The sequence below is a fragment of the Hetaerina americana genome, unplaced genomic scaffold (assembly GCF_022747635.1).
Source record: "Hetaerina americana unplaced genomic scaffold, ioHetAmer1.1.p SCAF_1, whole genome shotgun sequence".
Classification (NCBI taxonomy): Eukaryota; Metazoa; Arthropoda; class Insecta; order Odonata; family Calopterygidae; genus Hetaerina; species Hetaerina americana.
The window spans coordinates 89,924,069-90,068,247 of NW_027286069.1; the positions used below are offsets into that span (position 1 = coordinate 89,924,069).

General features: G+C 37.9%; 2 protein-coding genes across 6 annotated transcripts; both read right to left on the minus strand.

The window, feature by feature from the left end:
- Positions 1–6,907: 6,907 nt before the first annotated feature.
- On the minus strand, positions 6,908–80,536 carry NFAT (NFAT nuclear factor). 2 transcript variants are annotated; one of them, XM_071592929.1, is made up of 12 exons: positions 80,369–80,536; positions 44,034–44,174; positions 40,627–40,823; positions 39,085–39,224; positions 38,622–38,997; positions 38,264–38,454; positions 36,591–36,772; positions 35,760–36,016; positions 32,957–33,203; positions 17,429–17,617; positions 14,176–16,059; positions 6,908–8,881 (listed from the first exon to the last, which is right to left on the minus strand). In XM_071592929.1, the coding sequence occupies exons 1-12, from the start codon at positions 80,439–80,441 to the stop codon at positions 8,877–8,879; spliced, it is 3,882 nt and encodes a 1,293-aa protein (XP_071449030.1). In that variant the 5' UTR covers positions 80,442–80,536; the 3' UTR covers positions 6,908–8,876. The 2 variants fall into 2 exon arrangements, with proteins under 2 accessions (XP_071449030.1, XP_071449039.1); XM_071592938.1 differs by lacking the exon at positions 80,369–80,536 and adding an exon at positions 45,360–45,606.
- A 193-nt stretch (positions 80,537–80,729) lies between these two features.
- stai (stathmin) lies at positions 80,730–107,336 on the minus strand. Of its 4 annotated transcripts, none has more exons than XM_071592956.1 (8): positions 107,235–107,336; positions 101,402–101,545; positions 96,372–96,544; positions 91,665–91,856; positions 90,615–90,755; positions 89,814–89,954; positions 86,129–86,284; positions 80,730–82,595 (listed from the first exon to the last, which is right to left on the minus strand). In XM_071592956.1, exons 2-8 carry the CDS (start codon positions 101,433–101,435, stop codon positions 82,515–82,517), a joined length of 918 nt encoding a protein of 305 aa, XP_071449057.1. In that variant the 5' UTR covers positions 101,436–101,545; positions 107,235–107,336; the 3' UTR covers positions 80,730–82,514. The 4 variants fall into 4 exon arrangements, with proteins under 4 accessions (XP_071449057.1, XP_071449049.1, XP_071449064.1 ...); XM_071592948.1 differs by lacking the exons at positions 101,402–101,545; positions 107,235–107,336 and adding exons at positions 97,488–97,565; positions 98,040–98,354; XM_071592963.1 differs by lacking the exon at positions 107,235–107,336 and having other exon boundaries at positions 101,402–101,598.
- Between the last annotated feature and the right edge of the window lie 36,843 nt (positions 107,337–144,179).

The window sequence follows — 144,179 nt, forward strand, 5'->3', positions numbered from 1 at the left end:
TTCAGATGCATATTCAACGGAAGCTGTTTAACTTCTCCTACTGCATTAATAGGCTACATTTTTAATGAATATTCCAAAAATATCTTCTCCTGCATTGCACATCATGAATGTTTGCAAAATATTGCTGATTCCATTGCTCTTATTGTTAATCCTGGAGAAAAACCGCCCTCTCTTGACCCCTCAGGAACAAATTTCTTGGGAAATATGATTCAGCATAAAAAGAACCTTTTGGCTTGCGCCCTGAACTTAAAGTGTCTCGGATCACTTCCTGGTCTATTGAACCAAATTCTTCATTTTGAGGCAAGCGTGACTCCTTCATCCACTTCTGAGAAATATATTTTTAACAGCTTATGCGAGAGTTAATTCCGTAATCCTAAAGGAATAATTGCTCTCAATGTTCTCGGGATTACAAAATTACTTTTCCTCTCCAATGCAGGAGGCATCCTTTGTGTTCCTTTATTGTGCCGCAAATGTTGTAACATGGTATTCTGCATGAGAGAAACTTTTATGTACTGAATCAATAAACTCATTCAAAAATCATTCGTAATATTTGTATATCATTTTTATCTGGTGCCAAAGGTTTAGCATGCTGAAATACTGTTTTCTATTCCATGCATTTTATTTAAATGGTGTGAAACTGGTCGATAATAATACGAGACGTATCGAACTCGTACATGATAGCACATCAAAAACCTGCAATCAAAAATTCCTCAAATGAATCAGCGGAAATATTTTTAAAAGTTTTTTTTATTCATCCTTGGAATTTAGATAATTGCATTGGCATGATTGCAATCGCAAATAAATTGATTTGACTGATTCTGGGTGTAGGCAATATTCTTTCAAGAACAACAATTGGAAAACATACTATATAGCCATTACATAACAGATATTGGGAGAATTTCTCAGTATTTTACATTTTTAACCATACGATACGAACTGTGAACTGCCTGGTGTTGTGAGTACTTTATAATTCTTCTTTAGTGTGAATGCAATCGTTGTCTGGCATAATATGATCAATAAAATGTTCCGCTTTCGACATAAGTAATATTTACTAAATCAATATAACATGGGGAATTTTCAGAAAACCCCCCGGCAAAATGGAAGTGTAGACGTATTTACGCGTGTCCTTTAACATGGTCACAGCCACCAATTAAAAATCACAAATTCCATCATGTCATTTAGCTGTATCTACCTTCAGCGGATACGACATATGGATGAAAATGCATGAAACGGTTACACTTTAAGGGAGCATCTGTGTCAACAACCGTCGTAACAATATATCCAATCCACTTCATGTACACAAGTATAAGCTATCCATAAATCAGACTTCTCCGTATTCTCACCCATTTATTCAGACATCCCAGCGTCTGAGTAAACGGCTGATGCTGACGGATCTCAAATATTAAAATACTCTGCCCATTTACTGGCCCTGTTATCTTCTGAGGTAAGTGGCATTCGACTTACCACCGCTTATATTTCGTTACACAAATTTTCCTCTCATCCGCGAATATTCATTTCCACATCATTAGTCGAGTGAAATTGCTCAACGGCCTCGCGACATGACATCCCTACGATCTTTCGTCAATTTCAGAATGGGAAGGCTTCTTCCATTCACGCTTCCTTCTTCGCAGACATTTTTATCGTTGATAAATTCCAATTCAACAAAAAACACATTGGTGTTGTAAATCATGAATTTGACAACCTTGAATTGACTAAAACAGACTCAATACAAAAGTGACCGCTCCTGTGAGGCTTGTAACCAACATATCGCCATTTAATTTAGCCGTTGATAAATAAAGATACCCACATATAAAAAAATAGTATATTAACCATAACCATTAAGACAGTAACCCGAAGGTCGGTTAAGTTCCCCCAATACTAAGCCATACTATCTGTGAAATTCACATATCAGGATAGGGGGGCTCAGATTCTTTCCCTGTACTGCCTAATGGTTTCCCAGGAAGCTCTGGTACCAGGAAAATCACACAGCTCGAGTGACATGTCTGCGAATCGAACACAGGCCTTCCGGTCAGTAGTCCAAAGCCCTACCCCTATCATTTATAAAAAGAGGATAAAAAAGATTAAATAGTTGTAACAATCAACCATTAAAAGTTGGATTGATTTCCATCACACCATTAGGTTTGTACCCTGGGTCCGAAGGACCAAAATATACGATATAAGAGGGAAATGCGTTAAGAAAATTGCCCCCCCCCCCGATTTAAGTGGACTGTATTAAAGAATGAGATGTTTTCTGGCTTCCTTCCATGCTCCGCGCCTATTCGTCTCATTATCCACCATTTCTCTAGGCCTGACTTCATATCATTACATAGCAGACTCACCCATTGAATATAGAGGCACTAGCGGTCTATTTACCTGGTGAACCATCCCTCTAATACTATGAAACACGACCGTCCTAAAAGATTTGAACCTCAAATGGTGGATAACAACGAAATATAAAATGGAATGGTAAATGAAGGTTGAATGAAATATCATACTGCATTTAACTTTTATGAAATAATTATTCGTTGACCTTTTAACCAGATACCAGAGACTAATGCGCAGTCAGGATACGGAGCCCAAGGAAAAGGATGACGAGAACCAAATGCCAATCGTGCTTTGTTTATTTCTAGACTCGTGTTTAAGGTACGTCTTGAGAGTTTGAGAGTGATGACACTGAATAATCCTACGGAATTCAACGCCCCACCCTCAATTTTTCACTGAAATAGAGCCCTCGAGAATCGGATTGCGAAGTGAATTTCCATCGGGATGAACATTAATGGCTGGAAATGAACGTATTTATCTCGTGCAAGTCATTGTGAACCCTTCCAACTATTAAATTCCTAATTTACACAAGTTCAATGTACCTGTATTATTAATACCAATTATGCGAATGAAAACCAAAATACTCTCTTTACAAAAACACACAGAATATTTATAGGGAAATTTCCAAAAAGTGCAACATGTTTAAGATAGATATTTTTTCTAAGAACATAGAATATCCTAGAATTCAACTTCCTCGACATTTATAAGGTGTCGGAGGTGAATGCATACAAAAACAGGCATGTGCTCTCTCAACGAAATGCGTAGTCTGAAAATTTCTTTTTTACGTTTCCTCGTACACGTCCTCCGCGCTCCCGTGGTCCTCACCAATTCTTCATTTTCTAAGCTTCCGGAAATAAATCCTGAATTTTGAGCGCGAAGGGGTTTTGGAAAGCAGTCTAGGATTGATTGAATGTTTAAAAAATCTTCCACTTGAACGTAAATTAATTTAATTGTAGAGTAATTAATTTCAACGGTTCTTGGATATAACTGAATAAAATCTTCACAGCATTAACAAATGATTGCACTGGATATTCAATTAAATTGCACTTCTCAAGTTGTGGCAATCTGGGGTGCCTATACTGCGTAGTAACCCTTATGCTCTGCGCACCTTTCTTTCGGCGACGAAAAAATATGGTGCGGGACTGCCCTCTCGTGCCTCACGTCTTTTATTCCTGAAACCTGTTTTCACAAAACTATTGTACTTATTTCGTCCGATGGGATTCGAAGCCGGGCCCTCGGGGTGGGAAGTCGTTACATCAGTCATCACACTATCATCATATGAAATCAAGGTTTCCCAACTACGGCGGCGCGTCAGTTCGTGGTATATGGAAACGTTACATTATATCGATATATGGAACCATTACATTAAAGTGCAGGGCCATGGGGATCAACAAAACAACACTTGTATAGAGGAAGGTCAAGGCCGTGCGGAGAAATTCAAAAATACCCTTGGCCCTTCAATAAATTCCATTGGCATACATATATTGTACCTTAGTAGCCCTACACGTGGACTATCACCTTGGAATGGTGGAAAGGCTTGTGCCTTCGGGTAATCCCAAGACCTGTGCTAGTGGGAGCAATTATACGTGCATTTGCTTCTGGTAGGGTCCCCTACCCCTAACCTTGGGTCACCCTTACCAGATTGGTCAAAGGACAGGAACTAGACGAACAACGTCTGCGAGGCAGCTTTTCCCCCGTGAGACGGTTGCCATGACGTCTGACCCCAGGGGGGAGGCCTTTTGAGTGATGGAGTCATATTTTAAACACTTGTGAAGAAGGCACCGGAAAATCACCTCAATTATTTATCCCATGAAACAATGGTAAGCATTGATTCGCCTAAGAGTCACGTAAACTACGGCACTGGGGGCACTAGGCCGTGTCCGGCAATGGGAGAGGCAAGGCTTCTGCGGACGTCATATAATAAAATCGTTCAAAGCGAAAGCAGTTACACCGCAGACGAGCAAACCGGTTAGAATGGTGACTTGGAATGCTAGGACGATTCTGAGAACATGGAAACAGAAAATTTGAAGTGGAAAGAGAAAATATAGATATTATAGGGCTATGGGAGGTGAAATGGAAGGGTATTAGGGTTTACTGGAGCAAATTATTACACAGTTGTGGGGAATTCAGCCAGCGAGGGGTGGTAATAATATTAAACAAAAAGCAGTCATAGTGAAAGCGACTGAAGGAATATTTTCAGTAGAAGTAAAAGCTGAAACTATGAACTTGGACATGGTTCAAGTCTACATTCCATCCAGCAACCACAAGGAGGAAGAAGTCCATAGGGTATCGGATCATTTAAGAGGATATTGTTAGGCATCTTCCCTGGGGGAAACATTGATAGTTATGGGGGATGAGTGCGCGAAGACAGATATGGTAGCGAGGTAGGGGGATTACGGATTGGGAACCAGAAATTACCTCGGAGATTGAAATATATAGTTCAGCTTAGTATTGGATATAATCATAACAAACAGTTGGGTTAACCACCACAGTAGGCTTATTTACACATGGAAAATGCTCAGGGATTCAGAAAGATATCAGTTAGACACTCTTTTATGTTAAGGCACACATTTAGGAACAAAGAGATCAATTTGCAGTTTCCTGGGTGCGGATACGGATTCAGACCATAATTTTGTAATGATGACGTGTAGCTACTGATTCAAAATGATAAAAAAACGATTAATATCATTTGGGAAATGGAATGTAGAAGCATCAATTAGGATGATAAGAAAGCGGTATCAGCAGACTGTCAAGACAATTATAATGGAGCAAAGGGAGATAGGTGCAATTGAAGGAAAATGGGAAAACATCGTAAAAACAATGGGAAATTGAAAGCCGCATAGGGTAAATACAGGAAAAGAACAAAACACCCTCAATTTAGGCACCCTTTTTACATTTTTAGGATACCCTTTTTAGGCACCTCGTTAGAGGTGCCTAAAAAGTAGACGAGAGAAGTAAATGGAAGAATTTAAACACCGAGTTATGTAAAAAAAGTACAGTAGGTAGAAGATGCAGTATGAGGTTATATAAAGCTTTAATAAGAAGGGTAAAATTAGTGCACTGTATAGGAAGGCGGAAGTACTGCCAGGATTTAAGAAGCGAAAACCCAAGCAAACAATCAAAGATAAGTCAAAAAAACTTATGATTGAACCAGAAAATATTCAAGAGAAATGGCAAGAGTGCATAGAGGAACGTTATGGTAAAGACATTATGCCAGCAAACATAGAAATACAGAGAATATGATGCAGATGAGAATATCTAAGGTCCAAACACTTTATGGCGCGATGGAAAGGGCATTAAGGGTATTGAAATAAGATAAGGCCGCTGAGGTAGATAACATTACCGCGGAATGACGCAAGGGCTAATGATAACATGGTAGAAATAGTTCAGATGCAAGTTTCATTTCAATTGTAGCATTTAAGAGGCAGGGAGGGATTGGACTGAAAAATTTCCCCAGAAGTGTTCCCATCCCAAAAGAGGAAAGGCATACATGAGGGCAATTGAACGACTGCTTGATTTTGCACAGCACTACATGATGGTACTTCCAAAAAAGTATGGAGAGAAGGGAAAATGATAAGGAATGATCTGTTTGGATCCAGGAAAATGAGAAGCATGTGTGGTGTGGTAGAAGTGAAGAGGACACTAATTGCAAGGGACATCGGAATGTATTTGTTTGCTTCATGGAATTTGCATTCAGTTAACTGGTAGAAATCAAGAGGGTGTTGCAAAAATCAAGAGTAGATTTGAGGGACAGGCGATATATCAACAACCTGTACATATCTCAGACAGCTTGAGAGTTGGTGGTTGGAGATTTCTGATGGGCATTGAAAGGAAGAGAGGTAAGACGGGCATCCGTTATCTGACGATCTGCCAAGGGGTTGCAAATGCTGCTGCTTTCACTGGAAAGTCAGTGCAATTAGCACGAGATGAGAATAAATGTAAACAAAACAAAGATTATACAGTGTTAGAGAAAGAGAAAGGCTAATATAAAAATTAAAACCTAAGTTCAAAAATGATAGTAGGTGGAACAGTTTAATCGGAAGTGTCTGTACCAAAATGGTTCCAACAGTTCCAACGCAAGAAGTTCTGCATTAGGCAAGGTAGCTTTTACTAAGGAGGACATTGATGATAAGAGATGATAGAGAGATAGTTATATGTTCAGGGAGTGTTTGTCAAAACTTAATATAACCGAATCAACAAATTCCTGAAAAGAGAGAACAACCCACAGTTGATGATGTAGTCAATAAATTGGATTGCATGGCAACTGCTGTTACCACCCCAAATTTTCATATTTTCCCATGAATTTCTCTCATTAATTCCTAAGATCCTGCAATGCATAATGAACCAACAATAGCTAACCAGTATGGATCAAATTATGATGATTATCAGGCATGATTTCTCAACAAAAAGTAACTAGTAGAAATAGAGTTGTTCATCTCATTAATTATACTATACTATAATGACTACAAAATTCATTCACTAGAATGCTCCCCTCTCCACTAAACTGCCACAATTCCAGGGGCATTCAAACTCACCCAAGAAAAAGGAAACATTTAGATGCATAGCCACCTCAAAATAAAATTCATTTTATTGAAGTAACTCAATTTAAACCAGTAATCAGGTTTTTCATAAAAACAGAATGTTAGGTCAGCTCCATTTTGTTAACAGAGGATTACAATGAATATGCTAAATAATACAAGAAAATGTTTGAGTAGCAATAATGACAGGTGCACACTTAAGATGATCTTCCTTATGCCACATAATTACTGCATTTATCTAACAACCAACATATAGAAACATAAAGCACACTTCATCATATACCTTGATCCAGTTACAATTTCAAAAGCACGTGTATACTTTTTAGCACACAAAATACAATCTTATCATCTGTAGATTTACCTATGTTATATCATTTGATGGCAAAATATTCTTCTACATGGTAGATAAAGTCAAAATAACATTTTAAAAAAAATTCAATTAAGTATGATGTTTTAGCACTGGCACATGATTAAACCAGGCAAAATTAGAGGAACTTGTACAGATTCATTCATGAAAATATTAATCCTGTCCTAAAATGCAATCATGTGACCCTCTTGACTAGGATCAAGCAAAAAACAGTACCATTTCAATGACCTTCCAAATTTTTACAGTACTCATGTGAATCCTATGATTAACAGCAACAACAACCCCCAACAAAGCTTCCAAGGTAATTCAGAAACATAGGTCACATTTCACACATTATAAGCATCACATTTATAAATTCACTTCTTTGCTATTTTCATATTTTACATGTAAAAAGCAACACAATCATTGTGGAATCTTCAGTTAGACAAAACATTGAACATTTAAGTATATGTGCCAACAAAATGCACCAACATTTTTAAGACATATAAGGGCTACTTTCACATTTACTCAATTCCATATGGCAGCCTAAATTATATTTGGGATGAATGCCAAGCACTTAACTTTCATAACATTGCTCACGAAAAAAGCACAGGATCCACACATACTGACACATAATCAAAAGAATAACTCTTGATCTAAAGCCTTAATTTATAAAATACCTGCAAATGATGAGCTTGAAGAAATTATGGCATCTAGCACACACTATGGACTTCAATTATTAAAACTTGGGACCATCAATTTTTTAAAAATTACAGGCGACAACAATAAAATATACATTCGATACCGTAAGTACCCAGGAGCCGGAGTATGGTTGATTCTAGCAAAATCAACACCTTTCGTGTAATCGAAGGTCATACAGATTCATTCAGACCTGAACACCCATTCCGACAAATGTACACAACTAAACCTACCCCTGTACAAGTGAATCAAGGGTACCTGATAAATTAACAACTACAGACCATTCATTCTACAACATTCAGGGACTGCTTAACACTATGGACACTATGTACATAATACACAAATAAAAATACAGTCTTCCTCAAGGATAAGGACAAAAATGCCAAAAGAGAATAATAAAACATAGAATTTTAAAAACACAACAATACTGCAAATTATGAATGCAGGACGAAAATTTATGTACATACATACATACATAATACAGGTTATAACAGACATATATCTAAATTGAGATAACAGAAATCTACAGATTTACATTCATCATCAGCCACTCCATAACATTCGTAAAAAACATACTAAATGCAAGGGGACACGTGGTCCCTTCTCTCCAAACATCAAGCTTTAATCCCTACCCAGGAGGCATGATAAACAATGTCAGGGTAAAGACTCAATGTGTAGCACCATCTACTACTTCCATTATTATCGATTAAAAATCTTATACAATGTTTCTTGTATAGAAATTTTTCATAAATTTCAACTGTTTTCTTTGAATCACTCTGTATATTATACACAAACACTACACTTAGCACCTACATTACTAGATTCCTCATGTTTTATACACTCCACAATTACTCCAGCAGCTACCTTAATCAATCACCTCCTCTTTGGCACAAATAATCAGCAACCTTGCAACCAAACAACGTGGATAAGCTTTTTACAGGTACTCCATGATCTTCTATGGCTATTGCTCCTCAAACTAGAAAGAAACCACAAATTATATTATTCCTCTCCAACTTGACGGCTTTGGTAGAAAGCAGTATTTGTATTTCAGACATCCAAGAGTTTGGACACTGTTTATTAATTAAATCACACAGTTTCTGGCCATTATAACCTAAGTTAATTCTGCAGAGGGCTCCCCACCAACCATGCCATTAATCTGGCTTTAACACCTCTTTATGAAGTTAATTTTGTGGAAAATCCTTCGCATACTGAGATATTTGAAATTCACTCAAGGCAAGTCTTCCAACTACCAAGATTTATGAAATTATTTTAGGATGGTGCTTTGAGTAATTTCATACCATTATTCTTATTTGATGAAACAATATCACAATGACCCAGTGACCAAGGCATTACAATAACCTTCCATTTTTTTAGTTTAAAGTAAGTGGTCAACCATCAAAGTATGTCGTTTATAGATTATACATTATTATTTGTCCATATAAGCTGCAACTGACATGCCAAATTTCCTCATTATTGTGTTTTCTAAACACTGTAATTTAGCACATTATAGTAATATTTGGCATCTTATTTTAAACAAATGCCCAAATATGCACACATAAGAGGCTTAGTATTAAAATTAAGACAATAAAAAATGAAGATTACCAATAATAATAATACTATAACAGTGAAAAACAGATCAAAGCACTTTTCCACTAGATTAAATTTTTTTTATTTTACAACTGGGTTTCGATGTATTACATCACCATCAGGTCTGATTATGATGTAATACATTGAAACCCGGTTGTAAAATAAAAAAAAATTATCAAGAGCAAAAGTGCTTCGATCAGTAATTCATTATGTTCAACTTCCACCACATCACGCCAGAAGCTACTCAATTTATGCTATAACAGGTTATGTCCATCCAAAATCTACCTTGGCTGGTAGAATACCAAAAATAACTATTATTAAAAATGTTGCTAACCTATACTTTAAAGCAGTAGCCATCTCTGGACTCATACAGGTATAGCTCAAGCACCCCAAACACAAAGTAATGACAGCATTTCATGTGGAGGAAGTTGATAAATGAGTGATGCCATTGGTCTACGGAGCATCCTGTGACTTCTGTTACCATCACAGGTCGGTCGAAAAATTGTGACACAAGGATTTTACTTCCAAAATAAATGCTAAAAATTCCTCAAGGTTGTGATTGAAGGATTGAATAGTCAAACTTATTAGGAGATGCAAAAAACAGCCAAGATCATTTGCACCATTGGGGATAGGTGAGTAATTAGACCTGGGATAAGATGTTCAGGGATCATTATTCATCCCATGTAGGGATCAGGATACCATTAAAAAATCCTGCCATCTCTGGAATTCAAACCCATGGTGGAAAGCAATTAAATTAGCCACCAAACCAACCCAATCCCCTTGAAAAATTGAGACCAGCTAAAAAGGGTGTATGACTTGGATGTTACTGCATCAGATTTGCAAGCTCCATTCTTTATACATGACTAAGGATTTCAGATTCTTCTGTTAAGTGAAATCACCCAGAATACCCAAGAAAACATTTGCTCAACTGTCAGACTTGTAAAATACAACGCCTGAGATCTTGGAATTTAAGAAAACACCAAGGATTGTTTGCATTTCCCAATACTTCCAGAAGAAGCCAAGTAGCACCTACACTACTGAAGACAGCGAACACCTCGTTTCGTTCATAGGGTACATGTAAAATGAATGAATGAAGATCCTCTCAAGGATTTAGTTATTGAAAAGAGTAAGGCGAAGACAGTGGACTTTGGATCAATGTTATATTTAAGATAATGTGTAGTGCAAAAAGTGAGGGATAGGTACACTATATAAAGTTGTGCAAAATGCATGAGAATTTTCAACAATATGACTGATATGGTAAAACAACATTGTTATTTCACTGAAATGAAACAATTACCATATTTTCCCATCGATAATGTGCGCGTTATCTATACAAAAATGTTCAGGTGATTGAAAAAATGATGATGCGCATTATGTAATGAAAATTGTAAAAAATTCAAACAGCAATATTTTTACACACACACATCTGATATAGAAATATTTTACATAAAACTATATATAATATTTATGCACATTTATATATGTATATACAGATGCATGGCATCTATAGACGTTCAAGATAACTATGAAGCCCTGGATGCACAGTATCTATACAAATTCATGATAACTACAAAGTTCTGGGTGCACGTTAAACATAAGGTGTGTGTTACTGATGGGAAAATACGGTAATGGGCACAGGAAATGGATGAATTTCAGAATCAGACACAGTTTTTCAAGTGGAGCTTAAAATTACTAAAATCCTCAGTAATAAGGGAAGAAAAATACCGCCAGGGAATTGAGCATCGTTTCCACTGTTCAGGCACAAATTTAGATGCAGTCTGTCTGAATAAAGTCTGAAGATAAAAGTCTGAATACAGGTTCTTTAAGGAAAAAAATTATTATAACCTTCCTCAAGCATAGGATCTACTTCCTTTTGAGGGAATACACAATGTAACAAAAACTGTGCTTGAAAGAAAAGTGTTCAACTAAAAGTTATGCCATGCTATGAACAATTGGTAATAGTAGGAACTGCAAAAGGAAGGGATAACCAAATGGAGATGGGAGACTGGAATGCTCGTCAGAGAGAGCTGAGTGGGAGGCAGTGTGGGACACTTTGGACTGGGAAAACGAAACACTGCGAGAGGTAAACTGATAAGATTTCTGTAATGAGAAAAACCTAGTAGTGACAAACACTCTTCAAGCAAGATCAGGAAAGAATTACAATGCAATTTCAGATGGTAAAAATCATTCGCCTTGATCGGGATTTGAACCTAGATCACTCGATGTCCAACCAAAAGCTTTAGACACAACATCTTGTTCCTTTAAAGTCCCCAAAATTTTGGAGCGTAAGAGGATGCTTCAATGGCTTAACTGACTGAACCACTCTGCAGGACATTGAGGGATCCGGATTTGAATCCCGGTCCAGATGAATGATTTTTACACTCTGACATTGTTGCATTGTAATGCACACATAGCGGATGAATTGTTTGAAGTTACTGTCCCGCCATTTCCCAAAGTTTCCTGACCACATCCTAGTCATATGAGATACAAGGATAAATAACAAGAGCTACCTTGGCACAGATATAAATAGTGATCACAACCTGGTGGCCAAGAAGAGCAGACTGGGAAACAAGAGAATGAGGAAAGTGACACAGGAACCTAGAAGGAACATAATGATACTGGAGGAAAAGCAATCAAGAGAAAAGTTCACTGAGACTATGAACACAAAAATAGAAGAAATAAATGAGACTAGCAAAGAAGAATGATAGAGGAAATAAAGAATACAACAACTGAAGTAGAAGATGAATACTTAGTAAGGTGGCAAAATCTAAGTGACCATGGATAACAACTCAAAGAAGAGAACTCTTTGAGGTTAGAAGAAAATACAAGAATCAAAGGAATGAAACTGAAAAAAACCATTAGTGAGAAGTTGTAGAACCAAGTCATGAGAGAGCACAAGAAGGTGAAGGAAGAATGGATAGAAAGCTACTGCAAAGAAATCAATGAAAGGAAATAGCCCACAAAGTATAAGCTTTTAATGGCAAGATAATAATATAAGAGGAAAATGAGATAGAAGACTATGAGCCGAGCCTGGAGATAAGAAGCAAAATTAACAGAGCCATGAAATATCTGAAGAACAACAAGGCACAAGGAGTGGAGAAAATAAAAATCAAGGCACTCAAAGAGTCATTTGGAAGGATGCCTCTTTGGAATAATCAAAGACAGCTATGACAAGTGGAAACTGAGTACTTCAAGAAGAGTGTGATGATTGCAAAACCAAAGAAAGAAAGTATGGATAAATGTAACGAAAACAGAACATTAAGCCTAATGTCTAATGCGCCAAAAATACCTACCTAGATAAATAGCAGAAGAATAGAGAGAAGGATAGAAGAAAGCCTCCCAGAAAACCAATAAGAGTTCAGGAAAAAACCAGGAGCATAAAATGCAATGCTCAGTTTGAGAGCACTGGCCAAAAACATTGTACTCATAAACATGCCATTATATGCGGAATCATGGACTGGGAGAAAGTCTTCAACAAAATCAAATGGAACGAGATGCTTCAGGTATTACACACACTCACAATGGATTAAACCAACATAAGAATAATCCACCATCTCTACAGGAATAAGGTAACAACCATGACAGAGGAAAATAGAGGTATAAAAAAAGCCAAAGCGAAGGCTCGAGTCATAAAAGAATGCCATCTCTCGCCAGCACTACTCTTAACCGTGCATACCTAGAAGATACAATAAAATAAGTGCAAGAATTGGGAACAAGGTGATTGTGAAGAAATTAATGTGCTCCGGTTAGCAGCTGGCATCTCAACAGTTTCAGAAACCTAAAATCCTAGAGTGTGGAGGAGAGAAGCTGGAGGCAGATATCACAATTCATGGAGTTAACCTAGAGCAAAATCTGTTGTCTCCAGCATAACCTTATGGAATTTACACACCATATTGAAATGAAGGCAGTAACATTGTAATTCCACAGACACTTTACTTAAAACACGACCTAGATTTTGATGTTGGATGTCATCATCAGGCAAAATCCCTCATTTACCAGGGCAACCTAAGAACGAAAGACGTTCAACCAACATCAAGCTCAGAATATCTCTAGCTAAGCAGGCATTCATGAAGTGACAACTACCATGTTAAAAGAATCAAAGTTTACAAACACGGAGGAAGTTCATCAAAATATTCATTTGGAGCAGGGCACTCTATGGATCAGAGAAGCCTTTGAAGCCAAAATGGTGCTGGAGAAGGTTGCAAAACATTCAATGAACCAACAAAGTGAGCAGAAGAGTGGGTAGTGAGTAGAGGACGGAACAATATGGAGAACTACTGCACAGAAAAACCAGATGGATGGGGCACACCTTGAGGTAATGAATTAGAAACATAAGACAAGTGAAAACCTAATGAGGAAGACAGAGAGAAAAGTACATAGGACAAATGAAGAATGTAAAATAAAAAGCTATCATGGGGTAGGGGGATTCCTACTGAAAAGACAAAAATAGAGATCTACAGTAAATCAATCTTAGGATTGAAATACTGATAATGGTGATGATCTAAAATGTACCTTCATTAAAAAGGGACTTCTGTCTTTTTCCTTTAAGTTTCCCACCTAACATAGAGGTTGACTGAATAGGGTGCTTATTGCCATGAATCATGGTACGTCTTTAATATTTTTTAAAAAATATACTCACATTTGAAGACCAAAATAAATTACAAATACAGAAATGTATCTTACCTTGGTCAAAGCAACTAGGATTGATGTAACTCAACAGATCATGATCAGACATTTGTGTAAGTTCTTGAGGCACCATTCCTCCATCTTCTCCACATTTTTTTGGACCGACCGTCACTGCCAACTGCAACTGTGGTTGTGAAGTTGTCTGAGGAGTTGCATTCTCTTCTTCAGTCAAAATCCTGACAGGTGGTATTTCCTCTTTCAATACCCTTTCCATTGCAGCCGCAACCCGACTCTGAGCCCTATGCTGATCCTCAATGTCTTTTCTTGCTAATGGATGGACAGGCATCCTAAGTACTGGAAACGATACAGAGTTTACATTGGGGAGAGGAATGGTATCCGGAGAACACGACACCTTGTCGACAGTTTGCAATATATTCTGACAAACATTCATCTGTGATGTTGCCAATACTTCTACATGGCTATCAATACTGAGATTCTGGCATTGTACACCAATGCTTTCATTACTGTGGCTGCTAACTGAGGAACAGGAACTGCTCATCATCCCTGAACTAATTTGAAGATCATCCGTTTGAACTGCCAACGCATGTTCTATACTTGGTACCAAGCTGGCACTGGTGACTGCATTGGCAACACTGAGAGACATGGAACCATTGGCAGGCATTGAGGTACAACCATGATTCAGCTCAGCAATCGTTTCCTTTTGACTGCTTGGTCCTTGCTGAGACGTCATCACTTCATGCATAATTGCAGCAGAGGTCACAATGGGCATTGTGGAACTATGTTCCAGGTTTAACTGAGGGATGGTTTGAGGCATGGGGTCCTGAGGTGGTGCTCCTAAAGATCCATCAGTGAGTGCAGCTGCCAATGCATCTGATGTCATAGCGCAATTGGTTTGCATGGGAACTGTCAATGATATCGATGAATCTTGCATGTTCATCATACAACTTTGATCGATTGTCTGAGAAATGTTACTACTCGTCACTTCAGGAGCAATGGGATTACTAGAGAGGGCTGACACAAGGGAAAGTTCACATAACCCAAGCTCTTCCTTGGAGCAAATTTTGGCAGGAGCAACAGTCAAGGAACTTCCAATGCTGCTAGTGCACATATCCGTAGTGATTGGGATGTCTGACATACTCTGGTCAGGCTTCACAAAGGCAAGACAAGGAGTAGATGGTGCAGGAGAAACAGTTTCCACCTGATCTTCTTTAATGGGAGAGGTTGTTTCACTCTGAGTTGATGAGGTTGAATTAGTTAGCACTTCTGTCAGGGTGTGATTCAGAGAGTCTATTACAAGCCTATGGGGGCTAACAGCTGGAGGATTTTCACTAGCTATAGAATCAACATGCTCATCCACAACTAACTTTTGCTCCAAGGGCTGAGCTTGCATCATTGATGCTAAATGCATTGCAAGATTTGGTGGCAGTGGTGGTGTGACAGGAGATGATGCATTGGTATGAACAATGGCAGTAGTGTTTTTTAAGGGCAATTCTCCTGACACAAGAGACTGGGTAGCTTCAACTTTCACCTCTGTGTTAGGCTTCACTTCTCCTTCAATGCGGGATAGGAATTTCTCTACACTTTGACCTGACTGTGCTGGTAATGGACAACTTATGTTATTAGAAACAAATTGTTGTATCAAGCTGGCTTCTGAACTAGAAGACACCATAAGATTCCCCTGAGCTTTAGGAATGTTGTCAGTCACAGTGGTGGAGCTCACACTTGTCGTTTCCTTCTGGCTGGCGCAGGCTCTTGGCCCAGCCAAAGTTTCAGTGAGTGGCAAATGAACATCAGACTCAGTCGGGACTACTGCCGTAGGTAACTTGATGGGACCAGAGAGAACTTTGATAACCTCTGTGCCAGAGCTTCCTTCTGTTGACCACAGCACAACTGGATGTACTCTATCTTTCGCACTGGATACTGTAATGAGAGAAAAATAACTCGTATATTAAGACCACCATACACATCGTATAAGAACATAATTACCACAATTAGATTGCAAAAAATAAAACGGGTTATGTTTAGGGAAGTTAAAAGCAGGATTTTTTCAATGAATTAAATCATAAACTGAATATTAAATGATTATCAATTGATAATTAACTAATAACAGATCAAGAGTGGCAATGAAATGCAGGGCACAGCTATTAAAAAGAGTATATGTACATGAGCAAATGGAGTGAATAAAATACAATAACAAAAATGATAAGTACAAATGACAACCATTTCCTCCATTAATTATTTCCAAAACTGAAATTGTTTAGTAACAAATACAGTCATTGCATCATTTTGTAAAATATGATTCATATGATTTCGTATTACGTACTTTACGGAATTAATAATATTACACTTTATTTTTCTTGCATAGCCCCTGCACATTTCCAAGGTGTTTTTGCCATTCCCATAGTGTTAAGTGACAACCAATGGTGCATGAGATTTGAGGAGAAAAATATTCCATGGGATCACAGACATTAAAACTCCAGCTAATCCCAACATAGTAAGCCTTATACAGGGTGCGGTGCTTAAATCCAGACAAGCAAGCATTTCCCCAAATGAGATTTCCTCACTGGGATAGCAAAACCTTCCCCAGACTTCTCCAGATCATTATACTTAGCCACAATATCGTAAACAGTTGATCTAGGGTACCAGAAGAATTGACCTATTTCAAAATATAACACCCAGGGCAAACACTTTAGACAATAGTGGCTCTTCGATTGTACTTGCGTAACATTTAGTGTACTTTGACTGCACTTGTACGTAGCATCTCGACCATTTTGAGGTTATGACTGTTAACTAGATGCCTATAGCTTTCAAGAACATCAATCGCGACCTCCAGTGGAGCCACAATATGGTAGGAAATTCAAATTGAAATTTGTCCGAATTTAAGTGCCGCACCCTGTGTAGTCTGGATTAGAAAGGGCTTAATGTAATATGTTAACGAAGGTCCATCACAAATGATCATTAATTAAGCTGTTAAAAATGTCTTAAAAAAACAAAGTTATAACATAAACCTAATATTAATAAAAGGGGTCAAAATAAAAGACAATATCATTAAAAATGGTCTACCATCCCAGCACAAAGTGAGATTTAATGTAAATTCCACTAAGAGGAACATACATCAAATATGTTTATTTCATTGATTTAGATGGAGACCAATTGGGATAATAATACAACTATGAAAATTCAAGGGTTATGGAAATTCAATATTTCACCAATTCTTCACTTCTATCAGAATGGAAGCAGCCAACTATGATTAACTTTCTTAGAATTGTTTGAAAAAAAACACACTTACTTAAAGGAATACCTTGATGCATGTGATCAGGATGTTGAGTAACAGCTGTACCCATCGTGACTGCACTTCCTAAGGCTGGGGCTATGAGTGTGACGGCCATTTTACCATCACACAGGCCTTCTCTCGAAGTTTCTGATGGAACCACCAATGAGGATGAAGTAACCGTGCCAAGGGTGCAAATTGCTGGAGCTGTCAGTCGCAGGAAGGGATAAAAGAATAGAAAGACGATAAAAACACTGGTACGAGACAAGGTGTGCCTAATATCACAATAATGGAGACACATGGGACATAAAAATCACAAGGACTACAACCTTAAACAATTTCCAACAATGCTCTTCTTTCAGATATCCACTTTACATTATAAATGGATGTGAATACAGAGCATGGCTGGATTTAATGGCTGCTGCGCATGGACATATGGTAGATTGTGTTAAAAAGTCAGGATAAGGAAATGGGTTAAGGGAATATTGATATCCAAGGTTGAAAATAAGAAGTCTGCTTTCCAAGGATCACAAAGGATATGTTGGAAAGGTATTGCATGGCAGCACAAAAAAGAAAGAAATTGAGAATTATGCTGCAGCGTTTGCACAGTTTCTTGGGAAGAAACTTTGCATTATGCAAGGATTGCAACTTTTATGGTTATAGAGGAGTGGAAGGCAAAAATAGGATGCGCAGCACAATGGTGGAAACTTCACAGCATGGTATACTGCATGACGTTAAATAACGTATGGGAAACAAAATAAAAGATGAGATCTTAGCATGAAATCACTTTTTTCAACTTTCAATCATTACTTCAACTATGTTTGACCTTCATTTTTGAAAATTTCAAATATATTTCTTAGAGCAAACTGAAAATATTTCATAAGTTTTCATTCATCACTAAAAGAATATGCATTTCAATGAATGTCAAACTAAGAGAAATATGACTTTAACCATGAATTGCAGACCAGTACTGTGAAGATACCAACCCCACCACAGAACTCCATCACTCTTGCTCACTGGAAACAAACATGGCAACCACTCATCTCAAATGTCCAGCCAGTCACTGCATATTCTTCTTCCTTTCATAAGCTCAAACAGCACACACACACTCTCATACATGTCAATTACATACTCAGATATACTCACACATTTAGCTCACAGAGCAATCATACAGTCAAGCACTCACAGGTAAAAAAAAAACACTCTGCCCAGAAGCAATTGAAGAATGAAGAAGTTGCAGCAAGCACCTTAAAAATGTAGCATTCTACTCCGTGGTAACCAGAAATTGCATGCTTTTCAAAGAGTTACCAGTTGGCTAACCACTGTTTAAGTATCATTAAAGATGCTTTACATAGTTCTTTTAAGAGATGGTTATAGAATGTGTAATTATCCATTATAGAAGTCCTATAATGATCTTGCTTTAATGAGTTTTTATTTAGTGTAATAAATAGAATTACAGTTAACTCTCATGTTAATAAAATTTTAATCAAAGTGAAGTATAAAATCAAATATCCACTTCCAAAACCACCACCTCTCTCCAAAAATATTATTTTTAGTTAATTAAGTGACAAGTATTTTCTAAATATAGATCAACAAAATATAGGTACAACATGCACATTGCAAAAAATAAAACATCAAAAAAAGGGCAAATAATATCTCAAAATGCCATGTAGGGAATTCTACAATTATATAGAATTTGAAAAAAATAAGTAAGACTTCTAATAAGCCAAACAAATTATTTATTCCCTGCCCTAACATGTAAAGTTTTTTCTGGATTATTATTATCTGAATTTGAAGATTTTTTCAATTACTATCTTTGAACTTTGTATTTCATAAAACTGAATTGCCTTTAATAGGTTGACTGTTGTTGGTAATTTAAAATAATTTTTCTGAGGCAAAAACAACATTTAGATCCTCACTATATTAGTTAGTTAGTAACTATGCCACTATAATGCAATTGTCTCTTATTTATTTAAAATAGCGTCTACTGCAGCACCAGCAATATCACAGCTACTTGAATGAACTGTGGACAGAATAGGGTGGACAATATATCATTCTTTAGTAGTTTACTGCAGCGAAATAATTATCTCTCTCACAAAAATTCACCAAGATTGATGAAATACAAATGAACATTAACTGTTTACATGGACCCTTTCCACCACAGCTTCTGTTGCCCTTCTTCTACCTTAGTTTTCAGACACAAATTCTACACATTAAATTTGTTCCTTGTGTAACTGGATTCTATACCCAACTTTTGCCAAAGTTGTCATACTTCTCTTAACCAAGAAGCTCCCTTCTTTGAGGGCACTACTGTCAGCATATTCTGCTGATTATTATATTTTGAATAGATTCTTATCTTTTTGTGTTTTTCTCTGAAATTATGAAATATGGTTGATTTAGTTGAATGAATTTACTCAGAGACTATAGCATACAATTAATAGATGTCTAAAAACAATGGCTGCAGTCACTATTGACAAGCATAAGTGCTATGGAAACATCAATGCGCACCGCTGCATAGAGTGACTGTCAGTCAGGTAGTCAGTGGACACTGGTGCCTGCTGACTGAATGATGCACATTAAATTTCCACCTAAGATGGCAAACACCACACTATACCTCAACCTCAAATGCCTCAATGCAGTCAACCTGTTAAAGATTATGCAAAGGCTCATTTCTATCATCTCAGATAAATTAGATGGATGAGTACTTAAAATGTGAATGCAAAAAACTTCTGTGAGTGACTGCAGTGTCCAAGACAGGCATTTTTTGATTCCTAGATACAAATAGTCCCACTAAAAACCTACAAGAGGCAGTCAAAACCTACTGATAACAATAAGGAGGTTACTAAAACTACAGACTAGTTTGACATCACCAGAAGTAAATATACACAGCAATCCTGGCAGAGTTCATGATATTAAAAAGAACAAAATTAAACATGCCTACGTGGACATTAGAACTGGAAGTTATTACAGTGAAATCTTGAATGTATGCTTTCAAATAAGTCTGTGAATAAATATTAGAAGGAATTGAGGCCATTGGAAGAAATATGCCACCAAATTATCATTAAATGGATATAAATTGATCAAATCAATACTATATGAAATAATATTATAACTAAAATCAGTGAAAGCTGTACTGCTATTTGAGATCATTTGATAGCACTTTCCTTTGTTGGTAAAAAAAGAACATAGTTTTACTCGGTACATTTTACCACGCCAGCAGATTCACTGACAATTCTAAAAATCATTATATGAAAACCTCCATAACCTATTTAGGACGGGAAAATTAATTTGAATGAACAAATATGCAGAAAAGTACCATAAACACTTGTTATGAATATAAATATAGACCTCAAGTTATATATGAAACTTGAGAAAAAAATGCCAGAACATCAACTTGCCACCTCTTTGAGAGAGTAGATTTTATATATTGATTCTAGGTTTATCAATGGACAAGTAAAACCCAAACACAGCACTGATTTATATGGAGGTCAATTTAGACCACAAAATAATACTAAAATTTGAGATATATAATATTTGAGGTACATAAATTCCAGGCTTCACTGTATGTTGAAAAATTATCCACTTTCATCTACCAACAACATATTAATTAAATAATATTTGGTTTACGTATGACATTAAATATTATCACTGCTAAACAAGTAAATGGGACAGGGAACTTCATGATATTTTCCCATTACCAATAAAGAATAAAATGTTCTATCATCATGTCCTCTGGAATAGCCAATTGCTGTGGATACAGTAAGTTATTTGTGTAAATGTAGCATTTTTTTAATGGAGCAAACCACCATATCTATAGCAACAGGAAAATGGAGGGGACTTCAAAATTTCATTATCCTTTTACACTAGAATCCGTGCTGAGAGTAGCATATTTAAGACACTTCACCTCTGTTAGCCACAATTCATGGTAAGCAAAGGTGAAATCTACCTCAGAGACAGGACTCTCAGTACATATTCAGTGACTTGAAAATGGACATCTCACATTTCCCTTAAAAGATCTTTTTATCTTAAGTTACTCTGGCAGTCAATACTCAATATGATAAAATTATTTGTTCAATTTTGGCCTAACTTCATACCCGAACCAGTTAATTTGTTTTATGGATCATAGAAAACTAACATTTATGAGTTTGATCATCCTTAAGTCTTGACAGAAATACATTGTGAATAAAACCTCAGTAAAATAATAAGCAGTAATTTTGTGAAAATAGAGAAGAGCATTATGAAATAATACTGGGCTCTATATTCTAAAGGCTTGAATAACTGGGAGCCCTGACTAAAAGAAGTGATATGCACTTAATTTTCTCCCCAATTATTGATAAAAATGATTGACACCAAAAATAAATAATTTCACTGATGATACCACTGTGTCTATTCATGGTTCAGACCAGGTTATTCATGGTACAGAGACTAACTACTCTTCAATTTGCAAACCCCAACTCAACTACACAAAACACCACAACACCCAATGTAGTATAGATATATAATTTACTATTCTTCAAGTCCACATAATGTTGCATCTATTCATTCTGCCAAACATACCTAATCTTTTCCTCCTCTTACCTACCCTTATACTAGTTCGGTAATACAGATAGTGATGAATATAATTCCAAACCTTACTGACTAACTTAAGTTTGACCATCCACAAATCTGATTTGATCAGTTCCTCACCTTTTCATTCCTACCCAACCCTTTCCATATCTCTTTAAACAATTACCCTTGAGTATACATATACATTGAAAAGCACAAGAGATGCAACAATTTCAGAGCGTAAAAATCATTCGCCTTGACTGGGACTCGAACCCAGATCCCTCAATATTCGGTCGAGTGCTTTCGAAAGCACTCGACCGGATATTGAGGGATCTGGGTTCGAGTCCCAGTCAAGGCGAATGATTTTTACGCTCTGAAATTGTTGCATTGAAATGCACATTAGCGGATGACTCCGTTAAAAGTTACTGTTGCGGCATCTCCCGCAGTTTCTTTGGAATTTAGCACAAGAGATATTAAATCATATCATGTCTTACCTTCCTCTATTACTGGCAACCTAGATTATCTATCCGATAGCCACACATTCTATCTGAGACATGTACAGGCTTATGATAAATTACATATACCTCTGGTCTATTCCTTATCTCCTCCATTCACAGTGACCAATTTACTCTCTTTGTCACCTAATCAAAATCCATAAGGAAAACAAATATATCTTGGTAGTGATCTATATCCCTTCCCATCAGTAAACTCATTACCATTATGACATTATAATACTCCTCCCTTTCCTAACCCTAATCTGATCTTCCCCTTAGTGTTCATACACTCATTTCCAGCCTCCTGTTGATGATCCTTACACAGTACAACCAAACTCTGCCATGAATGAACCCATGCAAAATCTTCCTTTCCCATTCTCCTAAATCCTCGACTAGTTCAATAGGGATGTCATCTACTCATATATCTTGTTTAATTTCATTTCCTTCAACCCCTTTTCTATCTTGTGATCAGGTATGCCTACACCTTAGCCGTCCTTGGTGGCATTATGCTCCCTTTTTCTCAGAGCTTACGGTAAATACAGTCCAACATTTAGTTGGCCAAATACCTTTGACAAATAGTGCTTCTATGCACCCATAATATTATACATATCTTTAACTAATTCATTTAAAATAAGACAAACTTGCAAACCTTCCTTTTGAATGAAAAGCACCCGTAACTTTCAAATGTCATAATTTTTCATATTCTTCTTATTACCAAAATTTTTAAGAAGTGTAGCCTATGTAAGAGTCACTGTTAAGTTATCTAAAGGTCATGCTTGGCTGAGCCTACGATTGAAGCAAATATTACTCAGGCAATGAAAAAACAAACAGTTAAACCTCATTATCTACACTGCATACACAAAAGATTTGGCCAAATAATCCAATAAGTTGAATTTAGGAGGCTCTATTGTATAAATTACAAAAACCTCATTTTGAGATTTTAATTCATTATTATTTTAATTGCTAAGGAATTTAAGCCTTTGAATCACAGTATGCAAAGTACTCCTACATGCTAAAAAAATATTGATTAATACCCTTTCAATCTGGGATGGATAAAATTTACTCTCAACTTTCATGATTTACTCTACCACCAAGAAGTTTCCAAATCTGAATGATTAGTATTCTTAACTTGTTCTTAACGGACAGAGCAATAGAAAAACAAAATTACTCTTATTAAGGTTAAAAAATGACTGACATGAAATGGAATGAGCCTTATTTGCTAAAATAGAACCTAAACCTAAAAAATTTCCAAAATTTGCGTGAAGTTTCTTGAAATGAAAAGCAAAAGTTGCTTGAAATTTCTGTTTAACAAATTCCTTAAATTGCCACGACATTCAGTGTAAACTTTTGAGTATGTGTTCACAATTGAACTTTTTAAGAAAGCTTGTACTGTTCCTTCGGTTGCATTTCCTTTAAAAAATCAATCTTCCAGTGGCCTGGCTCTATGAGTGATTGTGGCCAACACCCCATTACAGAAAATCAGCCAAATCAGGTTGAACATGAAATTAAAACTCATAGCTGATGAATTTGCGACAAACGAAAGTCATTTTGAAATATCATACGGGAACAAGAGTTAAGCCTAGGATGATTGCGTGAAATTGCACCCTGTTGCATGCAATAAGGAATTAATGAAAAATATTATGCTGATTAACAAACATTTTTTCAAACAGCCACTTAAAATCTTGTGTTGGAAATGATTGCATTTTCTTGGCAAAAGCACTCTGCATGGCAGACCTAGAGCATTTGCTACAAGTTTCCAAAATGCAGCCAAGCATTAGCCTGCGTTCAACTTAAAAAATCATTTGTTTCTCTTTGGCAAGAACACTAAAATGAAATAGCAGTACTTATTAGCAATGAAGACGGCCTATTTTTCAGCTAAATATTTGCAAAGGCCATTTCTAAATGGCACTAAGCAATAGTTATCCAAATCTGCCAACTGCTTCAGTTTGGAGTGGTTTCTTTTGGAAGAAATTTAAGGAAGCAAACAAGTCGCATAAACAGTGAAACCTAGAATCAACATTTTTCAGATGACCAGTGAAAAAATACGTAAACTGAGGTCAGGGAAAATAATTACTTTTTTTTTGATGCTACACACTATAAATATCTCAGAGAAGGCCTCATCAAATAAAGAAAGTTAACACCAAAAATTTTGTTGTCAAAGGAAAATGCAGTAAATGCAATAAAGTCCCAACAATGAAATATGATATTAACATACTTGTGTTTCTTGTAGGAGAGAAGTGGCATAACTACATATCCTTAGGCATTTTAGCTCTCACTTCATTTGCTAATTAGCAATTAGCAAGTGATCTTCAGCACTAGTAATTCACATTATATATTGATAATTTCCAAATCATTTGAGAGGGCCTCAGAAAGAGCGAAGATGATGTTTTACATTTTCATAGCTATATATTTGATCAAGTTTAAAATTCAATTCCGTGAAGATTGAAAGGATTACAAAATTTTTTCATGATGACTATGCACTGTGGAAATACCAAAATGAGGATAAAACCAGTATCTTTAGTCATCACTTAAAAAGAGTGCGCTCTTTTACACTTCTAAAAATATCATAAGTCAATATTCTACTTTCTGATAAGTTTCCTATATTCAGGCATGCTGCCTCCTGCACAATTTCCAAATTCTGCTCAATTTGACTTTATTTCCTCATTTTTAGATCACTATAAATCAATATCAAACCAAGTATGCTCGCTAAAGCCATCGAAAAATTGTTTTGATATTTAAGTCTATTATATAAATGCCGCATGTGCCAGAAAAAATGTTTTGCTCAAGGCATATTGCCATGATGGCAGATTACTACTTCTGAATTCTAGGTCCAAACAATTACATTTCACGTTCTTACTACAACTATCAGAACCATGACAAATAATTATGCCAATGTATGGATTGTAACACAGTCTAAACCCATACCTGTATTTGCACCACTGCAATTTAAATTTTCCCACAATTGACAGCATTTTTATCACGTCTCATACAATTTCCTATTTTACAATTTACTTCGAAACCCAAATTTACATGATATCATATTCAGTTTTCCCACTTACAGAGTGCCACTAGTGATGAAAATGTGAACCACTTAACCTCATAATTCCAGTCAGTAATAGAATCATGCTATGAAATGAATATATTGTAAAACTAGAAGTTTGCCACCAAATTTATACATTGTAAGAACACCAGAGGGAGACTTCAAAGAGCACATAAGTTGAAATTATGAGGAATGAAAATGACTTTGAACCATATCACTGAATCAAAAATAATTTTATTTTCATTATAAAATTTTGAAGTTGGACCACTGTTCGCAATAGTCGAATGATGGGGTACTCAGATTCTTGTGGGTTAAGTTTTTACTAGGAATAGGAATTACTTAGGAATATAAATATTATCCTGCTTGAAAATGGAAAGAAGTGGGTAAAATAAGAACATTTTCATAAGTGTAAATTCTCCTTCTCCCACCACTCACATCTTCCTGCATTTTACACTTTTTTCTGAAGTCCCTTAGATAAGCTCAAACATGAGGCTTTACTGTAGTTCATTGCATGAAAATTCAAGGTTTCACTGTAATTATATTATGCGCTTCATGGAAAATATAGATCAGCAAGATCATTGGTTTATATTAAAAGTCATGGAGTACTATGCACTGGGCAAAATATCATTATTTCATCTGCCACAGAACCATTATAATATACGCAGTATGAAGTAAAAATATTACGAAAGAGAAAGAGCAGATAAAAATAATACCCGCAATGATGTAACGAGGTTTTTTCTAAAGCAAGTGGTCTGTCCTACCATGCACAAATATTCAGATAAATGAGGTACAACCATATTTTTTCATGACCATCATGCATTTTGCCTTTCAAGCAACGAAAACAAATTTTAAATATAACTAAATTGAATTCCAACAGATATATTATGGAATGCAATAGCTTGATTAGCAAATTCTTAAAGAAAATTAACAGGGTCAATCAGAGAACTGATTATCTATTACAAATTGAGGTGCAAATCATGAAACAGAAAATGTAAGAATTGGTCATTCTCTGGGCCAGTCACGCACACAAAACAATCAAAACCACAGACACGCATTCACACATTCTGTCTCACAAATTCAAACACTAAAGACGGAGCTCTATGGTGTAAAATAAGAGGGTTTGAGGTAGTAATGTGAGGAATGGGCAAAAGGTGCAAGGCATCTTAGAATTGGTGCCTGATGTAAAAATGCCAACAAAAAGCTTGTAAACAAAGACTGTTGGCAAAGAAAAGGAGTAGATGGTCAAGGAGAGGCGACATTGAGGCAGGAGTTAAAGATGTGGAGACGGCCGCTTCCATTTGAAAATAAAGGATGATACATGAAATGTGGAAATTTTACATCCAGGTACCAAGAAGCTATCACAAACATGCATTTTAGAAATGAGAAGACTCACTTTTCCAGACAAAATCTAAATTCTTCACCCACGACACGAAATAATACTCCGAGCTATTTCCTTGATTATAGCAGCCTTCAATAACATCAAACTTCAAAACCAATATTAAAATTCATGGGATACTTTTTTTTTAAACCATAAACAGCACATCACACAAAACTCATTTATAACTTGAATTTTGTCTTTTGTAGTCCCATTTTTTAGAGCTAAGGACAATTGTCAAAATGAAAGGACACCGAAATTAAGTCATTCTAACCCATTTTAAACTCTCAGTTTGCTGAAGCTGAACAGTTATTATGGTACGCTAATTTGATAAAAAGAGGGACTATTAATTCCCTTCCTGTTTAGAGTGATATATAAAGGGAAGGTAGGGTAGTGGCCTTACTTTCCAGCTAAGTGGCACTAAGGGATATAAAGCAGGAAGAGTTGCAGTACATATTTCATTGTGCAAAAAAAAATATAAGGGCAATATTTTTAAACGAAACAGTTCAAAATAGCAAGAAAAATGCTAACAGAATGTATTTTCTAATTGGTGATTCTAAACCATTTCTACTATTTAACTTTCAGCAAAATCACTACACAATATAATGCACGAGAGATCTATTTCTGGTCATTTATCCAAAATGGCTGTCAAAATTATGAAATAAATATTACGTAAACAGAAAAGCTAGCAATGCTGCAAAATGGGAAATTAACCACATAGGGAGCTAAAACAGATCAAATTTGGAAGACTAATTAGCAGTTAACTCGTGAAAAGAGTTAACACCTCCAGTCATTGAAAAAATAAAAGGAAGGGCATTAAGTCTCGGGGCTAAACATTTGATTTTAACAAATAATTCGAAGTAAAGAGGATTATAATAAAGCTCGACACAGAAAAGGATATGTAGGACTTGGTGAGGTAGTTGACCAAGAGGCACTTGGTTCAACTGATTAATGAGTTAACAACCACCGAAAAGGTGGGGAGCATTTTGAAGGTCCAGGCACCTTATCAAGTGAAAAGGAAAAAAAAAAGGTTTCTCTGGGTTAAGGATAGGTGTTTCCATAGAGAGAGAGAGAGGGAAAGTAAAAGAGAGAGAGAGAGAAAAAAAAGAGTATGTGATAGGGATTGCTATAATTTTTTTTTTTTGCTTTTTGTCCCGCACCCCTGCCCCCAGCTGACGATTGACATACCGCCCGCTCGCACACCTGCAAGAAGTGGAGTTCAAAGATTATCATCACGCAGCTGGAGGATGAAGAAGGTGATGGTGGGAGGGCAAGCCACCACTCTCTGCTGCGGATGGTGGAAATGCCCCGACCAACCGAACCAAACCGACTGGTCAGACGGATGGATCGGGGCACTAGAGGCGACTGGTGAGTAGATTAGAAAACCAAAAAATTAAACGAGAAAAATCAACACGCTATATCTAGTACACAACCATGAAAAGAGATGAGAACAAATGCACTTCTCATGCAAACATTTAACTGTTCTCTTTTGTTCTGTGGCTGTTACTTGGCAAATTTTTAAACAGTTTACGAATGTATTTAAGTTGGTTAAGTAGTTTTATTTATTACTTTTGAAAACTTCCACTAGAACAACACATAAACACTAAATGATTAAGCTTGTGTATAACAAACATTGCATACATGAAAATGTTCATAAGATTATGGGAATTTGGAATTGAAATTTCACAAACATTTCTGATTAATCTTTCCATAAGTGTCATACATAAACCTAATATAGTGAGCACTTCTAGATTTATTGAGCCTTGCCATTTTCATAATGAAATTATAATTTCCAGCCATTTTCATTGTAATGCACTGATTTCACAAAGCAAGGCATTAATTGCGTGAATTAATTTAAGCAAAAATGTTAAAAATTTATATTTCCAACTTATTGGGGGCAACATGATGCACTTAAAAACACACACTTTACTAGTTTGCATTTATTCATTCATAATGCATGCAAAATTAACGCTTTTAATAATATTCCCTAGAAGCAAGTCATACATAAATAAAAACTATAAGTAATAAGTATCTAAGTAATGTTGCCAATATATTTGCTGATGGCTGATCAACTTCAATGTTATCAAAAAGATATTTCTCAATTATCAAGAAAGTTCAAATTCAAAATACGGACACGCTACAGAATAAAGTTGCTCGAGACTGTATGGAAAAAATCATATTTTTAATATAATCAAATATTGTTATTACAATGTATAGCATTACACTGAGATGACTTAAAATATTGGCTTTCCAATTAAATGGCCAAAACGTTTTTAGTGACAAAGATGTTAGGTGTAATAGGTCATTTAGAAGAAAATCTAAAATGACATGGATTATATTATGATAAATTGAAATGATTGGTTCAAGAAAGTTAAATTAGAGAGAAACATTTGAATATTCAAATCATTTTAGTAAAGATGTTACAAAATAGGATCTCATAGAACTTTACTTGAAAAGATGGGATCTAAGTTTGCATAATTAGTATTGCCACTGAGCTGACTATTACTTTAACTTTCACTCTAATTAGCAAATCATTACCTAGTAATTGTGAATACCTTAAAACCAATATTTTTAATGAGAATTCTCTTCTTAAAACACTTGACATTTGGAGCTGGCCAATGTTTAAAACACTACACATTAAATGAGCTAAAAAGTGGTAATTGATATTTAACATAGAAAATGTATATTGTGAATTAAAAAAATCAATAAATTGCTTGCATGATATTTGACATACTTTTTTGAAATTAGGTTAGCAAGCACAAACAAGTCTAACTGTTTCAGAATAGCTCAATAACATTTAGATTATGCTGTATACTCTGATAACTTATATAATATTTGGGCACAGCAACTAACTCATTTTACTTACAGTACGTTAAATAAAAAATCAAAGGCAGTCTTAGGAAGCTTAGCTTCTTAACGCTTTTATGAAAAAAACTATGAGGTAAAGAAATGAAAATATAGAAATATATATATATATATATATAGTAGTAGTAAGTAGTCACCATGTACAACTACCGATCACGGATCTTGGCCCGTTACCAGCTCACCCTCGTCCTTGGCGACACTGCAAAGGTTGGGTTCGAGGGAGGGGGCCTAGGGCAAGGAGGAGGTGAAAGGACAAGGAGAAGGAGAGGCGGGAGAAGAGGAGGAGGAGGAGGTGAAGGAACGCCAAGAGGCTGGCACCCACTTGGGTAACACCCTCTCCATCCACCTCACTTAGCTTGCCCAGCCTCCCTTCTTCCTTGCCTTCCGCAGAGGCAAAACAAGAAGAAATGACAAAAAGTTGAATGTCAGTAGTGGCGGGCCTCAGGTACTCGCTCAATCACCCTTGACCATTCACTCGCTCAACTACACTAACAAGCACCCGCTCAGTCAAATACAGTAGTGCAGGAACAATGTCATCAACTCAATCATGACATAAATTCAATGCCCTAAATTTAGATTTCATGAAGTCAAGCTACTGGCTCTGCACAAGCCAATGCAGGAAATAGTTGGCAGCAATGAGTTTTGAACTTCCACCAAATACATTAGCAGGCAAAGATGCCACTTTTCAAATTTTTTATTTCTTTTTAAGGGTAAATCGAAGAGCCCATAGCCAGTCTCCAATGAATGGCAAAGTGAACGCACATTCTTGAATAAGACATCCATTCTGCTGAGATTGCATGCATCCAATCAGGATTACATGCGAACCCAAGGGAATGGAAGTGCAATTGCTTGGTTAAAGAGTGAAACTTCAAGAAATCCTTCCCATTTCAAACGGGAGATCTGGCTACAATGAATGACCACACATCTCTGCACATTATGCCTTTTGAGTCGTTCACTTCTCCAAATGCTGAAAGAGAAATGCATTTAAAAAAAAACATTATTTTTTCCATGGGACAAATTTAGCGTGGGCACAGACAGACATCAGGCAAAATAAACCAATCTCACAGGCTCTCTACTCCTCTCTCGCAATCACACATACACATCAGCATGCAGGCACAGGAGAGCTTATGGCACTCCATTGCTCAATACATCCAACCTGACTCGCCACAAACACTCCGCATGCCCCCACTCACTCTCACACACCTCCTCACTCACAGCGATAAACACAAATCAAGCACTCACAGTTCCAAACACCCTCAGCCACCGAACACCCTTTCTCACACTCCTTGGACATTAAAAAGAAAAATGCATTCACACTCTCATTCATTTCCAGTCATGGAGGTGCATGGACAGTTGCGACGTTGGATCACACCCCACAAAAAATTTGCTCCAGGGAAAACCATACTCTATACACAAACTATGGGGAACCATACTTCAAAAATGATATTTTGAAATGACAGTGGAAACTGCATTCTTCCAGGCAAAGTTATGACTCTAGGAGTTGTGAGGTGTAATTCAGCCTTCAGAATTCAATCAAAGTTTTCTTAAATGCTGTTAAAACTGTCAATTCAAGAGTGTCATGGTATGTGACAAAATAGACAGCAGCAATCCATGTTAACAAATCTGGGAATAAGTGTGTACCCACAATCACATAAAAAAATATCCACTTGAAAGAATTAAAATTTCTCATAGGGAAAAAAATCCCTTTTTTCATTTAAGTACGTTATTTCCTAAGAATTTCCTTCTCCAAAAATACTGGAGCTGGAAGAATTTGATGTTTCCATTATTACAAAAACAGCCCCTGGATTTCAGGAAGCACACAGTTTCCCAGGGTTGAATAGAATAGCTTAGAGAATGATGAGAAATTGTTTGCACCTAATCATGAAAATGATAGTAAGAACAATTCAGAGAATTCATTTCATTTCACTCACAAATGTGAAAAGGAAAATGACACTATATGCAAAACATTAAATCATTAAACTCATCCTTCAACAGTCATTTTAACATCACATACCATGGCACTATTTATTTCATTTATATAAAGATATATACCTTAAAAATTATTCTAGCCATATTTTTAGCTATATATTCTAGTAATCACTGTAATCATAATACACATACATCAAGATTATAGCCATTCCTGCACATTTATATGAATGAATGGGACTTTTTTGATAGTCCCATTATGAGTTTATTTTTTAGTTTGACAAATGCATTTAAATATCTTTCCAGCCAAATATAATTTCCTTCAGACACGCCAATTTTAAAGCAGGAATTGCCATTTCAACTTAGGCCTGATTAGACGAAAGTTTGAATCTTGACTGACAAGGACAAGTGAGAATTACTTGTTGGCACATACAAAATGTCTGCATTGTTTTAAGTAACTTATGCCATGAGTTCTTGGAATTCAAATCCATTCAAGAATGAGATACATATATATATACATAGTGCATGTGTTTTATGTATGAGCAAACAAATAATTTCTACTTGCTTTCTGAATTTTAACTCCCAACCTTCCCATATCACTCCCCAATCCATCATGTTTTGTATGAATACTGACAATGGTACTAATAGTTCCACAAAATCTTTAAAACTTCTGTGTAACTGGTACACAAGGATATTTCCCCCAAAGAGTTTTAACCCAAATTCCAAATGAAATGTCCAAATTAAAGTGTGGAATCAAATGGTTTACCAATTAAATTTTGAAAAGGGATTACAAATTTACTTTACATTTAGCAGCCAAGTATTCCCTCAAAAGCCCTTTTTATGATGCCCTTTTTTATTATAGGCACAACTATTGCACTCCCAAAACAAAATGAAGACAAATGGCGAAAGCAATCAAACCACCAAACTGCTATTTAATATGAAAAGTGAACAAAGAAAAATTGGAATAATTCTACTTTGAAAAAAATTTCATGGAATTGAACCAACCTTCCTTGCTAACTTTTCGACAATCGTCTTCCAACATTTTATAAAAATTACACAGTAAATAAATTACAGGGTGTATTAATAGAATGAATGGCACTCTGTTTTCACTTGCTTTTACTTTGTACTTTAGAGATACATGACTTCATAAAGCGAAGTCAAAAAAAAATATTAAGAATGAATAGGATGCACGATTAGCAGTGGCATGCTTGAACTTTCTCCCACTCTTCCTCTTCCCCATCCCCTTTCCTCCCAACCCAGTCCCTCATCTGTCAAACAGCTGCTCCTGTAACCACTCTCACCTATCTTGGTCGGTGACGCTAAGGGTGTGGTCGGTGGGGTGGCTGTAGAAATTCCAGAACCCCTTTGGCCCAATAAAACCTTGGCCATTGGGGCCTGAGGCAAAGTTTGTGCTGGAAGTCCCTCTGGAGCGTATGTGAACGTGTGTGCCTCACTCTTTTTCCCACTTGAGGTCACAAGCAGCCTGACCTGAACGGGGGAGGTAATGTCTTGGCGCCGATAAGGAGGAACTACACAAACAAGATGAGTCTGCAAAATAATTAGAAGTAATAATAAATAATAATATTTATTGATTCCTTGGAGACATGTTTGGGAAAAGTTACATTGACAGCAAATATGGCAGTCAAGCAGAATTCATGGAAATTAAGATTTAAATACAAATGTACAGTCACAAAAAAAACAGTAAACAAGAGCATTAACAGTAGTTATAAGAGGAAAATTATTAATCTAAAGAAGATAGACATAAATTCATCAACTACATAGCATTGTTGCACGCACAGAAACTTAAAGTTTAGATTTAAAAGACAAATTATAATCTGTTTCCCTTAGTATACTGTTATCAGGAATTTCACACCAGCATAGTAAGGGCTCTTAGTAAACATGGTGAGTTATGGGCAGTTATCCCCAAGTCATTACAACCTCTTGTGATATGCCCAAGTCTATCAACATTGGTTATCACATAGAACATGTCTTTGTTTTGCTGCAGAGTGATAAAATAAAACCTTAATAACATCAGAGTGTTAGACAATCAGAATATTAATTGATACTCAACTACCATACTTGCTCAAATTGCCATTTTTGCCAATATTAGTTGTTCAAATTTTCAATGAAAAAAACACCTGTCAGCTTAAATCAAAAGTCTCAGAAAAATTCTTTCACTTTCCCAGAATTGGGCAATATACAACACAAAATATAAAGGTTGGCATTATTTTTCATCAGCCCTGATAATTTTATTTTGATAAGCACTGTTTTCATTTTCCATTCAACTCCCAGGTTCTATTAAAATTTGTTTTGTTATTTATACAGGTGCTTATCAATATTTTGATGCTACGCTTAACAGTTTATTTTCCATAATGTAAATATAGAATAATTTCTCAGCGATTGGGCCATCACCATATACTGCTATTTGCCAGATAAAAAAATAGAAAAACTCAGCATGCAAAGTTTATCGTTGAGTTGAGTAGAGCGGGGCATTCAAGATTCAACTCTATGGATTACATGCAACTTTGAGAACCAATCCACGGCATAGGATATTCAGATGTTGAATTGCAGGGATGTGGATAAAACGGATGGCACAGTGAAATGAATGAATGAATTCATTATTTTTCTCATGCAGGAATGCCATAAGACATGATTTCCAATAAATGATATGACACAACTGAAAAGGTGATGGGGAAATTGCAAAGCACCTGCCCTACTCCTTGGATAAGAGCAATTCTGTTTCTGAATTGCTTCCAAAAAACTTTTCGACTCTCAGGAGGAAGCAGCCTCATTGATGACCACCATAGATTGGTTCATTACAACATTATTGAAAATAAATCAGCAGACATTATTCGCAGATACCCAGAGCCTTGAATGACATTTCCAGGGAATGAAAAGTAAATTTAACTTGAGAGTTCAGTAAAAAATACTTGACATTTATGTTAAAAAAATACTGTACCAAATAGCTACCACTATTCCTTCAGTTACCATTGTAACAAAGCAATTTATAACTTATTTTAAGTTGCTTGTTCATATTCAACAGATTCAGGCGAGATGCAGTGGAAGCTCATCATTATGAGAAGAACAAATTTGCAATTTTCCACAGATTGCTTGTTCATGCCCAGAATGCTTAAACACAAAAATTCAAAATTACTATTTTCCAAAAGGTCCTGACAAATTTGGTTTAAATCCAGAGTCTACTTTTATTTCAGTAGACACAGTAAATGAGTTCTGGGTAAACTTTAAAACTGGGTGCTCTCAATACCAATATTTCAATCTTGACTTGGTTTTTGTACTTATCTGCAATCAAAACAACTTCGCAGGCACTAAAGGAATATATTCTATTGTTTCAGGCTTCACTTCGTGGAAGTAATTGATATCCATTATTAAAATAGAAAGAAAGACTCGTACTTTTCCACAGATTTTATTATACGGTACAACGCGTTTCACCAACTTGCGGCATCATCAGGTACTACTAAAGGAATATTAGAATTCTTCAATTTCCCTCAAATGTATCTGAGAAATTAACTTTTCCAACACAGTATTACTAAAAATATTTTTTCTTCAAGCATATTTTGTGTTGCTGAAATCAAAAAGAATGGAGTACAACTTTGTAAATAAACCCAAAATTACTTTACTGGAGATTCTCCAAGGGTAGTGGCTAATTTTGGCTCGGGAAAGTGGCTTATCAGGGGGAGTGAATTTCTTTGGCACAATCTTGTCTACTTGAATGCAAGATAGGAAACCAGCCATCTCTACTTTCCCCTTCCTTTTACTCTTTCCCCTTCAGAGTGCTGTTCACACATTTCTCCTCCACGTGAGCATTAGCTCCCCTAACTTCCAAGATGGCTTAGACCCACCAGCACAATAGTTTGCAGAGCATTTCTGTGTGCGCTAACTTATCTTGAGCCAACCATAGCAGTATGCGAGAAAATTGACTTTTTTGTTTTAGTTACACTTGGTCATTCGCCACTGATATTGATACATGGGAGATGTACATGCACTCCATAAAAAATTAGCCCAAAATAGAATTAAAAATTCTACTAGTATTACTTTAATATAGCATTTAACCTATGTAAATGCTATAATGAATATGTTACTCACCGGTTGAAGAAACTCACGATCAGGAATTACTTGCTCCTCCCATAAAGGTTCTCCAGTGTCACTTCCTCCATCCTCATCCTCACCAGCTGAGCCTCCACCACCATCGTCTCCATCACGAGTGACATCTCGGCCCATCCGAAACACCACACGTGTGTCTTTCAGAAAGTTTTTACCAAGAATAAATAACTCTGCACCTCCACCGCAACCACAGCCAGTCAAGGATTTTTTACAGATTTCAGGTACACCAGGTGGCTGAGCTGTGGATTAAATAGGAGGATTTAATGGCAATTCATAAATCAATTATGTTTAAGGTAATATATTGGTGAGTGAATTCCTAATCATATATTAACTTAAAAAAAAAGATTACACAGTATCAGCAAACTTCAGTGCAGCATTTTGTTAAAGGATATAATCTATAAATGACTAAATGCATTTAATGGTCTACCTAAAAAGATAATAACTTATGTACAAAATTAATTCATCAAAGCCTCTGTTATTAAATGGTAGAAATAAGTAGCATTTAGGTAATTTTATCAGAATGCTCATATTTGGTCCCCTCTTAATGGTGTACACCTTTCAGAGGTGGATCCCTTTTTGTAACTGAAAGGTACACCCTAAGAGAAGGTTTCACTGTGCTAACTACTAAGCTCTTACTTATTTAAAAAATGGGTGAATTTATGCTTAACTTTCAATCAATTTCTTATGCAATTGTCACTCAACATCTGGAATGTCAAATTTGTAAACATCAGATATGAATAATTTTAGAATTAAAATTTAAGTGAACTCATGCCACATTAAAATTCTAAAATAATAAAAAAAACAGGTACATACTGCAAACTATTGGTTGAGATATTGTCTGCAACGTTTCTGTAGTCCCATTAGGAAGCTTTAAGTTAGCTCGGAATACCATTCGACACCTCGTAGACTTCTTTTTACTTCTTCCAGCTGACTGCTCTGGAAACCGATGTTCAACATCAACATTTCGTTCCTTGAGAATTCCCACACAGTCACACCTTTATTATGAAAGAATAAATCCAGTTATAGACAACAAGCATCCACTCCACATGAACGTAGCACAGTTCACTAAGCTTAATACACAAAAACAAGCACATAAAATTTGATGTTGTTTGAAGTCACAGGAAACCAGAGGCCAAACTTAAGCTCACTGTAAATGTATACTTTTCTATTTACATGAAGGCTTCCATTGAATAGTGTCAAATCAATTTCCATTCAGGATTTCACCCATTAATAGGCATTCATATTTCATGGTGAGATTGTTAATAATTTTAAAACCAATTTTCTATACAAATGAATACGCATGGACATGCATATTTATACCAAATTAAATCATTCTAACATTACTTGAGGTAAAGCTTCCTGAGGAACAAAAATGTGACCAACACCACTTCTGACATCCCTATTACATAGAAACAAAAGCATTAACAAAAATTGAGCCCCGCACAAGGTTATATTTGCAATCTATGGTGATTAAACAAAACTAACATGTGAAAATTAATATTAATCAAAGCTTTCAAGCAAAAAGGAAGGTAATCAAATTCCAAGTTCACTCAGAGGTTTTATCAGAGGTAATAAATCACCTAGCAGCTATCAAATGGAACTAATTCACATGCTCCATTACCTAGGAAGATCACAAAGGAGCGCTAATTCTCTCGGGTAGAATAATGACAAGGATTGTGCAAAGCAAGATCCTTTCCCATTAAGCAAGGCCACAAAATCTATTACTAAAACTTAAGAAGGATTATTAAGCATTCCAAATATACAAGAACTAATATAAAAACATCCATTGAGTAGAAATGCTATCGAATAAGCATTTTGTTTTTTTCAGAGGTCTCATTAGTCACATACACCTTCATCTGGAGAACTACTACAAAGATGCAAAACAATTTTATGATATCCAATGAATCCCAACATTTCCATTACTTTTTAGTTGAGCGTGTAATTCAACATAGAGTAAGGAATTCATCATCCTATCTGCTATCTATTAAGAAGTCTACTTGCCAACTACAAGTCAAACACTGAATTTAAAAACATAGAACTCCTTCTTTACACATAGCATTAATCATCAATTTATTCGATTTCCACCTTTTCATCAAGTTCTAATGCATTTCCCAAAATGACAAGAACTACAAACCACAGCAGTAATTTTAAAAGGTGTTCAAGTCATAGAGCTATTTATGATAGAAAAGTATCTATCACTGGAATTGGCATTAGGAAAAAAGATATCGCACCTATGTTTTTCAGTTTTTGGAACACGGTGACATTATACTTCAAATTTTTAACTTCACTTAAGGTGCTACCTGTATAATAATCATCATCAGTGTTGAGTGGCCACAAATAAGCAGTCACCTTGAGAAAATCACTCGGGACCTGGGAATTAAAAAAGCCTGAACATAAACCACCCCACCAATTCGATTACGAAAAATGTTGCTTACATCCCGATCCACTTTCCATTATACAAGCTAAATTAACACTGCAATACTCACGTGATGACCATGTCTTTTGCTGGGTCAAAGTCCACTTCAATGAGAATTGTACCATCTACTTTCAACTCTGAGCATGGGGTTGAGTTCTTTCCACTGACACGGCATGCTTGATAGAACATGTGAGGGGCGACACGACCCAAATCTGTACCAATGAACACCTGAAGTTTAGCAGGTCCGTTGAATCCCACCAACTGCAAGATTTACAAAATGGGTAAGCCATTTACACAAGAATAGCAAAACATTAAAACTATTTCGTCTACACACAAAGCAATGGAAAAATTAAAATAATTTTGGAATAAAATAGTTTGTAATGATATAAAAAAACTGTCAGAAAAGAATAATGTGGTATCTGACCAACCTTAACAATGGGAAAGCCATTGCCACTTCGATCTTTTACAGCACCTCGACTTCCTTCAGTCTGATACCGAGCACGGTGCTGTGATTCTGGTTGTGCCAGAATTAGAAGCTGGGCCAGGGCTGGTGGTCCACTTTCATTTTTTATCAGGAAACTTGAAGGAAGCTGAGCTGTGAGGGGGTAATTACCATCTGCCCCACGTGTTGGCAAGATTAATGATGATGCCACTGTGCCCGAGTGTGATCCTGAGCCACCACTCCCTTGGGAAGACTTCCTCTTATGAGACTGTGTTTTGGCTGGTGTAGGAACTGTCCTCGCTTGGGTAACTGGTCTGATTGCATTGCTAGTAATCAACGTGGCCATGGCTATAGGTCGTGTCCTAAAAAAGATAATACCATGACAACAACAATAGCTTACAGTGCAAAGATAGTAGCCAAAACATTAAGCCTTATTGAAGCCAACTAACCTCAACTCTGAACTCTGAGATGTATTTCGTGAAGACACTGAGAATACAGAGAAACAGTCATTTGCTCCTTCTTCAATTTTTTCCATTTTGATTCCCAAACACTGCTTTTTGACCTCAGGACAATGATTGTCCCAGGATTCCTAAAATACAATAAATAGAAATGAACTATTAAGTATTAATAAATCAAAAATCAAGAGCACAACAAGATTAGTACAAAATTCATTCCTCAACATCTGAGGATATTTATATCTTGTACCAAATAATACCTTCAGATTATAATGCATTATGATTGGCATGACTGCTTAAAATTTCCTGCGCCTAAATAAATAACCCCCAATAACCAAAAATTCAAAATTCATCACCGCTTTCTCCTAAAGAGAACGACCATGTGTTTATTTCTTGTTTGTTGGCTTGTTCTACAACAACCATTGACACATTCTTTCAGTGCCAGATTTTTCACCAATGCATTTGACGTCTGAATAGTCTATATTGTTTCTATAGTTTATTTCATCAACTCATAACTTACTATTCAATTTCTAAATTTGCTTTCCTGCCCGCGGTCATCATGAATTTATTTCATCTTTAGTTGAAAAAGTCAACTGTACATCTTATGTTTACCAAGAGCTAACATATATCATACATGTCCTCGGAACTAGATAAAAAATACTTTTATAGGGTCTGCAGGACATTTAATGAAATTATTTATGAAAATGGTAAATGAAAAGTTGACTTCAAAAAATGAGTTATAATTACACAATGATACAGTGATTTCCATTTATTTACATGTCCCTGTTTTCCTAGAGGTACTTCCATCAATTAAGGTGGCGTTTCCCAAAATTCAAAAGCAAACAAAACACAAATTAAATTGATTTAATTCTTTGAAAAGCTGTAGTATTGTTACTTGAATACCTGCCCTGATGGTGGTCACACTGAAATTTAAAATCATAGTGATACTGGTGAGTGGTACCTCGCAATATGCAAAACTCATTCTATTGGACTTTATGGGATAGCCTTCACATTTTTCTACAGTAGAATGTCATAAATCTCAAATTCAAAAACTGTGAAACACTAATACAGAACTGATTCAATTTTAAAGAAGTTTTATAGATTGCCTGTTCACATCCAGATTCCATGTTCCTTCAGGACAGGACTAAGCAACAATTTTGCTACCTATGCCAGAATTGCTTCCTCTAAATTGTTGGTAGGGCAAAATGTTTCCATGTTGAAATGTAAAACTTACAAATACTATTTATACAAACCATTATAAATATCAAATACTTAGCTTATTAGTATGAATTAAAGTAGCAACCTTAAATTTCTGTTCATATTTTGATCTATTTTTTATAATCTAATTTATGATCAACTTAGAGGGAGCTGAATTTGTGAATTTTGACTGCATTTCATGTTTTCTTTCACTGGACTCTTCCAAAAAGATCAATATTCCCTCTGTAGATCATGCATGCAATCAAAGCAAATTACCAAATAACGAACATTCTCTACTATCTACTCACCTCTTACACTAATATTGGGACCACTACATACCTCTTGGCCATCAAAATGCGGCAGTTGGCTGCTGCTAGCAGTTGGATGAACAAATAATTGCACCTTTTGGATTTCAGAAGGATGATCAAATCCCAACCCAGAGTCATTTGAATTGTCGCAGGGATCCAAAGCACCTACAATTCCTCCTCCAACCCCCCTATTTTCTTCTGATCGTCGCCGTGAGGCAATGATGCTACCTAGAAAATAGGTGAAATACATTAGTGATTATACATAATTCTGTAAAGCCATTCCAACAACATTAAAAATGTATGGAAAATACAAAAAATTATCATTTTCAAATCTTAAATGAAAAATTGGCTTTGATCTTTTCGCGAGTAAAAAACAAGCTGAACTGACGAAAATTCCCTTCTATTTTTTGCTCTTCTTTCATGGCATACACACTTTCAACTATTTCACAAAATGCTCCAGGAATTGCTAATATTTATGAAAGCAACACAGGCTATTAGTGAAAATTGACAAATAATTCCACCTAGATGACATTGCCAGATTCCTGTACCATATAACCATTTGCAAAACTTTAGACCATACTACTAGGGAATAAAATATTTTCATGTTAATGATTAACATTAGAGTTGTTTCCTTTCCTACAACATTAATATTGTAATATATTTTTTCATTAATGATATTGGTTCTTAGCTTGTTCAAAAAATACTGAATTTTAGAAATTAAAATATAAGACATGCACAATATGAAGAAACAATTTAGAATTATTAAATCACTGAGATTAATCATCACCAGAAGAGGCAATCTACTAAAGTGATATCAATTTTGAAATCCCAGATACATATTACAGTACTCAAAATGATATACAATGGAAAACTTGGCACAGACATTACCACCCACTTCTTCAGCACCTGATACTTTCTACTACTCTTCATTGGAACCATAGAACCCAAAGAAGAAGAATATTGACATAAAATGTCACCACCTCTTCTCCCATGCTTATCGGACATTGCACCTTCAACCACATGATTTAATACCATTCCCTCCTTATTTCTCCTTAATCCATAACTCTATTTTTCATTTAAATGCAGCCCACATAAATAAGTTGAAGTGCTTCCAGAGTATGATGACGCTTTAAGTTATAATAAGTTCAAATACAGGAAAATGTACTTGCATAAGGTACTTACACCTAGGTTAAATACAGATAAGCATAAGGTTCCACAATATTTGAAATGCAATTAATCTTATGGTTAAGTTTAACTCAAAACTTAGTTCCTGCTCATAAATATTGGAAAATATCTACAGCTGCGACAAGTAAAACTGAAACTAAGTAAGCATAAAAAACAGGAAATAAAATTTTCCAAAATTGATGAAGTTTCAATAAGGCTCAAACATTATCATCAGACTTTTTTTGTGACATTGTTTCAATGGCAGAGAGATCTTTTTTTTCTAGAATTTTTCGAATTTTGCATTAAGCATCCACATAGACAATTGTGGATGCCTGATGCTTAGTTGACAAAAAATGCATAGTAGTCCGTTCAGTGACCACATATTAGTCCATCGTTCTCTATTTATCTAGTGATTGTCTACAAAAGGCCCAGGTAATCTAGATGTATGAAGACAGAAATGACCAGTGTACACATTTGTATTTGAGATTTCTCAACACAAAACTAATAACTTGGACACCATGGCAGTTTTTATGTATTTCATGGAATGAGCTCATACCCAGTTGCTGCCGTTTGTAACCTCCAAAGAATATTGTAACAGTAAAAAACAAGGACTCTTAGATTGAAAATTGCTGATAGACAAGTGGGATTTTCAGGATATTTGTACAAGAAAAGAGAAATGCAAGAATTCAAAGTTTAGGCAATTATTTCATAAAGCCAATCCTAAAAATTACCTTCCTAAAAACATGACCTTACATGTTACATTTGCTACAAATTTTAATGGAAATTCACTTCCATTTATAAAGATACTTGGCCATCATTGAGGAAAAAAGAAACATTTAAAAGTTATAAAAAGTTTGAGAGTCATCAGTGGATTATGGAATTTCAACATAATATCTTGCCAACATCTCTCCTTGCACATTATTTACCATCTTTCCATTTGTTTTTCCTAAACAGCCTATCCTATTAACTCTTTTCATCAATTTTCACACTAATTTTTCACTAGCCTCTGACTTCTGCTCATTCTTCTTAACGACTCCTGATTTATTAGTCACAAAAGTCTATGCTTCTAATTAAGTTTTACCATAAAAATATTCCCTTCCTTTTTATAAGTGCCAATCTTGTTGATGCACATCTCCTGTGTCCTTGTTGCTTCATCCATTTCTATTTATTATTCACAAAATATGTAAACTGTTCTACTCCAGCTATTATACTTCTAATCTAATATTAAATAGGAGTGTTTAAACTCCGTAAAATCTAGTAATCTTCATTTTATTGGAGTCAACCTTCATGGTGTGCACTTCCACTTGATCTGATCAAGCATTCCCCCAAAACTGTACCATTTAGCTGAATTTTCCACTAAAGCTTTATCTGCTACTGTATCTGGCTTAACCATCTCACCACTTACTTTCTCTTCCCACTCCAACCTTTCCCGTCTCTTTTTCCATTATCCCAAAGATATTCTTAAGTCCTGAATGACATTTAGCAGATGTGAAATGAAGTGCATTCATTTCACATCTGCTACCAAACACTTCTTCAATGTGCAGTTCAATTCATTCATATTTTTTTGATTAAATGTTAGCACGGTGGTTTGTAATTAGCAGCCTTTGATACAAAAAAAATTTTTACTGCGACCAATGGAAAGTGTTAAAAAGTTAATCCCTGGCAGACATTGTTTAACTAATTCGTCCTCATCTGGGTATCACTTAGAGAACACTCTGAGAAGGTACTTATCCTATCAAAGAGATAATCCCCGACATTAAATCCTTAGCTCTTAAGCACATTCAGTAGCATTGTTCACTTGATTCAGTGGAAGTTTTTAAATACACAAAACACACAAACCTGCACATTTGACCTGGGATTGTAATAAGATTTAATAGGGTGCGAGTATTCCTGAATAAATTATTATCATTGAAATATTCCTAGGAATATGGCAATGCAAGCAACTTAAGACTATTTCTCCAAAATGTACAAAATAAATATTCATTCACAAGAGTTCAATGGTGTTCACATTATCCAGACACATGATCTACAGCCATAGTTGCGGGTTTTTGTAATAAACACCTACAATTTTCTCAGAGCATCTAAAAGACACATAATTCTCAACAAACAACTCAATATATCTCGAATTTTCAGATATCTACAATTCCTGTTCAGTAGAAGGCAATGAATGCAAATAATTAACAACAGACAGCATTCAAGTTTAGCTTATTATATGCGAATGACAGTAACCATAAATCATCATGGCTTAAGAACTATCACACAACTAGGACATACCTGAGCTGACAGCTGGTAGTCTTTTTTGGGGAACACAAGCTCTTTTGGATGCCAATGTACTTCCAATGTTAGCAGAACCACCTTTCATTGACTTCCGATGAGGCCGTGGGCCAACACATCCTCCAGTTGGGCCTTTCATAACTGGAAAGAGATGTTTTCATGAAAATCAATGGTGAACCAAATTCATATATACAACACATTTGGATGGTTGCTACAACTCTAGATTGACAAATTTCTTTAGCTTTATACTGATATTTTGGGTAAGAAAGAGAATTGAAAATGTATCATTTGCTAAGCTCAACAACAAGGCAGTCATAGTGTATGTGCCTGTTGTACTTTGTTTATAATTTGTATTTCCAGTGCTGCAACAGAGCCATTTGAGAACACATTAGAAGTAAAAGATTTCTTAATATTCTTTCCTAAAAAATTCAGAATTTCCTTATATTTGAACTCATGCCTGCTTACTTTCCCAGTTTAATTGTTTCGTCTTTAATTTTCTATTAATTTCACCCTCTTCTTTTTTTTCAACAAATATGATTTTGTGAAAAAAGTCAATCAACTGAAGTAAGTCATTAGGTAAGGGTAGAGTTTTCATTATGTCACACACTATTTTCTGTGTGCAGGGAAGATACCACTTCCTCCTGGTGAGCCATTTGCAATTTCCCAGAAATACCTGGTGTCCAAATAAGCTAGGGTTCAGCATGCATAAACATAAGCAGAGGCATAACCTATATTTGAACCCAGGACCCACCAGTATGCAACTTATCACCACAGCAACAGACTACAGCAATGCCACTCCCAAGTTCTAACCATTAATAGAAAAATAATGTACGACACCTGCAAGATAATATTCGGAGGACCTAATTTTTTCTGACATTAACAGCTAGCTTTATTGAAATCAAATCAATCACAAAGCAGCCTTTAATAAACTGAAGCACCTAGGTATTTTCCATGAAACTACTTTTTGAGGATGATTTGGCGCGATAACAAAACTGAATGCATAAAAACACAAACTTTTGACAAGAACTTGTAAAAAAAAACAAATGACTGGTCAAACACTTATTAATGGGAACCAATTAAAAGGAACACATCAACGGTGAAAATTCTAGGTGACAAATATTTACTAATTTTTCAATATAGTAAGCTAATGGATCCAATGGACACAAGTGAATGGAGATGTTTACTCATTATGATTTGTTATCATCAGTTGTAAGAGAGCAAACTACTTTAAAGATATTTATTTACCGAAATTGAGAAATGGGTCAACAATTTAAAAGGAAATATTACAAATCTCGGGCTGACCATATTACGCATAAGAATACATACTTTTTCTTTTTGGAGGACGAAAAGCCATCACTTTTCTAAGGGCTCTTACGTCAAAGAAAAATATCGTTTGTTTTCCTCGGCGTGTTTGGCCGCCTTATCCGGGAGTTAGGTACAATGGGGCACTCACGAACACACGCTATTCTTGGATGACTAGAAAGCAGTCGGCGAAGAAGTAAACAAGATTCTAGTAGCAAGAAGAAGTTAAAAGAGTGACGGGCGGAATGATTGTTAACAACCGACAATGTACGTTGCAATAAATAGGAGGCCAACGAAGGTGTCAACGACAGGTGCACTAAAAACTCAACATAACAATATTGACGAAAATATAGGGAGCGATAATTTTTCGGCGGGAATGATAGATAGAATTATCTGTTCAAGCGTTGTCACTGGAGATTATTTCACGAGGTCGTGATAACGCGCAGGAAATGAGAGAGCCTCAACAGCCAGTATACGTCACCTCCACCATTGATTTCCATTTAAATACTACTGTTCAGTGCATAACATTGCCATGTCGTCCAGAAAGATAATTATCAAAGGGCACAATTAACGCAACCACAATCTTGCTCTTCTTTCTTGATGCTGAGACTTTTCTGAAGTGCGTAAAATAAGATAAATTAAGCAATGTTGCCATTGCATTACGTTATCTTCCCTAAATTTGTAGCGAGTGGAAACCGTGGCCATGAGATAGCAGATCACGAAAAATACCAGGGCGATGTTGGGGATGAGATCCCGCGCATGCGTAATATGACGCAATATTCCGAGCTGGAGTGAATCGATCATTGAAGACGTCAAACTGAAGACTTCAGTTATTTGAGGTACATTGACAGCAAAATAAATTGCAAAATGCAACAGTTGAACTGGAAATGATGCCTGCTTTTGTTTAGGAAATTTAAAATCGTCAGTAAATAATATTCGGACGCAAAGAAAACCCACTGTATCAGTTGTCCATAAAAAATCATAATATTTAAACCGTAATATCAGCATTCCAGTTAAATGTCTGTTGGTGTCTATTCAATTTTGGTAAAAAAATTAATTTCTCCATCAGGAATATTACTAAGCCTGGTTTCGCGAGTCTTCCAAACCCTAAATAAAGAGCCTGCCTTTTCCTCGATCACTCCTAAAGAACTAAGAGCCAATAAGATATTTTTACAAGCTTCAAATTGTTTGTACGATAACTCACGAAGAGTTGTTAAGGAGCTACAGATCAACTAGTGGAACCGCCCCTTGAGGCTTTTCATTCCAACATACCCTTGAAGAAGCATTCGTCATTTGAAGTTCAGAATAAATACTTAATTCATTTGGAAGCATCCAGAAAAAGCACTTTATCAAGTATTCATAGGATGAATTAATATGGACCCATGATGGTACGTAAAATTCTCGTGCAAAATAATTATACCAGGAAAAAGTTTCGGAAAATACGGAGAAAGAATATGAATGAAGTATAAAAGCTGGAAATGGAAGACGTTGAAACCGAGTGCGCTTGGTCCTGTACACATTACTAAAAAGCAGAAGAGTTGGAGGATATCCGTATAAAAGTTCCCAACATTGTTAATTCATATGGACCACGAGTAATAAAATTTACGGTTTATTTTTGATTGCTTCGAAGAGCTACCCCCTTCAGGCCATAGAAACCATAGAAAGACTCATTCCTTAAATCTCGCAGCATCACGGAAGTGGAGAGGGATTAAGGTGAATGGACCAACAGAAAAGGAAGGCCACATCAGCAGTATTGAGAAAAGCATGCCCTCGAAGCCAAAACGCCGAGAGAGAAAAGGGAGGGGGTTATATTTAAAGGTCTATTCGACTTTAACAAAGGTTCCTCATCAAGGTTAAGGGTAGAGAAAAGACCTTCGAGGGTTAAGGAAATCACAGCAACTGGCCTAAAGCCTAATACTGGTGGGTTCATCGAGCAAGAAGAGCTGCTCGCTGGAAATAGGGGTAGAATCAAGGAAAGAAATATCATGAACGAGTGCTTCGAATGCTTTTCTCCAAGAAGAGACCACAACCCAGTGAAAGCCATTAAGTGGAGATAAGACTGAAACTTAAAGATAGTCGATGATTAAACACCGACTGTTTCCCGCCACTTTTTGTGGAATTCGACCGAACACACCACTAAACTAAAATGCCTTAAGTGGTAGGGGACACGGCTGGTTTAGTGGAATGCAACCAGGAGGGATGGAGCTGTTTAAGAGTCAGTAGAATGGCAGGAGGGAGGAGGGAGTTGTCCAACTCTCCGGGGTCGGTAGGGACAATGAGGGTCAGATGTCCAGATAATGGACTGGTGGGCAAGTGGAAAACAATTCCACCAAGTGGGATGGGGTACGCGTCCTAAGGTAAGGTCTAACAGGGCATGAGGGGAGCAAGAAAGCCAAAAGGCTAGGAGAACAGTGGGAAAGGCGTCTCCGAGACGCGCGAGGAAACACGACAATCGCATTCTGTAATATCTCGTGAGGTGTTTGTTACTTCACGACGGAGCCGGAACAACGGACGGTCTGGGTGGTATGAGGGGAACAGCCTTGAAAATAAGAGCGTGATAACCAAAAAATCTACGGCTCCTCGAACTACATGCTCATTTCTCCGTTCGAACGGCGGAAGCATTCGTGGATTTTAATCCCGCCCGAATAAAGCCGCCCCCCCCCCCCCCCAACCAGACAGTGAATGTTTGAACTTCCCCCGATTCTCTTTTCTGTTTGCCCAACATCTAGCGGCCATTCGGGAATCACGTGTATAGGGGCATTAATCATCGAACTGATCCAGCTTACCAATTGACTGGCTCTGGTGATCTGACCCAATAATGGGTGATTGTCCTCTTCCAACGCCAACCTCTCCTCTCTCGTTTCTAGTCTATGACATCCGTTCTCTATCCAGAGACTATCACACACGGCAAAAAAAGTAATTCACGATTTACGCAACTTTGGAAAAGCCAAACAAACAAGGTCCGATGACACCAAAATAAGAATGATCCACACGGATGGAAGTGTTAATAATCATACAATACAAACATGGAAGGAATGAACCTTGCCTACTAATCTTTAACACGATATGAAGGGAAGGCGCTATAAAGCAGAAGAATATTAAACCAATGTACACCCTATGCTATTTTATGTAGAATTAGACTTACAAAACCCCTCAGCTTAAAGTCCAATCAGAAAATGAGAGAGAAATTGTTTATGATGATTACTAAGGTTATTAAGGAGTTTCAGTACAGCTGAGTTTACCAGTAACACCGCGGGAATCATTATGCCCCCACATTACAATGTCAGGATAAAATACGAGAGGTGGATACAAGCAATGACAGATTCATGTACTCGTTCTTCTCTCGCATGAGTATTATCATTACTAAATGAGATGTAATCACTCCTATTCCTCATTCAAAGAGCAAAATTTAAAGCTCTACTCGAAAACACACATTCATACATTATGTAGATATAAATGTACTTTTGTAAGTGTGCATGCGTTTACGTAAGCGTAAATATATATTTTCACATGTTAATAAATGTTCATAAGAGTACTGCTCAATACAGACTGATCATTAGTTTTATATTCGCATTAATACGTTTATTTCTTTCTTTAGCATTACTCCGAAAACAGCACTTTTTGGCCTTCACATCGGATTATTAACAATGATTAATATAACAATGGATATACTAACAAACACCCGAGCCCTACATGGAGGGAAACCCACCCGCGAACCGAACCCACGACCTTTGGATTGACAACTCGCCTAGGCCTACTTATGAAAAACATTCCTCGATGGTGTTTCTTTTAAAATGGGGAACAGAGAAGCTCATGCGTCCTGTACTATAGGGAGGATGAGGGGACACACTTCACATTAAAACTCACGAGATAATCTCAGTTTCACTCAACTCACCGAGCACAAACATATCTATTGCGTTGCTTAAGTGCTTGAGGCAATCAATAAAATTTTCAATGTCTCTGACAGTGCCTTTCGATGATCTACTCTGAAAATGACAGCAGCGGTGTCAATATTTAGTTCCGTAAAAGCAGTGACTGGGGCTTCGGATCCACCTTCCTTTGAAATTAATTATCAATGCAACTCAAATGTATTACTACCATCGTTATAATTAAGCGAGCTGAAGATTTTTTACCTTGCAACGGCTGCTAGTGACGCATCACTGAAGTCTGACTGAAACATCACCGAATAAATAACTGAAACTCATACCACACATACACTACACATTACGCTACAATATGAAATTAAATTTTTTTCACAATAAATTATGCGAATAAAAAATTTATGATCACCTGTATTGAAAAACCCTCTTACATAAAATTCTGGTTTCCCAAACACGCCCTTGTGACGGTTGTTAATGTAAGTAATACTTTCCTCTTTTTTCCGAAACAGCGTGCAAATCGCCAGGCATATTCATGTACAATATCTACGACAAGAAAATCAAAGCGGGTATATCAAGCAGTCATGGCCACTCATCAACAGCTAAATAAATTACAGGCTAGGAAAGTTAAAAATTAAACTTTGAAATACTAATAGCTCCGATTACCATCCACTGGTAGTATCATTTTATAAGTCTCACCTTGAAAATACTTTAAATTTTAACCATTTAAATTTATCCAGATGAAACCAGTTATCATGTGATGATTTTCATTTACATTTCATTGATAGCTTTCACTTTAATAGGTTGTTCATTATCTAAAAGTCGCATAGTTGCACAACGATCAAAAAATTAAATTATCTATACATGAATAACACTATACTATATTCACTTTTTTATTCCATCTTCAAGTAAAATTATTTACGATGTTCCACGTTCATTAATCAATCAACTCATGAATGATAAGTTTTTGCACTCCAGATAAAGGCCGAATTTTTGTGAGATTATTAGGGAGAAGTACAAAATAATTAAAAAAATCGTAACACAATCTTTAAACCAACAAGTGAAAATTAAGTTTTTGCTTAACAGATCGCCTTGATCATTTAGCAATGCTGAACCACAAAAAGATTTGAGGTGGCACATTACAAATGTTCATTAATTAAAAATCAATTTAGGATTGAATATATTAATGAAAAGAATGAATAAATGGTTTGTAACGATTCTTCTCTTTCTGTGTCATTCCGAAATTGTATCTGCACAGGGACTCAATTGCTCGGTACGAACGTATTCCAGGTGAGGCAGGGAATGCATGGCTATAATCGTAGGTAATCCTCTTACCGCAACTGCTTGAATTCTACAATTAGAGACTTCTCTTACTTTTGGAATGTTTAAAATGTACCAATGACACATCCACAGAGTAAATCCTGCCCCACGCCCTCGTGGCGGTAAAATTTAGAATTGCGGATTGGGGCCTAGTGTGGTTGGAGAATTTCGAAAAATTGTCGTATCGCGGGTAATAATTATACGCACGTTAGGATGGATGTCACAGAAATAGGCGGATTAAGCCACCAGCATGGCATTTAATTAATAATAAATTTACGTCAATCTAACAATTTCTAATAACGCCAACATACCCACTATAATACTGACATCTCCCGAAGCGATCGATATCTTACATAGGCACATCCATCAAATTAATTTGGATTTGGGGATTAAAGCGGATGAGAATATCGGGATTTGTTGGCCAATTCGAGAAACCGCTAGAACAAATGCATCAATCGCAATACGTGTCACAGGTATGAGGCTAAAAATTCATTTGTTAGCTACATAATTACTTTCAGGACTTTGCCAAAAAAATCCAGCCAAGCAATCTAGTAGTTATAAGGACCTACGGACTGTAGATAAAACAAAAGTTATGTCGAGTCTTGGTTTTAACGAGACAATTTTTTTAAGTTTCTTCCATTAATTCCTACGCAGAACTGTTTTTCGTCCCGAAGAGGTTAGCAGGAATTCCTCAAAAAGGTTTATTCAACATTATATCTAATAACTTTTTACTAGCATATTTTAATCATGCTAACTAGAAAATCTTTTTATTTTCACGAATTAAACTTGCTAACATTTCCGTTTAGCAACACTTGAAAATCTCTGTAGCGAAAAATCAATACTGCGAATGTTTCCAACTTTCTGCTTCGCTTAAGGTTTCGATGGCCCCGTAATGACTAACATTTTCATTGAGTTGTTTCTACAAATTATTTACAGCTACTATATGTACATTTAAATGAACTTCGAAACCCCAACAAATACCTCCGAAGAGGCATCGTCAACTTTTGGCATCTGGCAAACATAACTCTGTTAAGAATTCGTGATTATAGTATGCGAATGAAATGGAGAAAAAGAATGAGATGTTACCACTAAAAGTGGTATTAACCTGATACATGCATTTTTTCATGCTACCGATCGTATCGAAAAATGCATTGCGCCTCGAGGAGAGAAATCTAGCTTCGGCGCCGAGCCCATACGCCTTCAAACGTAGCCTGATGTTAAAAAACCTATTTTTGTTTTTCGTTGTACTGTTTAGTTTTTAAGAAACACTAAAGATAATACAATTCACACATTTCCACGGTCGAATAAAGTTCAACCATCTATCAACGGTATACAAGGCTACAACTATCATTTACAACACAATGTTTTGGTGTCGCCACTGCAATACTTTCTCTGTAAGCGTACATCAAGTGAAATTGGCGTTTCAAGGGAATTTGGAGATGTTGTGGATTTGTGAAGAGCACTAATTCGCTCACACACGCAGAGCAATCTATCTTCGCGGTAAACCACCTTGCTTCCTGGAAGGGTATATACCTACACATAGGTTTCTTTGCTTTAAGTACGCAAACCCTGTGTACTAATGCCGTGCTTTCGGCACATGCTACTCATGCCCTTTGTAATCACTGGCGGCCCTACTCCTTTGTTTATCACTTTACCGCACAAACACTGAGCGTAATTACACTTCGAGAGCGCAGAAACTATAGCAGAAATCTTAGGTTAACTATTATAACTGGTTAAATGATTTAAGTGCATCACTGGCAGTCACGTGATAGTTAGCTGAAAGTTCTCAGCTCACAGCTGCTTCGCTTTCATCCAACATACCTCGCCGTAAAAGACCGTCAGGCATCGTTCGCAACGATTTCCAACTTCTCCGAATGGAAAGTGAAAAGGTTTGTCGCACAAGAACGAAGGCAAACTATCGAATGCACAGATTATGTTACACACCTATCATGTGGAAAATGAGAATCATGAGATTATATCCTAAATATACAATGAATGAAAATGCAATATCTTTGGAATTGACTACACTCTCCTGACTCCAGTTCATTAAGTACAAGATTTTCTTGAGAATTATCCTTCGAGAGTTCGGAAACTATAACAAAAGTATTAGGTAAACTATTATCACAGCATATTATTTTTATCTTCGTATCAATGGTGCCGCCATTAGCAAGAGGTGGTATGTTCGATGTAACCAACATTAATCCTGTAAAACGATATTTGGTTGGTCGAAACCACCTTAACGAAAGAATGAAATTATCCAGAGAGAGAAAATATTGTGGAACTAAGAAAATCATTTTTCTGTGAAAACAAGTTTGCCCTCTTATCGATTTCACCTTGAATTGGCAGAACTGGAGCATCCACCCTGAGGAAGCTCAGCATCTGTTCAGTCAACAATATGTTTTTCTTCAAGGTTTCTACAAACCATCCCTTTCAAAAAGAAAACTATTCTTAGCTTCAGTTAATCTCACAACGTTTCATGTTATCTAAGCTTAGAAGGACTTTTCTTTTAAAGCATAAATGCTCCTCAGCTTCGGCTAAGCAAACTATAGGATGCGTGTGTATCTCAGAATTCAAGTTGAGAAATGAATATGGAATTTCGTATTTGCACTTATCACCGAAAAATATACAATGAAGATTTATTTTCCTTCAACCTACAGTAGAACTAGAACAATCTGAATTTCCAAGGGTCGCGCCGAGAATGCCATTTACGATAGGAAAATTTAGCTACCATTAGATATTAAGGGACACGTTTCCCGACTTCCTATAATCCTTGGATGCCACGCTAAATGGATGTCTTCCTCTGTTGTACCGTTCAATTTATTATGATTCTACGACAGATAAGCTAGTAATACAAAAAACATAGCCGCATTCCATTTTAGACAAAATACATGCAGTCCTGTAGTTATAAATATGATTAGTTTTTCTAAGTGTCCTTTACTAGAAGAGCCCAAAGGGAAGAGGAAAAATAAGTACTAATTAAAACAGAGATAGCGATGATTTAATAAAGATTTTTGTTTTAGTGACAAAAAATACATTTTTGTCCAAAACAACAACAAATGTTTTATGAATACAAAATATGGTTTCACAAATGACGGCCAATGGATATGCCAATACTATTAACGTGAGGCATTAACCTCATTTTAGAATAAGCGACAGTTATTGAAACAATGAATTTTTACAAACCACCAATATTTTCTGCGTGGAATGCAAGTTGCTGAAACGATAAGGCACAGAACAACGGAAGATGTTAACCTCTGGGATGTCGGCGAAGTTAAGAATCACGCTTGTATCAATGACGACGCACTCCAAACGTGGAATTGAATCGGGCGTGTCATCTGCCGAATTCCGCCTCATTCATCGACCATCACAGGGTCAAGATCACAGGGCAGGAACTTTTGAACGAGACGAAAATTGGCCTTCGAATGTAAGAACATGCGTAAGAGATAAGCATAAGGGCGGGATTGTGACCGAAAGGATTTCTTAAACCACGTTCTGACATGGATTAGGCATTCCCAATAGATAATTGCCACAGAAAAAGGAAATAATTAAGATGTAAAAAAGGCCGATGAGTCACTTTTCCGTCGAAATTTTAATGAAGCAAATTTCCGTGAGAAATGCGAATTTTAAGTCGACACAGGGCAGGGTTGATTCAAAAATCACGATTTAAAAAAATCAGATATAATGATCATTCAATTCACGGGCAACTTTTTCATTGAAATCAGATTTTTGTTAGCTCCTACCTCTTTTTTAATGAGACATTTTATGTCTCACAGACCTTTAATAATAAAATATCCATTTGAATAGTTAACAATATCAAATTTAAATCATCAAGTATCAATATCTTTCCAGAAAAATTTATTTACTAAACCACCGCATCTACCAGCAAGCAGTGTTGATCTTAATGTACATCTAAATTAAATAAAAGTTTGGAAATGGTAATTAGCCGGGAAACTCCAGATTCAGCCCTCTATTATTTCACCGACAGCATGACATTTGTTTCACCGACAGTCAATGCAAAATACATTTGTCCGAGGGGCAAACGTACCACTAGGGTTACAGTAACAATTTAACCGTATACGAATTTTGAAAGCGTGTGGCTACTTCTGAATGGAGAAAACATTTCCGCAGGTGCAGAAACGTTTCCGATACATTCCCATTGCGAAAAATTGAGCTGTAATACGTAAATAACGAAGGTTGAAAATATGTGATTTTGTGAGTGGGTTGCTGATACATATTTGGCATTATTTTCCTTTTCCCCAGTAAGTCTGGGGACAGGAATTCAGCAAAACGGCTCGTGGATGGGATAGAGGGTACATACGTATAGAAAAAATAAGAAAAGTGGGCAAGGACAATGAAAGAAGAAGCTTGGAAAATTTAGTGACCTTACCAATAGACTCGAGAAGCCAGCGCGATATCAAAGTAAAATATTTTAAGTTCTCAAGAGGTTAAATGCCAAAAAAAATTAAGCGGTAACTGCAGTCAATTTATGCACAATAGCTAAAAAAGCTGATTGGCCTTATAATGAGTCACGGAAACACAAGTACCTTTAACTCCTGATACATACTGTGCAAGGCACCATAAGCTGGATATTTGCCCACTACGTGAGGTTAAACTTAGAATGCGGCGCAGCATCGCCAGCGAGAGCTTAAAGACCCGTGAGCTGCACCGAACCTTACGACGAACTTTTAGTTACTTCACAGATGAGTGAAAATTGTGAATCTTCAACAACGGTAGCATGTCAAATATAACATTTTCGGTCGACAACTTTTAAGAATGCCTGGGTGACCAAATCCAATTACCCACTTCAGGGATATTCAAAACGCACAACTCATCCGCCATATCAAGATTGTGTTTCAGGAGGAATGTACGCCGATAAGCTCAAGTTACTCATACACCATATCAAGATTATAAAAATACGTTCAGTACGGATGCATGCCAATATGTTTAGGTTACTCATCCACCATGCAAAGATTATAGCTGAGGCGGAATGTATGCCGATACGTATATTTGTTGTAACGAGCACGACTAATGTTGGTTGTATTTTCTAGAAATAAATCAGCAATCTACTTAGCAATTGTTATAGTAATACTGTATCTCTTGTAGATCACTCCGAAAATTTCCAATCATCACTAGCAAATCAAATTCCACTTTAACCATTTTAAAACGGAACAGCCATTAGTTTGAAAAGGTTTCGTCAACCTAAGACGAGCAAGTAATCAAACTGTATCGTAAAAAAATAATACTTCCGAGTTATTTCCATCATTTGTGTCGTCGATATTATATGTATAGTCGTATTCCTAGGTACACCACTAAATACTTATGTTTTCATTGAAATACTAATAATTCTATCCGAATACGATATTATCTGAAAACAATGGACGTTCCTTAAAAAGATTATCGGCCCACTGTGCAGTTTGCTGATCAGAAAATCATATATACACATTTTCAATCAGCTGAAGCTAGGACACTTTGTTACTAATGGTGGTAAGGAAAATTTAATTTAAAAAATTCCATGACTTTTCCGCGATTTCTGAAAAATTACCCTTTTTCTAAACCCATCACGAAACTATTATTATGACTAGTATTCTCGGATTCGATTCCCGGACAAGCCTCTCTGGGTATCTGCAGTTCCACCCCAGCTATATGATTTTCCGGGTAGCAGATCTTCCTGGGAAACCATAACCGGCACAGGGAAAGGAATTAGCTCCCCTACCCTGATGTGTGAATTTCACACGCCGTCAGGCTTAGTACTGGGTGAACAGGCTTTGTACTGGGAACACCTACCAAACTGATCTACGGGTTAATTCCTGTATTTATGGTTTTTTATTGGTATTCTACTGCTTAAGGCAAATTTTAGATGCACACGGGCTATAAAAGGGTACAGCGATAAATTTCCTTGCCCCTCCCACAAAGCAATATGACATCTGACAGTACAATAAGCCCCAATTCAATTGTACTCAGAAATAATACTGTTTTTACCTATTTGATGGAATTTATGGTTTGTAATGTACCTTACGTAGTATTTCTTTCGCTCGAAATTAGTCTCGAAGGCTTTGGCCATAAATAAAAACAAATCTTGAACATGATTTTCCACTTACAACTAAAATAAAGGCATGCAGAAATAGTTGCGACCTGCAATGAGGAGAAAACAATAAGGCGTAAATGAAGGAAGACTAACTTTGCTAATTCCACTGGAATTTGAATATGTAAATATATATGTAAATATATATATATATATATATATATATATATATATATATATATATATATATATATATATATATATATATATATATATTTATTTATTTATATTTATAATTCGTCAAACGAAAGCATGGTCGTCAAAAATAAAACTTCTAATGGAAGACTTCCACAAAGTAACGCCTGAGACAGCCGCACAAGGCAAAACTCCCTTCCAACTCAACATTTTTTCAAGTTTCCGTGCCTTGCAAAGGAAAATTTTTTTAAGCATAACATTTTTTAAAATATCTCTGGAAAAAACGAATCCCGTTACTGCACAACCGGTACGCAAGTTTTGAGAAAGTATTTATTATTTCCTCGATCACTGTAAAAATATTTTCATGCAGTATGCGAAGAGTTTCTAAGATTCAGCCACGGAGAACAGAGGAAAAAAGCTAAAAATATTGGTGCACTGAATGCACTATATGCAAATAGACGCGGTAGTGGTGCAACACTAATGTCAACTGGTGACAGAACACTTACATTGTATTAAACTCAGTATAAAAATATGATCGTTTAAAACAAATGGCATCAGAGGCACATTAAATATTTCTAACGGGGGATCGCCAGAGATTGCGTTTAATAATTTCAGGTTCTAGACGAAAAAATGATACCAAAAAGATACTTTATAAAGGCCAAATATTTGCAAGATATTGTGAAAAATATAATTTCTTTATTGCCCAAGTTTTTACAAAAAGATGGGAGGTAAACAATTGATAATGCAGAATATGTTTGTGCATAGGCAGCATGAATGTGACATCATAAAAATTTCAAGATGGAATATGACTATATATTTTTTTTCTTCCTCATGTCCCTACATTTTTCGGTAAAAATATTAATTCACTCGTATATAGAACGATTTTTCAAATTCCGTCTTAAGCAATTGAAGGCTCTCAGACCACATTGTAGTTGCATGACTTAGGATCAAACGAAGGGAATACGATTTCCATGACCTCTTCCATACTTTTCGTTTGCCCTAATTAGTTATGCATCGTACTCGTATTTTACACAAGATGGCATACTGACTAGACAAACCCGAGGCATACCCCGAGTGACAAACTTAACTAATGAATTCCAAGAAAATACGGTAGATAATGAAACATTAACGTTTAACGGATTCATCCGCAAATATGCAATTCAATGCAACAATTTCAGAGGTTAAAAATAATTCACCTTGGACGGGATTCGAACCCGAATTCCTCGATGTCCAGCCGAGCTTAACTAGCTTCAGTCAGTTAAGCTACCGAGGCGTCCTCAAACTCTGAAATTTTTTTTCGGACGTCAGCATCAACCCCGATTTAGATAGAGAGAACTTACTTGTTAATAGGACATCCATTTACGGGAACTTCGTAATGCCCATAATGAAATACGTAATTCAAGTCAGATGATCTAGCATCCCATGCCACACGCTCCCGTGGCGAGGAAAGACTCGGATGCAGTAATGCCACTACATAATTGCGATCCCACAAACATTTGACAATGATAATTAGCAGAAGTACGACTACAGAACTTTATGATTCAAGGTCAGGTTAAATCGACATTAAAAGTTTTCCTATCGAGAAATTCTCGCCTCTCTGTGACTTAATAGAAAATTAAAAGGAAAAGTGAGTCATGGGAATGGCCATTAGAATGACCCGCTCATTTCCAAGTACACTCTTAATCGGAGAGACCGATTCATGAGCATTTACAGATGACATGTCACACCATATTAATGAAGATGAATCATTGTACATAGAATAGTGTTGATAGAGGGAATTAAATTAACCTGAAGCAATATGGAGACAATTAAGGACAAGTTTTTGGAGCACTGATGATGCCAAAACTATCCCAAAGTTAACAATAAATAATTATAAAGAACTTAATATTTTTTTTAGAAATTGAACTGGATCTACTACTTTTGACTGCTTTCTCTATCTCAAGGTGGAATGTAAGTATTATGCAGTTCGTAAACAAGCACGATTAATTGCAAAGCGGTACTTCTAAAATGAAAACTTTCTCATTATTTTTAAAAACAGAGAGGAAGCCTTTAAGCAGCCGCGATTTAGGGGAAGGACAACATCGCCACTGCCACAGCTGATAGTGGGCAACTATTACAGAATACGATTAAACATTTGTTCCACTTTATATTGAGCTGTTTTTATGTTAACACGCCGCGACTGTATGACTAGCTATTAAACCACATTATATTAAATGGCACCACACTGGCAAAGAGCGACGACGTTACATTGGCCGTTAAGCAACCAGAGATCCAGTACTTTTACGCTGGACCAAAGGAATAAATCGTCCTTTTCCTCATCCAAAAATTTGGATTAACAATTTGAAGTTCAGTCATGCTTGAATGGTACACGAGCATTTAAAAACAGCGCTGCAAGAGAGGCGGCGCTTCAGTCTTAGATAAGCCAAGGTCATTAATGGAAGTATGATGAAATTCCCCACGGTGCGTAAACTCATTAATGGAATAACATGGGTGGGGAAACCCAGAACAACAAGCACGCGGGAACAAGTAATCCAATGCCCTCGCACCGCAAACTAAAGGACCTTGAAATAGGGAAAACCTAACAGTCTAAGAGAAATAGAATGTTTGGACGGTGTACACTCAAGGACGACAAGGATAATGTTAAGAACGTCCAGCTTCTCGCATTGTAATAGATACCTGTTAAGTTGATGCCGGTTAGAAGCATCCCTGGGGATTTCGAATTTTACGACGACTGTACATAGAGGCTGTGGAGGCCTAGTAGTTGGACAGACTCGGTTACAAGAGCCCGGACTCTTTTGACTCTACATTGTGCCACAGATGTGTCATCAGCATACTATTCAGCTTATATCGACATTCGCATTTAATTCTATTCAATTGGAGCTAAATTAAATAATAGACACAACTTAATTCCCGGTTAAGCCGCTTGCAAATATTTGACACAACAGGCAAAGCTAAATTTGGGTTTGCTTCATCACTTCTACTTATATCATTATCAGAGACATGAAAGATTTGATAATTTACGATGCAATTTCTAATCTACCCGACTCGCACTCATTACTGCAATAGCAATGAAAAAATTGTGCTTTTACTCCATAGCCACAGGGAACATTTACGTGAAAGTAATAATATACCGACTTGATTATCGTAAATCCACAAGGGAATATATATTAGAACGACCAAACAAATTCGAGAAAAGAAAAGCGATTCTGCGATTAGGTTCACTCGTGTCCCACAAAAATCACATTAGGCTTTTCAAACAGAAAATGAGCTCGACTAAGCAATGGGAACACGCCGAAGGGCCCCTATCTTCTCCCTCAAGTTTCGAAACCTAGACAAGCGAATGCACGTGGACGCCACGATGGACCTTTTAAAGACGATGCGATGAATAAACATCGAAAAATAAGTTTATGGTTATGCCTGCCAGTCGAGAAAGTACGCACCGATAATAACCCCGACGGTTTTCCCTCTGAAAACTTAAATTGACTTTTGGAATCCCTAGGACATACAAATGACTGTTCAGATGCATACTAGAACCTTAACTTTAAATGCTACAGTAATTCACAAATCTTGGGTTGAAAACAAAGAATACCGTTTATTAAACTACGCCAGACACCAATAGCATATCCGAAATACATACATCGAAAGCAGGAAATCGTTCATTAATGGAAAACGTACGCTGGAAATACTGAAAGCAATATTAACTGTATAAACATTTGATAACGTGGTTAAAACATTTGATAACGTGGTTAAAACATTACCCTGTTCATTTTTATTTGTTAGGATTACAAATAATTTCCATGATTATATCGTAAAAATGCGAGAACAGATTTGGTGCACATTCAAGATTGTTTTAAGGACGAATCTGCCAAGGTTTATTCTTATAACTCAAACCTTAAAACCTCATACCTCAGGAGATAGTTCCCAATGGATAACAAAGGCAATTCACTGAATATGAATTCAATTAATTGATGCACACAACGGTGATATCATTCCTTAATTAAACACGAGGACCAAAAAGAATTTTTTTAAATTTAAAATGGTACCAGGATTCATGAAATGAAATAAAACGAACTCTTTTAACTGACAACTAAAAGTCTAAATAATACTGAAGCTGGGGTATTTTCGTGATTTATTGAATAATGTGCTCTTAAGTTAAGTGACCAAGGATAGTTAAAATTATTTCTTCATACCCATTGGCTGAATTAATGCAATGATAAATCTTACGTAAGATTCCACCTCAACACCCCCGTCAACCGCAAGGAAACGTATTGAAATGCCCCCCCCCCCCACAAAGATCCATTCAAAATCATAACGTAATTTAATGACACCCCCTTATCATTGTCCCCTTTTTATCGCTTTTCTCGTCACTCGGCCACCCCCGATGTTAACTATTCACTGAAGGTGCTATCATTTTGAAAGATTTCCCTCTTTCGCTGATTAGAATAGGAATGAAATATTAAGTGCCTTAGTTTTTAGTCATAAATTACGTCCCCCTATTTTACCATAACAATCCAGGATCCGCCTAGGATGCGTAACACAGTGACCACAAAAAACGTCACCCAATGATCTGGACTACCTAATGGCCTGTGAATTCATTGGTTACAATGTAAAGGCAGGACATCTTTTTCCGATATAACCATGCCATGCTGTGCCATATTTTCCTGCAGGCTAAACTAAGCCAGGAAAGTAAGGTGAAGCAAGGCTCTTTCTAGCTAGGCTGCCACCCATGGCAGGACGAGTGAAACGCCCCAAAGCTCCGCGGAGTGGGAAGGCAAGGGGAGTGGGGTTAGAGCCGGTCGACTAAGCAGGCCAACACGAGTCATTTCTATGCGGACCCACAAGTTATTCAAATCTTACCGAGCGGTCCAAAAGAGAATAAAGGAGAGGTAAACGATCTCCAAGACACCTGAGAATAACAATTCAAGGTCCTTGAACCACACCTCTACGATCCACATCCACGGCACGTCAGGTCGGCTGCTAGCGAGGAAAGATGACCCGCCACCTTTAGAAGCAACTCCGACAGTGGTTCCCGCCTCGACGTGTCATACTACCGAACCCCCCCCCCCTCCGGAAGCGGAGGAAATTGAGGAATGTCATGTAAACGCTGGGAATTGCCCAAGGAAGCGCTCTCATCAATCAGTTCGAGCTACTGGGCTAGCCATGACTGGGATTCAAATTCAATGTTGTAATCCAGAGAAGAGAGTTGAAAGTTGCTCTACGAGGATCAAAAATACAAGTGGAAAAGATGAACCTTCGGGTGAAGGACCACCTCGCTTGAATGTTTTCACACCCACTCCCAGTACGGTTCAATCTTTGATAAGGTGATGCTCCTGTTTCGTGGGGAAAACAGAACGGCTTGCCTGCATTCGGAAAGAAACATATTAACGCTGATTAAATCGAAGAAAAATATATGTCTTCGATATCTCTAACGGGGCAATTTTTTTTCAAATCGCGACCCAGAAATGAGCACGAGTCGTTTCAGGCATGATGTGGTGGAATTCGAACATAATAAAGACGAGCTAGTAACAATTTTAAACTTATCTAGTGAAAAACTGTTACTATCTTTTCTTTATTTATAACCTTCATCAAGTATCAAATAAAAGTATCCTGGCTATATTCTTTCATATGCCCATATATTGCCGCATAAACTTAGCAAATGGTCCCTAGAGGTGTGCCATTAGCCACTAATTCACCTCAAATACACACCAGAATCCCATTTTGCCTGCAATTTCTCAACGAGGATGGGAGAAAATTATTGCATCACATTAACATTGGTCCATATATATAAATATACATATATATATATATATATATATATAAATATACATATATATATATATATATATATAAATATACATATATATATATATATATAAATATACATATATATATATATATAAATATACATATATATATATATATAAATATACATATATATATATATATAAATATACATATATATATATACATATATATATATCTATATATATATATATATATATATATATATATATATATATATATATATATATATATATATATATAGGATGGCGCATAACATAAAATTAACACGGTAAACACTTTCTCTTTACTCTGATCCGTTGAACTTCCTGGACTAGGCAACAACCTTCCACATAAAACCGTGGATTTTATAACAGGTGGTTCTACGAATCAGTTTTCTTGGCGCCTTAACAACGAGGCATATTGGCAAAGTTAGGGCAGTTTGGACATCAAAAATATTCTTGTTAGACATTTTTTTAAATCTAAAGAGTCGTATAAATCAAAATGAACTTAAATTAATTTTAGTGAAGTAGGTGTTTGAAAAGTATTTTTTTTACATTCAACTTTAATTCCATTCGCAAATAAATAAAGCGTATAGCCATCAAGTAGCTTAGTTAAAAATATAGTTAAAATTCCCCGATATCGATGCTTAAAACACTACCTTTCCTGGAATGCAAAAATACATTCACATTCAAACACATGGGAATTTCATATTAAAAAATACCGCGAATGTTACAAATTTGATATTTTACTTTCGAGGAGAATAGTTAGCAAATAAAAATGAAATTTCATGATTGAATGAAAAATGATGATTTAATTTCATGAAAATGCATGATTTCGGCGAAAAGATAATTAAGCTTGGGGTATCATTTCTCCACTGGTGTTTAGGGTTCTTTCCGATTTTAAACGCACGTTCGAAGGATATTCAGATAGGGAACCTCCTCCTACGATTAAATTCGGTAGACAAAGTGGATTGCTCTCGCGACTCAGAAAAGAAAAATGTTTACAATTACTATGCATCATTATTTCAAACATGTCAGTCGTCAATGAAATATCAATAAACTGCATCCACAACGCCGCTGAATCATAACACTGATCAATGATAGAACACTATCTTAAAAGACCCTTGGTGAACGATTACCTGTTAGCCTGATCCAGCATATAATTTCTTCATCTCTCCCATGCATTTCTGATCTCACTTATAACTTAATATGATAAACAAAAAATATAAGTAGTTAAAACTTTCATAGACACCAGACATTAGGTAACGCCATTTTTTGACTCCAATGAAACTATGATGAGGAAAAAGAAATATTCGGACTTGGTCAGTACAGCCTTCCGTAAACCATTCTGAAATATCGCAGTTCTGAAGTCTTCGCACGTCTCTATTAAAGCCAGAAAGGGCGGCATAATCCAAAAAATAACGAAAGCTAAGAGTAACTATAACATGCCATAGAAACACCAAACATGCATCAAAGAAATCGTGCGCGTTCTTATCCCACAACCGTGCCACAGAGCCTACTCGTTCAGTTCAACGGACTTCCAAATTTCTTCCTGGATGTTGTGAGAAAGAAAAGCGAGGTGGATATCGTTAAATTGCGTTTAACTTATGCTCGGCGAGCAATTGTTTCCAGAACTATGACAATCGATGGGAGGGAAACATATCTAAACGCAGCACTCATTGAAAAAAAAAACTAATTTGGATGACGGCAGGGGTATCCTTGAGCACGGTCGACCGAACTCTTCCCCATTCCCCTCCAACCCCGTCCCGCCCCCCCTCAACAGTTTTTATTCTAGAGATCGCCCGCTCATTCCACGATGGAGGAGCCATTTTCTTTCTCGTCGGCTTCTCAGTGGCTCTTCCAATGCAGTTGCCTCCGTCCTCGCGCACAGGCCGAGCATTCGCGGAGGCGCCGAGTGGACGCGCTTTCTCGGAAACAGGAATCATTGGTGACGTCAACGGCAAGTAGTTACGGGCATAGAACAGAAAAAAATTAATTGCATTCCTGCACAACAATACGCCGCTTCGAAAGCGAGACAAGCAACAACTGGAAATTGAACGATTATTACGGTCAGGAATATCAGACGAATTCAATCGCTTAAACCCAGTCACCTACATTAGATGTACGCATATGTATATACACTAACTGAACGCCAATGCATCAAAGCTATGGTGCGCAATTAGCCGAATCTAGTATAAGTCACAGATTAAAATTTGTCTCATCCTCATTGTAGTTACAAGATACGTCGAAACTAAGAAAGAAGTCAAGTTGACCATGTCGGTACCCATTATTTGAGAGCCTAAAATTACATAGAAATATTTAAATTAAATGGGCGCCATAAAGACAATGGAAGTGATTCAACGCAACAAGTGAAACAGAGAGATTTCAGGAACTTTCAATTACTTTTCCTCCATTATTTTTTTTAATTTCATTTTTCATCAGAATTCCAGGGGCTCACAATGTGATGGAAGGTCAACATTGTCTACCATCATTGAAGAATTTCAACTGACAACCCACTTGTTAATAACAAGTCAATCTGAAAGAAGACAATCGTTCATTTGACGAAGGATATCGTGGAGATAGGCCTTAACGAGAAATGTTATTTTGTATGCATTTAGTAAATTAATTACAGCAAAATACTTTTCACTGAGTGGAGAAAAAAATCATTACTGGAAAGTCTTACAATTCAGCGAATTTCCCTTGATAATTAGTTCATTTGATCCAAACATCCAGGTTTGTACCCAATAAATCCATAAGAAGGATGGCGTCGATTGAGAAGTCACGGCTTCATTCGGCAACCACTTTCTCTAGCATCCATGTCCAGTAATGACATGGGATGAGACTAGGTGACTAAAGTAAATAAAATGGAGGAGGAAGTGGTTTGGAAGGCCACCAAGCTGGCATGATCCGGAAAGAAACCAGAAGGCATGCGACAGTATGGCAAGGAAGTAAGGGAGAAGGCGGGGAATGCGTGGAGGGGGGGATCAGACGATGAATAACCGGAGGCTATGCATCTCGCCTCTGAATCCTACCGCCATTCGCTGCGTCTGTGGTTCACTCAGTTCCCGAGTTATTTATCCTTTACGTAATTCTCGACGCACTAGCAGTGCATTATTCTCGATCGAGAAACTCTTTGAGAGACGACATTCACAACGTCAACGAAGGCTTTCCTATCTATTTATTACATGCAAAGGCCCACACAAGGGAATAGAAACTAAGGCACAGTAACAACAAATGCATTGAAGTTGTTCCCCTAAAATTATGGGAATCCAGTGTACATTTAAAATTGAACGATAACGTTACCCCGAAGGTCAAACGCAGTCAAACTACCGAACCTTTCCTTCATGGAATACGCATGTTAATACGAATAAAACATAAATTTTAAAAATTCCTGATTTTTGGGCCGTCATGAGCAGACTACTCGCAACAGCTTGCGTTCACCTTATCACATATAACTGACAAGATCTAGCTCTCTTCAACGAATGCGAGACACGGGATTATTGTTTATTTGAATTGAACATCCAACGTAACGCGAGCACACAAAATCTGCTTCATGATAAATACACTTAAATCAGTTTCCCCGTTAGCAGAGGTCCGAATCACTAACACTACTCTCAAAACTTATTAAGAAAAATGGTTAAGGCGGAAAAACATTTATCAAACCTGCTCGCAGTGCCCAATGCCAACTTTTCCCAGAAATACGTAACGTCGTGTGGTATAGTCAAAAGGTCCGAGGGCAGTCGAGAAAACCATTTTTTTAAAATAAGTTAACAACTTAACATTCTGTTCGTAATTTCCATTTCCGAGGAATTAATCAATTTAGCAAAACTTTCAATGATAAACCTAAACAACACACCACAGAGCACACAGTAAGACCGGTGTACATATGCATATGATTAGATTATAACCTACGCTAATGATAGTTTTTCATACGATCATGCAGTGTTCCATGATCAAGAGCGTTAAACATCCCGATCTAAGCAAGTACACGTGGACATAACATGTTCCGGGGATTATTTTTGACAACAATATAGTGGTATTATCATCATAATCATATATTGACGTAATAAGGAAGGATTTCATTTACATCCAACCTAATGAAGGTTGGTAATGTGCACACGTATATAAAAAAATGAATGTTTGTCTAAGGTATAGTAAACGTCAGGTAAATGAGTGTACTCCTCCCTACACTAATGTATGAAAGCAAAACTTGGGTATTCCAGGATAAGCATAAATAACCAAATTCCGATAATTCTGGGGCGGTACCAATAGAAAGAATAGAAACAAGTCCATAATGGTGGCATATGTTTTAATTTGCTAGTGCCACCTTATTGTGCCGCGGTCGCAAATTGTTCCAAGGGAAAAAAGCCTCAAATATCTCTACCAATTCAGAACGGAGGTTGAATTATTCTTCCTCGTGTCACAAGAAAAAAATCGAACTATATTCAAGTCTAGAATTCAGTCTTGAAGTCTCTAAAAGCTCCGAAATGTTGTAGTAGTTGTGAATTCATTACCTACATCATGGCGTGGTACGAGATGAAACAAGCCAGCTCTCCAGGAATAAACGTAAAATATCCAGGTTAACCAAATTGCTCCCGATGTATTTCTTTCTTCCCATATAACGCAAATAAATAACTCAGAATTCAATAAAATTTTTTTTACAAACAAGACACAAGAGGCCATTCTAACATGACCTGGCCAAAACGTTAGGGACTTCGCCGACCAACTAGTAGAGGTCGATAATTCGAATTCCGCCTTCTCCACGGACGTCATACTATGACTTTTCTTAAATGCGCTTGCGGTAAGAAATGATCGACATTGCAGCTCCATTATTTCAAATATTATAATACACTACTCTTTAAGATAGAGTCGATGAAGGCCGACGGACAAGTCGAAAACATTAACATTACTAAATAAATAACGGCTCCATCAGAGCTACTTTTACAACAATTGGCTAAATAAGAAGTGCTTTTCAACGCATCGGCTAGGTAGGCAATATTTGGCACACATGAAGAGCAGCCGTAGACGAATTCAATTCACAGTGTTCATTTTCTTTTTAAATTAAAAGCCGTCATAAAACGCGGGCGGATGAGATAGTGAAAGGTAATGGCATATTGAAGGCCGTGATATGGGGGAAAATGGTAGGCAAGCGGGAAGGAGGAGGGATGCATCTAAGCTTTGTGAACAAGAAGGCTAGTAGCATGTATGAAAAACGGAATAAATAAACAATATAGAGAGCAGATAAGGGTTTAGGCTGACGGAAGGCCACGAGATATGAGGCAATCCGTAGGAATCGTCCAAATCCAACCTTCAATAGGGAGACTATTCTTTGTTTTACGGGAGATGAGGTTGAATTAAATGCAAGCGTCGCCGAGGTGGTCATTTTTTGGTGAAACAGTCCCCCATATTAAATTACAATGGGCCACCTACAAAACTATAATCCCGGAAAAAACCATTAATGTTCACATGAATTAAATAATAGAGAGTGAATTTTGAAAAAAAACGTTTCGCAACTTTATAAAATGTTCTTGAGACACAAAATAAACATTTTTAAATGTAACATAACGTTTTCCAAATTTATGGCAGAGGTAAGGTTTTTGGTCTTTATCGATGTGCTTAGTACACATTCCTTATTTCTCGAGAAAGAGCATCAAAAAATTGCTCGACCTCCATACCTAATGTACTGTTATTTTTTTTACAACCCAGTCGAAACCACAAATTTGAATTCCGCAAGAATTTAAAGTACGCAAGTTTCTACTCGGTGTTTGCCAATGTTAAGGAATGATAATACGTCAGGGATGGGTTCCAAACAAATCAAAATTTATATCATACAAAATCATGAACATTCAGAAATACTGGAACATGAACATCCAATTGATGTTATTAAACTACCCAATTACCCACATTTTCCGGCAATGAACACATTTAGAATTCAAAAACACCCAGAAAACTGATTCCGACTTCATACTAATGAGAGATACGAACGAAGCCTTTCGAACTCACCTGAGCACACGCATGTACTAACTAAACGAAAAGCCTCATGAAACAGAAAATACAATGGTGCGCATCACTGCAATCGAAACACACGTATTTTGAATCCATTCAAACTGGAAGCAGTTACCTACAAATTGCTCGTAATTGTTCTCATCGCCAGGGGCGAATTTTTCACTGAATATCCACCAAAAACTCTTTTATCTTTGCACGAACTCGCCCTAAAATTTAAGATTTATATATTCCTCCTCACGTAAAACCCACGCCAATAATTTAAGGAAATGAGACCGGCACAGAGGTCAACGTGTTTCCAAACAGACAGAATGAGGAAGGCGACTGAAGTGCGTTTGGTACTAAGCTCAACCAAGAAGGGTGCTCATTGAAGCATAGCAGAGATATATAACCGCTATGAAAATCTTCTGAAAGTGACTGAAAAGCAAAAAGTAATCAAATGAGAAGTCATTGCATTGTACATTGGCAATAACTAGCTGCAGACGTAGTGGTATGGCAGGGGCATTTACAGGGCATGAATTTTGATAGGTGACGACGTTTATTATAAAAATTGCATTGTCATTCTCGTAGTTTCGCATATTCGGCGTAGTTTAAGGGCTTGTAAGAAATTACAATCCTCCATCCCAAAACAACCAACGAAAATCGTCTTCCGGCGGCTCTGAAGCCTTTTCCGCCCCAGGAATTGTCATTGTACTGCATTTCTAGGAGCGTAAACGAAGATTGTTCAATGAAGAGTCATCATAAAGATTATCTCGCGAATTTTAATCTAACGTGCGTCTTCTCGTCCTACGTATTGCCCACACCTAGTCCCATGTGTCTTTTTTCTGTTACCCAGCGTGAAGAAACGCCTTCGTGTGAAGCATATTTCATCATCATAAGCGGGCTGGGACAAATCTAACACGTTTCAACTGACGACTGACGAAATTAAGTCAAATCAATTAAACTTGTATCACATATAAAATACACATTAAGCTAACAATATAGCAAGATTAAAATACTGCAAGTTAATTATGTGAATTAAAATGTACAATCACCCTTTGTAGAACAAAGCTTTAACTTGGAAAATTCAATTAAATGCATTAGGTATCTAAATCCCTTTGCGGATTCAATATGCAGCCTGACTTTTAACGTGCAACGCCGTAATAGAGACCAGTAATTCAAACAATGAAGGTAATTATTTCATTCAATCTCGATTTTTAACATGAATACCTTACTCATGACGGATAATCAAACAAAACTAACTACATAGAGCAGCCACGGCCCGTATTCATGAGCTCTCTGGGCGAGTCTTATTTTTAGCAGGCATGGGTGTAGACGGCGAGGTGGGTGACTGCCCGCACAAGGTACCCGCTCTCTCACAGATCGATGCCCTACGACAAAATAGTCGCCTGCCATCGGTATCAATAATAGGCCCCACGCGGACGCACGGGAAGTAGCTGATCCGCTGAAAGCAATAAATCCATTTAAGCCACCGCCGAAATTTTGGATGAGCACACGAAAACATTTGGGACTCACAGAAAACAATCCCTCAGGATGCAAGAACAATTTCAAATAACTAGACACAAGATAACTTCTAGGACTCTCGATTATGCCAAAGAACAGTTTCAAATATAGTCGTCATCGTTCTTCTCCGATAAGTCAAATAACTGAGTTAAGATAAAGAGTCGCATTAGGTATTTTAGTAGAACATAATTACTAGAACCTAATGCTGCAGTGAAATAAAAACGTATGTCCACAATAGTGTATATCAATCGCTAACAACGAAGTGAATTTTATCGTGGCCATGACGATTTAGCATATAACGTATCATTAAGGATCACGTGTTAAGAAAATGCTACTTAACAAGGTATCGATGGTTATTAATAAAAAAACAAAGAGCCCTAAAGAAAAGAGGCACTAAGAATTCAAGACTGAAGAATTCCTACGCTAATCGAATTAGAAGTATGTTGTCCTAAACACTTACAGGCAACATAAAATGCAATGGTTATAGGTAATATCCACACCTTCGAATGATTAATAAATTGCATTAAATTCCACGGCGCACATTTAACGCAACACGGTGAAAAGCTCTGATCGAACCGGTTCCTCTTAGAAAGTCTGAATAATCTGACCCCATCACATGCCACCGTATAACTCTGCTAAACTATTAGAAAACGTGGAAAGGATATGAATTTCCCTCGACACGAAAATGAAGAATAGTCTTATTTCGAATGGGGGAGTTCAAAATGGTACCTATTTACATACTAAGGCTTTCTTGAGCCAGGCAAGTATTACAAAATGCGCGACAAAGGTACAATGGTTTAGAGAAGAGATGATAAGGAAACGGAGAGAACTTTGGATAGGAAAACGAGTTTGGAATGATGTAAACACAAATGAGTACTGCAGTAAAACAAGAAAATAACATGAAGCGTACTGGTAAGAGCGGTAAACTGATAAGATAAATCAAGCATCAAAAAAGGTAATAAAAGGACGCCTTAAAAAGATGGAGAAGTCGTCAGAATTCAAACGAGTAAAACAGACTCCGAATATAAAACGTAAAAATATGATCTATAGATGAACCACAAGAGATAAGGAGAAGAGGGACAAGTCTCTAAGTAGTGACATTAGACAAATACACAAGGACAGGGAATGAAAATGGCTCGCATGCAGAAATACTAGAATGCAAACTAAAATTTAGAATGGGAAGTAAAGTCGAACAAGGCAAATGACAGAGATATTTGAGCTGAGTTATTTTTTTTTGTAGAGAAGAGTAAGAGAAAATGGGATGAAGAGCTTTCCCAGATTTATTTTCTCAGTCCATGTTCATTCTTACCCCGAAACATAGTAAGAACCAGTACTTATGGACACAAAAGCACACTTACACAATTTCGCAAACGGCAAAGACGATACTACTAAGAATTATAAACAAAAGACTGGAGAGGAGAAAAATCGACTTCTTTGGCAAATATCAGAGGGAGTTTAGGAAGGGAAAGTTCTCGGGAAGCCATAACTTTAATACGAATAGAAACAGGAAGGGTAGTCACACAGCACACAGTCAGGACGTCTCTTTTATCTACGCGGATTTTGAGAGGGCGCGAGGCAATTTAGATTGGACAGGGCTCATGAAATTACCGCAGAAAAACATGAATATTCCGGTTGTGTAAGATTACGATCCGAAACATGAAAATGACTCAAACTCCACAACATGAGAATTGGATGGAGGATCGGGATGGTCAGTGGCTGGAAAAACAAACATAACTCCTTGGGTCCGTTTAGGCACTTTTTCAACTGCTACGCCTAGAAAATGAGGCATGGGAAGGGTTGGAGGTACGAATAAATATCCAGAGAGCTGATTAAGGCGTTTAAATTTGCAGATAATGTGGGTCGTGGTAGTCCAGGGAGTAGCACTGACCGGAGGGTCCCGGGTTCGATTCCCGGGCAAGGCACTCTGGGCACCTGCAGCTGCACCCAAGCTCAAGTGATTTTTCGGGTACCAGGTCTTCCTGGGAAACCATAACCGACACAGCGAAAGGAACTGGCCCCCCTACCCTGATGTGTGAATTTTCACACGCCGTATAGGGCTTAGTACTGGGTGATCTCTACCATCACCTACTAAACCGACCTTCGGGTTGAATACTGTGTTTATGGTTTTTTAAGCATAATTTATAAATTGGTTTAATACCAGATAATTCAAAGATGATCTCGATGAAGGTACGCAATAATATCCTTGAGAGGTTTACCTAAGACAAATTCAAATATCTCCAGGAATAGCCTCGACAGTAACTTTTAACCGAGTCAGCCGCTTATATGTATTAAAATTCAGAATTTTCAAGGTGTAAAAATCATTCACCTTGATCGGGATTCGAACCCGGATCCCGAACCGGAGTACTCTTCAATGTTATTGAAACGTAGACCTTATACTCAAGAGAATGAGTGTGGATCAGAGCCGCTATAATCTTTTGATGGTTTCCAGAGATGAGGAAGCTGGAAAGAGGAGAGATTGACACAAAGATAACTGCGCCGTGCTACTATTTCGTACGGGGTATCAGACTGTGGTTAGAATTATATCTTAACAGATTCGCGGCAGGGTACGTTTGCAAGTTAATGGGCAAAAAAACCAAGGGGGCAAATGGGCAACACACTATACAGATAGGAACGAGTGGCTTAACTCTGAACACATAAATGCCTAAAAATGACTTCTTTCTTACCTAATTATTAGGCATTACCTTGAAGAAAACGAAGTTACACTTTTAAAAAATTAGCTAAATTACCGGGAGATAACTATATTTCAAGGTATCGAATATACATGATTTCCGACTAACTGTACCACATTCAGAACGAATGTCGAGTATCCGAACCTCTTTGCGGGAATTGCTAAACTTGTACATCAAAGGGATCGAGATGGTGCGGTAGCATCGTACTGGCTTCCCACCTAGAGGGTCCGGGTTCGAATCCCGGCGTTGTCGAATATTTTTCAGTGGTATCTCGATCCCTACTTGAGATGCTTTGTGGAGGGCACTTTGAGTGAGTACGCCGTCCGTCGGATTGGACGTTAAGCTGCGGACCTTTCGGCGTCTTTCGTAAACGGTAGGCTAATGCCGACGCCGGGTTTCTCTCCACCCTTCACATCCTTTCCTGTCCATCCCTAATGGTGCAAATGACCTCAGCTGTCGGTCGCCTCCCCTAAATACTACTACGTACATCGAAATTTCAAATAAAATCTTCTAGATACGCGAAATAATACTTCTAATGAATTGTAACTTCACATCACGAGATGAAAGTAAGTGCTGCGATATACTAAGTAATATACAATTCGAGTACCTCTAGTTCTGAAATCCAACTAACAAGCAACATGATTTTTTTAATGTTCACGGTAATCGAGTTCACTTCTGACACCGGGGAAATAATTGAAACTATACTAACAAATTACCAGGACATCCTTCGAGGATCAAGTAAAATAAACAAGCCATATACTAATACATTTAAATATCCAATAGGTGTATTCGAAGTAAAATTCAAACCTGTCTTTGGTTTCGGGGGTACACTAATCATGGAGATATGACAGTTTGAGCAAATTCATAATAACAAAATAATCACAAGATGGCCTCTCCAAATGGTTTTAAATACATACATTGAGAGGAGTAAGATAACCTCGTGGGTAGAGTGTTCCGCTACTCACTGAAGAGCATGGCTTCGATTCCCGGTAACGTTGAACGCAGCATCCACAAAATGTGTGAATTTTCGGGTAATAAGCCTTTCTGAGAAACCGCAGGTGGGATAGAAAAAGTGACTAGACAATAATACACTTTGATACAATAATAAATACTATAACACTAAAAACTACTAGAGACGATTCTAGAACCCATTTACGCATCACATCTTTTGTTTGGAAAACAACGCTTTCCTAATGAAACTAAACATTTCAAAGCCATCGCTCAATAAAAAAACAGCAGGTCCCAATGAAAATCAATAAGGTCACGTGGTGCAATCAATGATCTATAACCATAGAGTTTAACGGTCATATTTTCACCAAAAACTTAAAAAATCCTCACAAATCTGGAAATGATTATATTTCTAAAGAACTGTTTGCAGGGGAAAATTCTCCATAATACTCTAACAGCGTTCAATTATTGGTAATTCATTCATAGCTAGTTCGTACACACTTCAAATGATTCCTATGATACGAAAGGCAGAGGTATTACGACACATGATGCTAGGTTAATCCGTGAGAAGATAATCCTGTAGCATCCCCTCACCTCAAAGGCAATGTTTGATCTTCTGACACAAATTCACTCTCAATATTTCCTACACAAACATCACTTAAGATTCGGATGTAAATTTAAAAAAAAATTGGATGGAGAGGGCAAAAAATATTTACAGAGTAAATCGATGGCCGCTGGAGGGTCGATATTCTTCCGGGAGTTGACTGATACGCACGGCCGAAAGAGAAGTACGAAAGGTGCAAGAAAATAATTTGATACCAACCAAAGGTCACTGATCGAATATTGGGAGCAATCTCGGTCGCAGCTACATAAAAAATAAACCAGATAATACGAGAAAATGTGTTCTCCTTCACACACAAATACATATTATATATATATATATATATATATATATATATATATATATATATATATATAAACATAAAAACAGTAAGCAACCCGAAGATCGGTTTGGTAGGTGACGGTCGAGTTCACCCAGTACTAAGCCCGACGGCGTTAGAAATTCACATATTATGGTATGGGGGCCAGTTCCTTTCCCTGAGCCGGTTATAATTTTCCAGGAAGACCTAGTACCCGAAAAAATCACAAAGGTGGAGCTGCAGGTGCCCAGAGAGGCTTGCCCGGGTATCGAACCGGGCCCTCCGGTTAGCAGTTTCAATAGCTCAGCTCTACCCCTGCGCTACCGCGACCCACACACACATTCAAACACGAAATCCCGCCATATGGCGAACAAATATTCATTCATGGAAATAGATATAAGGAAATGGGATAGGATCACATATGAAGGATATTATATATATATGTATGTGTGTAAAAATTATGTCAAAGTCTCACGGATGTGTATAATAATGCATATGGTGTTAGCACTTCGTCGTCCTTTTCTTTTTCGTGTGGTTGTGTTCGCTGGGGCTAACACCATATACTACCTTGATCAAAAAGTTCCCGGAATAACCACCGTGTGGCGCTCCCATCGTTCCGATTTGAGTTCTGTTTTTTTTTTAAATTGGTACATCTGTTGTTGATATTCCCTTTAAATCTTAGTGTCATAACTTGACATTTGCAAAAGTTACGTAGCCAAGAGTACATCTATCTCTGTGTGTGTTGGCGATTTTTTACAATTGCAGAAATGGATTTAAATTTGCAACAACGAACTTGTATTAAATTTTGCGTAAAAAACGGATTTAGTGGCGCACGGACGTTGGAAATGTTGGAAAAGTGTTTCGGCAACGATTCTCTAAAAAAAAACGGTCGTTTACCAGTGGCACGAGCGGTTCAGAAGTGGTCGTGAGTCAATCGAAGATGATGAACGCAGTGGCAGACCATCGACATCGAAAGTCGGTGAAAAAATTGATAAAGTAAAAGAAATGTTGGTCAATAACCGCAAATTAACCATCAGAGAAATAGCGGAGGACTTGAACATTGCCTATGGATCCGCCCAAGACATTGTGGTTAATGATTTGGGTTTCCGTCGTGTAGCATGCCAAAAGACCTCAATTTCATGCAAAAAAGAGACCGTGTTGACGTCGCAAAAGACATGATTTGCGAGGCTGAATCCGATCCCACATTCATCAAAAGGATCATTACTGGAGACGAGACGTGGGTTTATGAGTACGACACGCAATCCAGACATCAGGCAAGTGAATGGCGTTCACCAAATGAGCCGAGACCAAAAAAACCACGTCGTTTTCAGTCATAAAAGAAGGCAATGCTGACGGTTTTCATGGATTACAACGGTGTAGTGCATCATGAATTTTTGCCAGAAGGCCAGACAGTAAACAAAGAGTATTATTTGGGCGTTATGAGACGTTTGCGTGAAGCAATTCGCCGAAAGAGACCAGAAATGTGGGCAGAAAACTCGTGGATTTTGCACCATGACAACGCACCGTCGCACAGTGCTATCATTATTCGTAATTTTTTGACGAAAAATGCAACAAATACCATCCAACAGCCACCGAATTCACCTGATTTGGCTCCCTGTGACTTCTTTCTGTTCAATCGAGTTAAAAAACCATTACGGGGAACGCGTTTTAGCAGCCGAGAGGAAGTAATGGAAAAATCGCAGGAAGCACTGATGGACATACCGAAAACCGAATATAAAAAATGTTTCGAGGATTGGATCAAGCGCTGGCATAAGTGTGTTGCAGTCGATGGGGATTACTTTGAAGGGGACAATATAGATTTAGATGAATAAACTTGTATTTTTAATTTTCTGAATAAATTCCGGGAAATTTTTGATCAAGGTAGTACTTCATACAAGACACCCTCAGGTATGTGATTTTACGGGTACGAGATCTTCCTGGGAAACCATAACCGGCATAGGGAAATATTTTTAATTGGAAATATTTTAACAGAGAATATAATTAATTTAATATTTTATTTTGTCCCGGTCAAGGAAATATTTTTACTCTTGTGATCCGTTCGATTCCGCCTTCCCCACCTCTTTTGTGTTCGTCCTTTATATGTGTTCCTATCCGTTTTCCTTATATCTATTTCCATGTGAATGAATATTTGTTCGCCGTATGGCGGGATTTTGTGTTTGAATGTGTATATATAATATTAAATAATGATAAAACTAGGGCGACGTTTAAGATACACGCGAAAAGAGTGGAAACGTTCAAGCAAACGTAGAAGTAATCCCATGAGATTCATTTGAAGTGAAGATCGAAAGCGCACGGACTTCTAAAGGATAAATTACCACGTAATTTTTAGCTTTGACGTGAATGAAGGTTATTGAGCGAGGCCCTGGATTGAGGCAAGGAAGCAATTAAACACTTAAAACCATCTGCGAGGGAAGAGCTTCTTATGACTCGGAAACTTTGGCGACAACGAAGAAAAAATAATTAGTACCACTTTCGAAACGCATCTAGAGGATGGAACATGGAGGGCAATGCCATAGAACTGACCACAAACCTAACAGGAACTATGCATAACTATTTCATCTGGAATAAGGAAACATTTAGTCGCGCAACAATCAAAAACTTCAGGTCTTCCAAACCGCATATAACGTAACTCCGATGAAAAAAACGAGAGGTATGGGAATGAGTCACGCAAATTATAATTTGAGATTTGTGGCATGGATGAGGTAGCTGAAAAAATATAAAAGTTGAATGGGACTGGAAATAAACGCGGAAAAATGTTGTATATTAATTAAAGTTGTTCATGCTAAAGAATGTTACCAAACAAAATAAAAATAAGGACTCAAAAAACAAATAAGAAAAAATACTCTTTTTTAAATAGAACTATTATTGATTGGAACCAGCTGCCTGGAGGTTTGTTTGAGCCCTTTCCATCCAATTTTAGAAGGTTTAAGTTGAAATGAAAAGCAGCCACTGGGTAATAAACTTCATTGTAGTCATGAAAATATTGTTTGTATGTGATGTGGACGGCATATTGTATGTGATGTGGAAGTGTCATTATGTAAAAATATTTTATCTCTTCTGTTTTTGTGTGTTCGTATGTAATTTTCGTTGTAGAGTTATCTTTGACCTAACCTGACCGTTGCCACCAGGAAATTTGCCTAATTGCAACGTAATTGTGTAAATAAATAAATAAAATAAAAAACGAGGAGGGAAAGAACGGTCATTTTATAAGATTGAAAGCATAGCGCCAACTAGTGGCTGTTACATCGCATTACTATTGGGCTATTCTTTGGTTATTTTCCGAATTAAATAAGCTGCAGCAGTAATTTCGAGAGCTGAGTAAGTTGAACGAACATACGGCGATATCATTGGAGACGGTACGGTCTTAACCAGTTTCATGTCAATAATAAATTATCATTGGATACTCGATAAGTTGCAATCCTGAGGAGGAAAATCCAAAAATATTGTTATTGCTTAAACATATAGGTACCGTGTCTGTTTTCTGCACATACACATGTCATTCAACATATATGTTTATAAACTTTCCGTAGTTGGGATTGACACGATGAATCTCCGAGGATAAAAAATGAAGTTTTGTAGATGGTCAAAGGGTTCCTTAAGTAACCCGACCCTTCTAATAGTAGGATAATATTGCTTGCCCGCCAATTATCTCAAGAGAGCCGCCACGCCCATTCACATATCCACCTAGGAAGTGTCAACAGTTTCATTTCGGACAACCCCTCCCGCCTCCGTGAATGAGAAGACCTGAGGGGGGAGGAAAACATACGGAGCGATCGATTTTTCTGTAGCATAAAAGGAACTCCAGGGTAATGGACGGGGTGGCACACTCAATGACAATGCATCTGAAGGAAGTTTTGCCTTAGGTACCCACAGAGAGAGGTTTAATATTCATGGAAAATAAGAATTATGAAGATAAACTTTATACCATAACACTTTAATAGATAAATTAAAAGAACCGTCGCTCCATTATTAGCATGATAAGAACGTAAATTCACGAAAACAGAAGCCATGGTACTTCAAACATTAAATTTTTAATATTTGCCACCACTTGACATTAACACAAAATTTACCCCTAATGAGGGCAATATTAATAAAGTGGGTACCTCACAATGTTAAAGCAGGAGAAAGTGGTTACAAACCATTCCTTTCTTTTCAGCGATTATTGAACAGGTTAATTAATAACAAAGACGGAGATGGTCCATATACATGATTGCCCATCAATCAAGCGAAAGTATCAGGCAAAGACTGGGAAGTATGGGAATTAACCACCCCCAGATCGTGGCATAGAACATATACCTCAATGCGATGAGTAGTACATCGAATCCTTGAATTGTGTAGCCGCGGATGGCTTATGAGATAATATTACATAAAAATGACATGAATATTTTTAAGCATACAATATTCCATACGCTTGAGTTAAAACGATGAATTTGCGATGCTGCATAATTCTGCAGTTTTCAATTTTAATTTGACTGTAATTGTTTTCCGCGTAAACTGCATCCTCTCAATTTTTATATAAGATATTGTTCTTTGAAAAACGATTCTTATAAATATGACACCATGTCCTTAAGGTAACAAAATATTGTGTACATCGGCGAAAAATTATTTTCAAAATAGGAATGCATGGCTTTTTTTAACATTGGCTACGTCCTTTTTACCTAGATATTATTCTTCGGATAATTTTCCGCTGAATTAAATGCGGAAATTGATGAAGGCCTATCGGAGTCATGCGCCGCCCTTAATGTTGATCCTAATACAGCTGTACGAAGCATTGTATTCCTAAGATTTTAAGCATTGATTCTAAAAATGAAAAATTTCATGGCAGAATGGTAGCTTGGCTTTTAGTACGTTGGAACGTATAGCGACCATTTCCCTAAATTATGTTCAACAGAAACGCTTAACTTAATGCTTTAATTACAGACAAAAATGCACACGATGACTATCAATGCAAGATTTGACACCTTGAATATGAATGTAGGCAAAATGTAAATTATCAAAAATGATGCGAGCACATAATAGTATATTAAAAATGTAAAACAACTCTCAAGAGAAAAGTATGTTCGTTGAAAGATCAACTTGGGATAAATAACTAACAATACAAACGCTTATTAATTATCTTGTCAAACATACAAACTGCTTACCAACCACATAAAAATTAACAGACGAAAAACGGCGACCCATTGAAGAAAACAAAGGCAAACCAAATAATTGGCATTTAAATTTTCCAATGTGAAAATGAATTAGCAATTTTAAACTACCGCCCTACGAATCCGCTCTTTTTAAAAATTGAACACACGTGAATGCAATGACAATTCCGAACTCGTTAACTAAATGTGAAAGGCAACATTGATGCGTGAAAGGCTTAGGACATCTCAAATTAATACAACATAACTGGAGATATAGTATTTTGGCGTTTAGGATCGTATCACCGTCGCTTAATTCACAAAAACCATGCCCCAGTACTAACTCACAGGCACTGAATTATGACAAGTTATGATGCGCACTATACTGCAAGTTAAAATCGAATAGTATGCAACCTCTTCGGTAATACATGATCCGAGTCGATTACAACCTGTACACTGATTATAAAGCAAACACTAGAACGGCTAAATAAGAACGGAAATGTTGACAAGATATCCCTGGTATCACCGACTGCCTTTAAGTTTACTGTCTTGTATACATAAGTGAAAAACCGATCAACATGACGCCATTTTGTTTCGTGCAAGATGCCAATTACACACCACACTCACCGGTACTCCTCTGCTGCTTACAGATGGCATTCAGCTTAGCTTTCTTGTCCGTTTGCGTATACTTGATCAGCATTTCTACACTAGTTCATTCGCACTCCTGATAAACCGAACGAATGGGCTCTAGATCCTTTACTTCCGAGAGGCGTTTGTGTTCTACGTTCGTAGACATTGAAGACACTACACTGTTGCCCTCTGCAACTCCGTATCGCAGAAAAAATGAGCGTCGAAAAGCGTATGTTGGCATTTGTTATATCTTCGCCGGGAATCTTTAATTTTACCGGTTTCTTCAGCGTTCTTAAGTTCGGCATTTATTAATTCGAGGACGGGGCAAGTCGATGAAATTAATGAAACACTATTTCTGGTGGTATTCGTTTTATTGAGGTAAACTATCATTACGTCTAATGCTCAGGCCTGTTAATTTCAGTACTAAGACTAAGCACATTATCACCAAATAGAACAATCAAACCAAACTTTTTAAACGGGCAAAATTACAAAAAACAGTATGCAAAAATAGACATTTGAAGAAACCACACAAAAACCAACTGCTGCGACATCCTTTCTTTCACTCCTTAGAAAAAGGGACAGGGATTCCCAAGGCAAGGTAGAGGTTATTAAGGGATTTATGGATTTGCATTGATTTCGATTAGTAGGATAAATATAAAGTTAATAATGCAGTGGAGATAACGGTAGGATCTGGCACTGAGGGTAAGGAAAGTGAGCTAGAGTGTCATTACGAGGTCACTGCTCTCGTTACATCACAGAACTCCACTCAAGCCCTTGAGTATAATAACACTAAGGATATTTTTACAAGGATATTTCTAGAACTTCAAACCAACGGCTAGAAAAATGACATCTAATTCCGGAAGATGGAGCCTTTCCTCTAAATGACAGGCACTTAAATACAGTATTGTTGGTGCATGAGGAGCTTTCATATTTTCATAATCTTGTTGACTCGATCAATGAGGTGACTACAAACAAGTGAGATCGAGAAAATGTTTTAATACAATCCAACATACACCTGAAATTTAACTTAAGTGAAATTATAACAGTTACTGAACCACATAATGAAAGCACAAACATTTGCACCATGACAAGCTCCATGGTCTCATGAATACCAGTGGAAAACACTTCACTCCTCAAGCCAACACAAATTCAATCACACCATGTACATTTTGTTTATAAAACATCACAGAAGCTTGGCAATGCTAAATACTTCACATATTATAAGTATGAACACAAGATATTTTTGTTCCATTTCAAGACATTGGTCAGCAACACAAACCCTCCCACTCTCACAAAAGCTTAGCTAGGGAGGAATTAAGGTGCACACTCAACATCAGCAAACACTGCTGCTTCCCATATACACCAAGGAGCAAGAACTGTGCGTGAACTCCACATTTTACCATTAAGCCCAATATCTCAAAAAGCAGTTTTGAACATCAACAAAACTGCACCAAATCACATTGATTACTCACACAGTGACTGATTGCTTTGCATGGCCCCCTTGTAAATATAAATCAAGGACTTTTCTTCAAAACCTGATACCAGCAATTTAACAACTCTCTCAATATTTATGAAGTCTCTACACACATTGAAAATCCCTCATTTACATACCCCCCTCTTTCTTCTTGGCAGGCTCTCCAACAATTAAAAAGCGTGCAGTTAACAGCCCTTAAGGAACTGCAACTCAAAAGCAATCCGCTGATTATTTAGGGTTTATCATAAGGCTTGACGATGCGCTCATTCTTTCTCACACATTCTCTCTCACAAACACACTTTTCGCAATCGCACAATACAAGAAAAGGAGGCGAGTCTGAAACACTGAGAACGACAAGATTACATGGATTAAAAGTGTTGAGGGTTAGGGTTGACTCAAAAGAAGTACAAAGGGAAGCGTACTTGGGTTTGACAGGAATGTGGTCAATGAGCAGGGAGGATGATATCCTTAGATCATAAAAAGCATATGAACAAGATCAAAGCTTCTCCGGAGCACCGGCAGTGTTTCACTGACACGAGATCGACAACTTCATGTGTACTGGGGAAGTAGGGTAGGAGGCTTAATTGCTGCAGGACCAGGAAAGTAGGTTAAGGAGGATATTTTTAAAGGTAATATTCTCTCCTTTCACAAGGTCTCACACTTAACAGCTTAGCCAGAGGAGGCAGTCTGCTGTTCACTCTGCATGGTTAGCCGCTCCTTGTTCTGACGTACCATTTCAGCCCTACGCTCCTAGAATGAAAAATAATTTTTGTTCAGATTCATGCGCTGAAGAGTTTTCTACATTTTCTAAAAAACTATATAGAGGATATTTTGTGTTTGAGGGTCCAACTTGTACATATACATTGAAATACAGGGGATGAAATACAATATTTTCAATATTGTTGAAATACAATAATTTCAGCAGTACATGGGGTAACAAGGAAAAAGAATTCATGCAAAAAATAATTAAATGAGTCTAACAACAATCTGAACTATTACAATATTTCTACAACAGTTAGCTCAGGGAGCATATCTGCCCTCCATAATCAATCTGAATTCTCCGAGCTTGTTTAATACACAATATAACACAGTAACCAGACCAGTACTGTAATTTCCAAGCCAGTAAAAAATTGATCCCAGATGAAAAGTCCAATATTTACTGTTTAGGATAGTAATTTTTAGGAACATGTTAGCATTCACAAGCATAAGGAGAGTTTTCAAGTACTAGACATTTAAATCACCATCAATGAATATTAACAAGAGAATTTTAACTAAATTTGACAGGATTAAATTATCCTTTCCGTGTTATCCAAACTTAAATGTTTTCCTCAAGTGCATAATGAATTTAATATTTAATTAGAACATTCTTACCACCATTACATTTTCCCAAATAACATCCTCCGACCTAACTTGGCACTATCACATGTGGGTGGCATAGCTCTAAATAACACATGGAATTGCAAATTTAAAATGGAAGAATAAACGCATTGAAAATTTCTCCGTACACAAAGTCCATAATTTTATCTACACAATATTGACATTAAACGTTTTCACTTACACACATTTATGGTAAATTTTATGGCTCTATTTTAAATTTAACTGATGAAAATTCAATGGATATTTTTGAGAAACTGAATGGCTCTGATTAATAAATTATCTCTCAACAATTGATTCAATTATATGATGCACGACAGTCTAAAACAATTAGAGCAAGGATTCAAAGTAATGCTTTAAATTTCACTCAAACCCTGGAACTGGATAGTTGATAAGATAGTAACCAAGAATTTAAGACAAGAGGTTAAGGTTTAGGACACATGAATTCCATGCAATTATTTAAAATTATCCAAATTAGATAATACATGAATATGTACCAACCAAGAACTCTCAGATCAATTTACTTAATTTCTTTTCATCCACTGAACAAGATTGAAAAATCTTATGTCCACAAGTCTTCTAATTAAAGTACAACAATAGGTGGCAGAGATGAAACTTTTTCACAGAGAATAACCACAGTACAACTTTGCTATCCATTTTTTTTTATAATAAGGTCTGGATTTTAGATAAATATTTTAAATTTTTATTCAGTAGAATTTTTCAATTCATTCTAGCAGTTACTAGTAAATTAAAACTTAAGCTTCAATACCCGGCACATCATTTTAACAGATAAATTGAAGTCTGTACATGTATTAGTAAACAGCAAATTTCATTCAATTTCAGCCAAATGTTTGAAGTAGGTTCATGCAAATTATCCTTATCTATATTACTTGAGATTGACAGTAAAACAATGCAATAATATATATACACCATTGATATGGGCAACCAATGGAATATGGAGACTAATGTCTAAATGCCTACTGACACATGCACATTCAGCACATTAAAAAGCTAACTTGGCGGCAGGCGAAGTTATCCTATCAGTGTGAAATAAATGGCAAGAACTATGGACACACTTAAATAAATGCAGCTGAATTCTTTTCTATTTCAACATTTCCATTTTCCAACTACAAGCTGCAAGGAATGCTGCTTATCAGTGATCATACCAGTAAAAGCATGAATTACACAAGTCTTTTCTAAGGCAAAAAAATAACTGTATATTTCAATAACAGTGCTATAACATGATCACAATAACAGCAGGTTTTATGCTAAATTTTTGGATTAATCCAAGCATATGACATATGCAAATAATGAAATAACTGGAGTAAAATGCATATGGTCATGATTTCCCAAAATGCAATAAACTGCACTGGATTGAATTCTAAATTATATGACTTCAGGTTGACAAAAATATTTAACTAACTTTTGCTCTAAGCGCCAGTATTGCGTGAAATACTGTAAAATATTTTAATTGTTGTTTGCCCAACTATATTAACTTAAGTATTTCACTATCACCCAAATTATACAACTGGATCAACACTACGATAATATTATTATTAGTGATCTACCAGGTAAGGTAAATTTTGGATAGGCCCTTGGGTTGGGTCATACATTTCCTTGCCTCTCCTAGTAAAAGACAACCTGATATTCAACACTAATATAAAACTTTCAATTCTGCATACTTCCTTCTTCCATTCATAACATCCAAAATGCAGATTCTTTGCCTGCACCTTCCTTGCTTGCCTAGAATCCCTCTCATCAGCCTTAAACATACCTGATTGCAAACATATAAGATACTCATTTTCTATTCATTAATTTTACCCAATTTATTCCACCAAATGCCTTCTACCCCCACAACCAAATGTTATCTACCTCCATGGCCTTCAGTTTCGATTCCTTTAATATCTTTCCAGCTTGCCATTAAGTATGCCTGACCCTAAACTGTCATGTTCTCTACACCCAAAATTGCTGGCCTCATGCCTCAACCATCAAGTTCCACTATGTATTCTTTCCATATCTCTAGAATTGGGTTGGTGTAATCATTTTCCTGATGTATCATATAGTACTTTGAGAGTACGGATTTCCCATCCCAACTGCTCGTTAGTGATTTCACCTTCCTGTGCAGTGCACCCATTTCATCCTTCCTATGTAAATATTCCATATCCTCACACTGTATTCCACTATGCTTCTACCACACTATTGATTTCCTACCTCAAGTTTATTGTTCAATCCTTAATATTTTCTAATACCCCAACCTCATCTTTCTAGTGATCTGTACTGCAACCTGTATCTGTACTACCCCCACTATGGTGTTTAAATTAAAAGTTCATTATAATTAACCCCTGTCTCCTACAGAACACTATTGCTTTCTCCCCGCAGTAATTTCTTGTACCTAAAACATACGAACATACTCTTAGCCCACTAACTCACAGCTATCTCTCCTTTGTCTACCACCAAGATGCAATCCCCCCCCTTCAATATTAAATGCTTCCGTCCAGGAAAACCCCTAATTATTTCCACTAACTGTTCATATAAAATACTAGCAATAAGAATCTATTTAATGAATTAATGAAATTTAGGGTAATTGCAAGATCTTTCAAGAGCTATACTATATTTTTATAAGCAGCTGAATTCTCATTGCCATTCAACCATTAAGGATCTACTATACTAACTAAGCTTAGTAATCAGGAAATTGAAATTATTAGAATATAAAACAAAAGTACCTTCAATGGATGCATCACTTCAAGGCATGCTACACTTCATTCACACATCAAAAGGTGAAGGAAAATTCAGTGCCACCGAATATCTTAGCATTGGACACATACCTTTAAATTGATGATGGCAGTGACCAGATGTAACTGGATGCCACAGTTATGACCATAAAATTAACTGTTTAAATAAACACCGACCTGTTTCCTCAAAACCTCCAGTTTCTTCTCTAACTCCTTGATTCTTTTCTGCTCAGCTGCTTCCAATTTCTCTTGCAACTCCTTCTGGATTTCCATTTCATTTTTCTTCACCTGAGATTCAGCAGACAGCCTCACCTCCTGCAGCTTCAGTACATTCTGCTCACCCATTATGTACACAAATCATTAATATCATGCTGATGCAAATTAATTTATTTATTTGACTATATGACAACTAACTATTGAGAAATCTCCACTATGGGAAATTTTGATCATGCCTTTAAACTAAAAATGAAAATGTGTCATGACAATTGCGAAAACAAGGGGAAAATCAAATGGCAACCTGAACAGTTAAAAATTTTAATTTCCATACATTCAGAGTAAGAGACTGTCTTGCTATTTACCTTATGAATTTAACTAAGTATTTTCCTTTCAACTCAATGTAAGCAATGGTAATCAGAAAATGCACCATTACTCTGATGTAAAATGGGAGCCTACGACAAAAAACTACTGTAATTTCTAAGGAATGCTTTCTACATAACCACAAAAGGCAATTGTAGCATAATTATTTTTGACACACAGAAACTGAGACCATGAACATCACAAACTCAGCATTTCTTTTCGATTCAGCAGTATGCTAGGAGGAGTAAATATTTGAATGCCCTAGTTGAGACCCTATGCAATAATTTTAATCAATCAACACAGCAGAGAAGAATAAAAATGGGGAACGAATCAACGAATAAATATTTTTACTTAAATGAGATTGGATGACACTGAGCAAGTGCAGACTTCCATACCAACACTTGCGAGCCAATGAAATTAATATTCACCCATTTTTTTCATTAGGTCACAATGTTGCACCAACAGGTAATATTTCATGATTAGACATCTCGATGTATTTTCTATAGGTTTTCACATTCGCAATGCTCTATTGTTAACATTTGTACTCAGGAGAGTGCAACTGTTATAGCTTATTGGAGATGCATTTCAGTGAGCAATAAGGAATCATGAGAGTTATGCCCACTTGAAGTATTGTATTGAACTGGATGCCTTGGTTGAAATTTTAAAGGATTATAGAGATTATTTTGGATTTAGAACAAATGATGTATTTATGAATACACAAGAGAAAAATTCGTTTTCTCTCGCCATCACTTAAATTCCTCAAATGAAATTAGAGTTAACATAGTTATAAGCCAGAAGGTTGACTTGATAGGCGAGAGCCTCAACTAGTACTAAGTGCACAGGCAAAAAATCATGCTGTCTGAGTAAAGCTGAGGGTGCCCAGAGATATCCCTGGGAATCGAACCCAGGCCCTCCAGTCAGTAATCCAATGCTTTCCTGATTGTACCACTGCATCCCCCAAAAGAAGAAGTTAGAGTGAGTTTCTTCACACAATAAGATTCATAACCCAAACAACTAACTCCAGTATCATCTTAACTGTGCTACCCTTTCATTATAATGATACAGAGTGCATTTCTCACTAGGCAGAAATCACTTTTCACCTTATTAACAACTACTTATCCAAGGGCTAACAGTTGGTCAGAATGTCTATTTTTCTGTCCATATGGATCAATTATGGGACTTGCCAATATTTTTTATCGACCCAGTTAAAGATATTTTTTAGTTTATTTTTTCCTGAAGCATTAAAACTTCAAGACAGGTATATACTTGGAATAGGGGCCTAACCTCTTAAGGACACACTGGTATATGATGCATATTAACCAGTGAAATTGACCAAAGGATAGCCAAATCATGCAAAATAAAGCATATCTGAAAAGGCTTACTATTTCTAATTCTACTAAAGAATTACAGAAATATATTATTCATAATTATATTAAATATCTAATCTCCACACTACTGCTGTCAAGTATTGTAACATTAAGGACCACATTAGCCTGTATTTTTTTCACCACCTGAAAAATCTATTTTGTAAGTAATTCCAAAAGAGCTAGCCACTTGAATGAATTTCACATCAAACCAAAGGAACAAAAATGTTAGCAATTCAGAATCCTCTTCCATGAAAATTTTCATTGGGCAACTGACCACCACTTCCGATTTGTCATCTGAAAATCATCCGAGGAAGCTTCTATTTCCAACACTAACTCCAACAACATTCCCCCAAACCCTGCTGCTTCACCATAAATTAACATAATTCCAATAAGCAACACAAGAAACCTTATCAAACCCCTAACTACTTTCAGTTTACAAATTTTGATTACCTCTGAGAATTTTTCACTTACCAGCAAACATTTTCAAGGCCCAAGGCCTTTGGCAAGAAAAAATAAAAAAAGCTAATATCTGAAAAATTAAACCCACCAAAACCCAAAAATCAAATAACATCCGATAAATAATTCCCATCTTTCACAAATATTTATATATTAGAGATTTCAACCAATGAGCAGGCATAATGGGTCTGAAATGGTGAAAAATATCCCATCTATGAAACTTGTCTTGCCACAACACCTGTACCTCTAAAATTACTTGCCCAAGAAGGGCCGGTGAAAATTAAGACACCAAACAGAATTCTCTATCTCTTCCAAGGAAAATGTCACAAATCAACCAATTATGTGGAGCAAGAGAATAGTAAATGATTTATATTATCTCCAAGTTGTACTTCAATCAAAATCCCCTAATTTGAGGAACAATTTTACCACAACACCATTTTGTTTCTTAACTATCTTTGTCTAAAATAACATTTTTATAAGTCAAAATTTCCACTCCCATTTGGTTTAAGGATGGCTCATAATACGTAAATACGACCAAAAAATTTCAGAATGTTAGGAATATAGAAGAGGCCTCCGTTTAAAAAATTAAAAACATTTGGTCAAAACTTTCCACAACTTTGTTAATTATCAGAAGTAATTTTGGATTTTGGTAGAAATAGTTTTGCTCCCTGTAATGGGAATGAAAGTGGCAGAGCCAAAAATGGCTACGATATGAAGAGTTTTCTGATCGAGTATAGGCGAAACATTTTAAAGTTATCATGACTATAAAAACTTTTACTTAAGAAAACCTGCACTCTTTGGAAATAAATACACATGTACAGATATTCCTTGCTCTTATTACAAGCCATGCTTAAAAAATTGAAACTTTACTGCCTACCCTACACGCTACAAAACAAAATTTATTTTTTCCCCTGATACTTCATTAGACAAGATATTTTCTTGATTGGTGCCTCAAAATAGCAACGCTCTGCTTGCTCAGTTTTCAACTTGCATTAAACTAAGATGGAGTTGGTCATACATAAGTCAGGACAAAAGTGGCAAATTCGGGTATAAGCTTAATTGCATGAAAAGTCAATGAAAGGATATCAAATTGAATGGTTGAAATTTTTTCCCACATTAAGATCAAAACTTCAGTTGAATTCTTCCACAGCAAGGTGACATCAGTACAAAATCTCATTTTAATATTAATATGAATGCCAATTCAAGAAACAGCAATAACTTGATACATCATGTATTTTAAGGGCATATTCCCACTTTGGCCAAGTTACATATGAAATAGCTGCACAAAGTTTCCTCCAGGGAGTTTCTTTTTGAAGAAACAAATCAGATGTATGTCACAACTTGGAAAAATTTTCAGAACAAAAAATGTATACTAGAAATATGTAACAAAATACTAGATAAAATAAATTATACCAAGGTAGTTAAACTATGCAATAAAAACAGTGGAGGCAAACTAAACTTACATGACTGTGCAGCTTGTCTTTTTGTTCCTGCTCCAACTGCTCTCTCCTGTTTTGAGCAAGCTCCAGCTTGCCTTGAATTTGAGACTCAAGTTGTGTAATCTTCTCCTGCATACCATCACGTACTCGCTGAGAATACTCCTCCTAAATGCAGTAGCCATAACTTTCATGAGCCTTAAATATATTATAGAATTATTGTGGCTTACCTTAAAGGCTGGGACTGGAGAATTAAATATTCCCAGAGTCACAACCACTTACCTTGCCACACAATGCCAGTTCATCACAGCAGTACTCTCAAAACATATAATAAGCAGAAGGTAATATTCAAAACGTGAACTTAACATCAACATGCTCCAAAAGAATGAGCCATAACTTACAAAAGTTCAAAATGTTTTGCAGTATTGGATTTTCCTCAAAACCGAATAAATTAAAAGCTAATTTCTTTGTTTAAAAATATAAAAATGTAGTTCACAAAGTAACAAATAAAGTAGCTTCTGCTGAAATCACATATTCTTAAACATGCACCCAAACAAAGATATTAAAAAATGATTTCAAATAAGCGATTCATTCTTAAGTTTCAGTTTTTGTTGAAAATTAACAAAACTCTTTGTAAATGAAAATTATTTCTTAAAAATATCCCTGACAATCTAAAAGGCCAAATAAACAAATTAAAAATATAACTAATCAGGTGTAACTTAGAATATTAAGTGCAATCTGAAAAATGTTTAATGCACACTCACTAATTTTCACAACATACATGTAATGCATGGGTACAAGATGTCTTGCACAGCTTAAGTAACTTACATGGTCCCGGAGTCTCTCAATCATCTTTTTTATATTCTCATCCCTCTGTGCAGCAGCTGTCTTCAACTTTTCTTCAACAGCAGTCCTAACCTCTTCAGTTTGTTGCTCAAGGCTGAGACGGGTCTTTTCAACTGTTTCCAACTAAAAGAAAAGAATTGAGTTTCAAAAAAGAGGAGAGGCATTTCCGATTTTATAAAATATTATTCCTATTACCTCATATTACTATTGATGATGTTTCTCAAAAACAAGATGTCCTTATGTACCATAATACTTAATTACTAAAGGACCAATAGTCTAGGCATTGAGACCTTTCTAGTTTAGAATCTTCTCAATTTGGACCATCAGAAAAAACACTTAATATAACTCTAGGGTAAACAATATCTATGCAGAATTCCAAAACTAAACAGAGTGCCCCACGAGTACACTCTTATAAAATGAAAAACATCTTTCCATAGATTTCAGTATGTCCTGTTTTCATATTTCATCATCCGTCATGCAGAGCAAAAGTAAAAAAACACCCGAAGAGGCCCATGTATTCATAAAATTCTTTGAAACAATTAAAGGGATATTAACAATAATATATGCATAATGCAAGGCAGTAAAGAATACAACATCAACATAATGATTTAATTATCAACTGAAACTGTAAAAATGGAGGAACTTTATTAATCTGATAATATAAGAAAGAATGCCTCACATACTGTCAGTAGCTTAGTTGTAGTTATCACAATACAACTGAGTCATTTGACAGTTTTGAGCCACAGAAATAATTAAATATTAAATTACCATTTGGTTAACTTAAATAAGCATGGTATTTAATAACCACTACAAAGTTACCAATTGTATCTTTATTTCATAGAACCATTCCAAAGCACTTTCATAAATGCATACTGATTGATGCCTGGGATACGCAATTTGTGTGTCATTTAGGACAAAATATAATCTGAACAGCATGCTATATATGCTAACCTGAAAACTGACTTCACCCAAGTTTTGTGAATTAAAAAATTAGATAACTAATTTTAAAAAATCAATACAGATAATACATACATGATCTTTAAGTTTTGCCTTGAGATCGCTGAGATATGCTTCCCTCTTTCCAGTATGAGTCTCCATTTTCTGCTCTAAAGCATCACGTGTTTGAGAAATAAAAGCATTGGTCTGCTCATCTTTCTTCTTTGAAGCCTCTTCAATGCGAGACAACTTGGCAGCAAGTGTTGCAATTTTATTTGCTTCCAAAGACTGAAAATAAACATGTGCATTAAAGCTAATGTTAAATAAAAGCAGCTAGCGAATACACACTAAAACATGCAGTCAGCTAGCAAAATGCTTATGCATATATCTGTACATATTAGACACACGGTTTACCCTAAATTTCATGAAATTAAATCACAAACCAACCAAATCAAGTTTTAAATGTATGTAAATTCAAACAAACATCACAAACATACTACTCTGTTGGCATGGTACAATGGGTGTTCCCTGGATGTATAACATATTGAAAAATAATTTTCTACTTCCCGAGTTTAAGAGTACGTAAAACCATACAAGATTGTTCATTTACTCTCTAAAAGAATCACAGTAATCAACCCTTATGACCAGTTTGATGAGATATCCTGGGGCTCACCCTATGCTAAGACATATAATGTGAAATTCCTAAATATGGGACAATAGTGTGGGGGGAGGGAGGTAGCAGTTCTGTTCCTCACATCACCTGCAATTACCTAGTAAGAACTGGTTCTTTCTTTAGTCCTATGTCCACTGAATATGCAATGGGTCACATATTGAAACCATGCTTTAAAATTTCTCAAAATTGTAACACAATTAGAAACCATAGAATCTCTAAACATGGGAATGAGAAACATACAAAGACAAATATTGTATGCTCCCACACAGTTGCATGGTTTATATCACAGGAACTTGGTGAAATGAACTTTAAGAAATGTAGAGCTTTTTGAGAATTTCAAAGAAGTTACCTAGTAAAGAAGAGGATGATACTTTTACGAATTCAATAGACAAACTCAATCCTATTCTAATTTTTTTGCCCATATCAATCATCATTAGATGAAATTAAGTATAATATAAAATATCAATTACCCGACAACCAAGTAACCTCATGACAGATCAGATGATGGTTCTTCCCAGGAAAGGTTGGAGGAAGAAACGAGGAAGGATGAGGAATGTACAAATCTTACAACTCTGGAGTTTTTGTGACTTTCAGATTTTTTGCAACAAGCACAAGAACTAGCTCCTTTCATCAGTTAATATTTCAATGTGAAGCTCCGACAAAAATTTTATAATTGTCTATCACATGAGTCAAAAAAAAAATTCTGACGCCTTATCCAAAAAGTTTAAGTTGCGCAGAATTGTAGGGTGTTAAGCGAAGATGCCAATCAAATAACCATATAATGGGTGGAAAAACTATATTATTGTCAAAAGAAACAGCATATATCATAAAAACTGTCCCCAACCAAGTACACATGCCCAAAAGAATGCCATACAGGCATCTTAACAGGAATTTCACTTGTCTACAACATTTCAAACCTCAGAAGGTAACTATGAAAATAATGAATATGATAATTTAACTCGATATGCCATCATAATTAAAAGCGAAAACTTAATTGGATAATATACAGAGTGAAGCCTAAAATTGCATAATTCGCAAGAGGTATGTTATTACCTAACATTTAGCTACCTATATCAAACCTACAACCACTGTAACTTCTGGTATTGTTAAATGACTCAGGGACTGGAGAAACATCTTTCTGAACATTATAAAGGTAAGTCTTACATATATGGAAAGCAACAATGCTTGATTATGGCTGTTTCGATATAGGCAACGTTTACTCGACCCCATCCACCAGCTTTTCACACATCCTTTCCGATAGAGTATAGAATGACAGTCTTTAATAAATTCTATTGAGAGGAAGCTGAAATACACAATCTTCTCCCACTATTTCCCCTCAAGACAGGAATAACCCCCAATTGCATTTGAGCAGGTGCAAATAACCCATATAACTTATAATATCAACATCAAGAAACTTACTGTGAAATTAATTAAAATAAAATAAATTATCATACAAGGAATAATAAACAAAATGCGTTCATTACAAGGATTCTATAGAACTGTGAAAATGAATCCACAATTAACAGATTGCTTTCCATTTTTTCTCCAGTATTTCATTGTGTAATAGATTCATTAGCATACCAGTTAGCTTCTGCCAGTAATCTCGGATCTGAGGAAGCGGACTGGAATATCACCGACACTAGTATTTAATAATATAAAAATCCATTTTCAATGGAAAACTAAACACAATAGTAAAAGTAAATGAACTAACGTAGACCAACCTAAAGAGCCTACACTGAAATACACAACAGTGAATTGAGTGCTACTAAATCTGAATAAAATACGCCAACAAAGTAAAACTGTCATTTATGAACAAACACCGATTAGCAAATATCCTAAACTTCTACCCTGTGGTCACCAACATTATGGCTGTCACCCTAACTAACTGTCAATAAGAGCTCAAAATATGTAATCATCTTCTAACCTTAAACTGCTACTTTCTTCATGATTCACACACAAGTGAAAGAATCAACAGCTCATTAAAACTTTTCACTTACTTTGCACACAATTTCCAATCAACCATTGGTTTCTTGGTCAATAGCAGACACTTTTTTGTTTTTTAATTTTTAGTTTGACTCTGGCTTAAAGAAGTGGAAGTGGCAATCAAAATCTTAAATGAAAAAGTTTACAAACTATGGCTTTAACATCATGCTATATAGCGTTACACGCATAAAACACCCATCAATGTGGAAAACGGATTGCTTTCAGATGAGAGTGCATTTGAATGTTCCATAAATTAATCAGTAGAAAAACATGCCAATTATGCAACAAAACCAAATTGCTGGGAAAATAGATTAAGTGTAAGTACATCTAGGCTTGGCCAAGAGTACATTGGCCACATCCAAAGGGACAAATCCTTAATTTCATCAAAGCAGGAACCAAGAGCAGAGATAATAAAATACATGAATAATCCACAGAGTCCAAAACTGATTTTACAAGTTGCAGCAGCATAGGATTGAAGGCATTCCCTACCCATTTCCATAAATTTACGCAGAAGCTTCACAAAAAGAATTAAACATAGATGACGATCATGATTACACATAGCCACAAACACTCAAAAGCCAGAAATTCATTTGCTGATCATCAAATATCTAATAAAAACTACCTGTCACCAAGTAAAAACCTGGATCAACAAAGCATTATTATGGTAATGAAACTAAATAGTTGGTTTTGGTTTTGTTTCCCATTCAATACTCCTCTCAAATGATTACTGCCAGAGAGGATGGAATTAAAGGATTAAATCTCAATCTCAGTATATGTTATTACTGCACATTATCTTTAAAAAATGGGTATTGACTTTAAAAAACCATTAGAGTAGTTTCAAGATTTTTTCTCATCCAATCCATGGCACCATGCCAAAATTATATTGTTCCCATCAGATGCAATAAGTTTATGTCACTTGACAATTGCCCCAATGGAAACTAGCCATATGTTGGATTTAAACCTAGTATTTAAGGTGCAAAATTAAGTGATGCTAAAGGTGTAAGTTAACGGCATTATAAGAAATGTGAAAATATCACCGCTATAGCAATAATTTATTCCTCTTACAGCAACAGAAAACTCACAAAAGTTATAATATTGAAGGAAGGTCCTAGAATGCACTTTCCATGACTTAAATAAAAGTCATTTCTTGGTTTATAAAACAGCTGACAGAATCCAATTCTGTTGGAATCCAAAATGTTGTCTCAATCTTAAGTTATTTCCGTTAAGTCATTTCTGAATCTAAGGCATCCAAATGTAAAGCTAATCTTGCAGAAATTCTGAGATAGACACAGGTTAATTTTTCTCCCAATGTAAGGGAAATTAAACTAGACTAGGGGCGGAACTGTGAAGAAGATTCTCCCATTCTCACAAACACTCCCAGTATTGATATCAGTTTACAAAACGCACCTATCGAAACTAAAGAGAGCCAAGAATATGCCAATAGGTGACAACCATAAGCAAGAAAATGAGAATGGCCACAGAGGTCAATTCCTCTTGTATGATACCAAATACATTTTATTGAACATGAGATTTATGATTTGTTCACCATGGAAATGACCTTTGAGCATATTTTTCTGAAATCATACAATAAATTTCAACAGTCATTAGGATTTTTCCATGATGAATCTAAATTTTATGTGCTAAATCAAAGGAATATCAGTTTGAGGATCATTTCAAGTAAGAATATTTCTACTAAAGCATTGCTTTTGCTAGAGAGGTTTATTTTGAGGTTATCTATAATGATCCAATAATAGGAAAATACTTTAAATATGAACTACAGAAGTCCCAAAAACTTTTAATAAACGATCTTCTATTGCAGTTATGCTTGCAAACCCACAACAAAACACACAATACTAATGATAATAAAAATCTGGTTTCCCAATTTATACCAATTTAATGGCCACCCAAGCATATATTAGTCCATTTTCTAGTATTTATTCATTCTATGAATTACCAAACACTAAATAGTTTAAACAAGAGACACACTAGTCTGTAAGAGATGCAGTGCACTAATTCCAGTTATCAAAAATCATGCTAAACTCTAGCACTGAAAGTATTAATGACTGGATGAATATAACTAAAATCAAATTGTCAGGAAAATTTAAATAATTTCTAGGAAATCTAAAGATATTGTGACATTTTCTTACCTGCCTCCGTTCCTCAGCAGCCTTTAGCTTTTCGGTAATATTCTCAGCCGAAATGGGCTTGGTTGATGGGGGTGATGGGGGCCTCTTTGGTGGAGTCTCTGATATTGGCTCAGCTAATATTACCTCATACCTCAAACCTCCCTTAGATTTTTCTTGGCAGCGTATTTCAGTGGCTAAAAATTTTAGAAGGAAACAATGAGTTGAGAATGATAAAAAAATTATGCAAAAAGTAATGCTCAATAAAGTTTCTCCTTAATTATATATTCATTGGGTGCACTTGAAGCTTTAAAATCAACACATTTCAAATAATTATCACAACACACACTATATTACACCAATGTGCGATGAACAGCCCCAACATAACCAGTATAACAGACTTTCAACCAAAATATCAAAATTTGAGATGATAGCATTCACAGGTTTTAATGGAAAATATTTCCCCAATTGCAATAGGTCATTCACCTTCCTCACTTCATTGATAATCAAGGCCAATATACAATGAATTGTGGTAATAAAAAATTAACGTGATAAGTGGAGCCCTGCCAAAATGGTGGAAATACAAGAAAGGGCGAGACGTTTTGGGTTGGGGAATTTCAGGATCAAGGAGTTGGGGGAAGAAGGAGGACCCATGGTGCGTCGTGTGTTGCAGGCCCGCCGGGGGCATCCGCTATCGATCTCGGTGGGCGGCGCCGCTCAGTCTATGCCAGACATGACGTCACCGACGCCCAGACTGGCGCTGGAGGGCGATCGCGAACATGGGAGGGGTTGGGTGGACCTGCGGGCTGAATAAGTGAGTGGTGTGGGGTGGCCACCACGGCCCGCGGGGCGGGGGCCCATGCTAAGGGAAAGCCCATCTGCCGTGCCGTTCACGGCCATTGCCACATGTCGCGAACAACTAAAACCAACATTAACGAGGACCGGCCGGCAACACACTAGAAATCACCCATCCCAACCTGCGGTGCGATGACAACACGATTGAATCTCAGCATCCGACACTTACTCCCGAAGAGGAGCTATCGTTAAACTCTTCAACGGAAACGATGAACGGAAGGGACCGGCAAAAATCACGAGTAGGAAGTTAAGAAAATTTGCACAAAGAAATAACGGGGTACTTACTGATGAACTTCACTTTCTTGGGTTGCTTGGATCGCGGCTTTGTCTTCGCCTTCTTCAGAGGCAACGCCCCTCGGCGATCTGTAAACGCACACACAAAACTTCGAAGTCGGAACAAGTAACCACCGCCACAAGCACAGCAACAGTTGTATGCAACAAGCAGAGGGTTATCCCCTAACCAGAGGAATGAATCCAGGGGGAACACAAAGCGACCAATTTCAAATAAGGATACCAAACGTTGGCAAATAACAACTCCAAATCTAGAAAAAACGCGAGGCAAAATAAACTGGACATTGATGTAAGAAGCGAGAAATCAAATTCACCGGAACACAAAAAAGTGATTTCAAACAAGCACAAAAAGCGTTTCCAAAAGAGATGAAGCCACTCGAAGTGAAATCACATGAGGAAGGCTAGTAAATGCAAAGCGAAACTGAGTTAACAATTCCTAGTTTAAAGAACATGACTAGGAATGGAAAACAATGAAAGCTTAATGAAATAAGACTACAAAATGAAAGAATCATTCCTCCATATCCCTGCAGTAATGCCTACAGTTACCTGCGACCATTGGCGCACGACATGTCTGGCAAAAGCACTGCAGCACGGAATTCTTCACTAGACCTATCAACATGACGGTGTGCCCCGCGGCTTAACAAAACTTCTAATCTTGTAAAGAGACAAGTGCCTATGGCCGGGAAAAGAGCGGGGTGGAGATGCTGTAGACGCAAGGGCCCGGCGTAATGAGGAGCGAGCCGTTGATGCAATTGAAAAAGGATGGCCGGGTCCCCTTGCTTCCTTCCCTCTCTCTTTCCTTTCCCTTTCTCCTCCGTCCTTCCTTGGCGCACCCCAGCCGCACAGTGACGCCGGGAGGGCGCCGCGGCGCTCCTCGCCCGGTTACGCCCCCTCCCGGACGCCCTCCCTTGCCCACCCCAACCGACCAACCCGAAAACGACGTCTCCCCCAACCCCTATACCAATCGATGGCACCGGTCGATACCACGTCCAGCTCTGGCAACGCTGCAAGCGCCGTCACAGTAAGCAGGCGCAAGAGAGTTGAATAAGACAAGGAGTGAGAGAGAAAGATGACCCTCAAGAAAGGAAGGGGAGAATGGAATCCCCCATTCCTAAATACAACAATCTTCTTCCCCTCATATGCAAACATTTAAGACAGTACATTTGGGTAGAAGTTCTCAGCACATCACACGGATCCACCCTCCAAGGCTACCATGAGAGCGGATAAGATGTGCACTTGAAAGAGAATCCCGGTGACGAATTCTTACAAATTATAAAATAATTTTTTTCGACATAACGCATCCCAAAGTATAGCACATGAAACTCGAGGGAAAAGTTTTGAACAAAAGTTTCACCGGACAATAAAACATGCCAATTCTGGCTAAATTATTACCAGCTACGGAACCCTAGCGGTCAACGAGTACGCTTGCTCATATCGTCTCTCAATGTTTCTAATCATAGTAAATAGCATATTAGCCAAATGCCCGCAAATTAAAAAACCTTTAAATTCACAGGGGATGGCAATGTCAGAGTTGCGTTAATATATTAACACGAATTTCAAAACAAAAACTACTGGTGAAATAATTTTTTTCACTCCAAATCAAAAGTTTTAACACTAAGACAAGAACTCCCGAGATATGAACGTAGCCACTTGGAAATAACTTGAATCCATTGTATCGCTATACTAATAGTTGCAGATTATATTTCATTAATGCTTGTGCTGGGTGCCGGTCGAATTTACGGAAAAAGTTACATTATAAGGAAAATAAAGTGACAAGAATTAACGTGGTATTAATCTACATCTTAACAATCTCTACCTGAAAGCGTCTCATGATTTTACCGTACGAAATGAATAGATCAGGATAGCTCTATAGTATGCCCGACTCAACCATCTCAAAATATACGTTATGAAATGTTCACAGATGCGAGAAACAAGTCAGTGGATAAATATTCACATCCAAACAATTTTTAAAAACTTAACTCGATAGCTATTGAATTTCCACAGCTTAGCTCATCAATGGAAATTCCGCGATTCTTCAATATCAAAAAATTCACAATTTTGGATTCGCATACGTGTCGTGTTTTACGCGCGAGTGCAATTACCAGTACATGGCTTCCGAAATGGATACCCTCGGATTCATAAATTAGGATATTAATAGCTACGTTAGCCTCAAAAATTCCGCAGTGCGAAGAGAAGGCGCGGGCAACAATGAAACTACACCTCAAAAAATTACATTCCAAGACCAATGTTACCGACGAATACGGTGTTTTCATTAATTAGCCGAAGCAAGTTTTTACGAATCCCAAAGCCAATCTATATTCCGTTACATTCTTGAGCTTACATATAGCGCAATTCATCAAGACGTATAGAAAGGAATTAATCTAACTGAATGATTCAGAAAGGAAGACAAACGACCTTGATTACACTAATCGGAGATCTTGCAATCTCAATTATCCTTCGGGTAACGGAAGCGAAGTGCAATTAACAGGACCGAAATGATCATAATGTCACTTTTACAAGCAATGATTTTCTCGTCTTGTGAAAAGCGAAATGCATAAATGTTTCAATACCAATGCGGCACCAAAGTTCGAAGACGATTCGTGAATGATAATGATTTATGAAAACGACAAACCAAAATTTTTGTTATCATCCTCATAGTTTACCTACCATTATTACAAAATAACGGCAAGTGGCAAGTTATAGTTTTCCTCCGGGATAAAATTTTCATTCAGGCGTGAAGTGAACCGTATAAAAACAGACGTTGCGCGTCAACTGACTTTATGTAAAATTCGCGACGCATACTGCAACATATACAAAGCGTTTTAAATTAAATATTGGACGTTGAGTTGTCGGTTTTATGATTAATTGCAAATTAATGTGCCAATGCAGCCCACACTATATTTTGTCTACTTTATAACCTTAGGCAAACTGATGTCAATTGAGATATATCTAAGGGCAAAAACTTAATTACGCGAATACTTCACAGTCGCGCTGCGAAAAAATATCGACCGGTGGCTAGCCTGGCCACACGGTATTCAGCATTCAAGAATTAATTCATCACTGACGGAGTGCAAACTGGAACACGCGAAAAGAACCATGCAAAAGAAATTATCATATCAAGAATTTAAAATGAAACTAAAATAAAAAAAGAATAGAAAATCGAAAAATGAAACCAATGCACTGATACTTGACAGGAAAATGGGGATTTTTTGGAAAATCAAACGGCTTCAGCTAAACGCCATGATATTACGGTCGCTGGAAGGGATTTCTTTTAGGCGAGACAGCTGTCTATTGTCACAACAGCTGCCTCCATATAGCACCGGCCCAGGGTATTCAGTTGACTGCTCTTTCACAACCGAGACAGAAAGGGAGTCTCTCTCTCCGGTATTTTCTACAAGTCCAATCGAAAAACTACTAGGGCTCGAAATAAATGCGGTGCAGATGTAGTTGGGGTGCGAACTATCGATTTCCAATACATTTTGTAAGAGCACACAAAATGAATTTTCTTTTCAGTTCAAAGATGATAATTCATGAACAGGTAAAAATGTACCAGTAATGACAAACCCGTGAAACAAACTGACTTCGAACGATGGAGGACATTTGGCCTAAATAAGTCCACCCACAACTGTAGGAGGTAATTAGTTACCAGGTCAAGAATGGATTTATCTGCTTGCTCCTTTCTCCAAACTAGATACCGAGACTTACATCATTTCACTTCCTGATCCTGCCAAAGAGGGAAAACTACGCTCAAATGCGTCTAGCCGACAGAATCCAGGATACTGGAAAAAAAATCCGATGTACACCCACGAAAGAACACCTGGGCGAAAGGGAAGGTGCGTGGAGAGGTAGAGGGAGGAGAGGAGAGCGGGGAAAGGAGGGAAAGATCCGCAGCAGACTCCCTGACCTACCTTCCTTGTCCATGGTGGCTGAAGGAGAAGACATCGATACAGTCTGCCAAGGGGTGATGGGCGGATTCGCGGTTGTAGACGACTGGCAGGATGCTCCCTGGTCCTGAGATGGCTACTGCAACGGTCGGGGCTCGTCGACTGTGGCTGCAGGGAAGAGAGAGACAGGCTTTGAGCGAAGCCAAAGGGTGGAGTAGTGTGAGAGGTGCGCCGGCGATGAGGGCGAAGGGGGGGCTGCGGAGAACAGGGGGCAAGCGGAGGGGAGCCTGTACGAGAGCGGGGAAAAGCGAGAGTAGATGGGCGGTGAGGGGGGAGGACACATACGAAAGTGGGAGCGAAATGCCGACACGGCACCGGGCGAAAGGACTGGCGGAAGGGGGGGCGGGGAGAACACGGTAGGGTAGGGGGGCACGATTTTGGGAGCAACGAAACGAGATGCTCAATTATGAAGCGAAACGTCTTGTCTTCCACCAAACCCTCGCTCCTGTTGTGTGATTCACAGCCTGCCTACGGCATACCTGCCAAAATGCAGGTAATCGAATGAAGGTTAATAATCGCCAAGGTTGACACGCGCTTGAATGAGAGGCACCTACTCAAAAGCGAACACACTGCGTTCAGTCAAGAAAGCAGGTGGAATGCCCAACAAAAAAAACAGCACTTAAAAAAAATGAAATACAATAACAACGAATAAACAACGTATCCAAAAAGTCGACTCGTCCCGGATAGGTTATCAAAAAATGAGCATGGAAATTTTTAGAGAGCTGGTCGATGGTGAATTAATGTGTAGGACATTGTTATTCCTTAATGAATTCGTGCGCAGTTCCTGACCAATTGCAGCTCTTTCGGTTAAACAAACACGTGAATCGGGGAGAATATGAAATAAACGTGACCTGGATTTAAGATATGGCTGCAACTTAGGTCTTGAAATCAAATTGGAAAATCTTTCTCTCTTGTTTGTTCTTTAAAAAATTGCACGTTTTCCACTGAAACTGATTCGACCCTGTGCCATCGTCCATGCAATCTGCGAAACTCTAAAACTAAGTTCTTCCCTCGACTGAAATTCTAATTTAAAGAATTAAACATTTTTTTGTTGTGTCCAAAATCAATAAAATTACTTTAAACACAACTTATTATTTAATGTGAAAGATGATTTTACACTTCCGAAAGACAAACTCTGCACACGTCAGTAACTGTCGCTTGGATCGCTACATCAGTCAAGAATTACCGCATAATAGCTACAAAATGCTTGATGGAATACGTACACACACAAGCCTAAGGCGAACGATCGAAGTAGGGCCAAAGGCCTATAGGAAGCGCAAGGCAGTCACACGAGTATACAGCCAGACAGACAGGTGCAGGGCGTTAAGGTAAAGTTGGAGGAGGGCGAGGGGAGACACTGAGTGGACGAGGAAGCCCCCCGCCCCCGAAACGAGGGCAGGACTGGGCCAAGCACCGCGAGCAGTGACACTCAAAGGCTGATTCGGCGTCGACTGACTCCTAGGGCACATTAATAATATTCCTTATTTAATAAAAGAACTATGGCACTTTGTATGCACCGTGAAAATTTATTACTATCAATTGCAGTAACAGCTTACTTCAGTGATCCTTTTGAGTTATGCGTTCCAAAAATTCAATATGGTTTTTACAATGAAAACTGCCAAGTGAAAATTTAATTTTATTGAAACCACACATTGATTAAAATTGCCATATACCTGTATATTAAAGATGACTATTTAACAAACAATGCTGTCAATGACAGTAAGATGCTATTTCTCGTATCTTGATATCATTCAGCCAAAATTAAAAAAGGGCAACCCTATTTCAATTAAAATTTAACAAAAAAACCATATGTTATCAAAAAATATAAATCACAAAGGTCAAGTCACACAGGATTCCATAAAACTATTCATTTGCATGTGATATTTTATTGTTCTCTGAAGAGATATTAAAAAAGATACCACATTTTCACTGATATTTCCTCCCTCTAAATGTATTACATCATGAAATGTATAAATTTAATTACTATAATGTCAAAACTAAATTACTAATTACTCAAGAGAGTGGAGCAATTGTGAATCACTGAGAGGAAAAGAATTAATTGCAATATTATTTTTTTAAATTAACTACATAAGTGTTAACATTCCTAACTGTCAAAGACATGCTATACGATAAAAATCAGTGGCTCTTAAAGCTCATGTTTTCAATCTTCAACCTGAGTCCAGGTAGTACTTAAAATCAGTGTTATTTGGGTAAAAGCAGTGATTTTCTTGAAATATTTGCAACCCACATCCAAAACAGGAAGATCATATCTATACATCAGGCTAATTAACACACTAATAGAAGTTTTTATTCCCCAGAAGCCCTACCCCAACCCCAAATGTAATTAATATTTTAAAAAGTTAGGGCTTATAATATCATACACTAGGAATATGAACACACAATATAGACAGTGAAAACTTACATACCTACATACAGAGGGTTGATACGCAAGGTAAAGAAACTTGGTCACTAAAGCAAGGTGATAGTTGGATATTGAAAGCTTTTGAGATATGGGTGAAGAGAAGGATGGAAAAATTAAAATAACCAGAAAGTAAAACAAATGAAGTGAAACTGGAAACATGCATTGTGGGGACGACAGAGGATTGTTGAGAGAAATCAAAAGGAGTCAGGAAAGATGGATTCAGATAATTTTGATTGGTAATAGGATGTTAAAGACTGTGATAAGGGGATAAAATTAGGATTAATAACATAGCAGACGGAATAAGATAGACATGCTGGACAGAATAAAGGTAGGTATAATGTATGTAGTATTGAAGAATGGTTTTATTACAGTGTGGGTTCAGGTTGTCTTGGACGAGGTTATGAAATTTAGGGGAGTAAGCTTTGAGTCCATCCAAACTGTACCTTAAATGGTAAGCTACAAAATGACACCAGGATAAAAATGAGAATTTTTAAAATCAAAAACTTGAAAAAATCCTTTAATTAATGAAATAGTATCTCTCACTCTAATAGCTACTAGTTATGATAGATGCTTTGGCCCATGAGGTACACATGAAGCTTTACAAATAAAAGAGTTTACATAACTAGCATATTCTATGGAATTGGCCCAACAATGGACATTTACACATTATGAGAAAAGCAAAAATCACACGCTAGGAGACTAGGCTTAGACTCCACTTGCAACAAAAAATGCAAATAATAATTAAATTAAACTAAAGAATTTTTGAGCCAATGCCTGGGTGAGACAGTACTCTATTTCCATTTCAGCATCAGCTTAAACCATATATTCCAATTTGAATACAAGACAAAGTAAACTTTACTTTAAAACATAGAGCAGTTCTAATAAATGGCAATCAATATGATAGCCATTAACCTACAAACCCTCAACTGCTATTTTTCTACCATTAGGCTTTGCAATTTATAATGAAATGATTTCAGTTACTTAATGATCTAAACACTTTTAAAACCAAACACTCCATGTAAATACATGCGCAGGAGAAAATATTTATCATGGAATGTAAATCTGCTGGTATACAACTGACAGTCTATCAATGGTATTTTGACCGGAAATCATACCTTTTTTTAATCAAATCATGTTTCTATGTAATATGACTAGTTTGCCATGGTTTGAATTAACTCTCTCTGAAATTCAAGTTTTTAAAATCACTCATCTGTGAATTCATAAACCTAGCACATAACGCTAATTCCAAATAAAAAATTAGGCCCCAAACAAACTGCTAATCCATCAACAATACACATACTCCCACTTAATGTCACATTATGGCTAGAGTGAACCAAAATTAATGATAAAAAGGTATCCTTCGCACCAACATGTATGTCCTTAAATGAGAGCAATCACATGTGAACCAACAACAATATCAACCAACCAATATCAGTGAACCAACAACATATTAAGACCAAAATTGAAGGAGGAAGGCACCGACAAACTTCCTAATACTTTAGAAAATACTTTAATAAAGAAAAAAGACTTTTTGCGGCATTGAACTCTTTCTATAAACAGACCAAACCAACCACCTGCCAGTGAAAGCCATTTTCTAATTTGTAATATATTTCAAAAACAGGAAAATCGAAGTCAGTTAACAATTAAATTGTACAAAATATACTATCTATTTGAACACATCGCCAATATTTTATTATCAATGACTGCCTGGCACTATGAGAAAAAAACCATTTATCATCTGATCAACTATTTTCAGTCATCGTTTTTAGACTGATATAGTCAGGAAATACTAACAAGTTTCTCAATCGGCATTGATATTTATAAAATACATTCAAATAGAATTTGCACTTTGCATTTAAAAATTATCCACCGAACAAGTTGTCTACAAGGCACTTCTAAATAAAATTTTAAATGTGTCTCACAATTATGGAAGCACTGCTTAACAGTAATGACTACTATTCCACTGATACCTCACTGACTTAAATAAAATTATGTAGTTTCTATGACATCAGAAATAAGGAGGGAAAGTGCTGTTGATACACAATTCATTCCAGTTATTACAACCATTCTACAGCGAAAACAGTCCTATAAATAATGACATGGTCCCGTCTATTAACACATAAATTCGATCTAAAATACTATTAAAATCTCCATGCATTTAGGTATTAAACCGATAAACATTCTCAGCAAAAAATATTGAAACATTAGTAAAAAGAAAATAAATTGTCTGTTGACCCATATTTATAGCAATATGTATCAAAATAAATCGAAAAACACACATATTGATATTTAACGCCGAAGTACACGGCTCCGGTAAACGTAAAATGAATGCTGGAGCAGACTACCACGACCTGGCATGTAACAGAAATCCCGTTTCATAATATGCCTTCCTAACTAAACGCTGGCAGTTAACTTTTCAAAAGCCCAAAATATTAAATGGAAACATCAAAACGTATCTACTTTTTGACGGAAAGTTCACTGCCCTCACAAGTATCGCATTTTTCATAATCCTGCTCTAGTTGCTTCATGTCTCGTCGGACAAAAACGGAATTTTGAAAAAAACTGCGAAAATCCCAGTATAGGATAAATAGAAGAAATATTATAATCAAAACATCAAACCATTGAAAATGCTCAAAGCAAAATTTTCAAATGCGCATTATTGATACATTTATTTAACTAATTATTTTAGCACCAAGTACACGAGTTATGACAATATCGCCCACACTAACGAAGTAACGGTCAAGAAATTGCGTGCAAACGAAAGTCATCGCCACGAAGTAGCGTGTTTAGTTAAACGTAAATAATATGTTTCCGCAACATTAAATTTCCTCAGTTTGAGAAGTTGAATTGATGTTCCTACAGAAATATCACACTCATATGACCAAAGGTGAAACGCAATGACAGTATACGAAGCAAATGTCATCGTGCACCGGGTGTACCCAAATATTAAGTTATGTAGGTAGATTTTCTGACATAAACACCATCCTAAAATATAATAAGTTACCTGTAAATTAATCACAGTTTTGTCTTTTAAGAATAAGCTCTACCTAGCATTCATAAACCCCTAACAACATTTAGCAACAAGTGGAACGAAAAATCACATGCACACCATGTTGAATGTTATTATCATTTGTGTAACGGACATAACAACTAAATTGCATAAGAATATTCCCAAGGATCATGAAATCGCACGAACATATGACGTCAACCAGTTCCTTCTAGAGAAAAGTTCATAGCACGATTAGTTAGCAAAATGCTATCCCCCATTATTTGAATCTACTAACGGACTAGAGACCCACGCCACCGTTGTCCAGCAATCGTTGCCTGCCCAAAACTCTTTACATTCAAACACACTGCTAATAAAAACATACTAACCTTCAAGTGGATTCTTCGGATGAAGTGGATAACTTCACAAACACACGAGACCACAGAGAGAGCCAATTCACAAGAGAACCTCGCAGTGACGGAATGCAACAGCAGAGAGTTTACGGAGGTTTATATCGTCCACCATTACCCAGATTAATGCGGTTATGGAAAGTCGCTTCCCATTGGCTCATTTAAATTCTCCTCTGTAACATAGCGTATTATTGGCTCGTGGTGTCACATGGTAGATGAAAACAGAAAATTCATACGGTTTGAAATATTTGAAAAAGAAAATATATTTCGGAGAGGCTTCAACGAGCTATTGACCACAACAGATGAAGATAAACATCGAATTTTCTCTGAATTAACTTTTATTACATCCATTGAGTACAAAAACGTAATTGAATGGTATTACTACCCTGAATTCGTCTACGTAACACACATGAACATTTTAAGTTGGTTAAGAATCATACTCCCATTAGATGGGCGATTTTTGAAGGCAGGAGTCACGAACCAGGGGTAGAATATATCGCGTAGAAGGAATTATCGTAAAAACCTAGGAATGACAAGTAGTTATCGAGACAAAATATATCTGTGGAAATAAAGAACACCTTGCAATGAAATGGTTTTTTATTAATGACGTCACCACAACAATTAAATTATTAGGGTATGGTAAAATTTATTGACAGAAATGGTACTCAATGAGATCGTCGGCATCTAATTATCTTAAATATAAAATCAAAATATACTAGCGTGCAAGCCTCTAGGAGCGCAGGACTATAAATGGTTGGAGGCTTGTAAGTACTTTGCATATTTTAATAAGACTACATTTTTATTCATTATAGTTTTCAATTACCACGAAAGGATCATTGTGAAAAGAAACAAAAGTTTCTCAAACAGCGAGCGTGGAGAGGAATGAGCTGAAAATTAGTACCTAGGTTCAACCGCCGCCGGTTTGCCCGAAGGTCACAGGTTCGAATCTTGTATTGAACGTGAATGTCGTATTGCGGTCCGCCTTACATCCAGGTTTCGACACAAGCAATTACGAGAGAAAATAAAAGTCAGTATTGAAATAGTCTTCATTTCATTAAACACAATCCCTTAGTTCGTGACGGAAATGTCGTCTAAAGTGTAAGCATAGCCTGGCAAAGGCGATTAAAAAATTTTACCTGAAAAATCCTTTTAAAATTTGTCTATTACTAATTTTTTTCGGTTCACCTTGTCTCACTAAACATCATGCAGGCAGGATGTTTCGTTGAGACTTCATTCTATTATTACCCAAGGCTTTACATTTATTATGAGGTACTAAATATGTGTAGAAAAGTATTGGCAAAGGTAATACATTTTCTCATTGCAATCTGTGAAGGTATCCAACGTATCTAAGAACAGAAAATGAGATCAATTACAAGAAATATCACAGAGTATTTTTTATTCGGGAAAACGCTTTATTTTTTATTCGGGAAAACATCATTATCCGATGTGAGAAAAATGTATGTTGGACGGTAGATTTCTGAGGGCTATTAGTTAAATTTTGATACAATATTAATGGAATTGATTCAAAAAGTCGGAAAGACATGCTAATACAATATATTTAGCTAAGGTTCTGTAAAATAGTTAAACCTCGCTTGAAGAATAAAGACGTAAAGTCGCCCCATTTAGGGAGTAAAATACATGTTTATTTTAGATATACTTACACGTATATGCTGCTTTCTCCCAATAAAAAAGGTGGTCGTGCCACCGATAATTCATTTTTATTCGAATCACTCGCAACCTAACCATCTGGATTCGTCAGTAGCACACGACCAAAATGAGGTACCTATTTCATCATTCATTCAGGTGTGTAGCAGGTAGGATATTCGAGCACTGCAGGGCTTTTTAGATTAATGTGTAGGTCGATTAGTGGGCCACTAAAGTCTTCTTTGCCAAATTATGTAGCTTTAATGAAGTGAGGTTCAGTTCCAGTAATAGTTCATTCAACAAGAATCAGGTAGCATTGGACGGAAAATTGTATAAGGGATTCAATTTTAATAAGACAACGATCCTCTTGAAAAATTCAAAAAACCGCAATGTCAAGGAAACATTATTTGTGTTGGTAGTTAATTTTGGATGTTTAAAAAACAAATCGCAGAATACCATCACCCGATTCAAAGCACAGGCGCAGATATAATTACTGGGACAGAAAGCTGGTTATCCACTGATATCGCCGACGTTGAAATTTTCACAAAATCCTTATCCATTTACAGCAATGACAGAACAAATAGAATCGGGGGTGGTGTCTTTATTTCAGTTAAAATTCTTGCGTCTGCAGGGCTGAGGTAATTCTGGGCAATGATTTGGAAAGCGTTTGATGTCCAATTAAACGTCCTCGATCCAAAAGAATTTATGTATGCACATTTTACAGACCGCCAGTTGACAGAGACAATTCAATACTAGAATTTGATCAGCAAATCAAAGGTTTTTTATCCCAACACAGTGATCGCGACGTTAAAATCGGTGGAGATTTCAATGTCCCATATATTGACTGAAGCGCGTACTTATAGTGTTAAAACGGGCGGTAAAGACAAAGATATCTGCGATTCGCTATTGAATTCTTTTATGTAGAGCCCATTGCATCGACTTGTCACTTCACAAACTAGGGGCGATAATATTCTTGATTTGTTAGCAACGAGTATTCCCTAAAAAGTCCTAACTATAGAAACTACTATAGGAATTAGTGACCACAGGGCAGTAAATTCTAAGTTTTCGCTACATGGGTCCGAAATAAGAAGCCTAAAAGGAAAATACACTTGTTTAAAGAAGGGAACTACAATGGTCCAAAGTGCATACCACAGAATCAATTTAATGTTTTAAGAAAGACAGTAATCACCAAAATACTGGGGATACATGGAATCACTTCCTTGATCACTCGCTCAGAAGTTCACAAGTTCATTCCCACTAAATTTATAAAAGATAACTCGGAACCTCGATGGCACAGCGCAGATGTTAGAAAAACATTACGTCGTCAAAGGCTATGTGACGCCAGGATGAAAATTATTAGGGATGACTTCTAAGTGACAAAAAGAATGAGATCACTTATAATTACGAGTATCCAGGGCTAATGCCGAGAGTGAATTTCGGAAAACGTTAAGTGAATTCGAAAGGAAAAAGCTAGCGGAAAATTTGAAAGAGAATCCAAAAGAGAATCCATTTTGGTCATATGTCAGAGAAGTTCAAGGATATGTCAGCTGTTAGTTCACTCAAAAATTATAAAGGCGAAAGTGTAACCAGCAGCTTGGAAAAGGCTAACTTATTTAATTACTTACCAAGCGTCTTCACCAATATTTCACCGAATTCCTTCGATAGCTTACCAAATCGTGTCGGTGAACCGATTCCAAAAATTGTAATATCATATAATGGAATGGAACGTTTGCTGAAAAATATTAAGCCTAATAAATCCTCCGAGCCCGATAAAATCGAAGACAAGGAGGAACCGAGTAATTACAGACCTAATTCTCTCAAATCCATTCTGTGCAAGATTATGGAACACATAGTTGCTAGTTCGATCGTGGGATACCTCGATAATAAGAACTTATTAATGAAAAATCAGCACGGTTTTCAAAAAGGTATATCCTGCGAGGCATCACTGGCGCTTTTTGTTCATGATATTCCTATTTCGGGAGGCGGCAATGTTCCAATGGACGCGATTTTTCTAGATTTTAAGAAAGCCTCCGACAAAGTACCTCATAGTAAACTACTCGCAAAGTCGAAGGATATGGAATAGATAAAAATATCGGGGGTTAGAATAAAGACCGTTTGACCGCGGTAGGATCATGTGCGGGTAAAATTATTCTGGTGCGTATTCACCCCCTGCCACACACCCTAGCGGTGACCTGCAGGGTATATTAATACAATATAATATTATGCTAGTACTGCAAGCGCTTCGTAGTCAAATTAAGTTTGGTGGAAAGTACCCGAATCAGGTTGGGATAATAAATCGGAAAGGGCCTCGAGCATAAATCTGAGGGCACGCGAGCAAAAGTGCGCTAGTCAGGGGACCTACATGAATTGTGAAAGGGTTCACGGGAAGAAAAATACTTTAATTAACGAGTCTGGACCTCGCTATCACATACATTGACAACATTTCTTACCCTTTCGACGAGTTTCACGCATCTCTCTCGATTACTCTGCGCCTCTCAGGTTTCCCTTTCTTAAGTCTTAGTAAAATTCAAAGTTGGATTAAATTAATACCCTATGGAGTTGATACAAATAAAGACTTTGTTTCAATCGTAGATTTTGAGACTCGAAGACCCTACATGCCGATGACAAGAAAAGTATCAACTTTGTAACGCTCGAGCCGTCGAGGCTCGCTCTGAGTCTCGACGGCTCACAACGATCAACTTGCTCACAATAGCCGTTTGCCAATCACAGGTAGCCTAGTGATCTACTCGTACTAGCCATTTTAAAATATAATTTCCGCCGCCAGTTCTTGAAATATATGAACTTTATTTGATCTGGCCGGCAGGATTTATTAGGTTTAAGATTTTTCAGCAAACGTTCTATTCCATTATATGAGATTAAAATTTTGGGCAAAAGAATCGGAATAACGTTGTCCGATTGTGGTAAGGGTAAAAATATTATGTTCAAAATTAGTTTGGTGTTGATTCACCCCCACCCCCCGCCACACTTCCCAGCGGTGGCTTGCAGGATTTAAAAAAATGCAATCGGTTGGCGGGAACGATTTGGTAAGCAATTGCGGAAATTTGGTGAGCCATTGGTGATTACGCTTTGAAAGAAGAAATTAAGTAATTTGAGCTTTTCCAAACTGCTGGTTACTCTTTCGTATTTGTCAATTTTTAATTAATTAGCTGTAGGCTATTTGCCCTGAACCTCTCCGACATTAAAACAAAATTCTTTATGATTATCTCTCAAATTTTTCGCTTATACTTTATCCTTTTGAATTTGCTTAGCGCTTTCCTAAATTCCTTCTTGGCATGCGCCCTGTACATTTATTTATGAAGATATCTTATAACCATAAACGTAAGTGATCCCATTCCTCTTGTCGCCAGAGATATCATTCCTTATATTTTTAATCTCGGCGTCTTAGTCTTTGACGTCGTAATTATTTTTTACCATCCACGTTGTACCATCTTAGTTCCGTGTTATCTTTTTTAATTTACTAGGAATGAACCTGTTGACTGCTGAGCGCGTGGTCTCAACGAAGTGATTCCACGCATCCCCAGTACATCGGTGATTACTATCTTTAATGAAATTTGCAAATTGACTATGTAGCACGCATTTTAAATAATAATAGGGTATTTTTAAAACAAGTAAATTTTTTGTTTGGGTTTCTTATTTCGGATACCATATTGAGAAAACTCAGCATCTACAGCTCTGTGGTCGCTGAAATCTTTCATAGTTTCTATATTGAACACTTTCTTGGATATGTTTGTAGCTAAAAAATCGATAACATCATCTCTCCTAGCTGGTGAAGTGAAAACTGCATGCATGGAACGCAGTGGATGCATTGAGTCAAACGTAAAGGATTTTTTTAAAATTATTAATTAATGTTAGCACCCTGCAAGCCACCCCCAGAGAGTGAAGACACACCAGACCAACCTCGACCCGAACATGACCCCACCGCGGTCAGACAATGTCACTCCGATCCCTGATCGTCCGTTAAAAATGTATTATTACTCCCATCGTACTACGGTAGGAGAGATCTTGTCAGCAAACTTTTAATAGCGACTCGCGGGTTTCTTTGTTTTTACCTCCTGTTCTAAAGCTGTATGTGCTTCAACCATTAAATGGGACATTGGAATATTCACCGATTATTATGTCACGGTCATTGTTTTTGGATGAAAAACCTTTAGCTTGCTGATGTACGAGGGTCATCCGGAAAGTAGTACCCGTTCGTGAAATAAAGACACAAAAGTAAATATTAACAAACATAAAAAAATTTATTTGAAAGAGGATACTTTAAACTACTTCTCAACATAATCTCCAAGCAAATTAAGGCATTTGTCATAACGTGTGACAAGTTTCTGTATTCCTGCTGCATAGTCCTTCGCCGCCAGCTCATTGAGATACGCGAGGGACCCATCTTGCACAAATTTTTGCATAATGCAGCTGGTGTTTAACAATTTCATGAACAATTTTTCGAGAAACATTGGGAAAATGCTCACAGATGTCATCAATTGTGACGCGCCGATCGTTCCTCACGAATTCGTCAACTGAGCTCACCAGTTGGTCTGTAATGACAGACGGTCTCTCCGAACGCTCATCGTCGTGTGTGTTCCCCCTCCCCATGTTGAAGTTGCGACACCACCGCCGAACAGACGACTCGTCCATTACATTGTCTCCATACACCTCCTTTAATTGGCGATGAATATCACATGGGCGAACGTTTCTTGCATTGAGGAATTTAATCACTGCCCTCACTTCACAACTGGCGGCGTTCTCAATTTTTTTAAACATTGTAAACAATCACAGAAACAACACAGGCAATGCTAGCGTCACGCAACTTGGCTCAGAGAAGGCAGACAAGCCACTGAAGCTATCTGACCTCGTCCAGCGGCTACTCGCGTCGTCAGCACTTCATGCGGCACGAACGGGTACTACTTTCCGGATGACCCTCTTAGTTCCAGTGTGAAATTATCTTTGTCGTCCAGCGGCATCTAAAATGCGCTTGCGTGGATTCTTTTAGATTCAGGACTTTTAATAGAACACCAAATGCCTTCCAAAATGTTATCAAGAATTACCTCAACCCTACTAACGCAAGAGTTTTAACTGCAAAAAAAGATACCGCCCCTGATTCTATATACTCTTGTTATTTCTGTCTACGGAAAAGGATTAAATACTTAGTCGTTACCCTAACTCACGAACTCTCCTAGGTGGAACACATGCGGGGAAAATGTGGAAAAGCTAACAAAAAATTAGGATTTATTGGAAGAGTACTGGGTAAATGTGATGAAAAGGTGAAAGATAAATGTTATCTTTCGCTGGTAAGGTCTCATTTAGAATTTGCTGCTAGTATATGGGATCTTCACGAAGTTGGATTGATTGAAGAATTGGATCGCGTGGGGCGTAGAGATTGCTTGATTTGTAAAACATTGCTATAACAAAATGAGTAGTGTATCATTATTATTATAGGACCAAGAAGGTTGGGAGTCAGAAACGGAGCGAAGGTTAAATTACAGATTTAATCTCTTGCATTAATTGGAAGGATGTCTCTTCAGCGATGATGTTGAAAATGTATTATCAGAGCCATCAAACTACGGAAAGAGAGGACATGTGCATAATGTTAGGGAGATCAAGAGTAGAACAGATAGATTTAAGATGACATTTTTCCCACGAACGATAAAGGATCAGAATAACATGTTCCGACCGCGCTAGGAGAGAAAATTATTTTAAGTCAAAAGTCTGGTGTGTAACCACTACCGTCATACATCCTAACGGTGGATTGCGTGGTTAATTAATTAATTTAATTTAGTACTCTACAAGCCACTGCTAAGATGTGTGGTAGGGGATGAATTAACACCAGACTAATTTGGACACGAATATGACCCTCCCGCAGTTGGACAATGTTATTCTGATCCATTATTCTTTGTGAAGAAAATTACATCTTAAATCCATTTGTTCTACACTTGATTTCTCATATTTTATTGACATGATCTCTCCTACTGTAGTACAATGGGGGCAATAATACATTTTCAACATCACTGCTTAAGAGGTGCCCTTTCAATCCATGGAAGAGCGTCAATCTATAATTTCACCTTCGCTCCGTGAGTGATTCACAGCCAAGCTGCTCTAATATTTTGGATACGCTACTCAGTCTATCATAACAACGTTTTACAAATATAGCTCCTCTACGCTGCACGCGATTCAATTCTGCAATAAATCCTACTTCGTGAGGATCCCAAATGCTAGCAGCATATTCTAAATGAGGCCTAACCAACGGCAGACAACGTTTCTCTTTGACCTTTTCATCACATTTACTCAGTGCTCTTCCAATAAGTCCTAATTTTTTGTTAACTTGTCCACATACTCCCCGTATGTGTTTCACCCAGGAGAGGTCGTGAGTGAGGGTAACGCCTAGGTATTTAATCGAGTCTACACTTTGCAGTTCGATGTTCCTAATATTCCAGCAGGCGTTCGGGAGGGAATTGCTCTTTTTTCAATAATTCATCACTACGGACATTTTTAAGTTTTATTTTAATTGCTAAGTGTCGCAACAGTGTCTTATAGCTTTTAGGTTATCTAGAAAAGCCTTTTTATCCTCAGGATTACGGATATATTTGTAGACCACTTCATCATAGGCAAGTAAACGTATTAATACTATTAACTGCGGAGTTACTGTTGTTAACGAAAAGCAGGAATAATAGAGGTCCAATAATACTCCTCTGGAGAACACCTGAAGTGACTTCTACTCTTTGATTGGGGTCGGCTTGCCTGAACTGCTCCACGTCAAATCAAGCGGGGTGAGGATAAGCAACTGTCAATAACCTCACCTCTTTCAAATAAATGGATGCAATCATCGGTCCTCTCCCAAATAGCCGCGTATAGCGACGGCCAGTCTGAGGAGAGGTCGCCACATGAAATCCGCAGATGGAAACGTAAGCGAGAGAGAAAATGAACGTTTTTCAAAGGAACTTTCTTAATCTATCCTTTTCAGGAAATACGTACAGAGAAAAGCATCACGCTTAGAGGAAAAGAAATAGTCTCTGATTCTCTGTAAGCAAATTCAAACTCCTATAGAAGATATCTCAATAAAGACTATATGACAATCTGATTACAGAATAAGAAAAATCTGGATATGTTTGAAAGAAACATGGACCTGGCTGTTTCACGTAAAGTTGAGAATCTGTTATGAAAGAAGATCTATGGACTCGACAGGGATGTTGATAACATACAGCAAATATTTCATGGATAAGCCTAATTTCAATAAAACTATCTATTTCTATTCTAACCACGGAGATCAACCCAAATGTTGGTTTAATTGACGAGAGTAAAGTTCAATTAACACTAAACCCACCGGCGAGTGAAATTCATACATCAGAGTATGGGAGTCAGTCCCTTTTTTGTGCCGCATGAAGTTTATCAGCATGATCTGATACCCGAAAAATCCGGTGAAACTGAGGATACCCAGAGGCATTACCCGGAGTTGAACCCAGACCCTCGAGTCAGTAGCCCAGCGCTCCACCAGCAGGACTATTACGCCCCTTTGGTGTTGATAAACCAATTGTAATCATGACTGACCAATTTTTTTTGCTGGCAAAGTTAATATAATTTCTGTAATGAATAGTAGTAGTAGTAGTTTTGAGGGGAGGCGACCGACAGCTAAGGTCATATGAGCCATAGGGGATGGACAGGAAAGGATGAAGGGTGGAGAGAAACCCGGCGTCGGCATTAGCCTACTCTTTACGAAAGGCGCCAAGGGGTCCGCAGTTTAACGTCCCATCCGACGGACGGCGTGCTCAATCAAAGTGCCCTCCACAAAGCACCTCAAGTAGGGATCGAGATACCTCTGAAAAATATTCAACACCGCCGGGATTTGAGCCTGCGCCCTCAGGGTGGGAAGCCAGTGCGTTAGCCCCCGCACCATCTCGATCCCCTTCTGTAATGAATTAGCCATCTAGTACGAGAAAGCCGATCGAAGTAAAAGGTTAATTTTATTGTAGGTAATTTTAGAAGATGATAAACACAAAAATTAACCCGAAGATTGGTTTATCAGAGTGAGAGTACACAGTTTGTATGAAAAGTACCAATGACAATTTTGTCCTAACGTATGCGTGAAGGGCTGAATATAAACTGGCGGTTAAGTGTGCGAATGGTCGTAGATCATATTGACATTGATAAGATGACAGTGTGTACCATTATCTCTTAAAACTTTGCGATGCGAAAGATCGGCGCTAAATTCGTCCAGAAGGCCTTGACGGACGACCAAGAGCAGACTAGAGTGTCTGCTTTGCAAAGACCTTCTGCAACGACATCGCGACGATTAGAGTCCCAACTTGGCACCAGCAGACGATTTCCTATTCCCAAAAGTGAAATCCTCCCTCAAAGGAAACCACCATTGAACCCTAAGTGCCGTCAAAGAAGCTTGCACATAAGGACCTTAAAGGACCTTTCTGAATCCGCCTACTAGAGAGCTTTCAAGTCGGGGAAAAGCTTCTGGCAAAAGTGTGTCGACCCTCGAGGGATGAAATTTGAAGAATTTTGAGGACACGTAGCAATATCTAAAATAAATCTATTTTTCCGAAACTTAAGCTTATACTTCTTATACAATTCATTATAACTCACCTAATCAATAGTCGGCTCAATGACGTGTGGAATTCAATCATCAGAGTCGGGGGCCTAGACCCTCTCTCTGTACCTCCTGAGGTTTTCATGATCTGGTAACCGAAAAATCAGACAGCTTGGGCGAAGTTCAGACGAGGATAGTCTGGATACTTAAAAAAAGACCTCTCAATGAACATAATTATAATAACAAGCTATATACATTCCTCTGGTATTTAAAATCAAATATAATGCCAACATATATATTTTAAGAATTCACATGGATTACGACACATCATTGGCTCTTATCCTGGAAGTTGTCAATGAGAAATATTGTCAATATTAGTTTAGTTTCACTATTGCATGCAGATCTATTATTAGATTTGCTTCTTTCACAAACCAATTCTAATGGGAACTCGGAATCATTGCGAAGTTGAGATTAAATATTATAAATTAATTTCTTTGGCAACAAGAAGAACGGAAAGGCTGATGCCGCTACTGATTAATTGTAATTGAGCTGCATTAATTTAAAACTGGAAAAGAGCCAATCGGAATATGTAACGCGGTATCCAGTCGGAGACGGCGGAATTATTTCATAATTCATCATAGTTTCCAATTCAAATGTCTATGAATTATCAGCTGTTTCATTTGGATGTGTGCTAGTACTTATAGTTAAAAAAAAGTGAAGCTTCTATTCTTGGGAAAGCGGGTATAAAATGATTGAAGTCTCCAATTGTAAAGAAAGAGAAAAATGCGAGTATTTTTACCTTGCCAGGACGAAGCCATATGCATTTCGTACGTCTGCTTAGAATAAATTTAAACGAAGGACGCAAATTACTTGATAAAGTATAATACAAGGAGGAATATTATTTGTCTTTGTGCCCCTGATTCGGAATAGAACACAACATTTATGGCAAAGGAGAGAAGAGAGGGACCGAGGGGAAAAGAGGTTTGGGTGATTCTCCCGATATGAAGTAAAACGATTGCGGAAACTGGGAAATATTACTATTACTACTTACAGAGAGTGGATATGGGAGTGTAGCCAATATAGAAATCAGGGAACGAAGTCGCGGTTTCTAATCCTCTCGAAGATTATCCGGGGAAACTAGGCACCCCGAGAATGATACCGGCAGGGGACCTTCCTGGGAATCAACCCGATGTACGGCTGGCCCAGAGTAGGCACGAATGAAAAGATAGTGCGCCATTGGGATAAAATGCCCCTTAAAACTGTACCAGCGGAAAAACTTGATAACAATGAATGAGCCCACCCAGGAGCATTTAAGGAGAGTTTCCGAGAAGACATTTCCCAGAGCGAGGACACGAGGATGAGGAGGAGAGGGGATATTTGATGAGGGTGAATAAGAAAACTTAAAGAAAACTAAATTACACGACTTAATTGATGAACTTTTAATAATTTAGAAAGAATTTTTAATAGACTTAGAAAGTGAAGTCGTCATTAAGGTTTCGTTACGTTTTTGCTTATGCTGTTATGTGAATTTTGTATTCTTTACATCGTTTAAAAGTCAAGAGTTAAAAAGGAAAAGAAAGAATTTATGGTCGACAAAATGAACACCGATCGGCGAATGTTAAGCTGGTTAGAAAAATATCGAATCATCGTAAAATATATTCCTCTTTGTTTTTTGTTTAAAACATTTTTATTTAATTGTAGTCTGCGCTGTGATTTTCCGAGTACAGGTGCATAGTGTTTCCTCAGATGTGACATGGACGATATTTTCTCGTTTGAATTTCAATTGCATGCGTACAAATGTAGGCGTCGCTGGAATGGTTCCAGTGAATCCCATTATTATACGTCCTTTTCGCGGGGCATTCCAGAATACCTCCTCGTCTATTGTGCATGTTATTTTTCCCTCATTTGCCTCAGAATTCGGAAAATAATTTCATCCAACCGAGGATGAGGCATTGAGCCCTCTTCGCCCACCTGGATACTGTTCGAGTTAAGCAAATTGGTTCGGTAAGCGGGACGCCATGTCGGTAAATGACCCTTAATCGACCCCCTTTCCGTCCCCCGAATGTGGAGTTTCGAGATCCGCCCACCGCCATCAATCATAGTTTCAGTTTGTCCAAATAACGACGATTTATCTTCTCCGTTCTCCTCCGTCCTTGATCTATTCTTGGTTGTTGACTCTGCATTTTTCTCATTAGTCAGTACTTCCTAGTCATCAAAGGTGCTTAGTCAAAAAATAATTTCTACTTCCTGAAGCGTCAGTTACTTATTTTCTTCATCGTGTTATCCTTAGGTTAATTCCATCCGTCAGTTGTTCAAATCATATTCCATAATCGAACAGCCAAACGACGAGACTTTTCCATAAATTTTTATTGCATTGCTGATGAAATCTTTGACCAATCGAGATGGAAACGTATTTTTTAGAGAGTAGGGCAAGGCAAGGGAAGTCGAGTAGATGGGATTAATTCGTCTCAGCCACCGATCAAAATATGAAGTCGTGGAAGGCGGGTATTATCGGTGGAAAAACTGCGCTCAAAAACCAAAATAACCTAGTGAGTCTTGAAGATAAGTTTCTTTGCAGTCCCAGTCATGCGCAAATTGTTTATACCTAACCAAATCTAACGTGGGAAAAGGAGAAACCAAAGAACCGGTAGAGTAAGAATAGATTCGAATTATACCTTAGCACCGAAAGCCAAGAAGCCCAAAATGATTTTAAACAGAGAAAATAAAAGATTAATGCTACCATTCTTTTGAAATTCACTGCTTTTCTCGTTACTTAAACATGAATTGAGGGCTGTGACAAGCTCCAATGACGTATGAATCAAGTTTTGAAGATTAATACAACAAATGAAAATGAGTTCCTATTTTAGAATTAAATTATTGAATCACTATTAAGTATTTCACTTGTTCGATGCTTTCGGGCATCGGCAACAAGGATCACGAGCATTTGAGTGATCTGAGGGATTTCATAGGACTATTTTATCAATGTCTTCCTCGGTGAATTCAAACTTTTTGGAGATTTTACATTTTAGCACTCTTTGTACGCATAGCATCTAGCTTCTAGCTTTTGAAAATATCCATTTAACTTATTTCCATTAGTGGTTATAAACTTGAAATAGTTAAGCATAAAATCTGTACACCTTACTGTATTGACTGAAACTGTTCAATGCCGACCTAAATGCTCCCAAAATGTCTGAGATTAAGTGTCTATTAATATTTCGCCCGAGTGGGTGGGAAAATGTGGGCCAAAGAAAGTTGGAGAGAGACACAAAAGGATACTTGGAAGCTGTCGTAATGTCGATGACAGTTCATGGCAAGGGACCAGATTAACAAAGTAAAAAATCAACTTAAATTGATAGTGAATTCTTGATGCTATATCATACATGCTTAGAACAGCAAGAAGGGTGTGGGAAGCTGCGGATTAGCTTGGTCGCCTGTTCGAAATACGCCTGGAGCATGAATGATGATGCAACTGCTATTTGAAAAATTTTTCTCGGTTGATTATGCCATGCGATATGGCCTCAGTCGTCAGCATATCTAAAAAACAAATGCTTTTTGAAATGGAGAAACAGAATGACTGAGCACGTAAATCTGGTGAGTTAATCACATAAAATAACATATATACAATGCAATTAGGCAAAAAAGCAACAAGCGAATGGCCGGAGTAAAATCGTTTTTGACAATTCAAAAAGGAATGACCACAGAAAAATTCTGAGTATTTCGGGAAAGGACGAACGGAATGTTGAAATAATATCTATTTTTTAGTTGAATATTGACGAATAGATCATATTTAAAAAGCCGATAATTTATTCAAAAAATCACGCTCTTAACTTTTGCAGCCGCAATTCATCTCGGAAGTGAAGGCGGCCGTATTGGAGTAGGTGTTTCTCGTCCGTTGGAAGATAATTTGAAAAGTAACAGGTCTCGATGTAGTGTCCCGGCACTCGGAATCCCTGCCTCCCCGCCCCACTTCGACATCCGTCCGTTTGGGAGGAGTGGGAAAATGCGTGGGCCTCGAGCGGCCGTTGGGAAATGCAGTCGTCCGTTGGGGAGATCCCTTTCGCCCCCTTCCGCCTCTCCGAGAAGGGAAAAGAAGACTCATCGCCCCCGCCTTCGCAGCCACCTCATCCACCGCGCTCCGCATATAAGGGAAGACGGGGTCCACTACCGCCACACATGGATACGGAGGGGAGGGTGGAGGAGGGCGGCAGACGCCAACGGCCCCGGCCGCCGCCGACTGCGTCCGTTAACTTGACCTCCCACTCACGAACGCACTCAAGTCCCACGCAGACAAGACCAACCGCCACGCGGGATTTCCCTCCCTCCCGCCCGCCCCCTCCTCCAGTACCCCCTATTCACCCAAACCGTCTCCCGAAGCCACGAAACCCGAGCGATACATCTCACTCTCCATCTTCATCTCGGAGCATGGCTTTCCAACCTGTCCAGCTCGTCGTCCAGGCAATGTGGACGAGAATTTCGTTCATAGGTGACAGTAAGTTGGGAGGGGGAAGAGAAGGGTTGAATGGAGTCTATGACAAGGGCTCTATGTGAGGTGGCGGAGTCTTAATGGCCATACGCATGTGATCCAGGTCATCTGAAGATCAAGTACGATTTCGAGTAGAATTTTTGGTTGAGAAGAAAAAGCAAAACGAAAGTTCATCAGGTGCATTACCAACGAGCAATCGGTAGGTTTCCGCTCATTTCTCCTGTCGACTACCCTCATTGTGTCAGCTTCTACGGAATCTGCCATTATATGTTCAATTAATCCCATCCGGGGTCTTCCGCTCTAGTTCTTCCCGATTAATTTTTCCTTCGACGACATTCCTCATCGGACCACCGCGACTCCACATGTGTCCTTCTAAGTTAATACCATCTCCTTTTCAGAGATCTTAATTGACTCCAGTCTCCTCCTGTATTTCTCAAAGCTTCGATACGTAGGAGTTTCATTGGCTCATTTTTATTTCCATCATTAATCAATTTCTAGGTTTCGGGTCAAATTCTGATTTTGTCATTTTTGCCAGTTTGATTTTTCCCAGGTAAGCACTCGATTGGAATGACATTCGCTTGGAGAGTCTTAAAGTCAGCTTTTGTTAATAAATCCCAATTCAACTTTTTTCATGGTTTATTCGATATTTGATCATGAGACGATATTTCAATTTCATTGCGCATATTCTAGATACAAAATATGGATATCGATTTTTTTACATTTCGGATGAGGATTTATTTGGTCATTTGTTTAGATTTGGAAGCAAGTCAAATCGCTCGAAATGGTGATCGAATGTCGATGATTATTTCCCAACCTAGTACGTTACAAATATTTCAAAATTCTTAACTCTCTATTTTTCATCGCTTTCATTTGAAGTTTTAAATTAAGCATGCATTCATTTTTAAACCCAAATCCTCAAGCAACAACAAATGGTTTAGAATTTGCTGCTCTACAGACGTTTTTCAATATAAAAGAAATTCCTATTTTAACAGCTATATTGAGCGACTTCAAAGTCAACATCTATTTCTTTTTTTCTCATAAACGTCATCCTCGTTTCAACGTTCGATTGGTCTAAAAAGGTCTGTTCTTATGAGATAATCCTCCGCACTAATTCTCCTTAGAACACGACGAATCTATTCGACCTCTGACGACGTGCGTGACGGAAAATTAACCAGCTCCTTCCCGATTTAATATCGCGGTTACCCCTTCTTCAAGAAAATTAAGGGAAATCATGGTGATCTGTAAACCAGAACCAAAACCGCAAGGGTTTTTATTTAAAGATTTATCTGCGGAATGGTGGGCGGTCCAGGGATAGTAATTTGGAACCATACATTTATATGAGGTTCCCACATCTGACCACTCCCAAAGTGGTGTGTTGTATTGCCACCTCGTTCTGAATTGGCAGCTTTACAAAACATAAGCTCATATAAAATAAAATTATTTCTAGCATATCAACTCTTTGAACTGAAACATAATGAACAAGAACTCAAAGATACTTTTTCGTAGCTGGGCACTAAAATTAAAATTATAAATTTCTAGTTCAATATTATAGTTATCTAAAGCAATTATCTGTAGTTCATAGTGATTACGCTGTAAGTTTTGTTTTCATTTCACAAATATAAATTTGGGAAAAGTAGTATTATCCTGCCAACACAACTCTTTTCGGAGGGTTTATAAATTAACGAGTGGATTTGAAAAACGGATGCCAGACGTAAAGTTTTATCAATTTTCTGTATTTTTTATAATATCATCACCTCATATTAGACTTTCACACATTTATTATAATACCCTTAAGTGGTATTTATTATAAGCGGCTCATGAAATTTAACTAAGCAATTTTTGTGCTCACAATTTCATCATATTTGATTATAATTTCGTCACTCACGCGTATCGCATTGTTCAACTCTCATTACTACATTGTGTTATTACCGGAAAGATGGGCAAAATAAGCAAATATAACGCTTAGGATACAGAGAAAATGACGCATTACATGTATATCGTAGTAAAATACAAATGTGTTAAGAGATGTTCATCTGCTTATTTACAGCTCTGGAACTGTAGACTTTTATTTCAACCCCCCCCCACCCGCCCCCACGCAATGCGATTATCCTAAGAGGAAAGGCGTGGCGAACTATTGTCCCTCGCTACGCCCCACACTCCACACAATTATGAAGAATGCAGCGGCTCATTTCCGGAAGAAAGACAGTCGCCTGTGCTTCCCTTCTGCCGTCTACGGTACGAAATTGGGGCTGCGCTGGAGGTAGGGATGTGGGGGGGGGGGGGGAGGACGACGCCGGAAGGTCGTCAGGGGCGACGTCCTGATTCCCCGAAATCGAAGAAGATTCGTAGTCATCTGATTTTCAGAAATAGCCCCTTCCGACAGACTTACATTACAATCAAAGATACCAATCTCCCTCTAAACCTTCCTATGGAACCGATAACGAAAGGAACATTAATTATTGTCCAGTCGTCTTAAAGGATATGTCTTCTGGGGTCGCTTAATATTTTCAGCTCAGATATTATTATTCGTAAATTATATTAAGTTCACTTTCCCGAACGTGGACAGGAAACTCTAAAGGTAAATAGTAAAAACTACTCCGGTGATTTAGGTGAGAATTCAAAATATCCAAGATCATTTGAGGCTCAAGACTCAACTTTGCGAAAAAAAAGAACAATTATTCAGCACGCCGTGAGAACCAGACGGTGACTAACGATTGGGGAGAGAAAACTTATTTAAATGGGAAGACGGGAGTCGTAAACGGTTCCGTCGGTGTCTGGTTAACGATCATTTTAACGACTGAACATAAAAAAAAGCTGCGGAGCACTGGAGAAAAGATACCAGGACGCGTAGAGCAATCATTACTCGTATATTTCGCCTTTAGCGCAACGTGTTGCTGATTACTTAGGCGGTCCATTAATATTACACTGAATCTGTAATCTGGAGATACTCGAGAAGAGTATTAAGGATATGAAGATTCATAAAAGGGACTAAGGTTATGTACAGCAAAAAACAAAGGAAGAGTACAGATCGATGTACAATACTTGATAATATCAACACAGTGAAACGATTTCTTAGAATGAAAACCAGTTTACTTGACCGGGATTCGAACCGGGATCACTCCATATCTGGCCGAGTGCAATATAAATTTCGGATCAAAATTTTATTTTTTTTCTAATCTAATCACTGTATTAGAATATTTAGATTTAATGGTGGAAATCAGCCAACCAAAGGAAAAAATGTAATGGCAAATCGTATTCCAAACTTTTTCTTGTGATTTTTTACTGTGTGCTTACAATAATAGAAATAGTTAAATATTGTATGCATTAATCTGAACTCTTTATAAAGGATTTTACTGTATGTTTATCGTAGTTGAATTAGTTGATTATTATATGCATAGATCGAAACTATTTTTGCAGGTATTCATTGATTTTTTTAGAAAAAATAGACTAAATCACTTGCTAAAAACTCAGTCGATCTTCAAGAAAAATAAACCTGAGGACAACAGGGGGAATTTATTGAGTGTGATCACTTCACAGACTTGTGCGTGTGTACGATGTGGGAAGTGGAAACGGCGGTGTCGAGAAGGAAAGTGTTCCAAAAGTTGTGACTGATGGTATGCATAAATATACTGGAGACGAAACTTTCTGAAAAAATGAGAGATCTCGAAGCAGAAGGAAGAAGAGGGCAAGGACGATAACGTTTGAAAACTTAGGGAGCATTTGAAACGGTGGTGGAGAATGACTATGTAAAGGAAGAGAATATACATGCAAGACGCCAAATGTGAAGGAAACGCTACTAAAGTTTCAAGGTCGAGAGAAATCTTCTCAAAATAGTGCAAATCCTGACATTTTCTTGCCTGTTTTAATTGCCTGAATTGATCCTAGGGAAAAATCCTCGAAATACCACGCCTAAATCGAATCGCTAATCGAAGGCTTGCAAAATTCGATTCATTCTAACTCGAAAGAATGCTTCAATTTCAATATAGGGTTATGGAAGGTGTTCACTCGAACAGTTTTCACCTTTATTTTAAAGAATTAAGTCCAGTCCAAAATTATTTTCCGTAGGGTCATACCAGAAGCGAAGTGCAGATGGTCTCGCTATGCTTAAATCTTTCAATTTACATTAAATCAATTCTGCCAGTTAATTGCGTATTCCTAGTTTAGTAAAATATATTTTTGAAAGAATATTTACGCCAATTCAAGATTTACTTAATCGCAAAAAAAACGATTATTGTACATAGTCGGGAGCAGACTGACTAGAATAGGTCATGCTCTAACCTACCACCCGACATGTCCGTCATTCATTGGTTTAGAACCGCAGAAGTAACTTTTCGAATTTATGTGAAATGGATTGGTCTAATCTACAACGTAAAAGCTCTGAGACTGCAAGTATGCTCGTCACCGTGAAATAAGAAAGTTTTTCAAGTCTGATTTTCGAACTTGGCCCGAGCTAAATTTTTCGTACCGGAGCAAGCATGAACAAAGGCGGAAAAACCTGGTTTTCTGCGTATACGGAGTCATTTTTTTATGATACATAGGTGTCGAGGTGCCCTAAACGTTAATAGTTTCTTGGATGCCGCTCCGAGGTGAAACGCGTAGGACGTACGCACCCGTCTCACGGCCTAATACCCACGCAAACATTTCAAAAAACATGCCTGGATCGATTCCGGGAAACTCTTCCCGGGGCCTCATGCGGGAGATTCCAGCGATATCACACATACGGTTAGCGCCGAAAAATGCAACCGTCGCAATTTGCTTGACGTTTCCGATACTAAACCGGGGAAGGACGCACTCGATCTCATTTCGAATGCACGTGCGGGCGTGCCAATCGCGGGGGTGAGTTCCGATATTGCATGCGAACCCGGCAGTCTTGTCACGAAGGCGTCCGCGGTGCACCTGTTTTTTTTCTGCCGACGCCCTCCCCTTCCATCCATCCGTCCGAAATGAAAAAGCCACTGGCTTCCCCCAAAGTCGTTGATGTTACGTAAGTGGATCATTCGCTCTTATTCTCTTCTCAGACTAGGTCCTTCTCTCCCGAACTATCATTTGGAGCGCTGAACGGGAGGTAGACCCACGGTCTCCCCTTCTGAGGAAACCTTTTGTTGCTGCCTTCGAGGGTCATCCTTTCGGCCTCAAGGCTGATTTTTCTTCGCTGATAGTCGAACTCGTGGCCTATCTGCTCGAGAGAGGAGGACGGCACCTTTCTGGGAGTCGGGGGGACGACGACAAGACACTCCATATGTCCGTCGCACACTACCCACCCTCCCCCCCCTTTTGTCAAGTGAGTAGGCTACGTGAGATGCACGGGGCGTGGTTTCCCACAAGGTAGGGGCGAGGGAGTGTAAATGGGGTGAGGAGGGGGAAGGGACCCCTGGTGCCCTCGCTTGGGATTGGTTGGCTCGTTCAAGTTTTCTTTCTCTTCGAGGAAATCGAAGTACTCGAGCCGTTGGGCTGGATCTAGGAATTTTGAATCCCCGTGCGGAGGTCGGATTCTGCCACCGCGGTGGAATTGAATGATCGATTTGAAAGAAAAATAACTTGAAAAATGTCTCCTCCGTGTGTAATTTCATCATTTCGTCCACCACGGATGTGGGATTCGGCCGGAATTTTCGGCGTTGAAATTTCATTCGCCAGGACTAAAAATGTTTACATCCAAAATCTCGATCTGAATAAAAATTAATCAATCCCTTCACGTGCGAAAGTACGATACATTCTCTTAGAGCAATAGAGACACGGTTTCATGGCTCTACAGTGGGAGTAATTTTTTTAGTATGAATTAGGAAATTTTAGGAATCTTATATTTTTGATATGCTGATTGTTGTTTTGGTAACAATATTATATTTTATTAGATAACATTTTGTTTTGATGACATTTTTAAAAGATCATTCGTCGTAGCACAACGATTATGCGCCAGGAATGATTCAAGCTCGCGACTTTTGAGGTAACGGACATCTAAAATGGCGATTTTCAAATATCTCCGCGTGCGCCGAAGATATTACAATAAGAAACAATGAAAAATGATTCGTGTTTTAATCCAATTTCATGAGTCGTCTTATGAAGACGGGAGCTGTGAGGACGAACTGTGAGATGTTTAATGCTTCATTTCCATGAATTTAGTAATGTTACTTTTATTTGTTACTGCAAGTGCAGATCTTAATTCAATTAAAATTTTGCTTATGTCCATTTAACGCAAGGTAAAAGAATTAAAATTCTTTTCCTGATAATACTTGACCTTCATCTGGGTCTCATCCGAGTCGGGTAATTACCTCAGAGCCTCATGGCTGCCCCGAAAAAAATATCAGCGGGAATGAAGTTAGCGATGAGATCGTAAATATGCAAAGATAAATGTCCTTGGCGGGAGAGACACCCTGTCGAAACCAATGGTCTGCAACGGTTAGCCAACGGTCGTTCTGTAGCTAAATTACTTTTCTCTTTTATTTAATAAAAGAACATCGGTCAAATTCAAAGCAATGAAGACAAAGGATTTCTTTATGGCAAGTTTAAGATATCGATCAAATCAAATTGTTTTTTTTTCAGTTAATCTCAAATTTTACCATCTTTCCGTTGCTGTGCGAGTTTTGAGTTCGCAGTTAAAGTGCTTTTTCAGGGAAGCAACAGACAGTTGAGGTGAGTAGATCGAACGTCACTTATGTAGGAAGTGTTTTGAAGGAAAACGGAAAATTGACAAGTCCATTAAATGAAATGCTTTGGGTATAAAAGATAATAAAAAAAAGAAGAGGAGTTGGTGACAAGGACCTTAAATATAGATAGATGTTTTATAAATTTGAGTGAAAAGGTAATATGGAGTGTAGTTTTGAACGGTTCCGAATTTTGGTCGAGACATGAACATAAGCGTAGATTTTGAGGCTTTCGGGATGTAAAGAGTAAAACAAAATCGAGAAGTGCTACGCGTTGTAGACGAAGAAAGAAGTTTGTTGAGAGAAATTCCAAGGAGCTGTGAAAATTAATCAAAGGGAATACTGTAAATCAATAGAATGTTGAACACAGGCATTGAAAAACTGGGGGAGAATGGTAAGTGACATGGATGAAGATAAAGAGCCAACATCTTCAACGGAATGAGGGAGGTGCAAATATGTGTAATTACATATGCTTTACTTTAAAAAATGATTGAGACGTACTTATTCTATACTTAGTCGGAGCTCAGACGTTTTAGCAATGAAATTTATTGACGGGAAACTTTTGCAAAACCACAGTGAAAAAGTCACACGACCCGGGTTTCAACGCATTAAGATGCATCACCTCCTGATGCATCAATAAATTGCAATGAATTACCACGTTGCTTGAAGGAGTGAATTTTATTTTAGTTTAGCAGTATTTCTATTTCCTGAGTCCATCCAGAACCTAAGCTACTCAGTAGAACTATTGCCAGTAAAAAATATAATTTATATCATTGCATATATTTACGAGTATAATCGTATTTAAGAAAGAAAAGTAGTTCCAAGTGTAGCTGAGTCGATATTTTTTTTAAATTTCGCAAATCCACAGCATATCCGCAATTCCTAGGGAATCCAAACGGCTTCAGCCGGTGGCAAATCAATTTTTTTTGTTAAAGTTTTAATCAAGCTATGACACAACCGATCACTGCGTTTTTAATGTTAAGAGACACCATTCAGCATTCTACCTCAAGACAGCTTTAAAAAGTAACGACTGAATTTAAATTACTCTTAATTAAAGGAATAAAAGTAAAAGGGTTTACTTCTCAAAGTTCCTTGTCCTCTACTGTTACCTAGGCCATTGTTCCGCTCAAGGAGTGCTTATAATGATTTTGACAGCAAGTAGCATGAGCACAAAGTCAAAAGAAAAACTAAAAACTCATCGTTTTTTTTAAGATGCTCCACTACGTAATTAAACCCAGTCAATACTCCATGAGGTATCGAATCTGTATAAACAATGAACTCCATATATATCCTTGCTCACATACTTCACAAAGTTATATTTGAGGTGTCTCAGACTGCTTAGGTGCGAGTGGAGGATGGGAAGTCCAGGTGGGCAGTGTTAGGAAGACGTGCAAGGCAGGGTTGTCCTTTATCAACTGTTCTCCTCAATGTTAATGCAGAGGAAATGATTAAAGAGGCATGGGAAGAACTGGAGATAGGAATGAAAGTGGGCGGGGAATTCGTATAATTAGTTAGGTTCGCCGATGACCAAGCTTTAGTTTGTCAGTCAGCCAAGGGGTTGCAAGCATTGCTGAGTTAATTGGAAATTCAGTGCGACAGCTATGGGATGAAAATCAATATTAATAAAACAAAGGTAATGCGATTTTCTAGAAAGAAAAAGGCTAAGCTAAACATTAAAATAGGAGGGCAAAAACTAGAGCAGGTAGAACAGTTTACGTATCTGGGAAGTGTTTTGGACCAACACGGTCAAAGTAGGAGGGACGTAAGGAGAATTGCGCTAGGCAAAGAGGCTTTCACAAGGAGGAGGGAGTTAATGAGAGGGACGTTGAGTAAGGTTCTTAAGAAAAGACTCGTAAAAACTTTGATATGGAGCGTATCTATGTGAGGCGCGGTCATTGAAGCAGGAGGATAGATGTAGGTTGGAGGCTTTTGAAATGTGGGTGTGGAGAAGAATGGAGAAGGTGAAATGGACGGAAAGGAATACAAATGAGGAAGTACTTGGTATGGTAGGCGAAGAGAGGGGTTTTTTGGGAGAAATACTATGGAGGCAGGAAAAATGGATGCGGGGCGTATTGATCGGCAGTGGGATGTTGAAGACTGTAATTGAGGGGAGAATGTTATGCAAACGAGGAAAGGGCAGGAACAGGATAGGCATATTGGACGGGATGAAGGGAGGAACGAAGTATATATATGGAGATGATGAGGAGCTTGTTATGGAGTAGGATTTTAGGTTGAATTTTGTCATTTATTTGGTAGTTGTGTCCATCCAAAAACCTACCTTACCGGTATATTATCTATAATAATTAGAGGAAGCTATGTAAAGGAAATAACTACCACATATTACATGAATAACTGAGAAAACAGCATTTTTTAAATACTTCGCGAATCGATTGAAACCGAAATTTATTCCAAAATCGCGATCCCGAGGGAGGGCCATAGACTTAAGAATGCTCTTGTTAAATGAGGACGGAAATCGGAGGCTTCTCGGAGGGTAGGGAGATGTTCAATGTGAATAATTTCTATAGATAGGGGTGGAACATTCTGCTTTTCCATCTAACTTTTACAGGACAGCTTTATAGTTATAATGATTCTGTGTGACATCGAATAATAATCAGAAATGACGTGAATAATACGTGTATGATTTGAAACGAATCGCTTGGCAAGTAAGGGGGAATCGAATTGAAAAGCGGGTTGAACCGTAAATAGAAGAAATCGAATGATGAACTTCATGCAGTTGGAAAAACCTGCCTTGCCTGAAAATACAAAAGAAATGCACACTTTTTCACTTATTTCTTTCGTAATGCCATTCTTCCTTCGTCTCCATCACGTTCATACATTGTTTCATCCATTATTTTCTGCTCCGGAGATATCTTTTTAACCCGCGTCTTTAGATAGACTTCGACCACATTCATCATTCAGTACTCTCACTGTTTGTCTCTTTCTCTCACTCTCTCTCAAACCGCTCACTCTTCTTCCGTGCATTTTGCGATTGTGAAATATAATTGAGCGGACATCCACATTCTACACATGACCGACCCAGCGAAGCGTACCTCACCCATGCACGTCTAATGCAGATCCATACAATCCGCATTCTTTCACGAATCACTCATTCCCAGCTCCATCTCTCCTAACTTTACCAAAAATATTCCCCAAATGCGCCAGTCAGTCACAGAGGGAATACAACGAATTTATCGTTTTACATAATGCGGCACCTTCTGTCACTTCGATACATCCACAGGCAGTCACCCAGGCGCACCAGGCAACTGATGAAAGGTGAAAAAGTTCGCTGTATTGGCATTCACTCGCCTTCGGGCATTTAAACTGCAATAGTTTCACGTCGCTGTGAGAGAGTCTGAGGTTACCGCAAACTATTGAATACTGCCAAAATAACGAAGTGCTTCACCATGCACATATACGTTCTCGGTGCGACGGTAAATGCCCGTAAACTTTTCGAAATGATAGAAAATACCTCCTTTCACGTCTTTTCCTTTTGGAGTAGAGACAGTTAAAACAGCCTTTCTTTTAGTATACCACGACGGAAACCCCACATGAAGTTGCTGGAGATTGTCGATTTGAAAAATCGGAAAATGTGTTGATACTTCCACGCTCGAAACCTCGGGTTTCCCTTACCCCTGCCCTTCCACGTACACACACACAAAAGCATTCCACCTCATGCATAAGAACTTCAGAAGGGGAGACGGGAATACGCTCGGATGATCGCAGACCGCCGCGTCCAACACTCCGAAACCTCGTCTCGTGCAATAGTAAGGTTCAGTGCCCCTCTCCCGACTTCGCCTTCGAATTTATTAACTAAGAAGCAGAGTGTAGCTCCACGACTCATTTTGAAATCACGGTGGGACAAGAGATCTCACCTTGACTTCACCTTTCCATCCCGAATTCGTAAAATACTACTTCGCATCCAAGATTTCAGTTATCATTTGAGTTTTTGCGATGCAACGGCGACGGAAACCTTCTCTTGCGCAGCCAATAATTTAGCAAAATAATCGTTTTCGATCAGTCAACAGACGCTCGACGAGAAAGCCCCCGGAGCAGTCACACCGCATTAATTCGCATCGATTCGAATGCTCACATCCGCAATTTACCGTCGAACTACTTAAGGATCGCGGCTGCTTTTTAAGTCGTTTTTTTTAATTACACTCGAGAGCATCTGAACAATTATTTTCAAGGACAAATGGTCTATTCAAATTACTTAAAAATTTTTTCTTTGACACGTACCCATTGGTTTTCCTCCTAGCAAAGCATTCCAACTACGAAAACAAAACGGAATTCTCACTTTATTCTATATTTTTTTATTCCACAGACATTTGAAGAGTATGGCGATGACAAAAATGAACCGTGTAAGAAACTTCCAAGGACCTAAATTTCCTTGACGGTTTCTCCGGTGCTCGTATCTTCAATGAGCGTGGGCTGACTCTAGCTTATGGTACGGCGGCGTTGAAAACTAATTTGAATAATGAATAAATTTTTTTCCTGTTGAATATGACATAGATGTCTTTTGAAGAGTGGCTTTGTGGAGAAAGGAAATCTAATCTGGCCCAATGAATTTGAAACAATCTAGATATCATTAACTATGTACTAATGAACACCTATTTAATGGCGCTTAAAGGAACTATCTTATTATTACAAAGTCTCCTGGTAATGTCAGGACCTCGGAAAGGGGCCATTTAAAAGTAACAGGGAGATAAATTTAGTTCTATGAAACCCTAAAAATATTTGCAAAAATCATTTTTCCCAAACTATAATCAAATATATGGTACGTACTGAGGCATTTCGATTATCATATCGATTCTGCCAAAGTTTGCTGGATAACCGTGTTTAATAAGGTTAAAAAGGCGGGCTGCCAATGGCCAGTTTTTTTTAAAGTAATGGCCATTGGCAACAGCCCTATTTAATCTTACAATATAAAGAATGATAACTGGAGCAAAAAATAACTTTGGCAATCGTGAAACAATGAGTCAAAAATGACAATGGCGAGGTAACCAATATGTTCGGTAAAACTGAATTGGATTTCTGTGCATTGGCAAAGGGAAATAAGATTAATTAAAGGAGAAGTCTATGGCGAGTGTTCCGTGCAATTTATTGGTCACTGGACAACTCTCCTTTGGCCTTACAACACGGTTCCAATCAGTTTTACCGAAAAACAATAATCAAGTCGCAATTTGATTTTCAGCTCGTCGCAACTAGTCATTCTTCATGGACACTCTGCAGATCCGCTGTTCACCAAGGAGAGGAGAAAGAGAATCACCATTTAATAAACAATGGACGATCATCAGTATTGACGAACGACCCCGACGACCTCCGTGACGCAGAACTTAACTCCTCGAAGACTTTGCCTTCAAAGAGTTATTCACACCGACAGGAAACTGCGACCGAGGAATCAAACGCCCGATGAGTAACCCAGCGATAAGTGGAACCCGAGACGTCGTCGATCGTCTTGATGAGAGGATCGAGATTTCGACGGATGTAGCAGAGCAATTGTAAGTAGCAAAAGACTCCCGAGACAACATCCATACCTGCCGCCGAGCTTTTTATAACGGGCACGAGGGAGTAAGTTCAGTGGAGTATAAATCGAACCGGAAACTAAAATTACCACCATCCTTAAGGGGGAATGGAAAGGCGGCGAGGTGGCAGGGTTGAAGAGGCATTGGGAGGGGGGGAGCACGATCCACTAAAGGAAATGAACGTCTCTTATCCTCCCGAGTCGCCATTATAATTCCACCGTCTCCGACCCTGCAAGCCTAGGACAACAATGCGGAGAGAGAGAGAGACTATTTTTTTTCTTCCCCCGTCGAGGAAACCATCGCGGAGAGAGAGACCCCATTGCCACGGGACCCGCCGCGGCACTCCAGAGATGGAGATTGGGACTCCGGAGACCGCGCTCGCGTTTCCTTGTGTGAGTGAGTAGCACTGAGGCGTTCTTCCTTTGTTGCCGGGGCTTTTATAGTGGGGGGGGCGAGGGAGAGGACGTTTACTATGAGCTTCGAGAGCGTGTGGGACCGACCCCCCGTTTTCCATTGCTCTTTTCCTCGCGACACCCCCGATCCCACACACTCTCTCATATCCCCCTTCCTCCCCCGTATTGCACTCCCCCCCTCATTCCGTTTCTATCCCCCACCCCACCCCTTCCTTCTTCCTTCTCACGACGCCTGCCTCTTCTTGCACCGTCAAACCCATAACCCCTCCACCCATCCCTCTGGGTCAAGCGTATTCAGTCAGCCTTCATGGCATACCTCGCCATGGCATATCCCGCACGTGCGCGGAAGGAATACTGAGGGAATGAAGAAGATGCATGGGGAACGTGACTCATATTGCCAACCTCACGGGGAAAAGACGTCCGACACCCTTACAGCACATCTCGCCCTCCTTCCTCTCGCCCTCGTTCGCCATAGAATATGCTCCTAGCACATATATGGGATCCCCATGAAGTTGAATTGATTGCCGAATTAGATCGCGTGCAGCGTAGAGGAGCTAGATTTGTAAAACGACGTCATGTCAAACTGAGAAGCGTATGAATATTATTAGAGGAACTAAGTTGAGAGCCACCTACGGAGCGAAGGTTGAATTACATATTAAGTGTTTTGCATAAATTGGAAGGATGTCTCTTTAGTGATGATGTTAAAAATGTAATATTAGCCCCATTGTACTTAGTTAGGAGAGCTGATGTTAGTTAAATTAGAGAGATTACGTGCAGAATAGATAGATTTAAGTTTTCGTTTTTCCCACGAATGATAGGGAATCAGAATAACGTGGTCCGACCGTGCTACGGGGGTAAAAGTATTTTGGGTCAAGGGTGGTCTGGTGTGCAATCACCCCCTGCCACACACCCTAGCGATGCATTGCAGGGCACCATATATGTGACATGTATGTATGTAACCTTCTTATTCCACCGAAACCATTACTTTATGCGTCGTGGAGGAATAAAGCCAGACAAAACAAAAGCAGTAATTAGTCCCGTCGTCCAAACTAGTCGGGATCCTTGTTTCTTTTCAATTTAACACAAGTATAAGTCTACTGCATTGGTGCAGGAAGGAATTCAATTCGGAGGGGGCAAAAAAATGATAAGACGTCAAAAAAAAGAAGTCACCTTGATTTACACAAGCATATTTCCATGGTAATTGGTCTATAAGTACTAAACTCAAACTACCTTAATCAGCCTGAGTTTTTTGATAGGTGAGGTCAGGGCACTTCTCGTGCAAAGCTCTACGGCTTGTGATATTCACACACCAGGGTGTGAGGGAGAGTTCCTTTCCCCGTGTCGATTATGGTATCCCATCCCGGGAAGATCGGGTACCCGAAAAATCACAGAGCTCGGGTGATGCTGGGGACACCAAGCGGAGTCACCTGAATTTGAACCCGGACCCTCCGGTCGATAAGCTAGAATACCGTGCTGTTTTAGGTTCATGTAAATGCATCGGAAATCAGCGCTCGGGTGACAATACGTTTTCAGCAGTTGTATCAAGCACCCATGTCATTGTAATTACCAACGATGGACGCCTCCACCCCTCTTCCCTCAGGCACCCCCTGTTGGCGCCCACGGTCTCGCATGAGATGATCCGTGTGGATAAGCCAGTCACGTGCGCTTGAAATTGATGCCGACCATCCAAGTATGACTTGCAAGTGGTTCTCTGCTGAACAAACTCGACCGATTGCACCCAAGACGTCCGTCGACCCCTGGGGACTCCTTCCAGTACTCAATCCCGTTCTCGCCGTATGTGCCTCAAGCGTATGGAATTAGTGCTAACGGACGATATTTTAGCCGTTAAAATTTAAAAGAGATTCCATTAATGCTTGAGCCCATGTATGGTGGCACTCAGCAAATCCAGGTCCGTCGTCATTGCCCTTTCCGGGAGCAGTTGACGACTGCAAGGGATGCCCGCACCTGATCGATCTTCACCTGACCTTCACTCGGAACTAATTGGATAAAAAAAATCATTCATATGATCGCAGGATTCCAGAATACTATATCAGGAAGTCTCGAACGAGGACAAACGAATAAAATTTATAGATTCTGGCTTCACTCCGTAGAATTTCGTATACAACCATGATATTAAAAGGAACAACGGACTTTTCCACAGTTTTGCCCACAGGGCACTTGTTTAACCGTGATACCATATCATCTCATCAGAGGGAAAGAATGTAAGTGTTGGGGGAAATTATATATATATATATATATATATATATATATATATATATATATATATATATATATATAACGATTGTCCGGAAAAACTCATACGAGCGGCACAATAATGGGCTGACACAACATAACACAAATAGAAAAGAATAGACACATATAAAAGAACACTTACACGGTAAATTGTTCGAGCTTTCGGCCCTCTCAGGGGCCTTCTTCAAGAGAGACTGAAAATATGCTATGGATCAGGAGAGGGGAAAGAGTTATGGGCGTGGAGGGGAGGTGTTGAGGGGAGGTGTGGAGGGAATGCTGGGAGGGAAATTAAATATGGCGGTTAAGGGTGGGAAATTTGAAGGAACGGAAGGATAGTATGTAGGCGGATTCACGAGTTCTCACCTCTATGTTGGTAGCTGAATCAGGTAGGGATTCTAGGATGCTGAGGGAAAAACACTGGTCGAATGAAAGGTTGTGGGAATTAGCGTGTGAAGGGATAGGAAGAGAAGAGAGTGAGGAGAATATATATATATATATATATATATATATATATATATATATATATATATATATATGCACATATATATATACATATATATATGGTGTGTGTGTATATATATATAAATATATATATATATATATACCATAAACACAGTAATCAACCCGAAGGTCGGTAGGTGATGATAGAGTTCGCCCCGTACGAATCGCTTGAGAAAAACGCAAGACGAACGAAAACAAGCAGAGAAGCGAATAAATAAAGAAGGAATACTATTCGTGAGACGATTTATAAATTGATTACACATTTTTCCTTTATGGAATTTATTATTGCGGACAAGTCTCGTTTTGGCATGCGGAATCTGGAAAATGCTTTGTCGTGCTTTGGGTCCAATGATGACTGCTCATGCCGCCACTTGCGCCAACACCCAACGAGTAGCCCCGCCCACACTTATATGCACCGCAAACATGCAGGTCGCCTGCTGCATTCTCGGTCCCGGGCCGAGACTGCCTCCTAACCACACGCCACTGACACAGTGCACTCCATCAATTCATGAGATGACTCAAGGAAGAATCAGAGAAAGAACTCAAGAGGGATGTCATTATAGGCTAAAACGGTTTTATATTAATAAAATAAACCACGTCGCCAAATAATATGAGGGTAAAGGCACACGGTGCTCGCTGAAAAAAACCTATCTCTGTCGAATAGCCGGGAACTTCTTCGGTACTATGATATTTTGAATTACGTTTTAGGGATCCGTAAGGTCGAGAACTTTATAAGGCGTCAAAATATTGACGGAAAACACAAAATTCATGCCGAAGTGAGATTCAAGCGTCGTTCGAATAGCATGCGAGCTCCAGAATAATAGGGTCGATAAATTCGGTGAATTTTATTATGGTAACCAAAAATATAGAATTTAATTTTTTTAGAGCAGATTTCGAAATTAAATCGTCCTTCTTTGGATAAATATGTAATTTTCTCGAATTTTCGGTATTGAATTATCAAATGTTAGTTTTCTTTGAATTCACTTGGTTTTTCATATTAAATGGCGAATTTTAAACTAACCAAATAAATAAATTCACGTACGATATTCATCTATAGTTTCAGTTTATTAGAGTTAATTGTGAATAGTAAAGTAATACTAGATTTATTGATTAATATTGTCATCTTAAATAGTACTGGGAAAATAAGATCGAAGTCTTTCAGTAGACGTTCCTGCATGTCAACCCTTGGCGTACTGTCATGAATGAGCCTATGCATATTTTCACTCAATGGATCTGTCGATGAGGGAAAAGAAAATACATCTAAAGGATATTTTTTCATCAACAATATGCGGAAGGAGATCATTTCGGTGTTAGGGTAATTGAAATGTAAATTGTATACTCCCAATGAATCATTTGCACCGAGCTAAATGTTATTACGTTTTGATGAAAAAACATTATACATTTAAGAGCTTTCATGCATTCATTTCCAAGCCTAATATTGAAGATGTAGGCATACTAATAAAGGTTGACGTCATTTGCCATCCTGCTGTGGACTCGGATGGTGCAAATACCACTGCTACTAACAAAGGGATTTGAATAACAAACAGATGAGCTCATTACACATTCACTTTTAAGTCTCTAATTCAAGCAGAGAAAAGGAAGGGAAATTAATTAAAACCATCTTTTCCCATTTTCCTGTCCTAACTAGCAACCTGTGAGCCTGCTGGGAGATTCCGATTAGCCTCCGATTGTTAGCGAGTTTTCAATGAATCAAACCACCTGAGTTTTTTGATCTGTAGCGGGTCACGAAACAAGAGTAGTTGTACTTTTTTTAGGGAGGTGACCGACGGCTGAGATTATTTTCGCCATTACGGATGGATGGGAAAGGAAGGGTGGAGAGAAAACCCGGCGTCGGCACTACTCTTGTCGAAAGCCGCCAAGGGGTCCGCAGTTTAACGTCCCATCTGACGGACGTCGTACTCATTCAAGGTGCTCTCCGCTAAGCACCTCAAGTGGGGATCGGGATACCACTGAAAAATATTTGTTGTCTCCAGGGTTTGAACCCGGACCCTCTCGGTGGGAAACCTGTACGTTAGCCACCACACCACCCCTATCCCCATGAAACAAGTATCTGTTCCTTGATAGGTGAATGCGTTTCCCACAACGTCTTAAAGACTTTGGTAATAATGTATCATCATGAATTTCCTTACGCTAATATGTACAAAATTCAGATTTTGGCTCTAGTTCGGCCGTCATAACACATCTATCTGGTGGGGAGGAAGGGGGCGTGGCCAACAGCTGGGCAGCAGTCTTCCCCAGTGTCAGCCAGTTGGAGCGCCCCTAGACAGCAAAATGTTCCGATGAAAGTCACTCGGTGATTGCCCGCGGAGCATTCCAATTAAGCGTGACAACCTTCAGACGCGGGGAAAAAATCCGGAAGCAAACGTATAAGACCACCGGGTGAGAGCCTTTCGGGAGGTAGGGGTGAGATTTTACACAACTGTGACGGGAGACGACACCCGAGCGCAATTGTGTGTGAAATTGAGGCCTATTTTGGCGCACGTAGGTGAGGATAGAGACGAAGGGTATGGGGAGGGGTGTGGGAAGTGGGGGTGATGATAGGGAGAAACGAAAGCCCTTTTACCCCTCACACGCACACACATACCCACTTGGGAGCGCACCCCCTGCCCTCCATAGCAGCCACCCCTCTACACTCGCGCTGATTGATTGGTGGCGCCTAGCCGGCGCCCGAGCGCCACATTGACCACGAGACTGTCGGAAAGAGGCCGAAATCGCGGCGTCGCGTGCGAGTTCCCGCAGAGGGGGGGAGGGGAGTGGGACACCGGGGGGGAGGGGTGGCTGTGTGGCGCCGTCCCAGGGGGTGAAGCGTGGGGTGGTGAGGGAGGAAGGTGGAAGGGAAGGGAATTTGGGTGGGGGAAGGGGGGTCTCTCTAGGTGTTTCGGATCGGGGCCCTCGGGTTGGGTGGAGGGGGGTAGGGAGGAGTTGGTGGAAGGAGAGGGAAACCGCGACGGTTTGAGGGGAAATTTCTCCAAGTTCTCGTACGGCAGCCGCGGAGGAGGGTGGGTGGTGGGGAATACGCGAATCGGCAGGTTTGGACTATTCAACCGGGGGGAGGAATGGAGTAGGGGCGGCGGCGTGGAGGGGGCGAGGGCACGCGAGAAACTACGGTGCATGTGCACGGTTGTGAGTCATGCAGGTGTGGGAGAGCCGGCAACACCGCTTTCTCATTGATTCCCTCCCCTACCCCACTTCGCCACCCTCCCCCCAAATCCTCCTCCTCTATCCAGGCACTTCCTCCTCCACCCCCCCCCCCCACACCCGAGTCCCCGTTGCAATTTCGCTAGCGTACAATAAGGGAGTGATACCGAAAAGGGGAGAGGGAGGGAGGGAGGCGAAGAGTATGAGGGGGGGAGGTGATGATGTAGGCGAGAGGGATGCGGAAATAGGCGACAAGGGGGAAAGGAGATGAAAGAGGAAGCGCAGGAGACGGTGGGAGGGGAGGGGAGGGGGGACACACACACACGGAAGACGCATCTCTGCATCGTCGAGAGTGGTAGTGCAGAGGGTTCTCCGTCAAGCCGATGAAAATAGGCGGTAAATTTATCGACGAGTTTTTTTAAATTTTTTCCCTCTTCATAATGAATTTAAAAAGGAAGCGCTGCAAAGAGCAGTGGGACGAACTGACAATGGAGACCTCGACGTAGAGCGCACGTCTTTTCATCGGATTCTACTGAGGAGACTGTGTCTGTAGAGATGTTCGCCGAAACAAACACGGGGACGGATAGTGTTTTCCGCTAAGGTCTAAACAAATATAAAGCTTATTGGAATTTTGCTGGAATTATTATGACGGATAAATAGGACGATGGGAACTAAGCGCCTACCGTAAATGTGCATTTATTGCATGTGTATTCATCGGACTGAAATATACTATGGAACTGTAGAGAATTAAGTATGTATTATATCGTCGAATAAATTCCAAAATGCCCTCGACAATATAGATTACACATTTTTCATCATCCCCCCCAATAGAATGTTAGGCAGGGGAACGGACACCGCAAAATGTTTTTTTTTTTAAAGGCTGCCTTCTCCACTTACAATCTGTCTTATACGCTGCATGTGGGCTAAAGTATACGCAAAGACATGCGAAGAAAATGAAGGAGATGAATATATGCATGCATCAAATATGCAATTTGCTTTATAAGGAGTGGGCTCCATTGCCGTTCTCCACGTGATTAATACATATAAAAGTTAATTTTAATGTAGTAAGATTGACAATGTATTGTCTGGTTTATCACTTAACCCTTATATACGTGGAAATTGAAAATGTATCTGCATTAGATTATATGTCTTTTGTATTTCTGTACTTATCTTCTTCATACAAACTATCAAATGGGCAGAGAATTAACATAACATGGGCGAAGTCATAGTTTAAATAGTATTTGACACCCTTGAGTTCCAATTTAGAATACAATAAACATATAGGGTTCAAATTTGAGCGATTCCGGGTATTCTCCAAGGATCGGATTTTCTATAAGACGACAGCCAGACCAGGACATGTGTGAATTTCACAAAGCTCTAGCGTACATAATTCTTCCCATATCGTTTAAAACCAAATTTCAGTTTATAGACTGTGGTTGGTTGATATACTAAGTTAGGATAATTAGAGGGCAGGATTTGGAATTGAAAATGATACTGTAAGGACTAATTCATCCTAGCAATGAATACAGTGATATTCAAAAAAATAATTTTGAAAATTGAAATCTGCTCTTGGAATAAAAAATAGTGCTGAGTACTGCAGCGGTATCTCTCATTTCTCGCCGGCACAATGTAATAGGACAACAATCCTTTCAAAAATATATTCGAACAACTTACCCGACCTCAAAACCTGTCTCATCCTTCCTCTTCCAAACAATTTTTTGACAACTTTTTCCTTCGATCGGGAAACTTGGTCGCCATCTTTCGGAACATTTCGCCTTCTTCGCAAAGTTGATTACGAAATAAAAGGTTCGCAGACAAACACGACGGCGACAGAACAGAGAAAAGGCACTCCAACGATGTTTATTCCGCCAGACATGTTTCAATACGTCGATAATCCGTTCGATGAACATATCATCAACTTTTTATTTTGAATCGCTCCAACAAATGTTCCTGAGGAAAAGGACGGAGGAATTCCACGTCACGCGAAGCAAAAAGAGAAGAGGAGGGCGCGGTGCCATTTGAGGGAGCGGACGCTCGTGGATTCGAAGCTGGGGCTGTCTTGCATGCAAGGAGACTTCGATCCTAAAATTAAAATACACCCAGATTCCTCATTTCCATTCCATTTCGATTTTGCCACACCTGGGAGACGGAGGAGGCGCCGGCGCTTCCCTCTAATAAAAAGTACCGCGCCGACTGATCAAGTCTCGATAATCGCGAATGCGGACCCGCACTCACAGGTATTATTCCTTCCTTGGGATCATGCTTGTGAACGGAGAATTTGTAAGTTCAATTGATTACACTCGTCAGAAACAACGTAGGAAGCTAAGTTTTGCTACCTTATTCCTCACGTGGTGAAAAAAAGTCGAGAAAGTTCAACATATTTACCGCAAAATTATAGTATTCTCGCGTGAACAGATCAGAGCAAAATATTTGTGTACAAGAAGGAGGAAGGTTTCCAAGGCGACTTCCTACAGTGTGTACAAGGGTTCCAGACCCAGCGATGGCGGATTTTTCGGTGGCATTTCAAGCACGAAGCGGGTGTCGTCTGAGGGGTACTTCCAGTAGGGTTTTTCGTTGGTGGACCTGAAACATTATAGACCCTTTGGAGCCTTTATTCTAGTGTGGTCTAAACCCGCAGGTGATTTTTTTCTCCAAACATCCTTAGCACCCGATTAACTGCATGAATTCAAATTGACCACTGGCCCTAAATGGCGCGAATGAGCCCCGATCAGTCGATCGCCGCAAGTGCTACCACGAGACGACTACGCCCTGCAGACATTCATGATAAGAATCCAATGGAGTCGAGGAAGGAAATATGTTTTTGGAGTAACTTTCGAGTACCCAGAATGCGCACGTGTACGAGTTCTACACATTATCCATGAGTCTATTATAGAGATGGGGAAAGGCGTATAGTTAGAGAAACGTCTATCTAAGAAATATTAACACAACCTAACCAGGAAAGATATTAATTTAATTGCGGTATTAATTATTTATAATTTTACAACGCGAAAATCAAACTTAAAACCATTAGCAGCACATTATTTTTTCACATATATAAAAATACTCGTAATGAAGTCAAACTTAACGAATTGTGTCATTTTTTAAAAATAAATTGGTTGTTTAAATAATTTTACAGAAAAATGAATTTTTCATGTGATATTCCTGGCAGTCTACTTCCCATATTTACGAGTAATCCAGTGAAATTTAATCCGATTCAATAAGTAAAATTTTGGTTCTAGTGTTTGGAAGATTTTAATGCATAGTGCGTCCAGTCTTCACGCATCTACTGATTCTAGTCGTGGGTTTCACGTGACATGTTTGTTTTCTGAACGAAAAGTCATAATTATTCAATTGCCCCAGGCTCAACTTTATGGAAGTTCATGTTCATTAAATGAAGAACACATTGTATATTTCCACTGTTCTTGTTCAAAAGAACAGTGGAAATATGCATTGCTTCTTCATTTTATAAGTCATAATTCACAATTCATAATTTATAATTTAAGTATGCACTTTGATTTCTCGTGGACAACTAGTGCTCTTGAACGTTCATGAGTCAAAAGTCGATGAAAGGGGAGTGAAAAGAGGAGTATGAGTTGCAAGAGAGTGATTGGGAGTGCGTGTTTGTGCACGAAGCAGAAACCGCTAATCCCGGCTCGATTTCAAAAGAGTAACTATCTTACATTTTCGGAATCGAAGCTCTCGCTTTTTTTTCTGCTACGGCTATCCTCACCTGAATCCCTTTATCCTGGGCGAAGCCGCTAATCCC

What these genes read in the sequence shown, in the direction of transcription:
- NFAT (XM_071592929.1), bottom strand. Translation starts at nt 80,441, where the DNA reads ATGCTGATCAAGTATACGCAAACGGACAAGAAAGCTAAGCTGAATGCC. An exon ending in ATGGCTTTCCCATTGTTAAG is followed by an intron (nt 38,455 to 38,621) that starts GTTGGTCAGATA and finishes TAAATCTTGCAG; the next exon opens with TTGGTGGGATTCAACGGACC. An exon ending in ATCTCAACCAATAGTTTGCA is followed by an intron (nt 36,017 to 36,590) that starts GTATGTACCTGT and finishes TTTAATCCACAG; the next exon opens with CTCAGCCACCTGGTGTACCT.
- stai (XM_071592948.1), bottom strand. Translation starts at nt 98,112, where the DNA reads ATGTTGATAGGTCTAGTGAAGAATTCCGTGCTGCAGTGCTTTTGCCAG. An exon ending in TTGAGAGACTCCGGGACCAT is followed by an intron (nt 89,955 to 90,614) that starts GTAAGTTACTTA and finishes TACTGCATTTAG; the next exon opens with GAGGAGTATTCTCAGCGAGT. An exon ending in AAGACAAGCTGCACAGTCAT is followed by an intron (nt 86,285 to 89,813) that starts GTAAGTTTAGTT and finishes ATGGGTGAGCAG; the next exon opens with AATGTACTGAAGCTGCAGGA.